This window comes from Eschscholzia californica, unplaced genomic scaffold (genome assembly GCF_041429995.1).
Source record: "Eschscholzia californica isolate CP2 unplaced genomic scaffold, dmEscCali1.0.p SCAF_1, whole genome shotgun sequence".
In the NCBI taxonomy this organism is placed as follows: Eukaryota; Viridiplantae; Streptophyta; class Magnoliopsida; order Ranunculales; family Papaveraceae; genus Eschscholzia; species Eschscholzia californica.
The window spans coordinates 63,031,839-63,156,943 of NW_028238198.1; the positions used below are offsets into that span (position 1 = coordinate 63,031,839).

The 125,105-nt window shown below is 38.1% G+C and overlaps 15 protein-coding genes and 2 long non-coding RNA genes across 20 annotated transcripts; 8 read left to right on the forward strand and 9 right to left on the reverse strand.

Moving 5' to 3' along the window:
- The first annotated feature begins 6,172 nt into the window (after positions 1–6,172).
- Positions 6,173–9,780, forward strand: LOC147568118 (putative CoA ligase CCL7). The gene is made up of 6 exons (XM_086654561.1): positions 6,173–7,592; positions 8,069–8,258; positions 8,492–8,637; positions 8,902–8,969; positions 9,090–9,192; positions 9,589–9,780. Exons 1-6 carry the CDS (start codon positions 6,585–6,587, stop codon positions 9,700–9,702), a joined length of 1,629 nt encoding a protein of 542 aa, XP_086510687.1. The 5' UTR covers positions 6,173–6,584; the 3' UTR covers positions 9,703–9,780.
- Positions 9,781–11,586: 1,806 nt separating this feature from the next.
- On the reverse strand, positions 11,587–12,117 carry LOC147568119 (uncharacterized). Its single transcript, XM_086659031.1, has one exon. The coding sequence runs from the start codon at positions 12,115–12,117 to the stop codon at positions 11,587–11,589; it is 531 nt and encodes a 176-aa protein (XP_086515157.1).
- A 7,517-nt stretch (positions 12,118–19,634) lies between these two features.
- On the forward strand, positions 19,635–25,964 carry LOC147568120 (ABC transporter B family member 1-like). Its single transcript, XM_086654564.1, has 10 exons — positions 19,635–20,497; positions 20,601–20,655; positions 20,727–20,902; positions 20,999–21,199; positions 21,319–21,578; positions 21,672–21,988; positions 22,116–22,339; positions 22,977–23,350; positions 23,435–24,149; positions 24,556–25,964. Exons 1-10 carry the CDS (start codon positions 20,060–20,062, stop codon positions 25,816–25,818), a joined length of 4,023 nt encoding a protein of 1,340 aa, XP_086510690.1. The 5' UTR covers positions 19,635–20,059; the 3' UTR covers positions 25,819–25,964.
- A 1,444-nt stretch (positions 25,965–27,408) lies between these two features.
- Positions 27,409–31,701, reverse strand: DPB (Transcription factor DP). The gene is made up of 9 exons (XM_086654565.1): positions 31,031–31,701; positions 30,555–30,631; positions 30,318–30,361; positions 30,143–30,205; positions 29,772–29,918; positions 29,600–29,668; positions 29,337–29,435; positions 28,457–28,527; positions 27,409–28,182 (listed from the first exon to the last, which is right to left on the reverse strand). The coding sequence occupies exons 1-9, from the start codon at positions 31,294–31,296 to the stop codon at positions 27,939–27,941; spliced, it is 1,080 nt and encodes a 359-aa protein (XP_086510691.1). The 5' UTR covers positions 31,297–31,701; the 3' UTR covers positions 27,409–27,938.
- A 791-nt stretch (positions 31,702–32,492) lies between these two features.
- On the reverse strand, positions 32,493–38,515 carry LOC147568122 (Class II aaRS and biotin synthetases superfamily protein). The gene is made up of 11 exons (XM_086654566.1): positions 38,025–38,515; positions 37,816–37,911; positions 37,609–37,697; positions 37,287–37,416; positions 36,890–36,982; positions 35,729–35,803; positions 35,431–35,548; positions 34,977–35,119; positions 34,122–34,250; positions 33,466–33,629; positions 32,493–32,833 (listed from the first exon to the last, which is right to left on the reverse strand). Exons 1-11 carry the CDS (start codon positions 38,415–38,417, stop codon positions 32,695–32,697), a joined length of 1,569 nt encoding a protein of 522 aa, XP_086510692.1. The 5' UTR covers positions 38,418–38,515; the 3' UTR covers positions 32,493–32,694.
- Positions 38,516–41,220: 2,705 nt separating this feature from the next.
- On the forward strand, positions 41,221–43,152 carry LOC147568123 (heavy metal-associated isoprenylated plant protein 3-like). 2 transcript variants are annotated; one of them, XM_086654563.1, is made up of 5 exons: positions 41,221–41,368; positions 41,457–41,598; positions 41,840–42,048; positions 42,149–42,236; positions 42,387–43,152. In XM_086654563.1, the coding sequence occupies exons 1-5, from the start codon at positions 41,360–41,362 to the stop codon at positions 42,815–42,817; spliced, it is 879 nt and encodes a 292-aa protein (XP_086510689.1). In that variant the 5' UTR covers positions 41,221–41,359; the 3' UTR covers positions 42,818–43,152. The 2 variants fall into 2 exon arrangements, with proteins under 2 accessions (XP_086510689.1, XP_086510688.1); XM_086654562.1 differs by lacking the exon at positions 41,221–41,368 and having other exon boundaries at positions 41,401–41,598.
- A 1,751-nt stretch (positions 43,153–44,903) lies between these two features.
- On the reverse strand, positions 44,904–46,366 carry LOC147568124 (Ribosomal L18p/L5e family protein). 2 transcript variants are annotated; one of them, XR_015230973.1, is made up of 3 exons: positions 46,121–46,238; positions 45,909–46,018; positions 44,904–45,528 (listed from the first exon to the last, which is right to left on the reverse strand). XR_015230973.1 is itself a non-coding variant. In XM_086654570.1 (3 exons), exon 3 carries the CDS (start codon positions 45,506–45,508, stop codon positions 45,113–45,115), a length of 396 nt encoding a protein of 131 aa, XP_086510696.1. In that variant the 5' UTR covers positions 45,509–45,528; positions 45,909–46,018; positions 46,288–46,366; the 3' UTR covers positions 44,904–45,112. The 2 variants fall into 2 exon arrangements, 1 of the variants encoding a protein (XP_086510696.1); XM_086654570.1 differs by lacking the exon at positions 46,121–46,238 and adding an exon at positions 46,288–46,366.
- On the forward strand, positions 46,190–49,788 carry LOC147568125 (ABC transporter F family member 1-like). The gene is made up of 6 exons (XM_086654568.1): positions 46,190–46,672; positions 46,809–47,046; positions 47,467–47,540; positions 47,632–47,842; positions 47,930–48,164; positions 48,311–49,788. Exons 2-6 carry the CDS (start codon positions 46,813–46,815, stop codon positions 49,366–49,368), a joined length of 1,812 nt encoding a protein of 603 aa, XP_086510694.1. The 5' UTR covers positions 46,190–46,672; positions 46,809–46,812; the 3' UTR covers positions 49,369–49,788.
- Positions 49,789–50,445: 657 nt separating this feature from the next.
- LOC147568126 (acylphosphatase family) lies at positions 50,446–51,208 on the forward strand. Its single transcript, XM_086654569.1, has 2 exons — positions 50,446–50,774; positions 50,851–51,208. Exons 1-2 carry the CDS (start codon positions 50,505–50,507, stop codon positions 51,115–51,117), a joined length of 537 nt encoding a protein of 178 aa, XP_086510695.1. The 5' UTR covers positions 50,446–50,504; the 3' UTR covers positions 51,118–51,208.
- A 283-nt stretch (positions 51,209–51,491) lies between these two features.
- LOC147568127 (U-box domain-containing protein 14-like) lies at positions 51,492–54,932 on the reverse strand. Its single transcript, XM_086654567.1, has 4 exons — positions 54,246–54,932; positions 53,720–53,836; positions 53,163–53,576; positions 51,492–53,080 (listed from the first exon to the last, which is right to left on the reverse strand). Exons 1-4 carry the CDS (start codon positions 54,510–54,512, stop codon positions 51,995–51,997), a joined length of 1,884 nt encoding a protein of 627 aa, XP_086510693.1. The 5' UTR covers positions 54,513–54,932; the 3' UTR covers positions 51,492–51,994.
- A 5,150-nt stretch (positions 54,933–60,082) lies between these two features.
- On the reverse strand, positions 60,083–62,000 carry LOC147568128 (thylakoid lumen 15.0 kDa protein). Its single transcript, XM_086654571.1, has 6 exons — positions 61,715–62,000; positions 61,426–61,532; positions 60,951–61,041; positions 60,778–60,846; positions 60,590–60,699; positions 60,083–60,413 (listed from the first exon to the last, which is right to left on the reverse strand). Exons 1-6 carry the CDS (start codon positions 61,926–61,928, stop codon positions 60,321–60,323), a joined length of 684 nt encoding a protein of 227 aa, XP_086510697.1. The 5' UTR covers positions 61,929–62,000; the 3' UTR covers positions 60,083–60,320.
- A 1,514-nt stretch (positions 62,001–63,514) lies between these two features.
- LOC147568129 (uncharacterized) lies at positions 63,515–66,816 on the forward strand. The gene is made up of 3 exons (XR_015238082.1): positions 63,515–63,913; positions 64,959–65,324; positions 66,046–66,816. It is a non-coding gene; the product is annotated as an uncharacterized LOC147568129 (long non-coding RNA).
- Positions 66,817–71,608: 4,792 nt separating this feature from the next.
- Positions 71,609–72,417, forward strand: LOC147568130 (uncharacterized). Its single transcript, XM_086659036.1, has 2 exons — positions 71,609–72,238; positions 72,385–72,417. The coding sequence occupies exons 1-2, from the start codon at positions 71,609–71,611 to the stop codon at positions 72,415–72,417; spliced, it is 663 nt and encodes a 220-aa protein (XP_086515162.1).
- Positions 72,418–94,253: 21,836 nt separating this feature from the next.
- ARA6 (Ras-related small GTP-binding family protein) lies at positions 94,254–98,334 on the reverse strand. Its single transcript, XM_086654572.1, has 8 exons — positions 98,121–98,334; positions 97,599–97,675; positions 96,646–96,729; positions 96,268–96,362; positions 95,639–95,744; positions 94,900–94,989; positions 94,644–94,730; positions 94,254–94,546 (listed from the first exon to the last, which is right to left on the reverse strand). The coding sequence occupies exons 1-8, from the start codon at positions 98,143–98,145 to the stop codon at positions 94,508–94,510; spliced, it is 603 nt and encodes a 200-aa protein (XP_086510698.1). The 5' UTR covers positions 98,146–98,334; the 3' UTR covers positions 94,254–94,507.
- Positions 98,335–104,353: 6,019 nt separating this feature from the next.
- Positions 104,354–112,075, forward strand: TKI1 (TSL-kinase interacting protein 1). 2 transcript variants are annotated; one of them, XM_086654573.1, is made up of 14 exons: positions 104,354–104,766; positions 106,281–106,489; positions 106,600–106,682; positions 106,771–106,818; positions 107,119–107,228; positions 107,937–108,021; positions 108,102–108,375; positions 109,330–109,491; positions 109,611–109,774; positions 109,877–110,115; positions 110,201–110,567; positions 110,759–111,157; positions 111,256–111,384; positions 111,464–112,075. In XM_086654573.1, the coding sequence occupies exons 2-14, from the start codon at positions 106,369–106,371 to the stop codon at positions 111,704–111,706; spliced, it is 2,424 nt and encodes an 807-aa protein (XP_086510699.1). In that variant the 5' UTR covers positions 104,354–104,766; positions 106,281–106,368; the 3' UTR covers positions 111,707–112,075. The 2 variants fall into 2 exon arrangements, with proteins under 2 accessions (XP_086510699.1, XP_086510700.1); XM_086654574.1 differs by having other exon boundaries at positions 104,404–104,761.
- Positions 112,076–113,676: 1,601 nt separating this feature from the next.
- ABCG3 (ABC-2 type transporter family protein) lies at positions 113,677–118,517 on the reverse strand. The gene is made up of 11 exons (XM_086654578.1): positions 117,599–118,517; positions 117,428–117,507; positions 116,618–116,904; positions 116,315–116,486; positions 116,072–116,185; positions 115,771–115,896; positions 115,484–115,675; positions 115,155–115,241; positions 114,778–115,050; positions 114,197–114,304; positions 113,677–114,049 (listed from the first exon to the last, which is right to left on the reverse strand). Exons 1-11 carry the CDS (start codon positions 118,071–118,073, stop codon positions 113,789–113,791), a joined length of 2,175 nt encoding a protein of 724 aa, XP_086510704.1. The 5' UTR covers positions 118,074–118,517; the 3' UTR covers positions 113,677–113,788.
- A 2,693-nt stretch (positions 118,518–121,210) lies between these two features.
- LOC147568134 (uncharacterized) lies at positions 121,211–123,016 on the reverse strand. The gene is made up of 2 exons (XR_015238087.1): positions 122,550–123,016; positions 121,211–121,434 (listed from the first exon to the last, which is right to left on the reverse strand). It is a non-coding gene; the product is annotated as an uncharacterized LOC147568134 (long non-coding RNA).
- Between the last annotated feature and the right edge of the window lie 2,089 nt (positions 123,017–125,105).

The following is a 125,105-nucleotide window of genomic DNA, read 5'->3' on the forward strand; positions in this document are numbered from 1 at the left end:
TATGGTCATTTGATGATGAAGGTAGTCTGACAATTTTGGTCAATGTTGATACCATGATGAAAAGTAGAGTTCATGACGAACCCGGAGGCGAAATCGGAAGTCAAATCGGAGTCCGCACGAGAAAGTTAGCCCGCGTCAAACTTTTGGTCATATATAGTTGACCAAAATTCGAGAAGGACATGTGGCGAATGGGCAGCACAGCAGATGGACGGTGATAGGAGTGCACGGTACTAATTTGGGCATATTGGGACGGCACTCTGGAATTTCATGAAAATACGATTCGGTGCATCTCATTTGTAATATTTAGTGCTCCAGCGTCAATCTGAAGGACACATGGCACGGTGCGCCTGGATCCAGCGTTTGGACATCCACCTTATCAAACCTTGATGTGCCTAGGATGTAGTAAATTTCGTCAACCAAACTACCAAACAACTTTCACGTGAAGGGCGCCATTACTTGATTCATTCCCTTCTTTAGATTTAATTCAAAATCTCTTTTCTTTTCCATCTTTAGGAACATATACTAGAGATAGAAAGGGAATGTGAACAATGAATTTGTGAGATTGAAATGGGAAGTGTGTGATTCATAAAAGGACACCATTAGGAGGATTTTCAAATCTCTTGAAAAGGGAAATCTAGATAGAAAGAAAGGTTTCTACTGTTATAGGAATTCAATAGAGATTCTACAGTGAAGAAAGGAAACAAGAGCTGGTTGGTTCTCAGTTAGAAAATCTTAGAGAGAGAACAAGAAAGTATTTTCTTTTCTTTCTTTCTTTGATGCAGAAAATCAGAGAAAGATATGGAGGGAGATGGATTTGATTTTTGTTGTTCTCTGTTTCAGAGATAGAAAGAGGAAGAGGTTATTTGGAGAGATCTTCTGAGATATTTTAACAGAGAGAATTGGGTTCGGTTGATATTTTATGTAGAAAATCGAAAGGAAAGAAGATTTAAGAAGATTGAAGAGAGTTTGAAGGGTTGGTCGGCTATATTTTTTTTCTCCTCTGTTTGTATAAAACGGAGAGAGGACAGAGTTATTGGATTTATCTTCTCTTTGGGACAAAAGCAGGGAGTGGAACTCTAGCCTTCTTCCTCCTCTCAAAACTTACATGACATAATTTTCAGAGAGAGAGAGAGAAGAAGGAAGGGGCTTCAACATCAATTCTCATCACCATCTCATCTTTAGACAGGAGGCACCATCATTATCTATAATCTTTTCTTTCTTTTCTTTGTGAGAGAGTGAAGAGAGAAAACAGAGAAAGAAGTGATTGTTGTGTAGAGAGAGAGAGAGAGAGAGAGAGAGGGTTTGTGAGAGACTTTCTTTTATCTCTTCTTCCATTAACAGAGAGAGTTGTGTAAAGAAAAAGAGAGAGAGAATTTCAGAAAAGAGAAAGCTTCTTATCTATTTATCAACATCATCAAAGAGTTTAATATTGGGTGACTTTCTTCCCTTTATTTTTTGTTATACAATGATAATATTTTCTATAATCTTGATGATGCAAATGCCTAATATGAGTTGCTAATTTTTGTATCTAGAGTGAAGATGAAACTTCAAGCATGAATAACTTATTCTCTTTGTTTTCATGATTCTTATGATGTGCGTCATTGTTTAACTATGTTTTAATCAATTCCTTCGAATTATATTAGAACTTCATCGTTTATGCTTATATCTTGATAGGTCATGCTTAGAAATAAACTTCTTTGATGGTTTATACTTGTCGTTTGATAGACGATAGTTGGGACATGATTATGTAGGATTTGGGATTAACATAATACATCTTGAATAACCTTGTTTCAACGTTTGATTTTCCGATATCTTGATAAGGCTATTTTTCTAGATATTGATTTATAAAAATTATAGAATCATTTTAGAAAAGAGTTAAATCATTTATGATAGTTTGAGGTGGATTCCGATCTCTAGACTTCTCCCCCCATTTGAGTTCATCTTTTTATTTGTTTTAATATTTTATTTATTTTAATTTATTACCAAAACCTCATCAAAACCAAAAACCGAGTTACTTCCAAGTCTTAGAATAGGTTTCACTTAGTCTCTGAGGAACGAACCGGTCTTACCAGAATTATCACTTGACGCCCGTATACTTGCGGGTGGTGACCTATTTAGGGTAACCTTCTAGGCCCATCATCATTATCATCTGGAGCCAGTTTGGAAGAGATAGCAAGAGGGAAAGAACAAGGTTTTGCACCATCCATCTTAGTCTTCTGAAGAAGATCAATAACATATTTGGACTGAGTGAGAGTAATACCAGATCTATCTCTAAGAACATCTAATCCCAAGAAATAATTTAAAGGACCCAAATCTTTCATAGAAAATTTGGAGTGAAGTTGATTGATCACACTGTGACAGATCTCTGATAAGCTTCCTGTGATGAGAATGTCATCAACATATACCAAAATATAGACTAGATGACCTTGATGACTATAAATGAATAAGGAAGAGTCAGAACTTGATTTAGTAAACCCAATTTTGAGAAGACTATCAACTAATTCCTCATACATAGCTTTTGGGGGCTTGTTTAAGTCCATATAAGGATCTATGAAGTTGACATACATAGTTTGGTTTAGTGGAGTCTTGAAAGCCAGGTGGTTGTGTCATAAACACTGTTTCTTTCAAATGTCCATGAAGAAAAGCATTGCTTACATCAAGTTGTCTGATTTCCCAATCATTTTGAACAGCTAGATTGAGAAGAACTCTGATAGTAGTAGGTTTGGCTACTAGACTAAAGGTTTCTGTGAAATCTATCCCTTCCCTTTGATGAAAACCCTTAGCAACTAGTCGAGCTTTATACCTTTCAATTGAACCATCTGAGTTTTGTTTAATTTTAAACACCCATTTGCAACCCACTAAGTTTTGATCAGAAGAAGGAGGAACAAGAGACCAAGTTCCTGACTTTTGAAGAGCTGCAAACTCATCACACATAGCAGCACGCCACTTGGGATCCTTATTGGCTTGTGTGAAACGAGTGGGAGTAGGAGGTAGAGCAGTGGCTAATAGAATAAGAGATATAGGATGAAGTGTGGATAGGTGATCGGCTTTAGGTTTATAGATGCCTGACTTGGCTATTGTTTGCATAGGATGGGTGGACTTAAAAGCATGCTCAGTGGGTTCAGTAGATGGAGAATGGTCAATAGGTGTGATATGCTCAATAGGTGTGGGATGCTTAATAGGTGTGGTATGCTCAATAGGTGTGGGATGCTCAATAGGTGTGGTATGCTCAATAGGTGTGGGATGCTCAATGGGTGTGGTATGCTCCATAGGTGTTGTTTGCTCAATAGGTGTTGTTTGCTCAATATGCTCAATATGGTCGATAGGTGTGGCAGGTGCACTAGGTACAATATGCTGGATAGGTGCATTAGGTACACTAAGTTGGATAGGTGTGGGATGCTCAATAAATCCATTAGGTGCAATAGGTGCAGTTGGTGAAGAAACAAGAGAAGAAGAAATGTTAGCATAGGGAAAGGAATACTCATTGAACACCACATGTCTAGAAACAAAAACTCGACCAGACTTAGGATCAAGACACTTGTATCCTTTTTGGGCATCACAGTAGTCAAGAAAGATGCACTCTTTGCTTCTTAGAGCAAGTTTATGTGATGAATAAGGTCGAAGCCAAGGAAAACATGCACAGCCAAAGACCTTTAGAGATTGATAATCAGGAGAATCATTATAAAGCTTCTGATAAGGAGAAGAAAACTGAATAGACTTAGTTGGAAGTCTATTGATCAAATAATTAGAAGTTTTGAGAGCTTCTAACCAGTATTGTTGAGGAAGTGAGGATTGACTTAGTAAAGTTCTAGTGACATCAAGTAAATGATTGTGTTTAGCTTCAACCATACCATTTTGCTCAGGAGTATGTGGACAGGTCATTTGATGACTAATGCCTGTTTCTTGAAGAAAAGTTTGAAAGGAATGATGGAGAAACTCACCTCCTACATCTGTTCGAATGGTTTTGATTTTCAACCCAAGTTTGTTCTTAATGTTGTTTTTAAACATAGTAAATGTATGTCTGAAATCAGACTTTGCAAATAAAGGAAACACCAATCATCAATAATATTCACATAGTATTTGAAACCACTTACAGATGAAATAGGAGAACGACCCCATAGGTCTATATGTAATAGCTCAAGAGGTACAAGTGATAAAGTACAAGAAGATTGAAAAGGTAATTTCTTACTTCTCCCTAATTGACAGTTAGTACAAAATATTGGTTTCATGGTCTTATTAGAAGATAAAAGTACATCTTTCAACCTTTGAAGGGCTTGAAAGGGGGGATGTCCCAGTCTTTGATGCAAAAGAGATTCATCAGATATTTGAGCACTGAGAGCTTTATTTTGAAATTGAGAGCAAAGGGATATAGACCAGCTTCACATGGCCCTTTGAAAAGTATCTGGGTTGAGAATAGGTCCTTCACACAATAACCAAAAGGATCAAAGGTTAAAGAACATTGGTTATCTGTGGTAAATTTATGAACAGATAGTAAGTTGTGAGAAGCATGAGGGACTCTAAGTATATTAGAAAGCTTAAAAAAGTGATAATTCTTAACAAATGAAGAGTTGGCAATATGGGTAATAGACATACCTTGGCCATTAGCAGTAGCAATCTTCTCTTGGCCATGAAAATCAGTAGGATTAGTAATTTGATTAATGTCTGGAGTAATATAATTCGTGGTTCCAGAATCAGCATACCAAGGATAATGACCAAATATATCAGCAGATGCTAGCATTGCTGCAAGATTATTGGGAGGTGCACGACCTTGATATGAGAAATTGATACGATGATAACATTCCATGGTTGTATGCCCAATTTTGTGACAAATTTGACATGTTGGTCTCTCATTGAAGGAAGAAGAAGCCTTATTCTGATTGTATTGTGAGTTGTTTCTTCCATTATTATAGTATGATCTACCTCTTCCATTAGAAGAACGACCAAAATACTGACCTCTTCCAGAAGAATTATACCCTCTTCCATATCCTTGACCTCTTCCAGAATTAGGTTGATGTTGAATCAACAAAGCTTGATTGTTAATGACCTGGTTCCTCTTGAGTTTTTCAGTAATCCTGATTTCTTCACTAATGAGGAGATTGTGAAGTTCAGCTATAGTAACAGGAGGATTACGAATTCGTATTGCAGAAGCAAAGGAATCGAATTCAGGTGGTAAACCTCTAAGAATAGTAACAATGATTTCATTTGTACTAGCAGGACTACCAGAAGCAGCTAATTTATTACATATCTTCTTAATTTGACCTAAAAATTCAGGAATAGAGAGATTACCCTTTTTGCACTCTCGTAATTGATCTTGGAGTTGAATTACATGAGCAGTTGATGAAGTAGAGAATGATTCTTCAAGATTATTCCACAAATCTTTAGATGTAGAATTACCAATCACATATGGTATAACCGAGTCTGATAGCGTCGAATTAAACCAAATAAGTAGGGTTTGATCTTCCTTAACCCAATCGATATAGTATTGATTCACTATATTATTGATTTGTTGATTTTCATCAACAAATTTTGGAGGACAAGGCCTAGAGCCATCAATTAAATCCAGAACTTTGTACTTTCGCAGAATTGGAAGAAACATGGCTTTGCAAGTCAGATAATTATCTGCTTTAAGCCTAATTGGGATCGTATTTCCCATGGAGTTGATAGAAAGAGATGTTATTTTAGGTGTTTCCATCTTTGATTAGCAGAAATTGCAGGTTTAAAGTAACAAGAAGAAGAAGAAGAAGAAGCAGTCGATGAAGATGATGATTTTAGAGAGAGAAAGTTTGTTGTGATCTTTTAGAGAGAGAGAGAGAGAAAAGGAGAGACCTGAGCTGTGATACCATAATTGATTTTATTTCTCTTGAATCTAACAAAACTTATTACATGAGTTTATATAGAAGTTTAATCAAGGAAAAACGAAATCAAAAGAAGAAAATAGTTTGTTAGAAAACAGTTGGAGTTTGTTATAACCGAAACTAACTACCCTAACAACTCTAGGATTATGATTCTATGCTTGTCTTCATGATACAGTACTTCGCGCAGCTAGATAAGCTCTATTACAGACAACCATGCTTCGAACCCGACCAGCCCGAGTCCGTGAAGAATTTGCCGACCCCGGGCTGGGCCGATTCCCTCCCCTACATCTGGATGATGTATCAATCAATGCCCTTGTGATGACCCCCTGGTGATGACCCAACTACAGTCCAGGACATTAAAGAGCGCAGCGCGGGAAAACTGAAAAGAAACATCATCTTCGTTAAGAGAGAATCTTCTTAATTTCCTGCAACTTTCAATTTCCAAGAAAACACCACCATATGGACCAGTAATCAGTATCTCAGAGAAATACTACTCATTCTTACCTCATCGGCAATCTGAATTATGAATCAACCTCTTCGATTTGCGTGCAACCCCACTCTCTCAATTTCTGTTTCATTGTTTCGTCATCTTCATCGTCACCATCTTCGTCTTCTTTCTCTCTCTAAAAACATCTTTATTAAAACCCCATCTCCCTTTCACCCTAATATGTCAGATTCTTCACAACCCAGACTAAGATTTCTTCCTTCTTCCACATTCTTGCAACTTTAATGGAGAAATCTGGGTATGGAAGGGATGGAATTTACAGGTCTCTTCGACCTCATTTACTTCTACCCACTAACCCTAATACTTCAATGGTCTCATTCTTGCTTAGAAACTCGAATTCTTACTCGGATAAGCTTGCCCTAATTGATGCTGATTCAAACGAAACCCTAACTTTCAATCAATTCAAATCATTTGTTACTAAGGTTGCTCATGGGTTAATTCAATTAGGTATCAAGAAAGGTGATGTTGTACTAATTCTTGCACCTAATTCGATCCGATTCATTATCTGTTTCTTGGGAATTATTGCTATTGGAGCAATTGCAACTACTGTAAACCCTCTTTACACAATCACAGAAATCTCAAAGCAAGTTAAGGATTGTAACCCAAAACTTGTTGTTACAGTTCCTCAATTGTGGAACAAAGTTAAGGGTTTCGGTTTACCTGCTGTTATTTTAGGATCTGAAAATTCATCTTCATTAAAATCTGATTTTGGGATTACTTATTTCTCTAATTTGATTAAGATGGTTGGAGAAGTTACTGATTTTCCATTAGTTTTTATCAATCAAACTGATACAGCTGCACTTTTATACTCATCTGGTACAACTGGTACTAGTAAAGGTGTCGTTTTAACGCATCGAAATTTCATTTCTACTTCATTAATGGTGACATCTGATCAAGATTTTGAAGGTCAAAAGCATAACAGATTCCTCTGTTTCCTCCCCATGTTTCATATATTTGGTATTTCTATTATTAACTTTGCTCAGTTACAGAGAGGTAATACAGTTATAACAATGGGAAGATTTGATTTTGAGATGGTTTTGGCTTCTGTGGAGAAGTATAAGGTTACTCATTTGCCGGTTGTGCCGCCTGTTATGATTTCTTTTGCCAAGCAAAATGCAGTAAGAAAGTATGATCTTTCATCTTTGAAGCAACTTATTTCGGGTGCGGCTCCTCTGGGGAAGGATATTATGGAGGATTGTTCGAAGAACTTACCCCATGTTATGGTTGTTCAGGTAATCTAGTTGACTTAATTCTCACTGTATATATGATTGATTCATTTTGATTGTTGATAAAAATTTACTTCAAATTCATGAATGGAGTATATACTAATGAATTTGTTATGGATGATCTCAACATTCTCATGATGCATTGTGTTTGTTGGACCAAATATTTGCTGAAACATAGCATTAAACTGCGTCGAATCCGCCTAGTGCCTCGTTTTGGTGGTACTATTGAATCACAAATACCTTTAGAAGTCTAAATTGGAAAGTTACGATACCCATGAAAGCGGCTGAGCTTATGGTACTTGGTCTGCTCTGTAGAGTCATATGCTCTCTTATTAACTTGCAGATGTTCATTTCATGTTTCTAGGCATACCCCATAGAGAAGGTTCAGTCAGTCTGTTGAATTTTCATGTGATTCGTTTTGTTCTCTTCTTTATGAAAATTACGTTTCAAACTTCAAACATTGTACTGATTTCTCTTGTCAGGGTTATGGCTTGACAGAGTCTTGTGGTATCGTTTCACTTGAAAATCCAAGGATTGGCGCTCGCCACTCTGGTTCAACTGGAACTCTTGTCCCTGGAGTCGAATCCAAAATAGTGAGTGTAGAGACAACAAAACCTCTACCTCCTAAGCAGCTTGGTGAAATTTGGATACGAGGTCCAAATATGATGCAAGGTATATTTTCATTTTAATTCTTTTTCGGCATTCTACTTTCGAAACTTGAACAGGTCCAACAGTTTCCGGGTTGTATCACAGTCAGAGCGGGTCACTTCATTCACTAGAGTAACCTATATATCTCCACTACAGAAATTCATGGTTCCTCCCCTAGTTTTATGATTGGCGAGGTGTGAGATACTTCCATTACCTATTATAAATTTTTTATTCTTAACAACTTAAATGCTTGTCAGGTTATTTTCATAATCCAGAGGCTACTAAGTTGACCTTAGATAAACAAGGATGGGTACATACTGGCGATCTTGGGTATTTTGATGAAGAAGGGCAACTTTTTGTTGTTGACCGAATAAAAGAGCTCATCAAGTATAAAGGATTTCAGGTAAGTTTTTAAGATGCCATTGTTTTATATTTAAGTATCTTATCACGCATTAAGAAACAATTCCGATTCAAATATCATCGAAAAAGATGATGCAAGTCTGCTAGCTCTTGAAATATTTATACAAACCATCAAGTCTGTATCTTTCCAGTGCAAATAGTTTGATTATTCTCGAAAAAGATTTTGGGAAAACATTTGGAGAAATGTGGTTGTAGTTTCGACAAAATGGTTAATATTCTTTATGTATTCGTTTGAACCCTTTGGTAGGTTGCACCGGCAGAGCTTGAAGGTTTGCTTCTTTCACACCCTGAGATAGCAGATGCTGTTGTGATCCCGTAAGTTGGGGGCACTGATAATCCACACCCCATCTTATATCAACTTACTTAATTAGCAAAAGTAGGATTTTAGCAACATAAATGTCCAGAAAAATCTTATAAATCGTGTTAACGTTCTAGGCATCCCGACGCTGAAGCTGGTGAAGTACCTGTTGCTTATGTCGTTCGCTCCACTAACAGCTCTCTGACAGAAGAAGAAATTCAGAAATTCATAGCAAAGCAGGTAAACCGTAAACATAGTTTTATTTTCTAACCTTATGTCATAACTACTTATTGAAGTATGTTCGGTTGGTCCGTGTCTCATATCGTTTATACTTTACACAACTATATATTGATTCTCCAAAAGTTCTACGTACACATGGTGTTTCAGAACTAGCTTTTGTCAACTTGTTACGGCACGGTCTCTACGGGCCACCGCCATCTGTTGTGAAACACTACTTACTCCCAAAATTCATGATTCCAGATGGTATTAATCGATCGAATCAATAAAATGTTAAGCCATGTTTGATCATTTTTAGCATATGAATGTGATTTTGTTAAGTTTGTCTGAATATCATTACCAAATATCTTGATTGAAGCATTGCTTAGAACTTGATCTAGAGTTTTCTATCTGTTACAGGTTGCTCCTTTCAAAAGATTAAGAAGGGTAACATTTATAAATACTGTGCCCAAATCAGCTTCGGGTAAGATCCTTCGAAAAGAACTTATCGAAAAAGGCCGCTCAAAGATGTAATTTTTTGTTATCTCTCTTCAAATTCTGTAATGAAAAACTCAGAATAATAAAATGTTTATTAGTTTTTCTTCTGAAAAAGCATTTATCTGACTATTCAATTGAAAAGTAGTTTATTCCTACTTGAAGGGTCACCTCTCAGTCTCACAGGCTCAAAGCAGAACTTTTGTACTTTACTTTTTCTCTTTTGGCCCCAGGCCCACTAAATGTAAGTAAACTTTCTGAAATGGGCTAAATCCATATATGAGTTAGGCCCATGTGAAATTCGCTAGGCTCTCAGTTCTCCTGCCCAAATGGCGGTGGCCCCAAACTTTTGCCCTAGAGCTAGTTAGGTCCAAAATATGTCATTCTCAATAATGGTGGAGCCACCGACAGCAGAGCAAAATGCACATTCCTATCCGTACACCTAAAAAGTGAAACACTTCACGGTTTGGCATTATAGATAGGCGATTGCTTTGACAAGTAACAAAAAAACAACAGGTCTACATGATCCGCCTTTTTGATTCCCACTTGAACCGTCTTTGAGAGAAACAAAAATTTCTCTCCACATAACTGAACATGTGAGAGGAGAGAGAGAGAGAAGTTCAAGTGGGAGTCCCAAGAAGCGGGTTCAGTATACTTTTTGTAACAAAAAAATAAGTTTCATAATTGAAACCTTAGAAGCATAACTTTGGATTCTCAAAAGTAAAACAAGAAAAAATAAAAATCTAATATAATAGTAAAACACAATGAAAACTAAAAATGGATCAATGATGGACAAAGAAATACGGCGTACAAGCGTACAACTCCATAGTTATTGCTAGGAGGCAAAATAAGGGCACTCGTGTAATTCTACCTCCGCTCCGATGAGTTAGTATCAAAAGTTAGAAATCGTAGGTTCCGTCTCATATTAGATAGATATTGTAAGTAGTCGGTAATCTTAGGGTGTTAAAAATTGTCACTAGACAACTATCTTCTTTCAATTTAAGTAGATGTTTCCCGATTACAAAGGTTTCCATACCCTCCATGTTATAATGACTACACATATTATAGTACTTTTGTAAGTCTCTAGAACTAGTGTTAAATAGTAGATGGATGCATAGACAACCACAAACTACCACCATAGCTCGTGCATCCTTATCTTCTACTACTACTAGATGAATCAATGATGGGGATAATAGCTACCCACCACACCAACAATTGTTGTGATGGAGTAGACATTTCATGCTTAAAGGAATGGATTTCTTTGTATTTGGGACCATCCATTTCCATGTTATGGACACTTTTTTTTTTGTTGAAAGATGTTATGGACACTTGATACCCTAAAGTTTTTTTCCTACTCCACTTTCATTGCTTTGGTGTCCTTTTGATACTAACTATGACCTCAAGAAGCTACTTTTCATTATATATGGTCGCAAAACTAAAACCCCAATTAGTAAATAGTCTCACGGATTATGGAAAAAAGTTTATGATTACATCCTTAATAAAATAGATCTTAATTGTTATGTTTTTTAAAAGTTAGTCAAATTTGGTTTTCATGATCATCTAATGATGTAATAAGCAAACTATACATGTCCATTAATAAAGTAGAGGGAACATGAGAAAGGGAAATAAAAGTTTGGATAGGTATAGAATCTCTCTGAGACCAGGGACGATAAATTCGCACCCTTGCACATGTCAATCACGAGCCATTTTCAAAGTTAGGCCCGCAATAGAAAACATATAGGTCCTCCCCAATGTGGTGGATTTTGACTTTGGCCCAAAGTAGAATTACTTGCTTGGGTTCATCAAGGGGTGAGAATATTACTTGGAATCATGTGCTACTAGAACTTTTTCTTTTTATGTTGAAAGTTTCGTAACATTAAATTACGGGAGTTTTTTTTTAAAAAAAAAAGACAAGCATAACATCTATTGAAATTGAGAGTTAGTTACAATAGTGTTATGATGAGAAGAGAGACAGTTAGGAATACATGTTGAGGTATTAATACCCTCTCTCCTAGTGTTAATAGCAAGTGAGTTTGCTTTTGAGTTTAACTTCCTATTAACATACAAAAAACTGATATGTTCATAAGTAGTTCTAGCATCTTTGACTCTTCCTAAAGTATGCTTTGCAGTCCAGTGCAATGTGTTGGAGAAGCCATTCAAAAAGTTGTTCACATTAATGGAATCTCCTTCCAAAATTAGTTTCCTGACACCATGATTAACAGCCCAATGAACCCCAAGAAGGGTTGCCTTTCCTTCTCCTTCGTCTACTGATCTTGAATCAGTGACGATGGATTCACCGGCGATTTGGATTCCTGTAGAATCATGAGCAACAAAAGCTAAAGCTAAAGTATTTTTGACAAAAGAAACATCATAATTAATCTTGGTCACTCCTTGAGGTGGGGGAGTCCATTGCTGCTTATTCGAAAGTTGAATGAGAGAGTAGTCCCGCAGCATGTTTGTTTGGGTGTGGATGTAACTTTTAATAGTACACATTGATGTTTGTTTTCCTGAATATCATATCACATCTGCACTTCCAAATATGCCAAATAGCTATAACCAAGGTTTCTATTTGGCTCAGGTTAGCTGCTAAGTTACTTTCTTCATCTAAGCTATGAAAGTAGCTGAACCATTCTTTAAATCCTGTGTGATTCAAGTCTGTGAGGTAACTTTGATTGAATTCTCCTAGTATGGTTTTGACCGTCCTACAGTTTTGTATAAAATGTATAGGAGTTTCATCTTCTTGCCCATAAAGAGTGCACCCAGGGGAGATGTTTAACTGAAGATTAGACAACTTTTTGTTTAAAGGAAGTATGTTCTGGGCCAGTTTCCATAGGAAAAGAAGGATTCTAGGATGCACTCTGAGTTTCCATAACTTCTTCCATTGATCAAAGGAGCTTGTATTCTGATTTTGAGAATGGACTAAGTGTTTGTAATAGGAGGATACAGAGTAGTCTGTCTTTATGAATAAAGACAGGGGTATTGTTATCACTGATTTATCGTAATGATTAGTTTGTATGCATTGATTATTTTTTAATAAATTTGTCTAAAGTATTTTGCATGATATAAAGCATTCTTTATTTTATACGTTCTTTTACATGGACTATAAGAGTTATTACAATAATTGATACCTCATGAAAAATTAATATAAAATACATCAGATTGCAGAATTGAATAAACTTTATTGCAGCCTGATTTTAAAACATCATGACCCTTTCAAGACTAAATACCACCTCTTGAAGACTATCCTAAGCGGCTGAAAACCATCTAATATACTTACTTTATTGGTATATACATTCAATAAATTTTGAATTTCTATTTCTATAGGATCGAACTTGAGACGATATTCTAGTTGTGGGGTGAGTGTTTAATCACTTCACCAGAAAATAATAGAAGTTTATAAATTAATTTTATACGAAACAAGTGATGAATCACTATTTCCTTACTATTGTCATTTATGTGTCTTTCTTGCGCTTTTATATCAAAATGTCACAAATAATTAAATCTGAGTCACTAAAAACACTAATTTAATACTGCAAGTGTGACATTGAACTTAAGGTAATGTATTTCTAATAATTAAGTTTTTTAAGCATTTATCAGCTTTGTTTGAGTCAATGTACCTTACACTATAAAAAACTATAATTTGGAAAAAGTTTATAAGTTCACAAAATATATAATTAATATTAGATGGCAGATAAAAGTAGTCTGATATGAAAGCCCAAAAGATGGGTCCAAATAGGAAATTAGGCCACCGTAAAAAAAACATTAAAAAAATTGTTTTTATAAATTACAAATCAAGTCCAAATACGGATCATTGTGTTTTGTTAGAAGAAACATTTCATTGATAGATTACAAAGTCTATACAACAACGACAGTAAGGACTAAAATGTAATGCAGATTAACAAAGGGGCAAATAGAACATAAAACAGTACTTAGGGACTCAAGTTCAAAGTGGCAAGCGTGTGAGCCACACTGTTGCAAACGCGGTGTCAAAACTGTAATTTCGTGTGTGCCGCTGAGATTGACCCAGGGATCTCTTCAATCTCGTCCTCTAATCTCCATGCGGTCGTTTGATGGTCGTCGGATATTAAATCGACGAGTGATAAACAATCACTCTCAATTATAAATTGAGTTAACCCTAAATTGTGTGCTAGTTGAAGCACTAAAGAGATGCCTTGTAGCTCGCTGTGGAGTGGCGATTTTGGGGGAAATTCCCTCCTCAACCAGCCGATTATCGTACCTTCATGGTTTTTCGCCACTGCAGTCGCCGCCCCCTGGTGGTTGTATATGCACCATCGGTGTTAATCTTGATTGTTCTTGGTGTTGGAGGGGACCATTCGTCCATCTACAAGACAGTAGGTGATTGAGGTAATTGGTAGTAGTTGGAGTTGTACCTGATGTGGTTTTGGATCTGTCGCATGATCTGTTGAGGTGTTGCTGGAATTCTGTTGAAATGGAGAACGTTGCGTGCTTTCCACCAGAACCAAAGAAGATAATTGTACTCTATCAAAAAAATTTCCTTACTTTTACCATGGTCTAGTAGATTTTTAAGAGTTTCAACCAAATCTGATAGAATATGAAGGTGTAGATATGAATCTGTTAGTTGAATCAGTTCTTTAAATTTTGTACACTCATTGAATAGGTCATGCTCAGTTTGAATCTCTAAAGTACAAAATAAGCATAATTAGTTTATGGTAAGTATTCTCTTGCCTATATTAGATAGTACTGCTAAACTGTTGTGAATCATGCGCCAAAGGATCATTGTGTTGTTTATCCCATCTCGAGGCAGTCCTATTTTTCCTAATCTCCTTTCTGATGACATGTATAATTATGTTGTTAACAAGATCGACTATGTTAACTATTTTTACTAAAATTCTTTCTTCATTAAACTGTTAACAACATGTCTAATTATAAACTGTTGACGACATATATAACAGTATTTACTTAGTTAATGTATTGTAAAAAACAAAAGAAAAAATGCAGAGCACATTTCTTTTTTCACAAGACAAATAACAAAATGCATTAGCGAAACTTTTATTAATTATATGTTGACGAGTTTGTCAAATACAAAGGGTAATATGCATAACATTTTAATTTTTGCAAAAGACAAATAAAAAAATGCATTGGTCTAAATGTTTATGCTGGAAGCAAAACGAAAAATACAGAAACCATTTCTTTCTTCACAATACAAATCGAAAATGCTTTAGCCATATATTTGTGCCAATCAATGTGTTTGTCAAATGCAATACATTTTTGCAAAATAATTTTGGAGTAAAAACGAATTTGTTTAGAAATTTACAAAAGTATTGAGAGCAGCCTAAGATTTGTTGAGAAAATTTTCAGAAATATTTTTCACGTTGATTTGGGTGGGTTTGGTAGTAGGGACGAATTCGATCCCGAATTTCATTTCGAGGATAAAATTATACTTTTACGAAATAAATTTTTTTCAAATATTATTAACGATTGGTTCTGGTTTCTTATTATCCCCAAATTTCGAGTTTTTTGTTGCGAACCCTTTTTGTTTGCCTTCACTCTTTTGTAGAAGTAACGAGAGTAAATTTGCGAACCCTTTTTGTCAGTAACTTTTCCATCCACAATAATGACTTTATAATGTAAATTCCGGCTTTGTCTTTTTTTCTTTCCTATCTTCTCCCACTATCTCTTCATCATCTTCATCATTTTGTACTACTACTTTCACGTTCATCACCATCAGTTTCAACATCTCTATCTAATTTATTTCTTCTTCGTTCTCCAATATTTTCAAAAATCTTTTACCTCCGTCATCATCTTAAAACTTTTATACAGAGATTCACTAGTAGATATTTATTGACAAAAATAAAAATTATTTTTGAGGAAAGAAATTTCTGATTTTACTTGTTTTATTCTCTTCCATTCATTTTTATCTCTATTAGGAAAAATCATTTTGATTTTTCTTCTCTCAAGATAGTTAGAATTAACTTTCACTTTCTAGAGTTCCTCCCTTAAAACATTAAGCTTTTTCAAAAAATGACTCAATAAATCATACAAGTACAAGACCTAAACCAACTCAAAACCCTCTCTCAAGGCAAATTTATTTTATTTTTGGTTAATTCAAAACCCTCTTGAGATCGAGAGAAAAAATTTTAAGATGATTTTTTGTAATATAGAGAAAAATGAAGAATGAAGAGAAGATAAGAGAAGAAGAAAAATGAGGATTTTTTCTCAAAAATCATATTGATTTTCAATAAAACATATCTAGCAAAATCTAAATAGAAAAATTTGAAGATGATGACAGAGGTAAAATATTTTGAAAATGTTGGAGAATGAAGAAGAAATTACTTAGAGAGAGAAATATTGGAACGAGGGTGATGAAAATGAAAGTAGTAGTTCAAAATGATGAAGATGGTGAAGAGAGAGATCAAACTAATAAGAGAGAGAAAAGAAATTAATGGGTGGTAGAAACTAAGAAAAGCAAAAAAAGGACAAAGTTGAGATTTACATTATAAAGTCATTATTGTGGATGGAAAAGTTGATGCCGATAGAATTTAGGGGGCTAATTCGGAAACTTATCATCTTTAGGAGGCTATTTTGGTGAGTTGGTCATCTTTGGGGGGGGGGGGGGGGGGGGTAATAATAGAATTAACCCTTCAATTAAAGAACTTCCCGTACCTGTTTTATGTTGGAAAAAGTTTCTACGAAATAAAGACTTCTGTTTAATTAGGTTTGGCCTAGCGGACAACTTTATTTTGAGTGCAAAAATTAATAATTTTGCTTTTGCTTCATAATCTTCATTCATCTCTACCTCCAACAATCAGCCACCACCACCGACTATCACCGCCTCCGACCACCACCGCCTCCGACCACCACCGCCATCGACCACCACCAGGCCCGTGGAAGGCCCAGTGGGGGGGGGGGGGGGTAATAATAGAATTAACCCTTCAATTAAAGAACTTCCCGTACCTGTTTTATGTTGGAAAAAGTTTCTACGAAATAAAGACTTCTGTTTAATTAGGTTTGGCCTAGCGGACAACTTTATTTTGAGTGCAAAAATTAATAATTTTGCTTTTGCTCCATAATCTTCATTCATCTCTACCTCCAACAATCAGCCACCACCACCGACTATCACCGCCTCCGACCACCACCGACTACCACCGCCTCCGACCACCACCGCCATCGACCACCACCAGGCCCGTGGAAGGCCCAGTGCGGGCCGTGCGCCCGCACTGGGCCCCCACAACAAGGGGCCCATTGGTGATGAGCTTCTTTAGTTCCTACTAAAATAAAACGAGTCAGGAATATTGCAAAAAAGAGTGACAGCCAAGTTGGTAAACTTTTCAATATATGTTCTGTGATGCCTTGGGTTCAAATCTCCCTCGGGTCCTTTTTTTCCTAACAGCCAACTGCCAGCCCTCCTTTCTAATTAACTACTCTAATCTTATTTATTGGCTTTATTTAAGTATTCTAATTTTAGTACTCAAATACATATATATACAAACACACACCTAATTGGCAAATCTCATCTATTCTTTATCACATTTATCTTTCTAACTTTTAATTTCGGATTGCATGAGATGGCAACGTTAAACCCCAAATTTTGTGTAAAAGTCTTCCCAAGAGAGAAATTTAATTTGGAAGAATGTTAGGTCAATCAAAGAGCAATGTCATAATGATTTAATATGACTTTTTACAGATAAATTCTTTTAAAATTTGTGGTTATTACTTTACGTGTAACGTATTTCTTTTACTTCGCTTATTTTTTTTTTTGTATAAAAGGGCCCAAGTAAAAGTTTGGCACTGGGCCCCTAAATTGTCAGCCACGGCCCTGACCACCACTACAATCATCTCTTTCTCTCCATTATCTCCTCATGCCGTTTTCTCTTCTTGTCCCTTCATCTCTCACTTTTTCTCCTTCTTTCTATCTCTTCTGTTATCTCTTTATCACCATCTCATGCTATATCTCTATGTCTCCGACAAAGGGAACATCACTGTTCTGGCAAAGGGAAATATTCTTTTCGGCGTAAACCTATTCGTGTGAGATGAAGGGGACTCCAGGGAGGGTTTCAAGCGAAAGAAACCACCTCAAAAGTTGCATACCCTCGATCGAAAATTTTGCAACATTCGGTCCAGGATTCGTGACATGGCAGAATAGTCTGAAACCCTCTTCAAGGCCACTTTTGTCTCAGTCGAAGGGGGTTCCTACGAGAAAAACATCTCTCTTTGTCAAAACAGTGAGAGAAAGAGACAGAGCGAGAGAAAATAGTGTGAGAGAGAAAGAGATAGCATGAGAAAGACAAAGAAAGAAAGAAGAGATGGTCAATGGTCGAAAATCATAGTCTTGATCAGAAGTTGTGGTGGTAGAAAAGAGGCTAAGATTAACATTAGGAGGTAATACACTCACGTAAATTTTGGAATAAAAATGAAAATCTCTTCAGATTTAATCTTGATTTACTCCCTCTTTATTTGGGAGTGGGGGTAAACCTTTTTTTTTTGCGCCCAAACTCTAGTGTATGTGATCACTTGTATGCAGTCAAAATTTAATTAAATTAGGATTATTTTTCAAATAAATCCTAGTTTATAACCAACTTCTTGCCTAGTCCTTTAGTTATCAAAAATACCAAGATGACTCATTTTCGTGTTTTCTGTCCAAACTCTGTTAGGGTTGATTTTTGCCTTCCAATTTTACCCTTATCATTAATGTTATTTTATTACTATTGTTTCTCTCACTTGCATTATCTTTATCTTCTCCAATAAATCAGAATATTTTCAATTAGTTTTTTTTTTTTGTTTAATCTCCACCCCTCGCTGATATTCTCGAAATCCTTTCTGTTAGAAGAAAAGGTTTTGCTAATCTTCAATTTACCCCCAATTTTTCCATTAAACAAAAACTGCAATCTTAGTTCTAAAATTGAACAACTACTGAGAACCGATAAAAATTTAGAACCAAATTGGAATACTCCTTGAAAATTATAGCAACATAATCTCATGGATTACAAGAAAACCATAAAAATCTTGAATTCAGAGGAAACAAGTGATATCCAGACAAAAAAAAAATGAAGAATTGGAATTACCTTCAATCTGATTATATATTCTTCTTCATTATCAACAAAAAAACTAATTAAATTTTTCAAGTTTAACTTTTAATAGCTTAATACAATTCAGCTTCACCAACAACCGTAACATCTTCATTAACTAATCTACGTTTGATATTAGATCTTTCACCACATATCGGATCAATAAGTTTCAATCTTTTCTTCAACTCTTTATACAATAAAAATTTATCTACTCACTCAGGTAAGTTTCTTCGATCTGACTACTCAAAATTTTCCAAAACTTCATCTCCTAATAAAATTAAAGGTACCCTTTCTAATGACACAAAATCTTAGAATGGGTTGGGATTAGATCGGATTAGTGAGGTAAAATTGTGAGGAAACTAGACGCAAAGCGAATGAGATCTGTTTGTTTAGGGGAGAGAGTGGAAGAAGGTAAAAGAGACATAGTGAGGAAGAAAGTTAGAGACAGGGAGGAAGAAAGTTAGAGACAGGGAGGAAGAAGGTTAGGGAGAGGGAGAGAGTGTGATATACTAATTAGGGTTATTGAAAGAACATTCGATGGAGATATACTTATACTTATTTATAAAAAAAGGACACTTTTGAAGATGAATAAGTTTTTGTGCGATTTTGATTGTTTATGGATTACTTCTTCAATTTTATGTAGTCTGTTTTATTTTGTTGGTTCTAAAACCAGTTCCTCCTCTGAGAGAAGGAGCAAAAAAAGAAATTGAAGATGAGAAAGGCAAGAAAATTAGTGAGGGTTGGAGATAAAAAAAATTAATTAGAAATATTCTGATTTTTTGGAGAATGATGAAGATGATGGAAGTGAGATAAACAATAGTGATAAAATAACATTATTGATGAGGGTAAAGGTGGAAAGTGAAAATCAACCGTGCAGAGTCTAGACGAAAAATACAAAAATGAAGTCATATAGGTATTTTTAATAAACTAGATGGCAAGGCAAGAAGTTGCCCTCACTTGCCCATGAACTGGGAGCCATTTGCCAAATCACTCATTAAAGTAATAGTTAGAACCAAATTTGGTCAAAATTTACAGCTACATGGTAGATGTCAAAACTCAAGCTTTTTTTTTTCTTCTCTCCTCTTCAAATCACAACTTTTTGCAGACCCAAAATCTCAAATGTCAGTCTCCCTTTTCTCAATTTCACACCAACATGAAAGAGTTTACAGTCTTAGAGAGAGAAAGAGGGTAAATGTAAAAGTTTTCAAAGTCCCCTCAAATGGTATAAAACCAGAACTAGGTAGGGCGAGAGAGAGAGAGAGAGAGAGAGAGAGAGAGAGAGAGAGAGAGGGAGGGAAGAGAGAGAGCAGAAGAATTTAATTTAGTAGAGAGGAAGTAAGACTTTTATAATGTCAGAGGAGACTAGTGAAGATTTAAATAAGGTGGAGTACTGGAGATGGACAGAAATGCAGGGGATTGAGCTTGGTACTACTACTACTACTACCATTGAGACTGGAGTAAAAGTAGAGAGAGAAACAAGAACGAGAAGAGAAGAGGAACAAAGGGTAGAGAGAGAAAGTGGAGAAAAACAAAGAAGAGAAGTGATGGAAGTACCTGAAGTGAAGAAAGTTGAAGATGAGAAGCTTGTTGAGTCTCCTTCTGTGGGATTTTTAGAACTTTTTAGATTTGCAGATAGGTTGGATTATATTTTAATGGCAATAGGAACAATTGGAGCTATTATTCATGGATGTTCTTTGCCTATATTTCTTAGATTCTTTGCTGATCTAGTGAATTCTTTTGGTTCAAATGCTAACAACACAGATAAAATGATGCAGGAAGTCTTGAAGGTACTTTAATGGCGGAAACCAAATTTCTGATAAAAGGATGAAACTTTATTTGTTTTTGTTGATTTTAATGGATACCCATTTTTGTTCTTCTTTGAATTTACAGTTTGCATTCTACTTTCTTGTGGTTGGTGCTTCAATTTGGGTATCTTCTTGGGCAGGTTAGTAATGTCTGTGACTCAATCTCTCTCTCTCTACTCATTCTCTCTCTCTGAAAATGAATTACTTGCAGAGATATCATGTTGGATGTGGACTGGAGAAAGACAAACAGCAAAAATGAGAATAAAATATTTAGAATCTGCTTTAAACCAAGATGTTCAATACTTTGATACAGAAGTTAGAACTTCAGATGTTGTTTCCGCCATTAACACAGATACTGTTATTGTTCAAGACGCCATTAGTGAGAAGGTAAACAAAAATAATCAAAACCCATCTCTAAATTCCTTCTTTCTCTCATTAAAAAACTACCCAAATCTAACAAAACCCAGTTTCAATTTTCCACAGTTGGGTAATTTCCTTCATTATATGGCAACATTTGTGACTGGATTTGCAGTGGGTTTCAATGCTGTTTGGCAATTAGCCCTAGTCACACTAGCAGTTGCTCCTCTCATTGCTATAATTGGAGGTGTTTATACAACTACATTATCCAAATTCTCATCCAAAAGTCAAGAATCACTCTCACAAGCCGGAAATATTGCAGAACAAGTAATAAAAAAAAAAATTGATCTTGAACTGTTTTTTTCTTCTTTTAATGTGTTTCTAAATTTGGGTTTGTGGGGAGATTTCTTCATTTGGGTGATTATGATTTCTTGTTTGATTTGCAGACAATTGCTCAAATAAGAACAGTTTTTTCATATGTTGGAGAATCAAGAGCATTAGAGAAATACTCTTCTGCACTTAAAATTTCTCAGAGAATTGGTTATAAAATAGGTTTTGCTAAGGGTATTGGATTAGGTGCTACTTATTTCACTGTTTTTTGTTGTTATGCTCTTCTTCTCTGGTATGGTGGGTATTTAGTTCGTCATCGTGATACTAATGGAGGTCTCGCCATCGCCACCATGTTCTCTGTAATGATAGGTGGATTGTAAGTTCTTCTTCTCCCTCGTCGTTGTCTCTCTCTCTCTCTCTTTCTTTCTATAGTTTGATGTGAGTATTTAGTTTTGTTTATGGTTAACAGGGCATTGGGTCAATCAGCTCCAAGTGTAGCTTCATTTACTAAAGCTAAAGTAGCTGCAGCTAAGATATACCGAATTATCGATCATAAACCAAGTATTGATCGAAATGCAGAATCTGGGCTTGAATTGAACACAATTACGGGACATGTCGAATTGAAAAACATCGATTTCTCATACCCATCGAGGCCGGATGTCCAAATCCTTAACAACTTCTCTCTAAATGTTCCAGCAGGAAAGACAATTGCATTAGTAGGAAGTAGTGGTTCTGGTAAAAGCACTGTTGTTTCTCTCATTGAAAGATTCTATGATCCGAATTCAGGTATTTAAACAAATCAAACCCAAGTCCCGAAAAGAAGCGTTATTTCGTTTAATGTGATCTAAATCTTCCATGGAAGTTAAGTTCTTGTTCATGGATTCATGTGAGATTATTCAATTATTTGTTTTAGGTGAAGTTTTGGTAGATGGGAAAGACATAAAGACACTAAAACTAAGATGGCTAAGGCAACAAATTGGACTTGTTAGTCAAGAACCCGCTTTATTCGCGACATCCATTAAAGAAAACATGTTGTTGGGTAGGCAAGAAGCTACCCAAGTTGAGATTGAAGAAGCTGCAAGAGTTGCTAATGCTCACTCATTTATTGTAAAGCTTCCTGAAGGTTATGATACTCAGGTACACGACCGCCTGTTTTAGACGGTCACGAGGTCATTTTCGTCATTTTAAAACTAGAATAATTCTTATAGTATGGGAATAATAATATATTATTTCATATTTATATGACTATATCCTTCATTGTGAAATATACATTTCCAGGGATTAGTACTTCTTTTGGAAGTTTAATTTTCGAGGAAGTCATTTTAAGATAAAAAGCCCAACTTTCTACATATTGGATTATTAGTTCTTATGGAATCAAAATATGTGGTCCAGTCCTTTGTATCCTCTCAATGTGACTCGATAACATTCCCGATAAACTGTCCTTTTCTATCGCGTTGCAGTCAATCATGTAAAAGTTCACTTTCTTCATTGCTTTTTTTTAAGTGATTTAATGATTTCAATTCTATTTTGTTTGTTTGATTGATGTTAAAAACACATAAAGTCTTGGATAAAGATAGTGGAAGTAGAAAACTGACATCTCCCTTAAGAACCAAAGAATGAGCTTCTTATCTAGTTTTAAATGGGCTTTTTGTGGTCAACCAAACTGGCACATTTTTTGGGTGAACGAAGCGAATCATCATTAGAGTATGAGTTTTACGAAGTCTATCACTTAAAATGATACCTAAAGAAGTGGAGGTTAATTTGGAAATGGCAGGTCGGAGAGAGAGGATCTCAATTATCTGGAGGACAGAAGCAAAGAATAGCTATAGCAAGGGCAATGCTGAAGAACCCGGCCGTCCTGCTCTTAGACGAGGCGACAAGTGCTTTAGATTCCGAGTCAGAAAAACTAGTACAAGAAGCTCTTGATAGGTTCATGATTGGAAGAACAACTCTAGTCATTGCCCATCGTCTCTCTACAATCCGTAAGGCCGATCTAGTAGCAGTCCTGCAACAAGGGTCTGTCACTGAAATTGGAACTCATGATGAACTCTTCGCCAAAGGCGAAAATGGTGTCTATGCTAAGCTTATCAAAATGCAAGAAATGGCACATGAAACAGCACTTAATAATGCTAGAAAAAGTAGTGCAAGGTCAATTTCAATATCATTATCTCAGTATCGTAATGATGATATATTTTCTGCAACTTTGTTTAAAAACATACTCGGTTTTTGCAGGCCTTCTAGTGCTAGGAACTCTATAAGCTCACCGATTTATATGAGGAATTCGTCATATGGTCGATCACCATATTCTCGACGACTTTCTGACTTCTCAACTGCAGATTTTACCCACTCTCTTGAGGGTTCATATACTAGTTACAAACTCGAGAAGCTTCCGTTTAAAGCACAAGCTAGCTCATTTTGGCGCCTTGTCAAGATGAACTCCCCTGAATGGGCTTATGCTCTGGTGGGCTCAATTGGGTCGGTTGTGTGTGGATTCATTAGTGCTCTTTTTGCTTATGTCCTAAGTGCAGTTCTCAGTGTTTACTATAGTCAAGATTATGCTTATATGAGTCGAGAAATCGCGAAATACTGCTATTTATTGATCGGTGTTTCGACAGCAGCTCTTGTCTTTAATGGCCTGCAACATTTCTTCTGGGACATAGTGGGCGAGAACCTAACAAAACGGGTGAGAGAGAAAATGCTAGCAGCAGTACTTAAAAATGAAATGGGTTGGTTTGATCTTGAAGAGAACGAGAGTGCTAGAATTGCAGCTAGACTTGCTCTTGATGCTAATAATGTTCGATCAGCAATCGGTGATCGAATATCAGTGATTATGCAAAACTCCGCTCTTATGGTTGTTGCTTGTACTGTTGGTTTTGTATTACAATGGCGCCTTGCTCTTCTCCTAGTTGCTGTCTTCCCTGTCGTTGTTGCCGCAACCGTTTTGCAGGTTTGATGTTCAAAATTCTAATCTATCCATACATAAATACTCAAGAATCTAGTTAACAATTTATTACGTTTGTTGACCTCCAATAAAGAACCATGTAGCAGTGAGCAAAGAGGGTATAGGCATTATTTATCAAGAGATTTCCATGTGGGACTATTTTCTCATGTCCCTCGCATGTGGCGTTCTTTAAGACTTATACATGTCTTTTTTCGTGGGTGACATGGAGCATGTGTCCCCATTGGGCCTATCGCGTGTGGGCCTGTCTCTGGAACCATATGAAGTTACTCGACATTCAATGAAAGACCCTAGATATTATATTCTTGGTCAAGAAGTTTCCTTCTGTCTATGTCTGACTACTCTCACAAAATCTAACGAATATGGGTATTGATTTGGTTAATCTTATAAACAGAAAATGTTTATGAAAGGCTTTTCGGGTGATTTAGAAGCTGCCCATGCTATATCAACACAATTAGCAGCAGAAGCCGTCTCAAATGTTAGAACAGTTGCTGCATTCAATTCAGAAGCAAAAATTGTCAGTATATTCTCCGCAAACCTTCAAACACCTCTCAGACGTTGCTTTTGGAAAGGACAGATAGCCGGAAGTGGCTTCGGTGTTGCCCAATTCTTACTCTATGCTTCTTACGCTCTTGGCCTGTGGTACGCATCCTGGCTTGTTAAACATAACATTTCTGATTTCTCGAAAGCAATTCGAGTTTTCATGGTACTAATGGTATCTGCAAATGGTGCTGCTGAGACACTAACACTAGCACCGGACTTCATTAAAGGCGGACAAGCCCTACAATCTGTTTTTGATCTTCTTGACCGGAAAACTGAAATTGAACCCGATGATCATGAAACAACTCCAGTCCCAGACCGTCTTCGTGGGGAAGTGGAACTCAAACACATCGATTTTAGCTACCCATCTCGCCCTGATACATTTATCTTCAGAGACCTAACTCTTCGTGTTCGTCCAGGAAAAACACTAGCACTAGTTGGCCCAAGTGGTTGTGGAAAAAGCTCAGTACTTTCACTTATTTTAAGATTCTATGAGCCTACATCAGGTCGGGTACTAATCGATGGGAAAGACATTCGGAAATATAACCTAAAATCCTTACGAACACACATTTCAATGGTACCACAAGAACCATGTCTTTTTGGTGCAACAATATATGAAAACATAGCTTATGGAAATGAATCTGCAACAGAAAGCGAGATCATCGAAGCTGCAACAATGTCAAATGCTCATAACTTCATTTCAGGTCTACCAGACGGATACAAGACATGGGTAGGAGAGCGAGGTGTTCAATTATCAGGTGGACAGAAACAAAGAATAGCCATAGCTAGAGCTTTTTTAAAGAAAGCAGAGATAATGTTACTAGATGAAGCAACAAGTGCATTAGATGCCGAATCAGAAAGATGTGTCCAAGAAGCTCTAGAGAGAGCAAGTTTAGGGCGAACGAGTATCATTGTTGCTCATAGATTAACGACGATAAGGAATGCAAACGTTATTGCTGTTATTGACGATGGTAAAGTGATTGAACAAGGTTCGCATTCACATCTTTTGAACCATAATCCCGATGGTTGTTATGCTCGTATGATACAGTTGCAGAGATTTTCGCACATACAGACTTTTAATGTTGGGTTTGGGTCGAGTTCTTCAACAACATGCTAGAGAATGTGAAGATAGAGAGATTTGATTAACTAATGTTAGTGTTAGAGTGTAATGAGGTGGTTTTGATTTGTTAATCATCTTTTGAGTGTGTTTTTGTCGCAGTTTATATGATGGGATTTTGTGTAATACTATATAAGTTTTTTTTTCTTTTGCTTAAAGAAAGTATAGATAGATATATTAATTTCATGGGTGACATTATAGGTAGAATTTGCACCTTCATTTTATGTAAACATCTTACTTAGGATAGTCTCACGTCATTTGGAAGAGCGTCTGAATCTTGATATCGGACTCAAATCAAGGATGCCATATTGCACAATAAGTTCATTATTAACCCAAAATAGACCAAAAGTCCAAACAAATATAAATTTTAAAATGTACCAAACAAATCATTTTTATATGCACTACTTTTTTGGATTCACCGACAAAATAATTTTTGCATGAATTTATTACCTTATTGTAATATAAATAACCCTATACATTTTACTGTTAAACTTCACACAATTTTGTTTGTATTCATAACAAACCAATTTGTACATATATCTACACATAAAAAAAAAAATCGACAATTGGTGATATATGTGTATATTTGTACGAGACGAAAGTAAATATACAAAAATAATGGACTTTTTATCTATTTTATATTAGGTTTTGGGCCTTAAGTCTGCCCACACCTTTGTATTATACACACAAAGATGCCAAGAGAAAAGGGAGGGCCCTTGAGTAACTTTAATTGATACAAGGGATAGGGGAGACAAGATTGACTTTGGTTCATGTGGGTAGTTGACCCACATTGCACATGTCCAATCAAAAGACAATTGGTAGGAGAACCTCGACATCATAAAATACTAAATCAAGTAGTTGTTTTGGTGGGGTTGAATGAGAGGAGGGAGGTTAGGACTTAGGAGGTTAGGACTTAGGAGGTTAGGACTTGGGAGGTAGGTAAAAGAATACAAATGAAAAAGAAGAGGGTCTGCTCTTAGGGTTTTGGAAAGACAAGAAAGAGGGTGGCATTATTATTATTGTGGGTCTTCCTTCACCTCAACCATCAAATCGGGAAGAATTTTCTATTACTCACCACATGCGGTGGGGACTTGGATTTTATGTGGCCGGAACTTATACTTTACTTTCTAGACAAATCAGACAGTCGCTTTACAAAACCTTCACGAATTAAAAATGTCGGATCGGCTCAAGAAGAAAGAAAACGTGACCAATTTCTACACCACAAGTAAAGCCCAAATAGATAATTTTTGAAATAATGTACTTGATATTTCGTAATCGATGTATTAATGTAATTCAGTGTAATACGGGTACTTCTTTCTTCTTCCCTCCTTTCTCTTTTTCTTTCCGCCACAAAATAGCGGAGGTATACAAAATCTTCCCAACTATTGCATTTATGACCAAACTGACATCTATTAAAAGTTTCTTGTCACCATAATCAAAATGGAAGAATGAACTGATGAGGAGATTAGAAAATAAACTATCTTATCTTCTAGGTTGAAGAAGCTTACCTTAGCCAAGCAATCATCTATTTGTTTTGTTTGAACACCCAAGTTGCTTCGATCAGTCGAACAACTAATCTGGACTCTGGAGTGGACACAAAGATGGCAAATTTCTATAGACTCAAGCTAATAACTTTCAATTGGAACAAGAACGATATATAAAACGTGACCACAGTTTCACGCTTGCCAGAGTGTTGAATTTGACGATTTATGCAGCTAATATGCTTGTACTGCATATTTGATCAAATCGACATTATCACAATTTCATCACGATTCTCTCTCATACTGACCGAAGTTGCAGGTTTCTCTATTATGGTCTGACAAACTAACTACATGCCTTTCATTTCTAACAACAAAATCATAACTTACTAAGGGGGGAAATCTAAACATATATATATATATGATGAACATACAGATATTACTGCCTAAACCACCTCGAGAAGTCTTGGAGGGCAAGGATTCACTTAACCGTACCTTCAATTTCTTCCATCTGGTCATGAACCTAATCCAAGATGGCTGGTGCAGTTGTTTTCCTTCGGAGCTGCTAATTACTTTACACATTATACAACAGAAGATAGAGAGATCCATGGCGAGATCATAACGAGCTTTAGATAAGGATCATCAATGCTCATGCTTGATTCGAGCTTTTAGAATTCCTGGAAGAGTGGGTGAGGTGGGAGACCTACCACCCACCGTATTTGATCTCAAGGGATGTGGAGTTGTGGGTGGGTACACGCCCACCATGCTAGAATCCTCACACCCATTTGCAGGAGATGCATGGGGGACTTCATCGCCCTGCGGTCGTCTTTCGTGGAGCTTCATTGCCTTGAGAACGTAATTATCATCGTGCAGCTCAAAAGGGGTGCTGAAATTAGGGTTGCAGATAAGAAATTAATCAATGAAAGTGTGAAAAAATCAGATATCTCTATCGCATAAGGGTTCACAACGAGCCAGGTCGGTCTGGAAACGGCAGGCCATCTATTTAAACAGCCCAATAGCCAGCAGTGGCTCGCTGTCCTCGAAACATAAAATTCTATTATTGTAATGACTATGTTTAACAAGCACAGAGTCGAGATACCAGTACTAACCCACAACGGAGAAAAAGTCAGAAAATATTGTGTTGTTGGGCTCAAAAGTACCTGTTAAAGTCAAAATGCACGAGCTGCATATCTTCCGATATTTCCACCTCAACAGTTGCATGAGGGCGCGTCTACAATTCAAATATGACATGAATAGTGAAGCTAAGATTATTTGAGTAGCCCGAGAAGAATCAAAATTATCATCACCAACACACGTCATACAACCATGAACATCTTTCTTCATAGGTGAAAAATGCTATGGCACATATTACTACAACTAATTGCTATCGCCTAAGCTCCTTAAAGTTCTCAGCCAACATCTCTTGAAAGTTGAGACATCTCATCAGGAGAGGGTCAGGTTAAAGATTCTCCAAATCCTCAGCAAAGTTTTGCTTATTGGAATGGTAAATGTAGCAAGCTTTCAAATACAGTCCGTTTCCATGAAATGATTGGGTGAAACTACATTCTTTTCCACAAACCGCTGAAGCTTTTGAACCCCGTCTAAGGGCCTCTAGTGCATACACATACAAAGACAAGAATAATTTACCACTTCTCTGAAGAATGGACTATATTGAATACTTCTACGCAGTGATAGCTTTAAGCCTTACTACCTTAGCACTGGATTCAGGGTCACAAAGTTGATAACACTTTTCTCGTTATATTGTCTTATCCATGGAGATCCTTCTAACACTGTCCTATAATTGCAAACCCACACTCCTATAGAATTTGAGGCTTCCGCCATTATATTCACGACAGTTTAAAGTCTCTCGAAAATACTGTCTAGCTTATTAAAAGTCCCCCCCAAATAATTTTGGGTATTTTAAAGCAACTCGGGCTCAAGAGTGAGAGCCTAGTTAGAATAAGAATTTTACTAGATATACAAGAGCCTATTTTCGAGCAAAACTGGGAACATATAAAGGAGCAAGTAGCAGATTAGTACCTGAACCAGAATAAAAGGTAAAGCAACACCTCCTGTAGGGGCATTCCCTGAACTATACAAGTCCTCATTTCTCTGTATCAGGTTCTGAAGACCAACATACTGTAGCAAAAGGAGGAGAAGTCAGTGAACAGTCATTGATCATGATCTAAAGGTTTTAACCATATGCAGAAACTTCTCAATCTAGAATGTTAACAAACCAGGTTACAAAAATAACATGAAACTGAAAAAAGAACCCTGATAGTGAACATAGAAAAATATCTTACTTGTTCCTCTAGTTCTCGTAAATAGGCAGCTTTCTTTTCAATCTTGTTTCTCAGTCCAATACGCTCGGCCTACAAAATTTAAGTTTGTAAAGATGGTTACTTCATGTTAAAAACTACCCACAAACCACACTTGATGCATTCTTCTTAAGTTCATGGCACAATCAGACCAAACCTTAAGCTCTTCAACATCATTCATACTGGTATGAGGAAGACCCTTCCATTGTATCTCCTTCTTATCTTTAGATATAATATCCATTGCCATGAGAACATTTAGGGCATCATATACCCTCCGTCGTATATTTTTCTCATCAAATTGTTGCTGTTAACCAGAAAAAGGCCAAAAGATTGAGTTGCACGGTTAGAATACTATTACATGGTTTCCTACACAGGTTTGCGAGCACATAGAATCTAATCTTAATCTGAATCAAATTCATTTCCTCACTACCAGTTCGTAAACACAAAAGATCAAGTAATCAACCAACTTTTAGAGTTGCGAGTGTATAAAATCTTGTTTACATGTTGGACTAAATTAGACATTCTTACCTGATCTGGAGCTGTAAGACTATTGCTAGGAGACGAAAACTCAGTTACTAGCTCATCGGCAACCTGGAAATACTATGATATTTAGATTTATACACATTGAAAAAAATGACACTTAACGAAACATTGGAAGCACTATTAAAATGTATGTGATCTAACATCTAAGAATTCAATTTACCTCATTGTAAGTAGTTCTACCCTTGCTTTCAACTTTCTCGCAGACTGATTACCATCACAAACATCATAAAAACACGAAGTCGTTACTAGAAAACTAAAGAACAATTAATTAGCCAGCAAAAAATACCTATAGTACCAAAGATGTAGTCTATCAATTTCGCATAATTTGCACATTGTAATGAAAATCGAAGAAAAGTGAAGCACATGGAACAAGCACGAGAAGGGAGAAAGAACTCACCTTTCATGCTGAATTGCCGGAGCCCTCTACTTTTATCGGCTCCTGTTGCCCTCTGACCCCTCTTTTTCTTCTTCCCACTGTTCGGAAATCAAGTACAAGTTAACGAACTCATAAAAAAACATAATTATTGTAAAAGAGTTAACTTTGAAGAATTATGACCTAGCCCAATAGTCGGGTATAAACAAAAGAGACTTCGATTATAGGTTTACCAAGCAATACAAAAATACCCAATTCTCACGGCATGATCAATTCAGTAGTTTTTCCTTCCCAACCCTAGAAAAGTACTAAATTCTTGATTAATTCAATAATTCCCGCCATTAAATTTGTATTATTTCCCGCCATTAAAACAAAAATAAACATCACATGGGTTTTCCAAGATAAACATAACTACCCAAACAAGAAATAAGGTCATCAAATTCGAAGTTACAAATAATCACAATTTTGATGAATTATGAAGAAACCTAAAAACAACTTACGTAAGCCCTTCTTGAGATCCAGCATCTTCTCCGTTAATATAAAGCTGATTCATTGTAACGGAAGGGTTTTCAGTTGTAGGAATTGAAGTTGATGATGGTTCGATTCGACTGGAAGGAGAACCAGCACTTCCACCGCTAGTCGAAATCGATTGACCTGAAAAAGTCGTAACCCAAGATTTTGTTCCACCTCCACTTCCTTCTCCTCCCTTAGATAAATTTGGCGGGTTTTTTTCGGCATTTTCTTGGTGTGTCCCGCCAGTTGACATAACTGATTCTTGATCAAAATAGGAAGGCGAGTGATGAGAGTTGACTCTAGCAGAGGTTACAACTTACAAGTGTCTCTTTCTCTCTCTAGAAATCGAAAATGGGAGAAGATGTGTCTATCTCACTGTCTCTCTCTCTCTCTCTCTACATCTCTAGATGAGATGCCCAACACAAAATTGGTGAGAGTGATGAACCTGGTGGTTCAAGAAAATAGTTTTCCCGGTTTTAGTTTTTTTTTTTGGTGAACTTTCCCGGTTTTAGTTGTTGTTGCACTTTCAACACTTTTACATCACAAGACACTGCGGCCACTGCTTATTATTCATGGGTTTTTTTGTGTAACAAATGATAGACAAAGAAAGTAGATCTGATGGTACCTAAATAGAAATCATTGGTCTTACGAGAGAGAGTTGACTCGCAAAACCATAATGTTCAATTTAAATAAAAATCTACCATCTTGATTTAGAGTGAGAATTTTCACTTGGAGAGAGTGTTGAGGGAAAAACAAGAAACTTGGATTTGAGTGGATTTTGATTTTCTAACATTCTCTATCATTGTTGTTTTATGCAACCACAAGTAAGAAATTGGGTCAAAATTGGCAAATTGCTATCTTCGTGCTAATTATCTACTCATTCACTAGGAAGAGATTATAAGATTATGGACATCAACTTTTTGATTTGCTACGGGTTGTTCTCCATGGAACTTTAAAATCCTTGTAGTTTTAAAATGCATTAGTAGAAAATTAGTTTACCACAATTAAAATTTAATTGCTTTTTCGGATATGATATATTGCGCGAAATGTACCAAAAATTTGTTAAGCTTTCCACTCAAAATGAAGGGATTTCAAGTTTAGTAGTTTAGCCGGCCTTTAGATTCTGGAAGAGTTTAAATTCAACAATTATCGTGTTTATCACATTGTATCAATTCTTTAAAGCCCGGTACTACAAGAGTTCAAATTCGAAAATTATCCTCTTATCACATTGTATCAATGCCTTTAAAACTCAGTTCTGTAAGGGTTTAAATTCGACAGTTATCGTATTTATCACATGGTATCACCCGCCTTTGAAATGACTATCGTAGTCCATATAAAACAGTTGTTCTAAGTTATCATCATGAGTATCACCTATTAATCTTTGAATCATCACCATTTATAACTTTGACAAAAAAATTCAATAAAGAATATCTTCAACGTCATTTAAGGTTGGAGAGAAGCAAAACTTCATTCAAAATTTTGAAGTTATTATTTTGCATTTGCTCAATACTGGGAGAAACAATAATCTTTTCAACGGAAGAAAAAAAAAAAGACCCGAAACAATAATCTACAAATTCTCTAATAAACCTATGAAATAAATAGACATAACAAAATTACTTGGACTAGATCTTCAATGCCAGAATCCAAATTATTAATCCAGTTCATCGAGTTTAACCTCGGATTGTTCCCCAGTTGCTAGAATTTTTACACGAACCATGCCCTTTTCCCACTCTGAGTTCCCCACCAAGATCAACCTTCCTGCATTGATCCTAGCTGCACGCTTGAACACCCTGAATATAAGATAAAACATAATTAAGTACGACGATAACGAAAGCAAAATAGCATATCATACAAAAGTTTGTGGGTGTATCTGTTGGAAATAAATCGACAACCAAAACAATTATGATTTAAGATTCTGCGGGAATCTGAATACTGGAACTTGGATAAGAATCCCCTTTGGAAGAGATTTCAGTAACGCTTTAAGATTATAATATATCTAAATTCAAGTATATCGAAAATTTACTCAATATAGGGATCAGTGTTCGAGAGTCTACATTATCATTTAGAATATGAACATCAGGGTCTTCGTTGTATTCCTTGGTGTGATGGGTTCCTGCGTGGGTAAATTACGTACTTTGGGATCAGCCAGTCCACCATTGCCACTTAGCTCCGAGCGATGGGGGGACTGGGTATCAGGGATCGACCCACTTCCAATCCCGCTCCCAACTGCTAAGGGAGTGAAGGAACCATTCATTTGTCAAACACGAAAATAAAGAGTTCTCGGTAGCGAAACCAACTCCAACTAAAGCAATTGAAGCGAGGCAGGCATTCTTTTCCAAATAATAATTGTTGGAGAGAAGTTATACATAGAAAGAGTTGCTATACTAGTTTGGTGACAAAGAATATGTATTTCAATACATACCATTTAAGGGGTTTGTTCTCCAAGACAAGATCCACACTTTGGCCTTTTTCTCTGAGTATAGTTGCTACTGCAGAAGCTGTTCCTTGAAGTTCTGGATCCAGTGCGCATACAATATTCTCTACTAACGGAGTAAGCTCTGGTAGAAGTCCCTTCTCTTTGAGCAACTAAAACGCAAAGTATTAAACCCCGTTATTCATTGGCAGTATACAATTACAGAGATACATTTCCGTAAGAATCATAGTATATATGGGATAGTACATAATAGTCAACTGGGGAAACCTGTATCAGCCATGAAGAATCCACCCAAGGTTGAATAAAAGACAAAAAGGATCCAATTAATGAGTTGTTTGGGAGCAATAAACTATAAATATCAATATATCATTGTTGACGACGATTTTCCTATCAATGGTTCTACTACACCAATACAAGTGTAAGGTGATTAGAAGAATTAGTGACTTGTCGATCTTACCGACTGTCCCTTTAACATCAGCTTTTTGAAAGTTAAGAGCTTAGGCAAACAAATAAAACAGATAAGGGTATCATATCTTCCAAGAAACACATAGCGGTACTTTTGCCCTGGAAAAATTTAGAAGTTAACTTCTTCCAAGGGATATTGTGTGCCTAAGAAAGGAAAGACATTAGATAACCAATCTTACTTCCACTATGACAGCATCTCCAAATCCAAAGCCACATGCTGGAACATCATCACCTCCAAAAGTAGAGAGCAGCCGATCATATCGCCCACCACCACAGATCGCTCTTAGCTTCCCTTCTCTGTCAAATCCCTGAACAAATAAATACTTTTGTGAAAAGAAGAATTATAACCAAGAAAATTAAGCATACATTCCTAAGTATCAAGCTTGTGAATCACACATATATGTCACATGCAATGAGCATTTTATCGTCTATACTTCAAATCTTCAAGATATATGTGGCTAAGTACTTGATAAGTTTGCTACTCATTAGTTGTTATCCACGATAAACAACTGCAAATGAGCGGACCACTTTCCTATATAGACTTCACATACAGTTTGGATGATAATAAGCAATACTACAGACACCTTCACATCACAATCAGGATGGCCTGGTGGCAGATGCTTATTGTTTTTCATGTGGTTTCGTCAAAAAAAATATTTAACAGGAGAACAAATATACTGATTTGAATAAAACTTACAATTTTGACTTCATCTAATTATTTTCTTATATATTCATTTTACTTTAGAAAGTCAGACCAACTAGTATATCATTTTTTAACCCCCAAAACTACCCTGAATTATTTGTTCAAATACAATTTTTAATTCAAATAGTACTATATTCCATAACATGCTCATCTTCGAAGACTCTCCACGTATCTCAAACAGAATGTGATTGACATAACCAAACACCAAACTGAGAAGAAATTAACATAGATACAATTTTTTTTTAAATTAGTTACACTTCTGTCACAAAATATCGTGCCTGCTCATCCAATAACATAAAAAGAAATAGACAGATGTGAGCATGAGTCTAACCTCAAATACAATTCCAGTATAGTAAGCTAGACCTCGGACAATGGATGCATCAAACTGAATCCAGTCAGAATAACCAAATTTATCAGCAAGAGAGAAGAGAAGCTTCAAATCAGCAATGGCATCCCCTGCACCTCCTAGTATCTCTGCATATGCACAAGATCAAATGCACACAAACTTATTTCAGTCTAAAACTTGCCGGGCCAATTCTTTGCTTCCTCTTTTTCTTTTCTTTTTTTGTTTTATTAATTCCTCTTATGTAGTTTCAGAAACTACGGTCAGTTGGTCACATTGAGCTGACTTTATTCCTAATTGAGGGATACAATGATCAGACAAATTTGGTCACATAATATCATACATAAAAGATCCAAGAACAGCTCTAAAAACATATTATTAATATAAGAAACAAAATGGAATGCTAAACTAATTCATTGTTGAACAGTTTAGCAGAACAAACCTTCCAGCTGGGACAATGACTTAACAGAAAGAACTTGCAGTAGTTCTTCAATAGCTTCTTCTGACATCCCAACTGAATTCAGGTCTCTCTTTATGTCATCTATGGGAACCTTTTCCAACTGTTACATTAAACGTTTAGAAACCTTTGAGTTACATAGACAGAAATCATATTAGGGAAGAAGAAAGGGAAGTGATAAATCTAATATGAACTTCATAATCTAAAAGAGGATCTTTTGTGAGCATCTAAACCCTGTCCTTTGCTGGCGAAAGTCGAACCTTTGAGAAGTTAAGAAACTAACCTTGTCAATGATGACGCAAACTTTGCCGAACATATTTTCTGGTATAGAATAATTCCCAAGTACATCTTGTAAAACCTGAAAAGTAGAACAGATTACATATTAGAAATACAAGCTACTAACTCATAATGAAATTGAAACCACAGCGTACAGCAGATCCCAGCTCACTATTTAAATATCAGTTCTGCAGCGAAAAGAAAAGTATCAAGAAGACCAACTTAAGATAGTAAACAAATTCGAAGGTCAACTACAAATAACAGGTAGCAACACTTTTCCAGATAAATTGGAGACTGACCAAATTTATGTTACATACATAAGTCTCGGTTTTCTTCTTTAATTACCATTCAGCGGAATAAATATAAATCGTATATTATCTGGACTCTGGATCTATATTACAGTGTTATCATTACATCACTTTTGCACCTATGCAGTGTCCGTAGATGAGGCTGGTGTCCTAAGTCCTAACTCATTGATCATAGAAAGTTAGTTCATTATTAATCTGGCTGTTTAGTAATTGTCATTAGTTAAGAAAGTCACTGATCATAACTGCTCAAAATGGGCATCTCCAGAGATACTACAACTGTACATTTGGGGGTAAGCAACTGGTTTGTAGAATATAATGTGGTATCTCAACAAATACTATTCGGAAGTCGGAATCTAAAAATAGGTGCTTTTACCATATGTCCAGTAAAACTATCGATAGGCATTTCTTACTAAAATTTAATGATGTGTAGATTATGAAATCTAATACCCTTTAAGTGTGTGATTTAGAAGCTTTGCAATCCATAAAGAGACACCTCCAGTAATAGTATTCTTGTACTCGGTTCGACATAGTGTATATAAGGTATGTAGGAAAGAGTAAAATATCTTCCATTTATACAAGATGTTTATATTGAATGTTTTCATTAACCTTAGCTAGTAAACCTAGTGGCAGCTCAAAAGTCATCAGAAGATTCCGAAAATTTACTACGTCGTAGCAGCTTAAAGTTTAGAATTAACCTACCCTTTGCTCAATAAAACTATAAACTATTCACCACGAAAGACGAAGGACTTTGCAGATCATCATATCAATAAAAACACTCAAATATATATTCATTCTAATCAAATGTAAACAAAGTTATCAAGACCTCTGTACGTCACATCATAAGAACGATCCTCTTACACCTTTCTGCTAGAAACCTTAAAGCCCACATCTGATGATGTTATCCCGAGTCGCTTAAAAAATGTGACTATAGAAGAAATAAGCTCTGCCTCAGCCTATAAACAGAAAGAGCAAAGTTAAAATGAGGAATTAACCCCTGAAAAAGATTTACGCACTAGTTAAAATAAATAGAGACCCCTAATATCATAAATAAAACTATTTGCAGCAGGAACACATAAATAGAGACCCCTAATATCATAAGATATGAGATGATATACGTGCTACGGTTATACGCAACACTTGATTTTGTACACCTCGAAATCTTCTACAAAATGTTCTGAGACAAGGTCTGAAATACAAAGGTATGTAGACACACATATAAAAGTATAACATGACCATCATGTGAATGTGGGAGTATACCGTAACTTCAGGAACACCAATAATATCCATATTCCACTGGTAATGCTCACGACGTCGTCCCCTTGTCATACGCTCGTAACGCCAACATTGTCCTACTGCGAACCACTTCAACGGAAGGGGAGCAGATTTTCTGGACGGAAAAAATAACAAACATCAAAAATTGGCAACCTGATCTGTACTGTGATATCAGAATCAGAGGTACTACAGAGGCACCTATCATCGACAAAAACATAACTAGATAATGCAACAAAAAACTCTATGTTTTAACAATGCTTTTCAAAATCAGTATCAAATAAACAAAAAAGCAGATGAATTATAATACCCTTTCTGTATCACAAGTCTTGCCAAAGAAGGAGTAAGCTCTGGTCTCAACGCAACTCGACGATTTCCCCTGTCCTCAAAACTATATAACTTGGGAAAGAAAGGGCAGGATACAAAGCTAATCAGGCAAGAAATTGACTTCCATTATATGACTATAATCATTATATAAGCACAGATACATAGAGAGAGAGAGAGAGAGAGAGTTTACCTGGTCTCTAATTTCCTCTCCAGCTTTTCTAATAAAGAGAGCTTCAGATTCAAGTACAGGAAAATCAACCTCTTCGAACCCAAACAAGCGAGAAACCTTTTGACACCCAATATAATTGGCATTAATCAAAATTGAATCACAAATTAGAACAAAAATAACTACTAGTCTACTACTTATATAGAAAACTATAATCAGTATTAAGTACTAACCTCTCTGAAATTCTGAAAAAGCCAACTCCGAAGTCTCATTTCTTCTGGGGGGAAATCCCTGGTTCCTTTTGGGGGATTAACATCAATCTTTTCGGATGTTTCAGGAACTGGAGGGGAAGAAAGAGCACCAGACCTACCTCCACTGACATTATCTTTTATAGCTTGAATTGATGATAATGATGATGAAGAACAGTTTCTGGTATTTCTAGAGATAGAGAATTGAGGGATGAAGAGTTGAGGATTTCGATTGAAGAAGATAGAAGATGATGTGAGAGGGAAATGGGTTAGGGTTTGGGTTAAGGGTTTAAGAGGGGAATTAAGAAGAAGGATTGAGGGTTTTAAGAATTGGTTTAATCGTGGGTGAAGGATAAGGTGAGTAGCGTTTGCAGACATGGCGACCGATAGCTTCAACAGTCTCTCCCTCTCTCTTTACTAGTCTACTCCATCTCTGTGAGAATTGAGATGGACGGACTCTTTTCTCGGGCGCACTCATTCTTAGGGGTTTCATCTAAAAATATTTTATAGGCACTCCCGATCAGGTTTTAGGGTGTTAGATGTCTTGCAACGAATAGGGGCAATTACTGAAACCCCCACCTTTTCATAATGCAGATTACTGAAACCCCCACCTTTCATTTATAATTACAAAAACCCATAACAACTAACGGCCCTACCCCATTAAATGTGACGGAAAAGTTCAAAAAGGTGGCGGTTTTTGTAATTATAAATGAAAGGTGGGGGTTTCAGTAATTCCCCCCAACGAATATTGAAGCTAAAACTCAGAACAACTATAGATTTTTTTTTGTTGTTGAAAGAGAACAACTATAGTTGAGAGGTGATTTTGTATTATGCAACTATAATGGAATGAATTAATCCGAACCAAGAGGTTTGGTGAGGATATCAGCTACTTGATCAGCCGAACACATGTAATGAGTTTGAATGAGACCGGAGTAAACTGTTTCACGAACAAAGTGGAAATCGAGCTCGATGTGCTTGATGCGTTCATGAAAGACTGGGTTTGCAGCAATAGTATAGCCGTTTGTTGATCTTTTACGCCTTCTTCCTCCTTATCTTCTCTTTTCTCAAACCTTCTCTAGTCTCTACTCTCTATTTTTTTATCTCTAAACCATCCACCAGAACCCTAAGCCTAATACCTCACATTCTATAGTTATCTTATTCTCTATGTCCCTTATTTTTTAAAGATCATCGACGTATCTCTAAAATGGTTAATAACCGAAATTGATTCATTATCTAACCCTTTTCAGTGTTTAGTTCTTGACTATGATTCGCTTACGAAACAAAAGTTGAGTGTTCGGCCGATACGTCGATGATCTGCGTGTCAGATCAAGCGTTTTAAAGCCAATTGAGCTCGATTTATTAATTTTAGTTGTTTTTTTTTAATATGAGATGTAAAACATCTCTGAAACAGATCCTTGATAAAGAGGATCTATTTGATCAAACAGATCCAACATATCTTAACTGTTGGATCTGTTTGATCAAACAGATCTAGTCTATTTCATAGATGTTAAATGTTATTATCCTGTTGTATTTTTTTAATATGAGATGTACAACATCTCTGAAACAGATACAAAATAAAGGATTTGTTGGAGTGTTGTTTTTATCTGGAATATTTGGAGAAAGACAAACTTAATGTTAGTAAATTTGACCCTTTGAACGACGGATTTCCAGAGCCAGTTTCCAACAATCCATCGTCTTAAGTTCAGTCTCTGTAACTTTTTTTTTCTTTTCTATGTTTATTTTTTTAAGTAATCCAAACTTTTGATGTAAGTTTTGTCTTTAACATGTATCAATGGATGAATTTAAGTTGACTTCATATTTCCTTGGGTTATTTAGACATTGACCCCCAGTTATTTAGCGATATTAGGACTACGCCTCTAAAACGAAAACATGTATGGCGTTGACCCTCATTATCGAGTTTTCATTAAATATTAGTTAAATGGTTCACGTGTCAATCACATGCATGACTAATAATAAAAATGCCCTTCAGAAAAATATTTAGGTTATTTAAACATTGGCCCCCAACTATTTCTGATATTAGACTATAACCCTAAAACAAAATTATGTTTAGGGTTGACTCTCATTCTCGGTTTATTCGTCAAATACCAATTCAGTAGTTCGTGTACGGTTTCGTATTTCTCTTATTTTTTATAAGTTTTCAAATATGATGAAAAATTCATCCTAATCAGACAAAAATGTATTGGTCCATGAACCTGAAGTTAGTCTGAGAACCCTATCCAAATAAGCCAGAAATATATAAAAAATAGGCTACCCAAAGTCCCAGACTGGTTCAACCGCCTGGCTGGACATATTAGATAGGCTACCGAATGGAAACATATAAAAACGCTTACCCAATATTATCTAGCCGTCCAATAAGTTTGGTTGATTAAAGAGATTAGAGAAGGTTTCAAACATGTAGTCGTTAGATATTTATGATACAAAACCCATGCCATTAGTTGGCATGTGACCCACTTTACTGGTATTTGATTGACAAATCGAGTATGAGAGTCAACTACCGACATATTTCAATTTGAGGGTGTAGTCCTAAAATTGCTAAACAATTGCGGGTCAATATTCAAGTAAACCTAAAAATTATGTGAAAGGTATTTTTGTCATAAGTCACACATGTGGTTGACATGTGAACCACTTAGTTAATATTTACCGAAAAAATCGAGAATGAAAGTCAACGTCATACATATTTTATTTTGGAGTGTAGTCCTAATATCGTCAAATAACTGGGGTGGTCTGAATAACCCTATTTTCTTTTTTGACATGGCTGGCGATCCGACCGCCTACGATCGCTAGAGCCAGAGCGGGCTCGCGAGCACTATCAAAGGCCAATTGGTCCGACCGAAAACGCCCGACTAACCCTAACAGGCAGAGATGGTTCGAGCTCGACCGACCCGAGTCCGTGAAGGGGTTGCGAGCGCGACCGACCGGGTCTGCCCAATTCACACCCCTACTCTCATCAAGTCATGAAGAATAATTTTTTCATGTCATAACGGATACAAAATAACATAAACATAAAGAAGTCGTGGTACGATAACATAACGACACAACAAACAACATCCGTTGGTCTGGTTTGGCGGCCAGATATTCCACCGATCATGACCTCATGTCTAATAATCATGATCACTCATCATTTATACATACACATGATACATGATCACGATACATCAATACATCTCCCACTCTTTCTACTTTCTCTCTCTACCCAAACCCTCCCCTATATAATCTCAACAGCGCCAATCCATCTTCGTTTCAGAAATAGAAAGTTAGAAAATACTATTAGTCATTCAGAAACGGAAGAATCTAGAGAAATGGGAGAGGTTGTTATTAGTCTCATTGTTTTCTTCTCCATTACGTTTTTCTAGGGTTTCTCAATGATCTCAAATGTGCTTTTTCATTTTTTTGCAGTTTGAAGGTAAAAACGATGGCGAGAAGAAGAAAGAGGAAGGAAAGAAGAAAGAAGATGGACCGATTGTTGTTTTATTGAAGGTTGATATGCATTGTGAAGGTTGCTGTAAGAAGGTTAAGAAATCTATAATAGGATTTCCAGGTAATTTCATAAGTAAAACTCTCTGTTTCTCTCAATCTCTTCTGATTCTGATTTCTCTGTCAACAAATTTGGTGTTTATTCCTTCTTTTCGTTAGATTCAATCCGAATAAACTACTTGATCTGTTGTTCTTTTGTGTTCTTATTATTATTTCATCAGATTTTACTTGAAATTTTAGTCGGAGAAGATGACCGTACTGCTGAATCGAACTTTTCTCTGGTATTGTTTATTTGATTGATGAAGGTGTTGAAGACGTACATGGAGAAATAGAAACGAACAAGTTAACAGTGAAAGGGAAAGTTGATCCAGTAAAACTCAGAGACAGAATCGAAAAGAAAACGAAGAAGAAAGTTGAACTTATTTCTCCATTACCGAAGAAAGATAAGAACGCCGGCGATAAGAAACCGGAAGACAAATCAGAAAAGAAAACTAACGAAAAGCAAAACAAAGAGGTACTACTACTAAAACCTTCATCTATTAATCGTCTTCCTTATTCTCACTGATTTACTCAATAGTTTGGTGTTTGATTTTTGCTTTTTTTGGTTTTTTTAGCTTCAAATTTCAACAGTTGTTCTGAAAATCAATCTGCATTGTGAAGGATGTACTAAAAAAATCCACAAAATTGTTACGAAATCCAAAGGTGATTGATTAATCTTTTGATTGTTACTGTTAAATTTCATCGAGATCTGAAAATGGAATATCCATTAAAATAAGTTAGAAGAAACAGTTAAGGCGAGGGTAATTTTGTCTTTATGGGTAATGGTAACGAAATTCTGATTGGTTATTTCAGGTGTTTTTGAAGTATCAATTGATACAGAGAAGAATCTGGTAACAGTAAAAGGAGCAATGGACATAAAAGCCCTTACATCTTATCTGAAGGAAAAATTGAAGAGAAACGTTGAGATTGTACCGCCGAAGAAAGAAGGTGGCGGCGGTAAAAAAGGTGGCGGTGGTGGTGGTGGTGGTGGTGGTGGGGAGAAGAAGGAAGGAGGTGGAGATGATGAGAGTGATAATGGTGGTGGTGGTGAGATGAAAGAGAAATGGGGGGACAAGAAAAACGGTGGTGGTGGGTGTGGGAAGGTGGAAGGAAACAAACTGGAGCAGTGGGGACCAGGGTACGGATACGTTCAGGGGAACAATGGGTACGGCTACTACGTTGATTACGTACATGCGCCGCAGATTTTTAGTGACGAAAACCCTAACGCGTGCTCTATTATGTGATTGTGAGGAAGATATAGAGAGAGAGAGAGAGAGAGAGAGAGAGAGAGAGAGAGAGAGAGAGAGAAGGAAAAATGTAATTAAGGGAGTAATAAGATAAAGTAGAAGATAATGGTAAATGATTAGGTATATTCTAGAGAGAGAGAGAGAAGTTGTTGATGACTGATGGATTAAGAGTTGTTCTTTTAGTAATAGCTGACTGGTTTTTGAGGGTTTTTTAAACTTTTTAATAGCTATCATTGTTGTTGTTCCTCTCTTTTTGTTGTTGATAGCAATGAATGAGGTACAATATTAAGAAGAATTTTGGAGTTTTTATAAACTCAATTAACTTTTGAAAAGAAGAGTCTCCTCTTAAAGTTATTGCTTTTTATGTGCCCAGATATAAATATTGCGAGTACAATTCACTAGCACAATACTCATATTTATGCTAACTGAATATATAAGAGTATTATTTCCTATATCTATTACTCCATTCATGGGTTTGTGCCATTTTAGATTTTCTACCATTCGATCTAGTAAATGACATTGGAAAATACGCTATTTGTATACAAAAAGCTAAATTGATTTTGTTTTTGTTAGTAGTACATTAGTGAAAATCGATTCCACTACCATTAACATGGAGTGATCGATGATTTATTAGAGACGTCCTCCAAATATTCCTAATAGGTTCCCAATTTTTATGTTTGATCAAGGTATCGATAGAAGACTCCAAAACGATTTCTTTGGGATTTACTACTCCAGAGAGTAGGTTTAAATAGTGATTGACCTGCGATAATGATATAGTCTATATTATAGTACCTGTAAACTGTTGAAAATGAAACGAAAGCATGAGAGGGTGGACCAAGGAAAACAAACTAGTATGGACAAGAGGACTAATTATTTCTTTCAAAATCTATTGACACAATCTTTCTTGAAGTCTTCTTAAAATGTTCGTATGTTGTATCAAGTACAATGCCAATTGAAACGTTTGTTTATCTATAAGCAGTTTGATTATCCTACTATTGTAAATTAGATTCCCAAATGTTGATAAGTTGTAATTTGAAGCTCTGTGACTAATATTAGTGATTCGATCATAACGAAAGCAAAAAGTGTTTTTGTTTAGTCTAATATCAGTGATTCAATCGTAACTAAAGCATAAAGTATTTTTCTTTAGCCTAATATCAGTGATTCGATGGTTCGATCTTAACAAAAGCTTAAAGCATTTTTGTTTAGCACTATAGTAGGTTGTGATTGAACAATTTTGGATCGTCTATGTCTTTTCTTGGGTAATCCTAATTTGTTGAAAAGAATCCCATTTTATGAAATTCTATATTTCACATTCACCGAGTTTACTACTTCAATCAATGTGTCATACAAATTGAAAATATTTTAACCTAATTCTTTTGTCTTTTCCGTTATTTTTCTTAACAACAAAGAAAATAAAGAAAACTACTACGCAATATGGACATAATTACTTCATCACACGTATACCGACTTGAGTTATTGCTGTTTCCATAAGCCCGGAGTTAAAAGCATCTGCGTTTACCATAATAACCAATAACTTGTCCTAACTCCTATATATATGTATTGTATTTCACATCATAATGTTGTTTTTGTGAAAAATCCCAGTAATCCATAATTGACAAAATTTCTTTAAGAGCTTTTTCGATCTTTTCCTATTCATATTAATGTTTGAAAATCTCAATAATTTTAAGTTAAAGGTATAGATTACACCACATCAATTATGAGTCATAAATCGTCAATCGACTGTGTGCGCACCTAACATCTTCCTTTCACATTCATACTTTGTCTTTTCTTTTTATCCTTTTTGTGTTTTCTTTCTTTATACTAGGGCTTGCCAGTGGCTAGTAAAAGTTTGGATGATTTTCTTGTAAATCTTATTTCTATCAGGTACATTATCTAGTCCTGAATGCATGAAAATCATATCCCAATTTCCTTCAATCCAATTTGATTTGATTCAGAGTCTTGATTTGACTTGTTTTTTTCCTTGAAGTTTCTGGGAAAGAAGTGTTGGATTTTCCATCAGTAACTTAGCATCAAAAGGCTACATCCCTAAAGCAGGAATAGGATCATGCAGAAGTCCAAACCATTCAAGACAACCATATCTTCATTACTTAGCTTGTACTCGTTTTGCCTCTGGTAAAACACAAGTTCTTTCACGAAATGGTCCGAAAAAAGTTCCCTGACTAAAGGAACTTATCACATATAGCTCGAGCTTGTCAGACACTTGTAACGATGACGTGTATAATCACCTTAACAAACCAAACAGAATAAAAAAAGAGAGAGTAATAGTAAAAACTAGAAACGACGATGGACGAGATTGTCATTGTGGTTATCATCATCGTCAAGGATGAGCTTAATGCCATGATTCTTGAGAGCATTAACCAGAGACCAAACTTTAGTTCGATTCTTGAAACCTTTCTTCTCAATCTCCTTATTAACATCGACAAAAATTCCTCGACCTTGATCTCCCTGGTCTAGTCCTTCAACCTTGAGTCTCATTGCTAAAACCTCTCCAACAGCTGCAGCTGCCTTGGCGTTGCAGGCCCGTCCACATTCCATTGCTTCTTTCATTGAGTGCTCCACTGTCGAAGCAGTGACAACAATGTGACCATGGTTCCTATCCACCACGTTCGCTGTTATGTATTTCAATGAAATGAATAATCTCAGTACGTATCTCTTCGTTAATGTCATCTTCGCACCACCACCACCACCTGCTTAAATTCGGTCGAACAAGATAAGGGAATTAGTAAACGTGCATGTACTTCCATTTCAAGGCAAGGGTGGGTTTAGGTTTCTTCCTAAAAGGACTACAAGGAATGTATTTAGGATACTAGGTATAACCCGTGCCTGAGACACAGACAGAATTGTTAAACCGAGAGTGTCGAGACCCAGATAGTTCATTTTGGAACCACCCAAATATAAAATCCGGCCGTGACCCAGATAGTTCATTTTGGAACCACCCAAATATAAAATCCGGACGTAGTTGTCCGTAAGGTCGAGTCATTGGCACGGATTATACCTAGTAATATAAGCCACATTGCACCTTAAATAGTAAACAACAACAAATTCAAATAGGAAGAGGGATCTTTACCTCTAAAAACTTCAACCAGTCTTTTTGAGTAATTTGGAACTACCTAAATCTTTCAATTGCTATGTTCACTCATCACCACTTCAGAGAATTTATCAGTTAAACAAATTAAGCTGCACATAAAAGTGAAAAGTAAAGTTGACTAAGTGAAAAAAACACATTCAAATCATATGCCAAGAAGTACCTAAAATTGGATGAAACAAAAAAAAAAATACCCCTTTGAGGAATTTCTTCAAACATGTGATAGGCATGAAATTAAACAAAGACAAAAAAAACCCTTGATAGAGACTAAAGAGAGAAATGTTAAATGTGAAGTGAAGTAGGAAGAAGAATCTGTTAGAAAATCAAAGTGAAGAGATGAAGTAGGAGATGAGAAGAATACTCTTAAAGGGAGATTCTTTTCGTATATATATATATAGCCTTTGAAGTCTATACTAAGACCATCATCTTCCAACCTAACTCAATCGAAAGGAGTGCTTATAGAAGAATCATTAGCAAGTGGGCTTTAATTATTTGAGATGGATAAAAAGCTGTTACTTTAGAAAATGGACACGTTGCGAACTGCCACTTTCTACGCCTTTATCAATTTTCAACCTCCAAATATTCTCGAAGCTTCCATATCAAACTCCTCTCTTCCTCTTTTTACAGTCCAAAACTGATTTCCAATCCGATCAAAACCCTTCTTTTTACGAAACCCTAGTTCAGTTTATCATCTTTCTTCTCTGCAAAAAAATCTCATCTTAAGAAGATCCTTCTCTGATATCTCAGTAAGTTATCATCACTGTACCATCAAATTCCATCTCTCTGTCTGTCTATCTATTTGGAGTTACAAATTCTTCGTATCTAGGGTTTTATCTGATCTTTTGTAAGTCCTTTTATTTTGATTATCATTTTTTTTTATAGAAATATGGTTTCGGACGCAAGCAAGAAGAAAGCAGCACAGAAGAAGGCAGCTGCTGCTGCTAAGAGAGGAGCTAAGTCTTCTTCGGCCGGAACATCATCGAAATCTGTTGGAGTTAATTCAGAAAATGGGAACAGCGCCGGTGGTGATAAGTTAGTTAATGGTATTGGTGCTTTACAGATATCTGATCGGACTTGTACTGGTGTTCTTTGTTCTCATCCTCTTTCTAGAGATATACGTGTATGTTACTTGATCACTTTCCCCTGTCTTTAAATTTTCAAATATCTTGTTAGATTTGAAAATGATTGATGATAATCGTAGAGAATAGAGCCAAGTAGCTTAAAAAATTAATATAAATGGGATAGCTTTATCGATTTTATCTTCTTCTAACCATTGATCATCAATTGAACAAGCATTTAAATCGAATTGAGGGATTCTCTTTAAAGGGTTTATGGTTTTAGTGTGGATAAAATCAAATGATGCCACCATTAGTTGTGGGGTTTTGGCAGAAAGTTCACAGAAGAAAACCCTTTATGGAGCTACTTATTCAGTAGTGGCAGTTATGTTCTTTTAATTCGGTGTGCTCTGATTGTACATGATTACTGACGCCCTAGTCTAGCTGTTCAGTTACTTAGTCCAGATTGCTAATTTGATTTGCAGATAGAATCTTTGTCTGTAACTTTCCATGGCCATGATCTGATAGTGGACTCCGAGCTGGAGCTTAACTACGGCAGGTTCGTTCACCTAGTCATTCATATTACTCTATTTTCCTTGTCGGGTTATATCTGTTTTCTCCCTATATTTTAAATGGTTTCTTCTTGGCAGGCGATATGGTTTGCTTGGGCTGAACGGTTGTGGGAAATCTACACTCCTCACCGCTATAGGATGCCGAGAGCTCCCCATTCCCGAGCACATGGACATTTACCATCTTGTCAAAGAGATTGAAGCTTCTGACATGACTGCACTTGAGGCTGTTATAAACTGTGACGAGGAGAGAATCAAATTGGAGAAAGAAGCAGAAGCTTTGTCGGCACAGGTGCGTTAAAGCCTAAGTAGCATTCGGTTTCTAATAATGTTATTGGTCAACTTAATCAGCGATTCCCTATCGTGGCTGTGGTTTCAGGAAGATGGTGGTGGAGAGCAACTGGAACGTATTTATGAGCGTTTAGAAGCATTGGATGCATCAACTGCGGAAAAACGAGCAGCTGAGATCTTGTTTGGTCTTGGTTTCAACAAGAATATGCAAGCAAAACAAACAAGAGATTTCTCTGGTGGTTGGAGGATGAGGATAGCACTGGCTCGAGCCTTGTTTATGAACCCAACCATTCTTCTGCTTGATGAACCCACAAACCATCTCGGTAAATTTCTTTGAGGTTTAATCTTCGTTTTTAAGATACTTTGAACTATATCTTTGTTGCTCTTATAGTTTGGTGAATACAACTCGATCTGTACCTCTTTTTACTAAAATAAGCGTTCAATATGTCATCCTTTTCTTTATTCACAGATTTAGAAGCTTGTGTCTGGTTAGAAGAGACGCTGAAGAATTTTGATCGCATCCTTGTCGTGGTGTCTCATTCCCAAGACTTTCTCAACGGTGTCTGCACAAACATCATTCACATGCAGAGTAAGAAGCTGAAGCTCTATACTGGCAACTTCGACCAATATGTCCAGACGCGGGCAGAACTTGAGGAGAACCAGATGAAACAGTACAGGTGGGAGCAAGAGCAGATTTCATCGATGAAAGAGTACATTGCTCGATTCGGTCATGGGTCCGCAAAACTTGCTCGCCAGGCACAGAGCAAGGAGAAAACATTGGCAAAGATGGAAAGAGGTGGGCTTACAGAGAAGGTAGTGAGAGACAAGGTTTTGGTCTTCCGTTTCACGGATGTTGGGAAGCTTCCTCCACCAGTTCTGCAGTTTGTGGAGGTCACATTTGGCTACACACCTGATAATCTTATTTACAAGAGCATAGACTTTGGGGTCGACCTAGATTCGAGAATAGCACTGGTGGGACCTAATGGAGCTGGCAAAAGTACACTTCTGAAGCTGATGACAGGGGAGCTGGTTCCTCTTGATGGCATGGTTCGGCGTCACAACCACCTCAGAATTGCACAGTTTCACCAGCATTTGGCAGAGAAGCTTGATATGGAGATGTCCGCACTTCAATTCATGATGAATGAGTACCCTGGCAACGGGGAAGAAAGGATGAGAGCAGCAATCGGAAGGTTTGGATTGACTGGCAAAGCACAAATAATGCCGATGAAAAACCTATCAGATGGACAGAGAAGCCGCGTCGTTTTTGCTTGGTTAGCATGGAAACAACCACACATGTTGCTACTAGACGAGCCCACTAATCATCTTGATATTGAGACAATTGATTCTCTTGCGGAGGCATTGAACGAGTGGGATGGAGGAATGGTTCTTGTTAGTCATGACTTCAGGCTTATCAACCAGGTAGCAGAAGAGATATGGGTGTGCGAAAACCAGACCATAACCCGGTGGGGAGGCGATATTATTGATTTCAAAGAACACCTAAAAAGCAAGGCTGGTTTATCTGATTGAGGGAGGCAGTAGAGAGAAGAAGAGCGTGCAATTTGTTTTATTCATATTATTGGAACAGCAGGATCTACTCAGAGTTGAAGGTTTCACTCCATTTCGGGAGCTGATATATAGATAGAGTGTTTCGAGGATAAGGAAGGACCTCGATTGTTAGGTATTAGGTCAGTATTTAGAAGACTGTCTGTACCGTTGGTATTGTGCTTCTTGGCTAATGTTATTTTGGTGGTGGAAGATAAATCTAAATCTAGTTACTGAGCAAGTGAGTGAGAAGTCGTGGGTTTATGAATAAAAGTTGAAATATGAGATTTCTGTGTATGCACCCATTGTGGTGAAAAGTTCAAATTTCATCAGAATTCTGCAAAATTGTGAAAAGGAGTGGTTACTTTTCCAGCACTATCTCTTATAAAGATGACTTATCGCCAACAATTCTTGGTTGGAGCGGTAAGGTTGGAGCGGTAAGAGGTTGAGTTGTTCACAAGAAAACATTGTTCCTTTAAAACATGTATACCTTTGAAGAAAAGGTGAATAGGGTATTTATTCTCTTCATCTCCTAAAGATTTTTGGAGGTGTTAGAGCCTCTCCAATGCAAAACTCAAAAAAAATCTTCATTCTTCCTCTTTGTCGAATTTCAATTGAGATTCTCGCTCCTAGGTGGCGAAATGGAGATCCTCAAGAGGACACCTTATTTGTGGAGTGCCCTCTTGAGATATTTCTATTTCACTCTCGCACATCATCTTTGAGTTTTTAGTTGAGTTTTGCATTGAAGATGATTTTTTTAAGGAAAACTCAGAAAATCTTATGTGACACTCCAAATTACTAAGATTGAGTTTTGCATTGGAGATGCTCTTATGTTTGTCAAGATTCTTATCATTAGATTTTTAGAAGGTTCGTTAGGTTCTTTTAGGAATCTTAAATTGTCACTTTTGACAAAAACTATTTGACTTTAAATGATATATACAAGAAATAATTTATAGTTTATTATATTGGTAACTAAACAAGCACTACTTTTATGTTTCACGGATAGGCCTCATTTAGGTATACATATAGTTCATGTTAGAGCCAAAATTGGGTTTTCTACTTGGATTTCATCCAACTGATCCAACAAGTAGTAAAAGTGGGGGCGAGCTAGTCAGGAAGACATGGTAACCACCTTTCCGCAACTGCGGCATCTGATTCGATCACAATCCTCCTCCGTCACTTCCCACATTATCTACAACAGCAACCACCAGAATCTTCTTCCCCTTTCTCTCTCCTCTTTCCTGCCACCAACTCCTCCCCTATCCTCCTCTTTCCCCTTCACTCTTCGTTCCTCTTCTTCTGCTTCTTCCCACTTCTCCTCCATGAGCATCAAAACCAGCAGCACCAACAACGAAACTGCAACCGACCCACCACCGCCCTCCATCAGAACAGTGAGTCTATTCCCCCCCTCTCTCTCTCTCTAGAATTAATTAGTACTAGTTGTAATTAAATTGATGATGAATACAGGTTAGGGTTGTGGTGAAGGGAAGAGTACAAGGAGTATTCTACCGAAATTGGACAATTGAAAATGCAAAATCATTAGGTTTAAAAGGTTGGGTACGTAACAGAAGAGATGGTTCAGTGGAAGCCCTTTTCTCTGGTAATCCTGATACTGTTCATGACATGGAAGAGAGATGCAGACGTGGTCCTCCCGATGCCCTAGTCACTTCTCTTAACGTTTTCCCTTCCGATGATGATCCCGGTCAAACTTTCCAACGTTTCCCAACAATATAGAATAGACTATTACAATCCTGATTATGTATGTATGTATAATGGTGAAATATGATATTTTAAGAGATTTATGATGATTATTCTTTTATATGAACTTCTTCTCTCTTTTGGTGTGAATATTGTTGTAAACCTAATTTAACCTACTTGGCTTTATTAGGTTACATAAAAACCTAATTGTAAGATCTAAACAGTTTAGGTTTTCACCCTCTCATCTTCATCTTTATCACCACCGCCGATTACAATCATCTCCGAGAATCCCCTACTGCCACCTCCAACCATTACAATCTCTCTAATATGCTAACTTATTTAAGTCAATTGGGTAAAACTTGAACTGACTGAACTCCATCAAGTCGAACTAAAAAGCTTACACCAAAGACCAAACTAGTTTATAGGATTGGTTGCTTCACTGCTTAAAGTTCTTCTTGTGGTGTCTTTTCTGACAAAAGGATCACAAATTCTAGTGAATTGTTTATGCATTAATGACATACAACTATTTCACAAAACAAATCAAACAAAAATGAAGAAACAAAACAGAAGCACCAGAACCCTACATTCACGCGAATAGAAACCGATTAAAATCTCTCTACCAGCTTCTAAGATGAAGCTGTTTCCTTGAAGCCTGCAGTTGATGAGACCTTTGCACTGTTGTTCGCCAAGAACTCTGCGTTCCATCCGAAGCATCAGTACCTATTACTTTTGCATTACTGCCTATGCTAGGTTTAGAGAGATCAATCCTCTCTCTAAACCCACTTTCATCTTTAATCTTTCTATACAAAAACACCTTTCTACTTATAAACCTCAACATGGGTCCAAGATTCACACATAGATTAGTTTCTAAGGAGCAACAGATCTATTTTACCTCGTTTTTTGCTATGTAATTTCATTTACTTTCGTCGACAACATCAGCCTCAGCTGCACGATGGATGAGCTCAAGAAGATTTCCTGCTTTTCTCTTAGCTCGGTCGGTTCCACTCTCTGATAATTCTTTTAATGCTTCTTCTGCTCCAAGCTCCTTCAAAGTTTTCAAACGTTGCACGTCGCTGGTGCACAGTGACCATAAAACAGAAGTAGCATTCTCTCGGTTCCGTGGAGATCCAGTTCTTATCACCTCAATTAGAACTGGGATTGGTTCAGCCTGACTTATTGCCGCTTTTCCCTCGTGATGACTTGCAAGGATGGCCATTATGGCAAGTGCTTCATCCACCATTCCTCCACCAGCATCCATAAGAAGTCGCATCAAGGGAACTACAATTCCAGCTCTTACTGCCCTTACTTTATTTCCTTGAAAAATTGAAAGGTTGAAAATTGCAGTTGCTGCATCTTTTTTTCCCCGTGGAGTTCCCTGACAGAGAAGGTCTATAAGAGCCGGGATAGCTCCTGCCGCTCCTATTGCTACCTTATACTCATCTATAACTGATAAACTAAAAAGAGTAGCAGCTGCATTCTCTCTTGCTTCCATGCTGCCAGTTTTAAGGACATCGACGATATCAGGTATAGATCCTGCACTAACTATACGTCCCTTGTTAGTCTCGTTTATGGACAGATTGAGAAGTGCTGTAACTGCATGTTCTTGTGTTCGAGGATCTGGGGAGGCTAATAATTCGACGAGCAGGGGAATGGCTCCTGCAGCAGCTATGCATACTCTGTTATCAGCATTTCTCTTTGCTAGCAACCTGAACTCACCGGCAGCTGCTCTTTGTTCTTCTGGGTTTCCATTCGATAATTTCTGTAACAAGGCATCTATAGTTGCTCGATCACAGTCTGAAACAGAGCTACCCGGTTTTTTGTTTTTGTAGTTCTCTTGATTTTTCGGGAGTTCAATCCCATTACTTTCACACCACTGGGCAATCAGACACTTCAATACATAGTTAGGTGTGAGTGTTGTCTGCAATAGAGTCTGCTGTGTCTTTGGACAGGTCTTGTGCCCCTCGTCAATCCATTTCTGGATGCAGGTCCTTTCATAAGTCTGAAAATGGAAAAAATCAGCCGCGAAGAAAATAAATCAAGAGACTTTAAAGAAAACGTTTTGAGGAAACATGAAATATAACCTGCCCAGTAGAGACGATGACTGGATCTTTCATCAACTCGAGTGAAATTGGGCAACGAAAATCATCAGGAATAACCGGTGATCTACTTCTGAGGAAGGTCTTTTCATTTTCGGAGGTTTCTGCTCCTGAATTTTCAGTGAGTACATGATCCTTAAGCTTCCTAAGTAACACTGACATCTCTTCGAGCCAGTCTCCTGGGTCTCCACCACTAGCGATAACCATTTCATGTAATGCAAGAGATTCTTTCTTTAGATCATTAATGGTTTTAAGCTGCAGTTTGTCTGAAAGTCTTCGTAGAACAGACGGGTCAGGAACTTTTTCGTTCTGTGCTGAGTTCAAATCCATCAACAGTTGTATATCGGGCGAGTCCAATCTTTCTTTTGCTCTCCTGAACTGAGCATGTACAAGTTCAATCTGGATAATGCAAAACAAACACCACTGCTATTCAGTTATCTAAATTTTGATTGATATAGTGTGTTTTTAACATATCTCAAATCGACCAAAAAAACAACCAAAAAAACAACTACTCCATAAGATAAGTTAATATAGCGCATCACCTGTTCCCGTACTTCCTCTGATATAACGAGTTTATCGTATGAAATTTCGTTTAAAGCTTGCTCAATTTGTTCCGTCACGTCTTGGAAATTTTTGACAATGTTGTCTTTTTGTAGAACCTTCAAACAGAGGAAGCTAAAATTATTTGCTCCACCCAAATGAATTACCTTGATCAAGAACACATATAAACATGCACCCAACGACACGAACTGAATTTCAAACAGAACTAAAATTCGATATTGATGAGATCAATTTGAGCTAAAAGATCAAAACTAGGGTAATCAAGAACTTGTTAAGCTTCTTAATTTCTTGGTCCATAAGCTAAGAAGAAACGTCCAATCTCATGATTGAGGTGCAAACAGTATAATTGATGATCAAAATTCAAGGTTCAAAAGTTTGATAGCTCAGTAATTAGCTGATAATTCAGAAAAAAAAAAGTAATCAAATTTTGATTCCAAATTCCAAACATATACTAAAAAGATCTGAAGTTGATTGGACAAGATAGATAAAAAGGAGAAGAAAGATAACCTGATAGAGCTTGCTTCCTTCATTGACAGATCGAAGAAGTTCTCTAGCCGATTCCAAACCAATCTTCAAGGACAAAAAAGCCCTAATTTGTTCATCTTCTAGAACTATATCACTGTCGTTCAATTCTTCAAAAAGAGGGCTTAACAACTTAACCCTTCTTAAAAGATTACAATACATCTTCTTTGATGCGTTCCTACAATCAGGAAATCCAGAAATTTCTCTTACAATTTCAAACAATTCATTTGCTACTTTTTGTGATTCTTCCATCTTTAGAATTAGGTCAAAAAATCCAGCTAAATTTTTTCAAAAACTAAAAGTAAAATTGAAATAGAACCCTAATTTAGATCCAGCTGAATTGATCAAATTCACTTGATATAATCTTAATTAGATATCAAATTAATGAATCGCCATTGAAGCAGCTCTGATGAAGCTCTTCAACGATGAGAACGAAGGTTAAATAAAAAGGGGAATCATTTGCTCAAATGAAAAAGTCCCATTTTAGGTAATTTGCATGACTTGGAAGTCAAGAGTCAATATATTCATGTTGACTTAGTGGACTGATTAGTGATTATTACCGGCTCCAATGGGTTAGGTTTCCAGTCAGACGTGAAATGTGACTTGAAGTCTGAATAACTCAATCAGATTTCATAATGATTTTTTTTGTCTAATGTCGGAGAATTTGATTTTGGACTAATTTGAGTCAGACAAGTCTAATTTATAGAGCGAGGGAAAACCAAAAGCCTCTTAACTGTATGTGGGTGGGCTTATTGGAACAGAAATGCTGCTTGGAGCGAAGTGAAAAGCTAATGAAAAAGCGAACGAATCGGATTACGCCACCTAGCCAAAAGAGTTGGAACTATGTGAATTTCCAGAATTATAGAGAACTTACAATTGGGTCCTCAACTTTACCGTATTTAGCTTTAGATCCTTCGTCTAAAATATGATCTGGACCGTTGAGGATGCCAACGGTCCAAATCATATGGAAACATACCCAAACCAGACGCCCCAAACAGCAACATAGACAGTCTTCTCTCTCGATTTTTGGAGATCTTAGAATACTGCCTCCTTCACTCTCTCTCACTAAAAAGTTGGGCATTTCATTCTTTTCACTTATTATTCTACCAATTCTAAAAGGTTTGACATTTGATTCTTCACTTCTAAAGATTTCTTCACTTCTAAAGTCTAGAAAAAGTTCGTCATTATAGATGCAATAGGAAGATTAACCTACATGTACATAGACAACTAGAAATATGTGATTTGGCAGGGACTAAGACGAGTCATAGCTTTAAGCAACAACTGATGGCAGTCGGTGGATATGAGAAAGTGTAAGTGAACCCACTAGAATTCGTCCTTGTTTCGACTTGTCCTATTTGGCTAGTCTTGGGTAATGGCTGAGTCAGATTTTTCACCGAGTTCTTGACTTCAGTGGGTGTCGACATGGAGGTACTATCCGCCTTTGAGTTTCGGCAGTTTATCGGTTTGTTTGAATCTAGTCTTCCCAAACAGTATCAGGCCTCTCAGTTTTTTCCCAACCTTACTCAGAGCATCTGCATTGCAAGACTCAAATTGAAAAACTCAACGTGCCACCTAAATTTTTTTGAGTTTTTCTTTTTACAAAAAAAATCTCGATTCAAAGCTCAAAATCGAGTAGTAAGATGATCAGACGAGATGCCTCGAGAAGAAACTCAATATTCGAGATTTCTCTTACGAATCTTAATATTAAAAGCAAAACTACCAATCTAAAATGACATGTAAGTAGTTTTCAAATTTTTAGTGTTCCGTTGGAGATATCTTTTGAATTGAGGATCTCAATAGTGACGTCTAGGAAAGAGAATATCAATTGAGACTTAACACTTAAGACAATTCAATTTAATTTAATTTTTGAGTTTTGCATTGGATATGCTCTAAGAGCATCTCTAACGCAAGACTCAAATTGAAAAACTTTAAGTGCCACCTAAGATTTTTTTGAGTTTTAGAAAAAAACTCTCTCAATTGCAAAACTAAATTTGGATCTCAAAATGATGTTCTTCTTTAAATGTTGAGATAACTCAAGAAGATATTCATTATCTAATTTATGTTTATTCAATCAATGAAGGACGCGTGTATCAAGTAGAGTTCGTATTTATTTTTCCATTTGAGACATAGAAAATTTAGGTTGCCAATAAATGGACAATCAATTTTTTTATATGGACAACTATTTTATGTGGACAAATGAAAAAGTTACAAATCTTATATGGACAACAACTTTTAGGGGGACATTAATCTAATAGGTTTCACTCCATGCTCACTAAATATTAGAGTTTTTACTTTTAGTCCTTCCCCTTTCTTCTTCCATAAACCTTACATATCTTCTTCATCCCCGACAACTGAACTTGTAGAGAAATTGTTTATCAAGTCCAAGATTATCAGAGTAAAAGTAGTCATTATAGACCAATGGATTTCTTATGGGGACAATAACTGTTGCTGTAAAAGTATTAAGGTTTTAATATGAAACCCTAACAGGTTCTTCTTCCTTGTCATCACGCCATCATTGCCTCCTGGATCTAACATCCACATCCACCTTCTCTAACTACCTCCACTGTTTTGGGGCATCATATCCATCTTATATGTGTTCTCATTCTTAGCATGGTTTTTCAATATCATCAACAACTAAAAGATGGAGAGTATATCAGATAAAATGGTAAAGATTGATAAAGATAATAAAATGTTCCATAATTTTTAACTGGGAAAAGATTAGAATCTAAATAAGTCACACTATGGATAGAAAGATGAGTATAGATAAGTAACCTCTTGTGTATTTAATGAATTTTCAAGACCTTGACAAGTTGAATATGGAATCATATTCTTAATTAGGTCACCTCTGAAAGATAAACCTTAACTCAAGCTAAGAGAATGGCAGTGGATCAAACTAATTAATTGAATTAGAGGCATTAATTTGGATGAGTAATTATGCAACAATGACATTAACATTTAACACTCTGACGACCATTTTTCTCTTAACAAATTAATAGGTTCCTGGTTTTTCTTATTTCTTTAAGTTTTTATTGTCGAGAGAAACAGAAGAATGATATTGAATTTTGAAATTAAAGATTGAGAATGGTTGTTTGTTTGTGGTGGTCGGGTAGTAGTACGTAGTGGTGAGTCTCGACCGGGAAGGTGAAGGTGGTGGTGGTGGTGATTGATTGAGGAAGTGGTGTCTTGATGAAGAGGAAGAAACAACTAGGGTTGGCAAACCCTAATTGTTAGGTTTTACCTATTGTATTCTTTAATGGTCCTCAGAATAATTACAGTTAATATTCAAATCCTTATAGAGTTGTCCCCTTAATAAATTCAAGTCAATTAAGTCAAACATAGTTGACTTATATCGGACCCGAAAATAGTTGTCCATATAAGAAAATTGGTTGTCCACGTATTGGCCACCAAAATTTAAAGAAACTCAATTTAGTCGCTTAAGAGCATCTCCAATGTAAAACTCAAAAAATAAATAAATCTAATTGACTTATGTGTCAAGTCTTAATTGAGATTCTCTTTTGGTCTTTCCTATATGGCTAAATTGAGTGTCTCTAATTTAAGTTCTTCTCCAATGTAACACTCAAAAAATTTTTAATAGTTACACATGTCACACATACATTTAATAAGAAAAACTGATTGAGAAACAAAGGCTTTCTATTGGTCCGAAAATTAAATTTGATGACTAAGAACACTTAACACTCTCAAAAGAGATTTCAAAAATAGAGTTTGTAATTGAGACATCTCAAAATTAAATGCTTCCACATCATCTTAAAGTCTCAATTGCGTTTTGCATTGGAGCAGTTTTTTTCTATAAAACACTCAAAAGTCGTAGCCCGAAGTGGCACTTAAGGTTTTAAGATCGAGTCTTGCATTGGAGACGCTCCAAAAAAGAAAATCTCAATTGAAACTTGACACATAAACTAACTATTTTGATTTTAGGTTAGAGATTTTCTTATAAACGCATTAGTTAGGGATTTCTGCTAATTTGTGAGAGGTGACGAGCTAATTAGGTCATGCGAGAAGTTTGCTGACTTGTTAAGTTCCAGCTAATCTAATGATATATGGGTGGTGGGACCAGAGTCACCAGACAAGTGTGTTGGTCAACAACCGCGTGAAACGGACCATCCTTTGCCGGCCATTCACGTTAAATCGGTACGGTCTCATTGATTCATGTTTAACGTGGGTGGACAAAACCACTTTCTAAGTAGTCATCTAATCGGCTTAATTCTACTTCGCAATTTGAGAAATTAACGGGGTGAGACCATAACCCACGTTAAAACTGGTAAGCAAGCAAAATTGCACTATGAATCCTGATTTGGTGGCAACTTGGGCCCGACTAATTGGTATTTATGTAACAGTCCTCTCATACATGAATTGTCAATTTGATCCTTGGTTTGGACAATCCAAAGGCCATGTTTCCAAGTAATCCACATACTTTTATCGGAGATTCGGAGTCTTTAACAGAAGAATAATTCTTTTTTTTTTTGTTGAGAAACAAAAGAAAAACTTAACTATCATGGATTCATATTAATACTCATTCATCAGAAAATTTTGTTTTTTTCGATTTTTACAAAATAAATCTTACAAGATAACAAGAACTAAACGGTCTAACAAAATACTTTCTTTGCCCTTACTTGTCACACTTTTATAAGTTTATTTTGTTTACTCATTAAACGCTTTCTATTGATATATCCTTTGACGAAAAAGGTACTATCTTTAAGGACACCTGATACTTCAATTTTTGAGAATGATGAAAATATAAAAGAAAAATACGAAGGGATTCTACACTAAAGGATCATAACTAGTGTGTATGCACGCCGTTAGCTGGTTGAGTTGAAACGAACCCACCACGACCCGCCAACCCTAGCATTACGTGCTTTTGCATAATCATAATAGTACAAATTCATAATGTTTTTTTTCCTAGTGGATGGTTGTTGGTAGTATACTTTATCATAAAAATGCTTTAATATGAGCTATGCATGTCTCCCTTTTCCCATTCCAATGATAACAATTTAGAGATTGTCATCTTCATTACTAGGGTTTTTTTTGCGAATGGATGTCTTTATCAAGAATCCAAAGCTGGTCCGAAAGTTCCAGTCCCTTAGTCACTTTATTTGACTTGTTAGCGAGAAAGAGAAAATGGCACGACACTGAGGGTTTTGTCCACCACGAAGGTTTCACAAGTGCACATAAAAAGATGTCAAAACTTAGCTTGTACAAGTACAGACGCAAGACAATGATGTGAGGTTATCCCAAATACCCTCAATGATGTGAGGTTATCCTATCCTGTTACGCTTCATAATACAGCCATCTTCGGCTCTGATACCATTTGTGACATCTCAACCCTTCTTATCTTTGTTTTTGACACCCAGGTCTGAGCCCATCAGGAACAAGATTTTGTTCCTAATGAAGACTCTACGAGCCCATCGAAAAAGCGTGGGATTATCACATATGTGTGCGACAATGTGTATTAACAAGCTCTGGTAGGATCTCTTCTATGATGATACCTAGTTGGAGTATGATACACTGTTTTGAAGATTACCATACCATAGCAGGTTAGGATTTTTCACTCTGTTATTGGACAGAGAAAATGAAAGAAAAAAACATCTAATCGGAAAGATCCATAAACAACTAAACCATTCTGAATTCTTCTGATTATCATAAGTAAAGAAAACTACTTCAAATTTGGCATCCTCTCCACATATAGCGTTATCTCATCAATACGAAACATTTCTCAATTAGTGCAAACTGTCTATAAACGGAAACGATATACACGATATTTGTCCAATACCATCTGAGCAGATTACTCTCAAAAGTTCAACCGCTAGAAAAGTTCTCTGATTTTCATTTTTAGCTGAAATTCCACAAAATTTACAGTCACAAAATATATATGTAGTATTGTTGTCAATAAGAGCATTTATACAATTTCTGCACATAAACCATATTATTATATGTCCAATTAGAAAAGAAAAGATGCGGAGCTTATCTTCTTAGAGGGTATGCTATTCGAACAAAATGGCAGTTCTGTGAAGAGAATTCACTCAAACCACAACTCTGATAGTATTACTTGACCTCGGAGCAATTAGTTGGGCCGACTGGTTCTCTCAAGCAACTTGATATAGCCATTACTGCAGCTTCAACTGATGCATCTTCACCCTGTTTCAGTCAAGAAGTTTAAGAATAGTCCGACATAGACAAACAATAGTTTCATGTCAAGAATATAATATTTAGGTTAGGACCTGAATTGGACATCGACAAAATTCATTAAATCACTTATTTATAATCCACGATATACTATATGTTCTTTCAATTTGTTTAACAATTTACTTCACCTTTTCCTTCCAATAAAACATGTTTCCATACTTCCCAGCCAAACGACTCCAAAAGCTTCGAGGTATGTCTAAGTCAACTATAGCTCCGACATTGAAGTTCAGGATATTGCCTACCCAAAGAGAACAAGTAGTATAAGAATCAAGTTAACCATGAAAGAATACACGCTAAAATGTAGTTTAACACTTACCGAATGTCGGGTCGGCTACAAATACGATCGTTTTATCATCTACTTGCCAATAATCTTTAATTGCTAACCCTGTATTATAGATACATTCATGAAAAGACTTTGATTGTCAATACTAAGATTAATCTTACATCCAAAAGACAAGCATATATATTCCAGTTAGCTCCCAATCTTACCAGGTGTATCAGGATAATTTTGAGCTAGAATTCGAAGCTTAAATCCTGTATCTTTCTCAAGATTTTCGATTTCCTGGGCTAGTCGTTTTTCCTGTATATGACCCAACTAGAATCAAAATACTTTCTTCATCTATACCCACCTTTAAATACTATACTATGAATTGAACCTTGAAGATGGTCTGATCACAAGATTGCTAATCTTGTAATGAGATTACTATCTTACTGATGTTCCTTAATCTATAATGGTGAAGTGAATAGCTAATTAGGGTTTAGTTTGGGAATCATTAATACTCTCTAGTCTCCACAGTTCTCAAGATCAAAAGTACTAACAGACATTCAATAGCTCATTTAAAAATCTGTTACCTAGATTTCTTATCCATTTTGATTCAATGGGTAGATGAAATTTGTGTGGGATTTGAAATCAGATACAGTTATATCAGTAAAGATCAAGTTGAAACCTAAAATTAGAACAAACCTGACCAGAAGAAAGGAAGCCAGCTACATCTATAACTGTACTAAAATCTTTAGGAAGCAATTCTGGCTTGTTAACCCCAACTAATGCCTCAGCAAACCCATTTCCTCCTACATAGTCTCCAAACTGTTGCATAATTCAAACAATAGAGAACTAGAGAGAGAAAGAGAACTAGAGAGAGAAAGAGAACTAGAGAGAGAGAGAGAGAGAGAGAGAGAGAGAGAGAGAGAGAGAGAGAGAGAGAGAGAGAGAATAGAGAGTTTGGGTGATGAAAGAAAGAGAAAGAAGTTACCAGTAAGATAAAATGTGAGAGCAAGAGCACTAGAGAGAGCAAAATTCAAAGATTTCGACTGAAATTTGGAGACTTGTTTTCTGAAATTGGGTTTAGGGTTTGCAGAAGAAACAGTGAGAAAACGAAAAGAAGGTGAATTAGTGGTGGGTTTTGCTGATTGATGAAGCATTCTCTGTTGAAATGTAGTAACTGAAGAAGGAAGAAGAGACGCCATTTTTGTGGTATTATTTGAACCTCTGGCTATGCTCTTTGCCAATTGCCATTAGATGAGAAGGAAATATGGATAATTTTTGGGTTATTTCTCAAATGGCCCCCAACTTTGTGACCAGCTTCCTGCCTGGCCCCCTAGATTAGCAAAAATATCCATATGGCTCCCTTTTTCCGTTATCTTTAACTTTCCGTTACTCTCTCTCCTCCATCTCATTTTCTCTCTCTGCCACTTCATTTGACAACGCCACATCATCATCTTCTCCGGCAGGGGTCGCCGGCCGGCCAAATTTCCGGCCGGCGACCTTCAATTTTTTTTATTCTCTCTATCTCTAAAAACTAGTTTTTTTTAACTCTCTCTCTCTACAGATCTAGAGAGAGAGAGCAGATCCATTAAAGGTCTGCGAACAAACCTTCAATGGATCTGCTTTAGAGAGAGAGAGTTTAAAAAAAAAAAATTTAGTTTTTAGAGAGAGAGAGAGAATAAAAAAAAAATTTGAAGGTCGCCGGCCAGAAATTTGGCCGGCCGGCGACCCCTGCCGGAGAAGATGATGATGTGGCGTGGTCAAATGATGTGGCAGAGAGAGAAAATGAGATGGAGGAGAGAGAGTAACAGAAAGTTAAAGATAACGGAAAAAGGGGGTCATATGGATATTTTTGCTAATCTAGGGGGCCAGGCAGGAAGCTGGTCACAAAGTTGGGGGCCATTTGAGAAATAACCCATAATTTTTCATCTTTTCATAGACACAATTTATGGTCTATAATATCTACTATTTCCGTTGGGAGGTTTTATAGGCAATGATAAAGACAAGCTTGCTAAAGGCAATCGGTAAAAATTAAAGGAGGCAATGGCTCAATCAATGTTTGACCTAACGGCACAATTAACGCCGTTAGGTTGTCGCCGGTCGGAGATTGTCCGCCGACGAATCTCCAGTCGACAACCATAACAAAAAAGATATTTTCTTCTTCTTTCTCATTCCTTTTTCTTTTTCCATCTTCGGTGAAGGAGCAAACAGCCGTCGGCCGGTGATCTCCGACCGCCGACTTTTTTTTCCACTTCCTTCTTCTCTCGTTACTTCTATGTCCGCTCTCTCTACTCTCTCTCTAGCTTCTCTGGCGAAGGGTGAGGTCTAGAAAACCAGACCTTTCTGGTTTTCCAGACTAAAGGGGTCTGGAAACCAGACCCTTCGTCTAGACCTCAGACCAAACCTTCGGCGAAGGGTTACCCCTTCGTTGGAGATACTAGAGAGAGAGAGAAGAGATAGAAGTAGAGAGAGAAGAAAAAGAGAGAAGAAAAAGAGAGAAGAAGAAGAAGAAGGAAGGAGAAAGGAGGTGGAGGAAGAAGAAGAAAAAGAAGGAAGTGAAAAAAAAAGTCGGCACTGTTTGCCAGAAGAAGAAGAAGAGAATAAAAGGCGGGTGATAAACACCTTTAAATTTAGCCATTGCCTTTAACTATAGTTGGTCAACTTCTTTTGACCAAGTCATACGTGGAAAATACATTGCCTTCAACAAGTTTGGGCATTGCCTGTAAAATTTCCCTCTAATAAATTGTCATTTTTTCTTCAATATACTTAAGGGTCTGTTTGATACGTTGTGAAAATGGTATGGGAAAGTCGATTTTCCCAAGAAAAACCATTTTCCAGCGTTTGGTTGAGTGATTGGGTCCCAAGAGTGAGAAAGTAGTTTTCTATTCGAAAAAATAAAAACTGGAAAATACTCTAAAAAAATTTACTATCAAAAAGGTGGGGAAGTCACTTTCTTCCGCCCTCCTTTCTGCGTTCTCTCTCCTAAGTCCCATCGCCTAAAAATTTTTCGCTCACGTTTCGAGTCCAAGTTTCATTTCTCCCGCCTAAAATTGTTTATCTCCAGTCTAAATTACTATTTCCTTTTTGAAATCTCTAAGCTTACAATTATATATCTACATCTCCATAATTAATCACTTTTTTTACTTTCAAAGGAAACAAAGAAGCCAAGAGAAGGAAGACAAAATCAGTAAGCACTTTACCCATCCTCTATCTCTATATCTCTGATTATTGTTTATGTTGCCCTAAATGTGTTGGCTTGAACCATAACTTTATGAGTTGGTTTGTTGGGTGCTTCTTATTAGTTATTTAACTTAAGGGTTATTTCCCTAATGACCCCCTACTTTGTGACCAGCTTCCCGCCTGGCCCCCTACTTTACGAGAAATACCCATATGGCCCCCTAATTCCGTTAACTTTAGCTTTCCGTCACTCTCTCTCCTCCATCTCTTTTTCTCTCTCTGCCATGTCACGCCACATCATCTGTTACGCCACTTCATCATCTTCTCTGGCGAGGTCGCCGGCCGGCCAAATTTCCGGAGTTCTTAGAGAGAGAGAGAGAGGAGAGAAAGAAAAAAAAAAATTTAGTTTGAAGGTCGCCGGCCGGAAATTTGGCCGGCCGGCGACCTTGCCGGAGAAGGTGATGAAGTGGCGTAACAGATGATGTGGCGTGACATGGCAGAGAGAGAAAAAGAGATGGAGGAGAGAGAGTGACGGAAAGCTAAAGTTAACGGAATTAGGGGGCCATATGGGTATTTCTCGTAAAGTAGGGGGCCAGGCGGGAAGCTGGTCACAAAGTAGGGGGGGCATTTTATGCTGAGTTTTTTTTTGTCAGATTTACTTCATAAAAATCATAAGAATTTTATGCTTTTGGATGCTTATAGGTGATTGTTATATTTAATCAATCAATATTTGGACAAATTTTTCAGAACAATGTGTGCCTATTAGGTGTTTGTTAAAATTACTGAATGAAACTTTAGACCAATTTTTCAGGATGAATGGTAACTTTATTTGGATAAATTATTGCAAGAGTAATGAGCTAAAAATATAAGTAATGTAGATGTGTAATTTGTCTATTTTCTTTGTGGCAAAGAATTTCAGATTAAAGAGTTGTCGTATGTATGTTTTGATCTTTGAGCCGAGTACGGATAGAATATAAATTTGTGTTTGATTGATCTCATGTAACCTACATTATACGGAACTCAACCTCATTCTCTTTTTTTTCCATGTCCGATAGTTGTCATCGATGAATATGGACCAGACGCATCATCAACCCTTGGTAGATGGAAGCGAAAAAGGGACACAACATGTGTGGTGGACTAATGAAATGGACAAGCTCATGATTGATGTTCTAATTGAGCAACTTTCCCATGGGAACAGAGGAGACAATGAGTGGAAACCAGTTGCATCTCACGCAATGTGTGGTAAGATAAAAGAGTCACCCGACATGAACATTACAATAGGTAATATACGACACCAACGTAAGACATGACAAACACATTATTTAGCAGTAAAAGAATTGGTCAATCTCAGCGGATTTGGACTTTGTCCACTAACTCATACACTAAGAGACGATGACTCCGTATGGTCCGACTATCTCAAGGTATGTTGTAAAATTATGTTATTTGAGCCTTATCTTAGTGTATTGGTGATAAACCAATAAATTTTTGAATGTTCAGTTGGATATGAGATTACGTATGCAAGTGAGACATCAGTTTCTGCTCTTCTTTGTTTCCTTTAAGTCAAATAACTATATTATTGTAGCTTGTTTTAGTGTTTGGATGATGAAAAGAGAACTTGGATCAAGTAAGTAATTACAATTACAAAGTCGTGCTTTTATGAGACAAGTAGCTAAGATGTGGCTAGAGAAATATACTACTGCGACCTGTTTTAGTGACAATTTTGATGATGTAAAGAGAACTTGGACCAAGTAGGGGATTATGATTACAGAGTTCCTTATATGATACAAGTAGCATAGATCTATCAAGAAAACTATACTGTTGTGGGTTGTTTCCTTCCTTTTCATATGGACGAAAAAACAATGGAAGTATGGAACACACAGGTTGTTTAACAAGGAACACACAGTTTGTATTTGTTGGTTGCCAATTTTCTTTTTAGATCGTTGGACTTATGTTAGTTGACTATATCTCTTTCCCTTACTACAAATATTTGATGATTATGTGTTTGTTGATGATTTTATCTTGAATATAGTGAATTAGAGTCTAATTAGTCAAATTGCATATTTTTCTTCGCAACCATGGTTCAATTATTTTATTGACTACTGAGATTTTGTATATGTAAAGTAACGCACTCTTGTATCACAGGCTCATCCTCAAGCTCTAAAATACCGAAACATGAGCTTGACAAACTGGGATGAGATTGCTTCACTAGTTGGCTCCAATCAAACAACTGCAACATTTCCAATGACACCTAAAGAAGTTGAAGTTGATGTATCAGATGTGTCTAATATGCCTGTTTGTGGTCCAAGTATTAAAGAAGTGGGCATTGATGATGTTACGAGTGACTCACATACACCAACTCCTCACTCAAATTCTCCTACTTCCCAAATTCAAGTCGGCGAGAAAAGAAACAGACGAGACAACGTTGAAAAAGAATCATCGATGATAGAATTGACAACTTCTTTCAAGACCATTGCCAACCATATAACTGAAAGGTATAAGAAGCCTGCCCTCGAGGTGTTATTGACGTCCCTACGAAAGCTTTCAATATCTATACTACCTTACGTGTAAAACTAGTTGAAGCTCTTGGGCAGAATGATACAATGACAATGATATTTTCATGATGGATGAGGTAGAACAAATTGAATGGTGCAAGATACGGTTTTAGTCATAAATACTTTCTAAATATTTAGGAACACTTTTTGTACCAGTTTGTGGTAGAAGTACACGATACTTAGTGTAGCTTTTTGTGCATAGGGTCATACTATATGATTGAATACATGTTGTGAAAATATCAAATATTAGGGGTTTTTGTAGCATTTTGTTCATAAGACTATGTCCTATGATAGGTGTGCTATCTGTATAGCATTAGCCTGAAAAACTACTTGAAATTGAATATTAGTATTTGATGTTAAATGTCTATTTTTTGTTACATATAAATTTAAATGATTCTACATTATATATGTACGAAAGAACTACTCAAATTCATGGATGCAATTAGTTAAAGGGAGATTTTATAGGGGCCTCCCATTTTTGTTAAAAGGGCCCCTCCTTTAAAAGTGCCTCCCAAAACTCTCATTTTAGTTAGAAGGGCCCATTGCAGAAAAATACACTCTCCCTTCTCTAATTTGACCTAATCGTGAAGTTAACGTCGTAAGTGATGTGAAATATAGTGAACCTAAATAATAAACTAACAGGGCCGTGCCTGAGAATTTGGGGGCCCAGTGCAAAAGTTTAGTTTGGGCCCTTCGTATAATCAAAATATAAAAAAATTAGGCACAAAATGATAACGAATTCAAAATAATTTGACTATTGTATGGGCAAATATCCGCCCCACGAGGTGCTCGCAGAATTTATGAACAACCGCTTCGTAAGGATAAAATCCGCGAAGCTTGATAAGGAGGCCCGGCACCATCCCGGTGTCCCAGAGGCTTCACGATCTCTTCTCTCTTTTTGTGTGCAGGTTCTTTTCGACACGTAGCCGGTCCCCGAAGCATCCGACCCGACCCGACAAGACTTTTGACCGTCGACCCGTTGACTGTCAGACTTTCCGACCCGTAGACATTTTACCGTCTACAATTTGGCGCTAGAAGGAGGGGGGCCAGCCACTAACTACCGAAAAGACAAGTACCATGGAAGGAGACATGTCCAATGCTTCTGTGGATTTCTCATCACAACTTGCTGCACTCACTGCCCAGATGCAAGAAAACGCCGAAAGATTGAGAGCTTTGGAGGAGGAGAACACTACTGTCCGAGCAGAGAACATGCTACTGCAAGAAAGAATCACCGAGTTGGTGGTTCCAAGAAGACAAAGTTTAGGGGACAATCGACCACCTCCCAACGGTTCTGAAGTAGGAGGACCATCTAATCGCTCAACACCCCCTCACAACACTACTGCAGGCTTCACCACCAGCCAAGTAGGGACAGGATCCGCAAGTGCTCCATTCATAGCTCCAACACATACCTTTCAACAAACTCTCACTCCACAGCAAACCATGGCTGCTCCTCTTTACTCATCTTATACTATTGCTATGCATACTATCTTCCCTATGCCTACTCAACCCACCATGGCTTCTAATCCCTTATTGTTTTCACATACAGGTACCCCTTTAGAGCAAGCTTTAGCAAAGAGGCTAGCTGAAATGGAAGCCCTGATCACTAGAATTCCAGGAGTCCCGACCCCCTTCAAGAAGAGTCTTCCTCAAAGCTATGCCGATTCTCCGTTCGTCGATGCAATTGCTCTGGTAGAGATGCCCAGAAAATTCACTTTTCCCAACATGAAGATGTATGACGGCACCTCTGATCCGGATGATCACATAGCCTCTTACAAACAGAGGATGTTTACTGCTGCGATTCCAAGGGACTTACGGGAAGCGTGTATGTGCAAGAGTTTTGGGTCTAGTCTGATTGGCCCAGCTCTGCAATGGTACACCAACCTCCCCCATAACTCAATTGCTTCATTTGCCCAGCTCACAGACACCTTTGTCGAGCAATTTGCAAGCAGTAAGAAGCTCGAGAAACTCTCTGGTGATCTCTACCGAATCCAACAACGAAGGGGTGAACCACTCAGAGAGTATGTGGGAAGATTTAATCGGGAGAAGGTGTCATTCCTTACTGCAACCAGGAGACAGCAGTTGATGCATTCCGGAAAGGTTTACTGCCAAATGGGGAGTTGTACAAAGAACTCACCAAGTTCAATTGCACAACAATGGAGGATGTTCTTTCCAGAGTCTGGGTTGAGATTAGGTGGGAAGAAGACGAAGCCCAGAGGAACAGATACTATTCACAAGAAGATAGGTCAAGAGACCGTCACTCCAGAAGATACGAACGACGGTCAGAAGCCAGGAACAATGATCCATACCCAACCAGACGACCAATTCCAAGAGAGAGCAGGAGGCCATTCAACCTTCCACCTAATCGTCAAAACGAGAAACCGCAAGGACCCATTCGTATCAAGATTCCAGAATACAACCTCAACATTGAACCAAGTGAAGTGATTGCTGTAATGAAGGGGATGGGTAACACGGTAAGGTGGCCAGGGAAGACAAAGACGCCAAGCGACAAGAGGGATACTTCCAAGTGGTGTGAATTCCACTCGGACCATGGGCACACTACTGCAGATTGCATTGCCCTCAGGCTTGAAGTTGCTGAGCTCCTAAAGAGGGGTCACCTCACCGACTTACTGACAGATAAAGGCAAGAAAACCATGTCCCAAGGAGATGCCCGACCCAAAGAGCCAGAGGAGCCGATTCCAACATTGACTTGCAACATGATCACAGGGGGCTCGGAAGTGAGTGGAGTAAGCCACTCGGCAGCCAAAAGAAATGCACGAATCACAGCCAATCCAACTGCCCACTCGACAGAGGCGTCGACCCTAACTTTCACCAACCAAACCATCAGCTTCGTTGACAACGAAGTCTCAGGGCTCGTCAACCCTCATCATGACGCTCTTGTCCTCTCTCTCACTATTGCAAATGTGTTAGTTAAACGCATATTAATTGATAACGGATCCTCCACTAATGTCTTGTTTCTTCATGCCTTGCTAGGAATGGGACTAGAGGAATCGAGCATCTGCCGACGTTCTACTGTCCTTATAGGATTTAGTGGAGAGCAAAAGTTTACCTTGGAAGAAATCGTGTTACCAGTATATGCAGGAGGAATTAAACTTAGCACCACTTTTGTGGTACTGGACTGCCCATCAGCTTATAACATGATCCTTGGAAGACCTTGGATCCATGAGATGAGGGCAGTACCATCAACATACCACCAAGTATTGAGGTTTCCAACACCTTGGGGAGTACGGGAAATCAAAGGAGACCAAGGAGCTTCCAGGAACTGCTACAAGAACACAATGAAGGCTCCCAAGAAGCCCTTGTAGCAATTACAGAACAGAGTGCCCCTTAACTCAAACCTTAACCAACCGAACATGGAGGAGTTAGACGAAGTCCAAATTAACCCCAACATCCCAGAGCACAAAGTCCAAATTGGAGCACAGCTAGCTCTTACTCTCAGGGAAAAACTCATTAAATTCCTAACCGATAACTCTGATTGTTTTGCTTGGTCTCATGCAGATATGACAGGGATAGACCCCTCTATAATAGTTCACGAATTACAGGTAGACCCTTCCCATACCCCGGTCAGACAGAAAAGAAGGAAATTCGCACCAGAACGTAACAAGGTGATCAATGAGGAGATCCAGAAGCTACTTGACATCAGGTCTGTAAGGGAAGTGCACTATCCAGATTGGCTCGCTAATGTGGTGGTCGTTAAAAAGAAGAATGGTAAGTGGCGGGTATGTATTGACTTTACGGACTTGAACAAAGCATGCCCGAAGGATTCCTTTCCACTACCTCACATCGACATGCTAGTAGACGCCACAGCCGGACATGAACTCTTGAGCTTCATGGATGCATTCTCGGGCTACAATCAGATCCTTATGCATCCAAACGACCAGGAGAAAACCGCCTTTGTCACGGAGAGAGGTATATTCTGTTACAAAGTCATGCCTTTTGGACTAAAAAATGCAGGTGCCACCTACCAGAGGCTCGTAAACAAAATGTTCGCCAACATGCTAGGCGACACTATGGAGGTCTACATCGATGATATGTTGGTCAAGTCCTTAGTAGCAGAACAACACTTGGAACACCTCAAACAAGCATTTGAGGTACTCAGGAGGTATAATATGAAACTAAACCCTGCTAAGTGTTCTTTTGGTGTGTCCTCTGGAAAATTTTTAGGGTATATGGTGACTCAAAGGGGGATCGAAGCTAACCCAGATCAGATCAATTCGATGATGGGTATTCCTTCACCGAAATGCATCAAGGACGTCCAGAAGCTTGCAGGTAGAGTGGCGGCACTTAGCCGATTCATTTCTAAATCTTCCGAGAGATGCTATCTGTTCTTCACCACTCTGCGAAAGGGGAAAAATTTCGAGTGGTCACCCGCATGTGAAGAAGCTCTACAACAGCTGAAGAGATACCTTACATCCCCACCACTGCTCTCCAAACCAAAAGAAGGAGAAAAGTTGTTCATATACCTTGCTGTTGCAGAGACAGCAGTAAGTGCAGTACTTGTTCGTGAAGAAGACAGTAAGCAGCTGCCCGTTTACTACACAAGCAAGTCATTGCTAGATGCTGAAACCCGATACAGTCAGCTGGAGAAGCTTGCCCTTGCCCTTGTTACTGCAGCCAGGAAGCTAAGGCCTTACTTTCAATGCCACCCAATCGTAGTGGTTACAACTTTCCCGATAAAGAATATTCTTCACAAACCAGAGCTGTCTGGGAGGTTGACCAAATGGGCAGTGGAGTTAAGCGAACATGACATCAGCTACCAGCCTAGGACAGCAATCAAATCTCAGGTACTAGCTGATTTTATTGCTGACTTTACACCTAACACCTTAGTGCAGGCACAAGGAGAATTGCTCCATCTACAGAAACATAGCCAACTCAAATGGACCTTATCAGTAGATGGTTCCAGCAACATGAATGGAGTAGGACTTGATGTTGTTCTCACTGCCTCAGAAGGTGACCTAATCCAACAAGCAATAAGATGTGGGTTCAAAGCCACCAACAATAAAACAGAGTACGAGGCCCTAATCGCAGGAATGAACCTGGCAAAGGAGATGGGAGTCCAGAAACTTGCGATAAAATCAGACTCCCAACTCGTAGTTAACCAGCTACAAGGAACTTAACAGGCCAAAGACGTGAAGATGGCAGCCTATGTGTCGCATGTAAAAGAACTACAAAGTCAGTTCACCGAGGTTAGTTTTGAACAGGTACCCAGGCTCGAGAATGGGCACGCTGATGCCTTGGCCAATTTAGGGTCATCAATTCCAACCAAGGATGCACAAACAATCCCCCTAACGCTACTTCAGTGGCCGGAAGTATGGAAAACAAAACTTTCAGAGGTAGCGGTTACAGATGCAGAAGAGACCTGGATGACACTAATAATCAGGTACTTAACTAACGATGAGTTGCCACAGGACCGAAATGAAGCTAGAAGACTCAAAGTCAAAGCTGCAAGGTTTTGCATCATGGATGGCCAGCTCCTTAAGAGATCATACTCTGGGCCTTACTTGAAATGCATCACCCAAGAGGAATCCAAGTATGTCCTCAAGGAATTACATGAGGGGGAATGCGGTAACCACTCTGGCGGTCGCAGCCTGGCCAACAAAGCACTGACTGCAGGTTACTACTGGCCGACTATGAAAGCAGACTCTACTGACTATGCTAGACGTTGCGACAGCTGCCAGAGGTTCGCCCAAACTTCCCACCTCCCTCCAGAGAAGCTAAGTTCAATTCTATCCCCATGGCCTTTCATGAAATGGGGGATGGATATAGTAGGCAAACTACCAACGGCCCCAGGCCAGAGAGTCTACATGCTTGCTGTCACAGACTACTTCACCAAGTGGGTGGAAGCCGAAGCCTACCACCAAATCAGAGACCGCGAGGTAAAAAGTTTTGTTTGGGAACATGTCATTTGCAGGTTTGGAGTTCCCAAGGAGATTGTTACAGATAACGGTTCACAGTTTATCAGCTTTGATTTCCAAGACTTCTGCAAGGAGTGGGGAATCAAACTAAGTTTTTCGACTCCTAGATACCCTCAATCCAATGGGCAAGCAGAATCGTCAAACAAAACGATAATGAACTCACTGAAAAAACGACTCAAGAAAGCTAAAGGGGCATGGGCAGATGAACTACTAGGAGTGTTGTGGTCATACAGAACCACTTCAAAGACCCCAACTGGGGAAACCCCATTTTCCCTTGCATACGGTTGTGAGGCGGTAATACCAGCTGAAACAGGAGTTCCCTCTGCCCGATACCAGTGGACCACAGAAGAGAGCAATTGGGAACTACTTAACCATAACCTGGATACGGTAGACGAGGTAAGGGACATGGCGGCAATCAGGAATGCCTCATACCAACAGAAAGCAGCCAAACATTATAACAAGAACGTCAGGGTTCGTACATTCAAAGTTGGCGACTGGGTTCTGAGAAAAGTATTTCAAAATACTAAGGAAACAGGAGCTGGCAAGTTAGCCCCTACTTGGGAGGGCCCATACCTCATTACTAAGGTAGTGGGACAAGGAGCTTACAAACTTCAATCAAAAGATGGCCTCAACATAGGCAATAGCTGGAATGCCATTCACTTACGAAGGTACTACTTCTAACCTTGACACTTCTCCTATTTTGCCTTTTTTCCAAAAGATCACCTACTGACTTGGGCGTCGGAGGGTTGTTAGCTACGCCAACAACAACCCCTCACTATCTACGTGTGATGACCGGAACTGTCTCCAAGACACAACAAAGTAGCAAAAACAATAAGAGGCCGGACGTCAGAGTCGAAGTCCAAACCACCAGAAGAGTTTCGCACTTCGACTGGGGGGGCATGAGGATGCTATAAGAAGACTATGAAGAAACTCAAGAACAATACGGGTTAAGCAACCCTCACCTGTTCAACAGGCAACTAAAATCACCAGGCACCTAAGTTGAATGACGAACACTTTTTCATTTTGGCACCTAAGTTGAATGACGAACACTTCTTCATTTGACAACAACGAGTTCCAGGCACCTAAGTTGAATGACGAACACTTCTTCATTTGACAAACAACGAGTTCAACGTACTGTTCATCAAAGTTAATTTAGAAGGAACAAAGTCCCGCACTTATTCCTCAAGTTCAATGTAATGTTCTTTAAATCTAAGATATCACTTTCAATGTAAACAAAAATCTAGAAATAAAATCTCAAGTATTTATCCAGTAATTACTTGTGTTTGAACTTTATCAATATCGATGTCATTTCACTACAAGGGCATCTAATTACTTGTCTGGAGAGGAACAATAGGTCGCTAGACGATCCCAAAACACAATAAAGTGTCGGTCGTACCACTTTTATAAGTTGGTAACCCATCCAAGACGGGACAACAAGCAGCTAGCCGTCACTTGAACACAGTAAGGTGCTGGCCGTATCCCATATGTAAATTAGGATTTATAATTCATTCAAGTTGGGACAACAAGCAGCTGGCCGTCACCTGGACACAGTAAGGTGCTGGCCGTATCCCGTGAATAATTTAGGATTCATAATCCATTCAAGTTGGGACGACAAGCTGCTAGCCGTCACCTGAACACAGTAAGGTGCTGGCCGTATCCCGTATATAACTTAAGATTTATAATCCATTCAAGTGGGGACAACAAGCTGCTAGCCGTCACCTGGACATAGTAAGGTGCTGGCCGTATCCCGTGTATAACTTAGGATTCATAATCCATTCAAGTTGGGACAATAAGCTGCTAGCCGTCACCTGAACACAGTAAGGTGATGACCGTATCACTTATATAAATTAGGATTGGTAATCCATCCAAGATGAGACAATAAGTTGTTGGCCGACGCCTAAACGCAATAAGGCGCTAGTTGTCTTCCCTACATAAGCATAACCACTCAACTAAGAAGAAAAACAACAATAGCAAATGTATCCTTGAAGGAAGAGTCTCAAAGAAATCCAGTGGGTTCACTTGAACCATTAAAATACAAATCCAGAAGTCTAGTTAAACCAGAAGTCAACTCTACAAACAACATATATCCGACGCGTGTCGTCCGAACAAAAGGGCTGAGCGCCTAACGACACACGACGACGACTACATATAGTTCGTCACTAAGGAAAAGAAATCAACAACACACATAATATTCTAAACAAGTCAAGACAAAGGAAAGCACTAATGAGGCGAACCACCTCCAGTCGCATCATCGCCCCTCATCACCTCGTCCATATCTATCGTCATCTCTCCCGCCCGCTGCTCCGCCAAGAGCTCCTCGTGACGAACCCGCCAGGCCTCTATGTATCATCCATATCCCATCCGTCGGGCCCATTCTCGCGGTACTCGACGAACAAGTCTGCACGAGTCCGTAACGCCACGTCAGTCGCAATCTTATCCCTCTCACGGGGAAATTCATCAACTAGTTGTTGGTTGTATGCCGCTTCTCGCTCCAGCACAGTGTACCGCCCCCGAAGATCCTCCAACTCTCTCTCCCGGGCACACATCCTGTCACCCTGCTCCTGAAAGGAAACCACCTGGCTGTCGTAACGAGTCTGCAACCTGGAGTATGATTCCGTCAACTCCGCGACTCGGTCAACACTCTCGCTCAACTGACGACGGGAGGAGATCGATGCCATGAGAGCCTACCAAGACCCAAAACAAAGATGAGCATGTAAATATAACAAGAAATAGTTGCAACTTGAATAAGAGGCAAATACCTGATATTGGTGCGAAACACCATAGTCTGCACCCCCGCAGGGACCATAAGCAAGGAACTTCTGATGATCCTCAAAAGAGAGCAGCTGGTCCCCTCCAGTAGACAAAAAAGTGGAACCATCAAAGGGAGAAGCAGAAGGATGATGCCTCCACATAGAAACCCCACCAGAAGACTCCGATGGGGGTACCGCCGAGTAAACCGGTTCCGTAGCTAGGACCTCCTCGGTAATAGGAGCAGACGAAGAAGAATGCGGAAGAGAACTCGAACCGGTACCTGCCTTGGACCTCTTCCTCTGGCCACCCTTCCGGATGTCCGCATAAGCACCAGGGATGTAGCCGGAACCCACCATTTCTGACGACGAAAAAGACTCTGTACTCGCTGCGGGAGGTGAGAATAAGATCGGCGCACTAAACACCTCTTGGGAATGACGAAGCGCACTCTGTATCTCGACAGCCGCAACAGGAGGAGGAACTTGACCAATCAAAGTTCTACCAGGGACGAAATCCCACAGAGGAGTACTTGAAATAAGAGAATGAGACAGAAGGAAAGCGCTACTTCTCTCGGGGTCACGACGTTCGAGCAGTTGGGAGATCCTCTCTTTCCAGCCACGAAGCTTCGCAACGTTCTGATTATTGAACGTACAATATGTCAAGAAGATGATACAACATTAGGCAACAACATACATTGCGTACTCAAAATAAATGGTAACATACTTACGGGCGTCTTGCCAACGGGAAGGAATCTGACCTATCCCCCGGTCACCGAACACCAAGTCACCACGTGCAAGAAAATAATTGGTTTTCCACTTTCGATCGGTATCCGGCAAACCAGTGATCAAAAGAACACCAGGTTTCCGCGGCTTGATGCCATACCGACGCTTGTCCCTAGAATGACTCGCCAAGTGGTAGAAGCGGAGGACATCGCTCGCTGAGAGATCTACGCTTTGTAGGTAGGCCAACACTTCCAAACACAACAAAAGCCTCCACGCGCCAGGCATGAGCTGTGAAGGAGCTATCTCATAATGATCTAAAACCCCGTGAACCAAGCGGGGGATGGGGAATCTAAATCCCATGGAGAAAGGAGGCGTGTACAGCGCGGTCCAGCCGCCATGATCTTCGTCAATTAGCTCGTCGGGTTGAGGAAGCCTGAGCTCTATAGAGTCGGGAATGTTATACATGAATCTTACATTCTGAAGTCCCTCCTCCGTAATAGTGGAGGCCGGGTTTTCAGATAAGCGCTTCAAGGATGCGCGTTTTTGCGCCAACATCCGTCTAAATTCAGAAGGTTCTGGCGCATGAGTCGGATCAGAAGAACTACCGTGCTGACGGTGACTCATCTCAGAAGGCAAAGTCTGTATGGAAAATGGACAAGGTTTCAGATCCTACAACGACTAAGTGAGGCTAAGGAAGTGAGCAATAGTTAGCTTGGTGTGTGCAGTCAGTTAATCGAGCTTAGTGATAACCCACTCAAGGTATCAAACCTAGCAGTAACACACTCAAGGTATCAAACCTAGCAGTAACTCACTCAAGGTATCAAGCCTAGCACTAACTCAGTCAAAGTATCGAACATAGCAACAACTCGGTCAAGGTATCTAATCTAGCAATAACTAACTCAAAGTATGAATCTCAAAAACACATGCCAACAAATAAGGAAAGTAACTTTGAAGATCAAACGCTATAAACATTCAAGAACCAATCAAGAACAATTGAAGAACACTAAAATTCAATCAAAGAACTCAACAAAATCAAGTAGGAAAGAGAAAAATACCTTATCAAGGTGAAGAATCCCAAAAATCTCTCTCCAAGCTCCAAATGGCAAGTGAAACAATGACCTTACACCTCTTTTTATAGGGTCCAACCCAAGGGGTACCCTCCACCTCCTTCCCGCAAGGTAGTCTTTCGCGCAAGTACATTTGAACACTGATACGTGAAGAACATAGGCGTCCCAAGGACCCAAGACATGTATGAGGCATACGCGGGAACCGAGTGGACGACACCCGGACACCAAGACACCCGGACAAAACGAAGCGGAGAGAGCTGATCGGCAAACGCGCAAGAAAGAGCCGGCCGTCTGAACGGCCAGCGCGCCGGAAGGAGCTGGCCGTCCGGACGGTAGGCGCGCAAGAAGTAGCTGGCCGTTCAACGGCCTGCGCGCGCCCACGTGGCGCGCTCCTGTGCGCCCCGCGCGCCCCCATGGCGCGCTCCTGTACGCCCGAGCGCAAGAGCGCCCTGGTCGCGCTCCGGGCGCCCCGCGCGCCCCCATTGCGCCCGGCGCCCAAAAACGTACTGCCGGCGTCTAAAATATCTGATTTTTTCACGTGGCACCCCCTCTTCGCGACCAATTTTTCGTCAACGAATCTTCCCGCGATTCTGTCAGACCAAGTATCCGAAACCTACCGGCACCTCAATAATACGAGCGGGACACTCAACCTCGAAACAGCCATTGCTACGATGCAAAGTGGCACTCCCACTAGTAAAATATGATCGAGACGCGCACTCCTCCGCTGACACGGTCATACCTCACTACCCTCTAACTCCGCATCCGAACTTAGAGAGTGGGGGGCAAATTGTATGGGCAAATATCCGCCCCACGAGGTGCCCGCAGAATTTATGAACAACCGCTTTGTAAGGATAAAATCCGCGAAGCTTGATAAGGAGGCCCGGTAACGGCCCAAGACGCTAGCATGATCACCAGATCCATACCCGCTTAACACTAAGCGTATCTAACACGTGTCGCGCGATAACCACCTCCTAGTACTAAGCTATCTGACGGCTAGAAAGTTATCGCGCAATCCATAACCGCACTAATGGTGAATATTCCGTATCTTCCACTTGAAGACGGACGTTACCGGCCAGTAGCTTATCGCACACGCGGTAACATCCTGACCGTCCCCCAAGAGATTCGAATACTCATCTGACGGTCGATACGTCAGATCCCCTATCTCTTAACGTACTTCCATGAGTAATGTCACAGAATAATTACGTCGGTTACGAGCTGACCGTCATCAAGACGACCCTCCTTTACCACTATAAATACAAGAGGCTATAACCAGACCAGGGCATCCAATATTCAACAAGAGTGCTCAAGTAATCTTATCCCTCTTCTTAAGCATTCACTCCGATAAGCCTATCAAAGAGCTCTCTGGTCTGATAGATCTCTCATCCAACAGTAACAAGCTGACGGGAACACCCATCCAGCAGTAACTAGCTGGCCGTATCACCTTCCTAATACCGCCACCTCCTTACCGCATCATTCATCTAGCGATAAGACGCTAGACGTATCGTCATCATCCAACCAACGATCCTCACCGTCCGATCCTCTTACGACCAGCACCCTGTTGCGGATCCCTTTACGACCAGCACCTTATTGCAAGTCTCCTTTACGACCAGCGAGTTAACGACAATACTTCATTACCATCACCCTCTTAATTACCGTAAGTAAATCACTACCGTGGAGATCTGTTCCGACAACTTCACGAGCCGCGACACCTAAGCACTCCGACGACGGTTACCCTTCTATTCCCCACTTTGACTTTCTTATTTATATTTGATCGAGTATCTGACTTGACCGTCGGAGCCTCCTTAGGCCGGCACCATCCCGATGTCCCAGAGGCTTCACGATCTCTTCTCTCTTTTTGTGTGCAGGTTCTTTTCGACACGTAGCCGGTCCCCGAAGCATCCGACCCGACCCGACAAGACTTTTGACCGTCGACCCGTTGACTGTCAGACTTTCCGACCCGTAGACATTTTACCGTCTACAACTATAAAGATAATTGATCGTTTATTTATCAACTCAAAATGTATTATTTAATAAAAGAAAAACTCAAAATGTATTTAAAAAGTAGTTGAAGCAAAAAATATTACTTAAAATTTGTTCTCCTTGCATTTTTTGAAGCAAAATCATCAACTAAATGTTCGTAGTCAATCTTGTCTAAGAACCCACTTTCAATGCTGAGCAAAGCTAATCCATTAAGTCTGTCTTGCGACATGCTTGATCTCAAGTATGATTTTAAGAGCTTTAACTTTGAGAAACTCCTTTCTGCTGATGCAACTGTGACTGGTATAGTCAATAAAATTCTGTAAGCAATGCTACTAGCTGGAAAATAATTCATCTTCCTCAAAAAATCTAATACATCAGTAGCTTTCGTAATCTCTCTTGGCAAAATAGTTTGCAAGAGTTTTAACTCCACAAACAAGTCATCTGCTTCAACATCAAAATGTTCTTCTTTCTTGAAACTATTTGAAAGATTATGACAACAAGATTTTAATTCTTCAACACCATACCCACTTAATTTTTCCGGTCTCAACAAAAAACCAAAAATTTTCTCATATTTTTGATATTGTTCAAATCTTCTCTCTAATGAACCAATAGCTTGATCTACTAATAAGATGAAATAATGAACTCTAAAACTTTCTTTACCTGATGGTGGAACTAATTGTGATATTTGGAAGAAGACTTAAGTAAAATAATGAAAAAATTGTTTTGCACCAACAATTTATAAAAAAAAAAAAAAAAAGTTAACTTAAACCGACAAGCCGGTTTCTAAGAAAAAAAAACCGGCTAACTAATTTTTAGTATATAAAAAATGATTCCCATGTAAGGAAAGGAAAGAGTAAAAGAAAAGTGCCAAAAAAAACTGGAGAGAGAAAGGGTAATAATCTAGAAAAGAAAGTAGAGAGAAAATTAGTAACTAGCCAGAAAAAGGAAAGTAGAGAGAGAGAAAGAGATATTCTTGGGTTTAGTGGAGAGTGGGCCCCCTAATTTACTTAAATATATACATACACTGATTTGTTTTGGAGTTTGACTTTTTCAAACTTCTTTTTTGTTTTTTAATTGTTATTTAATGGGACATTGGGACACGGAACAAAGGAGTAGTAAATTTTTTTGGGCCCCACATTTGTGCGGGGCCCAGTGCGGGCGCCCTGCCCGCACTGGGTACCGCACGGGCCTGTAAACTAATTAGAATAAATTAAAACTCGAAAGTGCACGAACCGTATGTGAATATGGTTTGTATTACTGATAGGCCTAAAATAGGTCTATTCCCGCAAGTATACGGGGTCAAGTTATAGTATTTGTAATAAGATCGAGTATCGTCCCAAGAGATAGGTAGGTAACTTCGGATATTGAATGCGGGTTTAACCCAATAATCAAGATGTCAATATCTAACTTAGACTAAAACACACACACACCCCTCATAAAATTGATGATTGATATATAAGAAATAAGAAAACAAATGAAACTAACTAAATTATCTAAGAAAGAGGTAAGAGGATATCTAAGGTTATAAAATCCACCGCATAATTTCACTTTATAAAACAAGCACTTAATTACTTAAATCTCTTATGTATTTACTCGGTGTATGGGCAAAAATCCACCCCACGAGGTGCCTGTAGAATAAAGGAAACAACCGCTTCGTAAGGGTAAAATCCGCGAGGCTAAATAAGAAGGCCCGGTAATGGCCCAAGTCGCTACTCGGGTCACCAAATCCATACCCGTTTGGCACTAAGCATATCTGACACGTGTCACGCGATAGCCACCTGCCAGTACTAGGCAATCTTACGGCCAGAGGATTATTGTGCAATCCATAACCGTATTAGTGGTAAATATCCCATATCTGCCACTTAAAGACGGGTGTTACTGGCCAGTAGCTTACCACACACGCGGTAACATCTTAGCCGTCCCTCGAGAAATTCGAATATTCATCTAACGGTCAGATTCTCTGACCCTTAACGTATCTCTCAGGAGTTATGACACGGAATAAATACGTCGGTTACTAGCTGGTTGTCATCAAGGCAATCCCTTTCCACCACTATAAATACGAGAAGCAAAACTCAGACAAAGGCATCCAATATTCGACAAGAGTACTCGAGTAACCTAATCTATTCTCTTTACTCACTTGCTCTCTCATAAGCATCTCAAAGATCTTCTGATCCTCTCAAAGTCTCTAACTCGTTGTCTTAGAAATTGGGAGATAGGGGTCTGATAGTCACAATTCGAACGACAACTAGCTAATCGTATCAACATCATACGACCACCACCTTGTTGCATAAGAGCCCTCTGGTCTGAAATATCCTCCATCCAACGGTAAGGAGCTGACGGTAACACCCATCCAGCAGTAACTAGCTGGCAGTATCACCATCGTTATACCACCACCTCCTTATCGCATCATTCATCTATCGATAAGACGCCAGGCGTATCATCTTCATTCATCATCACCGTCCGATCCACTTACGACCAGCACTCTATTGCGGATCCCTTTACGACCAGCACCTTATTGCAAGTCTCCTTTACGACCAGCGAGTTAACGACGATACTTCATTACCATCACCCTCTTAATTACCGTAAGTAAATCACTACCGTGGGGATCTGTTCCGACAACTTCACGGGCCGCGACACCTAAGCACTCCGACAACGGTTACCTTCTATTGCCCACTTTGACTTTCTTATTTATATTTGACCGAGTATCTGACTTGACCGTCGGAGCCCCCTTAGGCCGGCACCATCCCGGTGTCCCAGAGGCTTCACGATCTCTTCTCTCTTTTTGTGTGCAGGTTCTTTTCGACACGTGGCCGGTCTCGAAAGCATCCGACCCGACCCGACAAGACCTTGACCGTTGACCCGTTGACTGTCAGACTTTCCGACCCGTAGACATTTTACCGTCTACAATTTGGCGCTAGAAGGAGGGGGCCAGCCACTAACTACCGAAAAGACAAGTACCATGGAAGGAGACATGTCCAACGCTTCTGTGGATTTCTCATCACAACTTGCTGCACTCACTGCCCAGATGCAAGAAAACGCCGAAAGATTGAGAGCTTTGGAGGAGGAGAACTCTACTGTCCGGACAGAGAACATGCTACTGCAAGAAAGAATTACCGAGTTGGTGGTTCCGAGAAGACAAAGTTTGGGGGACAATCGACCACCTCCCAACGGTTCTGAAGTAGGAGGACCATCTAATCGCCCAACACCCCCTCACAACACTACTGCAGGCTTCCCCACCAGCCAAGTAGGGACAGGATCCGCAAGTGCTCCATTCATGGCTCCAACACATACCTTTCAACAACCTCTCGCTCCACAGCAGACCATGGCTGCTCCTCTTTACTCATCTTCTACTATTGCTATGCCTACTATCTTCCTTATGCCTACTCAACCCACCATGACTTCTAATCCCTTATTATTTTCACATACAGGTACCCCTTTAGAGCAAGCTTTAGCAAAGAGGCTGGCTGAAATGGAGGCTCTGATCACTAGAATTCCAGGAGTCCCGACCCCTTTCAAGAAGAGTCTTCCTCAAAGCTATGCCGATTCTCCGTTCGTCGATGCAATTGCTCTGGTAGAGATGCCCAGAAAGTTCACTTTTCCCAACATGAAGATGTATGACGGTACCTCTGACCCGGACGACCACATAGCCTCTTACAAATAGAGGATGTTTACTGCCGCGATTCCAAGGGACTTGCGGGAAGCGTGTATGTGCAAGAGTTTTGGGTCTAGTCTGATTGGCCCAGCTCTGCAATGGTACACTAACCTCCCCCATAACTCAATCGCGTCTTTTGCCCAGCTCACAGACACCTTTGTCGAGCAACTTGCAAGTAGTAAGAAGCTGGAGAAACTCTCTGGTGATCTCTACCGAATCCAACAACGAAGAGGTGAACCACTCAGAGAGTATGTGGGAAGATTCAATCGGGAGAAGGTGTCAATTCCTTACTGCAACCAGGAGACAGCAGTTGATGCATTCAGGAAAGGTTTACTGCCAGATGGGGAGCTGTACAAAGAACTCACCAAGTTCAATTGCACAACGATGGAAGATGTTCTTTCCAGAGCTTGGGTTGAAATTAGGTGGGAAGAAGACGAAGCTCACAGGAACAGATACTATTCACAAGAAGATAGGTCAAGAGACCGTCACTCTAGAAGATACGAACGACGGTCAGAAGCCAGGAGCAATGATCCGTACCCAACCAGACGACCAATTCCAAGGGAGAACAGGAGGCCATTCAACCCTCCACCTAATCGTCAAAACGAGAAACCGCAAGGACCCATCCGTACCAAGATTCCAGAATACAACCTCAATATTGAACCAAGTGAGGTGATTGCTGTAATGAAGGGGATGGGTAACACGGTAAGGTGGCCAGGGAAGACAAAGACGCCAAGCGACAAGAGGGATACTTCCAAGTGGTGTGAATTCCACTCGGACCATGGGCACAATACTGCAGATTGCATTGCCCTCAGGCTTGAAGTTGCTGAGCTCCTAAAGAGGGGTCACCTCACCGACTTACTGACAGATAAAGGCAAGAAAACCATGTCCCAAGCAGATGCCCGACCCAAAGAGCCAGAGGAGCCGATTCCAACATTGACTTGCAACATGATCACAGGTGGCTCAGAAGTGAGTGGAGTAAGCCACTCAGCAGCCAAAAGAAGTGCACGAATCGTAGCAAATCCAACTGCCCACTCGACAGAGGCGTCAACCCCAACTTTCACCAACCAAACCATCAGCTTCGTTGACAACGAAGTCTCAGGGCTCGTCAACCCTCATCATGACGCCCTCGTCCTCTCTCTCACTATTGCGAATGTGTTAGTTAAACGTATACTTATTGATAACGGATCCTCCACTAATGTCTTGTTTCTTCATGCCTTGCTAGGAATGGGACTAGAAGAATCGAGCATCTGCCGACGTTCTACTGTCCTTATAGGATTTAGTGGAGAACGGAAGTATACCTTGGGGGAAATCGTATTGCCGGTATATGCAGGAGGAGTTAACCTTAGCACCACTTTCGTGGTATTGGACTGCCCATCAGCTTTTAACATGATCCTTGGAAGACCTTGGATCCATGAGATGAGGGCAGTACCATCAACATACCACCAAGTATCGAGGTTTCCAACACCTTGGGGAGTACGGGAAATCAAAGGAGACCAAGGAGCTTCCAGGAACTGCTACAAGAACACAATGAAGGCTCCCAAGAAGCCCTTGTAGCAATTACAGAACAGAGTGCCCCTTAACTCAAACCTTAACCAACCGAACATGGAGGAGTTAGACGAAGTCCAAATTAACCCCAACATCCCAGAGCACAAAGTTCAAATTGGAGCACAGCTAGCTCCTACTCTCAGAGAAAAACTCATTGAATTCCTAACCGATAACTCTGATTGTTTTGCTTGGTCTCATGCAGATATGACAGGGATAGATCCCTCTATAATAGTTCATGAATTACAGGTAGACCCTTCCCATACTCCGGTCAGACAGAAAAGAAGGAAATTTGCACCAGAACGCAACAAGGTAATCAACGAGGAAATCCAGAAGCTACTTGACATCGGATCTGTAAGAGAAGTGCACTATCCAGATTGGCTCGCTAATGTGGTGGTCGTTAAAAAGAAGAATGGTAAGTGGCGGGTATGTATTGACTTTACAGACTTGAACAAAGCATGCCCGAAGGATTCCTTCCCACTACCTCACATCGACATGCTAGTAGACGCAACAGCTGGACATGAACTCTTGAGCTTCATGGATGCATTCTCGGGCTACAATCAGATCCTTATGCACCCAAACGACCAGGAGAAAACTGCCTTCGTCACGGAGAGAGGTATATTCTGTTACAAAGTCATGCCTTTTGGACTAAAAAATGCAGGTGCCACCTACCAGAGGCTCGTAAACAAAATGTTCGCCAACATGCTAGGCGACACTATGGAGGTCTACATCGATGATATGTTGGTCAAGTCATTAGTAGCAGAACAACACTTGGAACACCTCAAAGTAGCATTTAAGGTACTCAGGAGGTATAATATGAAACTAAACCCCGCTAAGTGTTCTTTTGGTGTGTCCTCTGGAAAATTTTTAGGGTATATGGTGACTCAAAGGGGGATCGAAGCTAACCCAGATCAGATCAATTCGGTGATGGGTATTCCCTCCCCGAAATGCATCAAGGACGTCCAGAAGCTTGCAGGTAGAGTGGCGGCACTTAGCCGATTCATTTCTAAATCTTCCGAGAGATGCTATCTGTTCTTCACCACTCTGCGAAAGGGGAAAAATTTCGAGTGGACACCTGCCTGTGAAGAAGCTCTACAACAGCTGAAGAGATACCTCACTTCTCCACCTTTGCTCTCCAAACCAAAAGATGGAGAGAAATTGTTCATATACCTTGCTGTTTCAGAGACAGCGGTAAGTGCAGTACTCGTTCGTGAGGAAGACGGTAAGCAGCTGCCTGTCTACTACACAAGCAAGACATTGCTCGATGCTGAAACCCGATACAGCCAACTAGAGAAGCTAGCCCTTGCCCTTGTTACTGCAGCCAGGAAGCTGAGACCTTACTTTCAATGCCACTCAATTGTGGTGGTTACAACTTTCCCAATGAAGAATATTCTTCACAAACCAGAGCTGTCTGGGAGATTGACCAAATGGGCAGTGGAGTTAAGCGAACATGACATCAGCTACCAGCCAAGGACAGCGATCAAATCTCAGGTACTGGCTGATTTTATTGCTGATTTTACACCTAACACCTTAGTGCAGGCACAAGGAGAATTGCTCCATCTACAGGAACATAGCCAACTCAAATGGACCTTATCAGTAGATGGTTCCAGCAACATGAATGGAGTAGGACTTGGCGTTGTTCTCACTTCCCCAGAAGGTGACCTAATCCAACAAGCAATAAGATGCGGGTTCAAAGCCACCAACAATGAAACAGAGTACGAGGCCTTGATCGCAGGTATGAACCTGGCCAAGGAGATGGGAGTCCAGAAACTTGCGATAAAATCAGACTCCCAACTCGTAGTTAACCAGCTACAAGGAACCTACCAGGCCAAATACGTGAAGATGGCAGCCTATGTGTCGCATGTAAAAGAACTACAAAGTCAGTTCACCGAGGTTAGTTTTGAACAGGTACCCAGACTCGAAAATGGGCACGCTGATGCCTTGGCCAATTTAGGGTCATCAATTCCAACCAAGGATGCACAGACAATACCCCTAACGCTACTTCAGTGGCCGGCAGTATGGAAAACAAAGCCTTCAGAGGTAGCGGTTACAGATGCAGAAGAGACCTGGATGACACCAATAATCAGGTACTTAACTAACAATGAGTTGCCGCAGGATCGAAATGAAGCTAGAAGGCTCAAAGTCAAAGCTGCAAGGTTTTGCATCATGGACGGCCAGCTCCTTAAGAGATCATACTCTGGGCCTTACTTGAAATGCATCACCCAAGAGGAATCCAAGTATGTCCTCAAGGAATTACATGAGGGGGAATGCGGTAACCACTCTGGCGGTCGCAGCCTGGCCAACAGAGCACTGACTGCAGGTTACTACTGGCCAACTATGAGAGCAGACTCTACTGACTATGCTAGACGTTGCGACAGCTGCCAGAGGTTCGCCCAAACTTCCCACCTCCCTCCAGAGAAGTTAAGTTCAATTTTATCCCCATGGCCTTTCATGAAATGGGGGATGGATATAGTAGGCAAACTACCAACGGCCCCAGGCCAGAGAGTCTACATGCTTGCTGTCACAGACTACTTCACCAAGTGGGTGGAAGCCGAAGCCTACCACCAAATCAGAGACCGCGAGGTAAAAAGTTTTGTTTGGAAACATGTCATTTGCAGGTTTGGAGTTCCCAAGGAGATTGTCACAGACAATGGTTCACAGTTTATCAGTTTTGATTTCCAAGACTTCTGCAAGGAGTGGGGAATCAAACTAAGTTTTTCGACTCCTAGATACCCTCAATCCAATGGGCAAGCAGAATCGTCAAACAAAACGATAATGAATTCACTGAAAAAACGACTCAAGAAAGCTAAAGGGGCATGGCCAGATGAACTACCAGGAGTGTTGTGGTCATACAGAACCACTTCGAAGACCCCAACTGGGGAAACCCCATTCTCCCTTGCATACGGGTGTGAGGCGGTAATACCAACTGAAACAGGAGTTCCCTCTGCCCGATACCAATGGACCACAGAAGAGAGCAATTGGGAACTACTTAATTATAACCTGGATACAGTAGACGAGGTAAGGGACATGGCGACAATCAGGAATGCCGCATACCAACAGAAAGCAGCCAAACATTACAACAAGAACGTTAGGGTTCGTACATTCAAAGTTGGCGACTGGGTTCTGAGGAAAGTATTTCAAAATACTAAAGAAACAGGAGCTGGCAAGTTAGCCCCTACTTGGGAATGGCCCATACCTCGTTACCAAGGTAGTGGGACAAGGAGCTTACAAACTTCAATCAAAAGATGGCCTAAACATAGGCAATAGCTGGAATGCCATTCACTTACGAAGGTACTACTTCTAACCTTGAAACTTCTCCTATTTTGCCTTTTTTCCAAAAGATCACCTACTGACTTGGGCGTCGGAGGGTTGTTGGCTACGCCAACAACCACCCCTCACTACCTACGTGTGATGACAGGAACTGTCTCCAAGACACAACAAAGTAGCAAAACCAATAAGAGGCTGGACGTCAGAGTCGAAGTCCAAACCACCAGAGGAGTTCCGCACTTCGACTGGGGGGAATGAGGATACTATAAGAAGACTATGAAGAAACTGAAGAACAATACGGGTTAAGCAACCCTCACCTGTCCAACAGGCAACTCAAATCACCAGACACCTAAAGTTGAATGACGAACACTTCTTCATTTGACAACAACAAGTTCAACGTACTGTTCATCAAAATTAATTTAGAAGGAACAAAGTCCCACACTTATTCCTCAAGTTCAATGTAATGTTCTTAAATCTAAGATATCACTTCCGATGTAAACAAAAATTTAAGAAATAAAATCTCAAGTATTTATCCAGTAATTACTTGTGTTTAAACTTTATCAATATCGATGTCATTTCACTACAAGGGCATCTAATTACTTGTCTGGAGAGAAACAGTAGGTCGCTAGACGATCCCAAAACAAAGTGTTGGTCGTATCACTTTTATAAGTGAAGATTGGTAACCCATCCAAGATGGGACAACGAGCTACTGGCCGTCACCTGAACACAGTAAGGTGATGGCCGTATCCCATATATAAGTTAGGATTTACAATCCATTCAAGTTGGGGCAACAAGCTGCTGGTCGTATCACTTATATAAGTTAGGATTAGTAATTCATCCAAGATGAGACAGTAAGTTGTGGCCGACGCCTAAACGCAATAAGGCACTAGTCGTCTTCCCTACATAAGCTGATATACAACCACTCAACTAAGAAGAAAAACAACAGGTACATAACCATAGCAATACATCTTTAAACAAAGAGTCTCAAAGAAATCCAGTGGGTTCACTTGAACCGTTAAAATACAAATCCAGAAGTCTAGCTGAACCAGGAGTCAACAACAACATATATCCGACGCGTGTCGTCCAAACAAAAGGGCTGAGCGCCTGACGACACACGATGACGACTACATATAGTTCGTCAACAACAACATATATCCGACGTGTGTCGCCCAAACAAAAGGGCTGAACGCCTGACGACACACGACGACGACCAAGTATGGTTCGTCACATAGGGAAGAAATCAACAACACACATAGTATTTCTAAACAAGTCAAGTAAAGGAAAGCACTAATGAGGCGAACTACCTCCAGTTGCATCATCACCCCTCATCACCTCGTCCATATCTATCGTCATCTCTCCCGCCCGCCGCTCCGCCAAAAGCTCCTCGTAACGAACCCGCCAGGCCTCTATGTTATCATCCATATCCCATCTGTCGGGCCCATGCTCGCGGTACTCGACGAACAAGTCCGCACGAGTCCGTAACGCCGCGTCAGTCGCAATCTGATCCCTCTCACGGGGAAATTCATCAACTAGCTGTTGGTTGTACGCCGCCTCTCGCTCCAGCACAGTGTACCGCCCCCGAAGATCCTCCAACTCTCTCTCCCGAGCACGCATCCTGTCACCCTGCTCCTGAAAGGAAACCACCTGGCTGTCGTAGCGAGTCTGCAATTGGGAGAATGATCCGGTCAACTCCGCAACTCGGTCCACACTCTCGCTCAACTGACGACTAGAGGAAATCGATGCCATGAAAGCCTACAAAAACCAAAAAATAAGGATGAGCTCGTAAATATAACAAAGAATAGTTGCAACTTAAATGAGAGGTGAATACCTGGTAATGGTGCGAAACACCATAGTCCGCGCCTCCACAAGGACCATAAGCAAGGAACTTCTGGTGATCCTCAGAAGAGAGCAGCTGGTCCCCTCCAGTAGACAGAAAAGTGGAGCCGTCAAAGGGAGAAGCAGAAGGATGATGCCTCCACATGGGAACCTCACCAGAAGACCCAGATAGAGGTATCGCCGAATAAACCGGCTCCGAAGCTGGGGCCTCCTCGGTAACAGGAGTAGACGAAGAAGAATGCGGAAGAGAACTCGAAAAATGGGAGAATTGGTTACAAATACAATTATTAGTGAAGGATTTTGGGATGATGTGGACCATATACTAAGCATTACTAAACCAATATATTTCTTAATGAAGTTTTGTGACGGAGAAGGTAAAAAAATGGGTGAAATTTATGAAAGAATGGACAATATGCTATGTGAAATAAAAGATATTACGTGTGAAAGAAAACATACCGATAAATACCCTAAAATTGAAAGTATTGTGCTTAAGAAGTGGGAAAAAATGAATATTCCATTACATTGTCTTGGATTTGCATTAACCCCAAGATATTATGATTCTCTCTTTCTTGCTACGCCCCAGGTGGTACAACAAGAAAATCTCCAAATCAAGACAAGGAAGTAATGATGGGGGATTTTGGAAGCATTTGATAGAATATCAAAAGATGTGAATCAATCAAAAGAATTGCGGGAGGAATTTGCGAGATTTCACTTAAGAAAAGGTATATATGCCATGATGTATGCGCAAACTGATGTTGTAACAATGAATGCAATTGATTGGTGGTGCCCATATGGTTCAGGAACTCTAAAATTGGCTGAAGTTGCTAAAAAGTTAAAATTTTATTAGTATTTATTATTTTTCTACTATTATTTTCATAGTTTTAAAATGTTTATATTTTTATTTTAAGGTATTGGCTCAACCAATTACTAGCTTGCCTGATGAAAGGAATTGGGGCACATATTCATTTATACATAGTGTGAAGAGAAATAGGTTGAATTCTACGAGAGCTGATAAATTGGTTTATATTCATTCCAATAGTCGTCTTCAGTCACGTTTCACTAAGGTTATAAGGAAGACCCTTACAAAATGTGGGACATCGATCCTGAACACACATACCTAGACGACTCGATTGTCAGACTAGAGGATATGCATTCGAGTTCCTTGGAAGATGATCAAGTTCACGATGATAATGAAGAAGATAATACAACATCTAACACTTCAAGCACATCAAGGTTTGCAAAAGGAAGTAGTTCAAAAGACAAAGACAAAGGAAAGGTGAACTAGTATTAGTAATTTAGTAATATTTTTTCAGAAATTTGAGTTTTAGGTTTTGAATTTCCTAGTAATTTCTACTTTATGATTTTATTTTTATTTTTATGAAGGAAAATAACATTACTAAAACAAGAAAATACAAAGAGTTTTAACGTACTGCCGAAATAAAAGAGGGTATTACATTCCACACTTTACTATGGCCATATCTTCTACCCCATTTTGCTATCGCATCTGCCTGAGCGTTGCAATCCCTAGGAACGAAGGTGAATATCACACCGTCAAATTTGTGTATGAGTTCTTTAACTTGTTGCATAATCTTCTTGGATTGCCAGTGAAGGCCTACATTTTGACCATTGATGAAGAGTATAAGAGCTTGATTATCACTTTCGATGTGTGCATGAGTGATCTTCAACTCTATAGCCCATTTAACACTGAATAATATGGCAATATTTTCACATTCTTCCGCATTCTGACATCGAACTGAGTCTGCTGCTGCAATAATAAAAGCAGAGTCTACATCTCTGACGATACAACCTATGCCGGCTGGTTCTGTGCTGCTGGAAAAAGATGCATCGACGTTAAGTTTTATGAAGGGTGTCGATGGAGGGCTCCATGTTTGTTGCTTAGTTTTTTCCCTGCATTTGTTAGTGATAATAGATTCAATCTTAAGAGGCGTAATAGATGTGGTATTTATCCTGTCAATCATTTGTATCGGACATTGTTTCTTTGTGGTGAAGCAATTTGTTTCGGCCGGCGACCTAATCGGAGAAGAGAGAGAGAATGGTAGGGAGAGAGAAGATGAGGTGGAGTGAGAGAAGTGAGGTGGAGAGAGAGAGAGCTGAGGTGGAGAAGTTATTTTGCTTTCCCCCTAAATAAAATTGTCAAACAAAATTGACTAATTTTTGACCAAATTTTCACACCCCGGAAACTATTTTGCTTTCCCCAAAGCGCTGGCCAAAATAAAATACTTGCAAGGACATATTTCAAAATAATATTATATTATATTATGCTTTTGAGATTTTTTAAGTGAAGCGACAGAACCGCCCTTCAAACTTACAAACACAATAACACAATACAATTCAACAATTTTGTGATTACTATTGCAATCACAACACAACACAAAGTAATCTATAACATAATATGACACAATCCCTAAGATCTTACATAACACTTGGAAAGACCTAATTAGGTCTGAATTTAACAGGCAATGCAATCCAAGATAGTATTATCTTGAGCTCACTAGCTTGACAAGGAACAACAAGAATTCCTTGTTGACTAAATCTAAACTCTGTTTCCATTTCACCCAGTAACTTAACAAATGCAGGATGATTTAAATAACATAATTCAACAAAAAACTTAGTTGGAGGTGAATCATCTTCGGTTGTTAACACCGGAAAGTGACCATCTACCGTTAAACCCATTTCATCGTCGATCTGATTCAGCTGAACAAACCCGTTTCCGCCTAGCTCTTCATTGTCGTTCCTAGGCACAGACATCATTAATGTCTTCTGCAACTTCTGCATTGCTTGTTTAAGCTTGAACATGGTGTTAGTTAACCTCCCTCCATTCATTCCAAGATAATACATCACATAAAGCTCCTCCTTGTGATTTATTCTGTAAGTTCCTATCGATCGATCTATCTATATATATAAATGATGTGTGTGGGTAGAGATAGAAGTAATGTTTTAGGTTGATTACTAGAAGTGTGAGATATGATCTTTGGACTTTGTACTGAAATGTCCTTTTAAGGACAGCCCACTTGACCTTACTACATAAACATGAAAATGACAATTCAGATTTTGTAACTTAAAGATGCCAACATTATGATATTAAGGTAAATGGTGGAGATCAAACTGCCATTCATTCTTTGTCTAGTTGCAAGTACCTGAAACATACAAAAAGCTAGTCTTTTATACTTCATCAAAAGGGTTGAAAGGGACTACTGATTCTTGTGGTCTAAGACTCTAAACCTTCAATTATGGAATGATATTGTTCGGCAAAGGACAAGGATATATATATGAAATGAAGGAGTTTCGAAGTTCAAGCAACGTGGTTATGAATGATAATGGTGTCTGCAGTTTCGTTTAGGCGTTTTCAAGTTTAGATATACATGGTATCAGTCAACCATAACATGTTTCATATCTTGCTATAAACTAAGATAACGATACCGACACAAGATTTCAAATATTTATAACACATTTTTACCTAATACCCGAGTGGCTAATCCTCGGTTCATACGCGTCATTCAGGGCTAGGAAATCAAGTAGTAGTATATGATTGAGACGCTTCTATATTAAGTTGTCTAACGTCAGCAGAAAGCGACATGGTAGAGTAACAATAATCCCTTTATCTTCGTCAAGTAAAATTGGTAATTCTCATATATTATGAACGGCAAAACAAAACATATCTGAAGCATCTCTATGCTGGATATTCTCGACGAAGTAAGCTACGAGTAACATTAGTCAAAAGAAACAGTTAATTGATAATTCAATATAATGAAAACTAAACACAATGAGATGAAAATTACATGTCAGACCATGTACCTAAACCTATGTCGTATTAGATAAGTAGATAACTATCTGCTGAAGTGTGAAATGCTATAGTTTTAGCTTCAGGTCCAGTTACTATCCATGTAGTTCAAGGTCATGAGGTCTAGATTTGTTGATAGGAAGATGGATCTGCATTTCATAATACACATCTATAATCCTTCGACTCGTCCAAATAATTGATTTGGGCTAATTTTGGGTCCAGTTGAGTCGGATTATTCAACCTAGACACTAGACAGATTCATAGAATGAAAAAAGAAATAGACATCACCTACATTTGTGGAACATATATATCCAGCATAACATCATATGGCGTGGATACATCAAGATGATGTAATAAACTCGTAAACTGCCATTAATAATCAACATTGCAAATACAAATGCCCTGAAGGCCACGAAAGAACCGATTCAACATCATTTACACGACACAAACTAGAGGGTAAACTAGGGTCTTGAGACTTGAACCCACGACCTCTCAACATTTTAGAGGGGTGCACAACCACTGGACTACAAGCTTGTATGCAGCAGTGCTTAGTTGTAATTCGCAAAACAACAACTAAAAAGTACAAGTAGATTAACGTTTATGTCTTTAAGCTATGGAAATTCTTCAGGATACTTACTATCTTTTACGTGTTGGATCAATTTATTACGTCGATAAGAAGCCTCGTGGTCTATGTTCTTCGTTCTTTAGTGGAAATGATTTACTTCTAGTTCTAACATCTAAGCTGGACAAACCAGTTTGGACATCGAGAGCCAAACATTTTGTTTTACAACAACCCCACCGTTGCCATTATCTCCAAGAGAAGGGTGAACTCCCGAGTGCTGGCATCCCACAAGATCAACCTTTGAAGCCATTAGCCATGAGCTTTGTTGGGTTTGACGAATTCGATTATCCTATTGTTCCTCAATTGCAGTCTATAACAAGATGAAGGCTACTACTAGTTAGATTGATCATCTTCTCACCCTCCCCTAGTAGCAGTACTCAACCCGTAAATTTTATGTTGCATAGGGCTGTTAAAATCGTCATCTCACAAGATTGGTCTATTACAACAGCAGAAAAAGAAAGAAGAGGAAACCGAACTTACATAGTGCGGATTAATGAGGACCAGTTTTATAACGTTTTCTTAGCTTGTAACATCCTATGTTTAGGGATGTTGCTGTTATGACCATTTTTTTGTCCACTCGGAAGAAGAAAAAACTAAAACTATAAACAATTTCAAAAGAGAAAGAAATAGTCAAAATAACGATAATCATGTTTATACTTTGTTTAACAGAAACACATATAGCCATTACTCCAAGAAGCCTAAATTCAGTTTCCGTTATCATACTTTGTGTTAAAAAAAACACTAGCAAGAAGTTGTATAATCGAACAATGTTTGCAGGATAATTCACAATATAAACAAACTTGGCATTACAAATTATAAAACTAAAGGACTTAAATAATACAATAACTGTTTGATCCATCCACAATTTCAAGTGTTTAAAATCAAGAAGTAGTCTCCCTCGGTAACCTTTTAGCGATTTCCTGACAAACGAAGAAAAGTAAAATAAGCATTTGTGTAATCAGGGTTCAGTAAGAAGCCTAGGAGAGTAGGATATAAAGTAAAAGCATATATTGATACCTCAAATAGTTGGTTGATATTATCAGCTGTCTTGGCTGAAGTTTCGATAAAGAACATTCTGTTCTTCTCTGCGTACTCAACTGCATCCTTAATTAGCAAGAAGAAACAAAAATGAGTCGATAAGTTCAACAGAATCAGATATTAAAGCAATATACTGATACAAACACACCATCGGAACAAATCATTGTTTAATAGGTCATTTTTTTTCAGATAGTAGAAAATCAATTGGATATCAGAAGTAGACATGAATACATACTTGAATGGGTACTTCTCGATTCTCTTGAAGATCGGCTTTGTTACCTACCAAGGCCATGACAATGTCTGGACTCCCATGTTTCTGTAGTTCCTATTAAATATTAAAAAAAAACTCATTATGATGTCAAAAAAACAGAGAGCAACTCATGATGTTATCTGGATCATAGACAACTAGCCTTGTTTCTTGACATAAGTTGTTTTTTTAATATTGCAAGTGCATCAATTGAAAAACAGAGATCAAATTTAGGAATAAGAACCAACTTCAGCCAGACCTCTTGCTGAACATTGTTTTTGTTACAGTTTTTTAAAAAGCCAGTGCTGATCATAAAATACCTAGAAATGACTTTATTTTTTGTTAGAAGGGGGTGAGGACTCGGGAGCTGGAATCACATCTCAATCTCACCCTTCCCCTGTTCACTTTTAATATCAACTCCTGTAAAATTACATGTGAACTCCAATAATCCCCACCTGTTGATACTACCCTAGACTCGAGAATTACATGCTGACGAATATGGGAGAGAAATGGAACTAATTTTATAGAAATGGTTTTCCTAATAAGATCTATAGCCTATGCTGAATAGTTTCACCACACTTCACATTCTGCTTTGACTGATACCTATACTTATTACCTAAGATAACACAGTTACAGAGTGAATATTATATAACAATGTTGAACCATCAACTAATAAAGAAAAATAACAGGACGGCGGTAAATAGGTAGATTCTGAGAAAAAGAATACCTTGACCCAATACTGTGCCTTGTTGAATGAATCTGGGCTTGTAATATCATACACAACAACTGCAACCGCTGCTCCTCGGTAATAAAGTGGAGCCAATGCGGCATACCTAATAAAAGCAAACGGAAACCGTCAACACTACAAATATAAGTTATAGTTTCAAGCTGACATCCTCTCGAAAGAAAAGACACAAAAGCCTGAAATGGTGACCAAACTGATGTTACAGCTGAAAATGCAAAAAATAAAGGAGTTAAAAAGTCCTACTTCATTCTTTCTAATCAGTTCGGAACAGTTTTAAAAGGCTTTCTCGTGATAAAACTTTAAGGATTTATTTTATAGGTGAAAACTCTTTTAAAAATTAAGCTTATGATTTAAGAAGCCATCAAATTAATTTTTGTCTGAGTATTTATGCCTCCTAAACAGACACAACTGATCCCATCTTTAAAAACATTTCTCTAAGATTGACACATCTATCTACATGAGTTCCAACATGCAGTCGCAATGGAAAAAAGTTGATTAGAAGAAGACTGGTAACTGTATATTTCTATACATCCACAATATTGAAAAGTTTTAGGACTAATAAACCAAACTTATTTATCAGAGCACTTTATGTAAATAAAATAGTATAGTACCTCTCCTGGCCAGCAGTGTCCCATATTTCAAATTTGACAGTAGTAGAATCTTGCAAGGCAATCGTCTGTGATAGGAATGAGGCTCCAACTGTTACCTGAGAACATTACAAAACCTAAAATGTAAATAACTACTGATATTGAATATAACCAGTCGGTGGCGGGGATCGGCCAGGATCCAATCCCCGAGTCCCACCAATCCGAGCCGCAAACTTGTCAAATTCCATATACCCATGTCTATCAACATTTATACTATATAACTGAAATACCTACATGTAAAGTGTAATGTGAGGATCTGTGATGCATAAAGGTAAATAATAACAAGTTCCCTTCGTAATAGAATATACTGATGTTTTATGCAAATGCTTTATGTTTTCTTACTTTGGACGTTGGGTCAAATTGGCCTCGAACGAAGCGAAGAACGATACAACTTTTACCAACTCCAGAATCCCCTAACAGCACCAACTGCGTTCAAATATCAGATACATGTCAGAAGCATAAAAAGAACGGTTGGAGATTAATCTACTCCTGGGAGCACTCACCAGTATATGAAGATTTTAACAAAACATCTAAATATGACAGAAGAATTCCTTTGTCTTTACTAAGTTGTTGTTATAGGAATTAGAATCAGCGATCAATATTGCTAGATTACTTGTAAGAGCACAATACCGAGCTGATTACCAATTCTTTTTTCAAATAATACAAACCTTTCTCCTTCAAGAACACATAGTATTGAACTACTGAAATCTGAACTACTAGTATTTACCAAATACATATAATTCCGGAAATTGTGCTACCTAGACTAATAAAGATATCTAGTCGTATTTCCCCGTGCCCCCGTTAGATTCGCTTCAATATAAATGTTCACACTACATGTCCTCCTGGGTTACCATAACTACAGATTTTTCATTTCCACAAAATGATGGTTCATTCATTCTGATCTTCACATATACACTATGAAATTATCAGAATCTTAATGTAATGTTCTATCTACACAGAACGAGTCAATAAACCAATAGAGTTACTCAAAATAACATACCCAATGACAGTCGTGGCGAACAGTCCGTAGCGTGCCCAGACTACCACATTCTGGGCATGGACACAGACCCACAGGCACTCACGCCCCATTTTTTAATTTTATTACTCGCTGCCACTGGCAGTTTCACGGGGCGTATTGTGGCCAGCCCATCCCTAATTGCCCGCGTTACACGTGCCTGGGAACCTGAAATCCAAGGCACGCCACAGTTGGCATGGTCCGTACTACCGGACTGTGTTCCATGTGAGACAGCCCAATAACCACCTCTACCCACCAACAACCAAAACAGCCACCATACCTTTACTTTCAAGTTCTTAGAGTCTGTAGTCCCAGCATTCTCTGAATTTATTCCAGGCAATCTCCCAGGAGTTCTATCTAAAAACAGCAATACCACCTCCCAAGTTAAAAACAATTCAAATTCTTTCAGTAACTAAAAACACATTACACGAAGATAGCTATTCTTAACCCTAAACCTATATCCCTTGGGAGGAGGAACAGCTGATAAATACAGAAAAATCGCCATTAACAACGAAATGATATATCTATACAGCAAAGTATTCAATTACTCAAATAGAGAACCAGATCGTTAAATAAAAATTACACCAGTAGACTTACTTTGATTGTTCGGCTTAAAATTACAGAAATTACGAAAACGAACTAACAACGTATTAATCACTGACATGCTTTCAAGATTGAATCAAATCAAAACATCTCGAAAAGATGAGGTATAATGATTGAAGATGATAAACCCTAAAAGGAAAATCCCAAACAAAATATCTTGAAATTCAGATGAAAAGTTGAGATCAAATAGGAGTAGTACCTGAAAGTGAATATGAGCAACCCATTCTGGAGTGTCTAATAGTAGAATTTTTCGGTGGAATTCTAGGGTTTCGATTTGCTCGGGAAGAGGGAAAAAGGGGAAGAAAAAAAACGCCCTATCAAGCAAAGTTTGAGACTTTACTTTTCCCTTGTGATATGTGCAATTTTCAAAGAGTTTTTGGAAGTTGGAATAAGTCTCGATCCATATGTTGGTTAGAGAAGATAATATATTAATATATTTTTATTTTACGAGGAACTATTTTAATTAATTAATTAATATTTTATTTGTTGAACTATTAATATGCTAATTAAAAGATTACAAGAACCACATGGAAACAATATAATATCATAATAATTAATCAAAAGTTTTATTTATCCCTCCATTTTGGTCCCTCCTCCAGCCCTTTGCTGATGTGGCGACATATCATTGGAGTATGTTTTTCAGGAGTGGCCCGTGACCAAAGCCACCAAAGCAGTCGCTTTGGGCCCCAAATAATTAAGGGCCTCATGTTTCCTATTTCGTATGTAACTTTCGAAAAACTAATTATACTTTAAACCAATTTCAAACATAATTTAAGATGTAGCTTATTGGTAAATAGTTTATATTTTGCGTAAAAGGGCAAGTGTTCGATTCTTAGTCTTTGCATTGTTTAAATTTTATTTAATTTTTTCTAATATCCATCGTATGGGGCCCCAATTTTTAATTTCGCTTTGGGCCCCCGATATACTTGGGTCGGCCCTGATGTTTTCTCACCATTCTCTCTACAATTGTTCCACACTTAAGTGATATGTCGCCACATCAGCTGAGGGTTGGGGGAGGGACCAAAATGGAAAGATGAATAAAATTTCTCATAATTAAAATACGTTGGTCAGGATGATTAGGGTTATTTCCCTAATAGCCCCTAACTTTGTGACCAGCTTCCTTCCTAGTCTCTAACTTTATCAAAAATTCTCAGATGGCCCCTTTTTTAAGTTACTGTTAGAACGTCGTTAACCAGTCATCAACTCTCTCTCCTACATCTCTTCCTCTCTCTCTGCCACCTCATCTTTTCGCCACCTCATCGGCTTCTCCGGCGAAGGTCGCCGGCAAGTTTCCGACCGGCGACCTTCAAACATTAAAAATAAAAAAAATAAAAATATTTCACTCTTCCTCTCTCTCTCTAACACTCTGGCGAAGGTTTCCCTTCACCGGAGTGTTAGAGAGAGAGGAAGAAGAGTGAAAAAAAATTTAATGTTGGCGACCTTCGCCGGAGAAGACGATGAAGTGGCGAAAAGATGAGGTGGCAGAGAGAGAGGAATAGATGTAGGGGAGAGAGTTGATGACTGGTTAACGACGTTCTAACAATAACTCAAAAAAAGGGTCATCTGAGAATTTTGTATAAAGTTACTAAGTTAGGGGCTAGGCAGGAAGCTGGTCACAAAGTTAGGGGCTATTAGGGAAATACCCAGATGATTAACTAGATTTCATTTTAAAACAATAAAAAAAATGAACATGTGAATCACCCAAGTAAAATGATATCATCCAAGTAAAATGCTCTTCAACAAAACAAAAAAAAAGTAAAATGAACTTCTTTCAACAAAAAAAAAAAGTAAAATGAACTTACCCTTTCACCACAAAAAAAAGTAAAATTAACCAAGGTCTTTCTCATTTATCACCTCGTATTATAAAAATGATGCCCTACAATATATCATATCAATTTCTTCTATAGGTTTAACCATGAACATTGGATGTTATGTTTTCTATATATGCTAAAGTAATTGTTCTTATATTTTTCTTTCATATTCGGATGACTAAGAAATAAACAAATCTGATAATCGTTTAAATAATGATATGTTTATAGTAGCACAGACAGATTGTGGTAATACATGTAACTTAATTTAGTTGAGCGACAATAATATATTCTTTAATATATTCTTCTTAATGTGGAGACCAAAATTCAAATCTTACTGTATTTTAAGAAAAATAAATAAAATAGTGTTTTTGTAACAAACTATTTTATTAATGCCAGAATAGATAGTCTCCATCGTGATTGTAACAATTTCCACCTGTCGTTGACATACAAGTGGTCGATAGTGTTGACATAAACTCCGAATCCCTAGAGGTCTCAGGTTTATTCTCACAGGAAGTAGAATTGATGGTTTATTTAACTTGGGTTATTAAAAGTATAAATAAAGTAATTTAGTTAGGCTACAAGTCCGTAATTCAGTTGGCTTTAGGTCGTTGTTTAGTGGCCTTTGGGCCCGTTTGTGTTAAATTTGACGGTGATCGTGTTTATCACATCTCATTGATGTATCAATGCCATTGTAATGACTTTCGTAGTCACTTTTAAAAAAAAAAATCGAAATTATTATATTTATAGTTGCTACAACTCAGTTGTAAGAGGACTTTATGTGCAAATTGGACGCTTATAATAATTACCACAAGTGCGTTTAGAACTTCTTTTAGATAAATACGAGTGACTTCTTGTAATAGTTTTGCCATAAAAATTGAAAAATAAAATAGGTGCGAGGGTCTGAAGCTTATTTACATGATACCGTATATAAGTTTAATAAGAAAACCAAATCACTTTAAATTTTTTTATGTCCTACTTTGAACAGTTGAATTCTCCTAAAACTGTTGTGGTTGATTCATCGTCCTCTTATTCGATTTCTTGAATTATGCTATTTGTTTCTAAATCTAGTTTTGATTAGAAGTAACTCTTTTCCCATTACATTCAGTTTTCATTTTAGGCTTGACTGTTTTGTTACTTCGTTTTTATTTTCTGTCCCTTTAATCCTTCTCACCGTCATTGTTTTTATTTTAGAGATAAAGAGCATTGTGAAAGAATTGAAGAAGAAAAGCAAGAGAAAAGGTTGAAGTGGAACGGTCAAAGAAAGTCAGCCCCGCAAATGGTAAAAAAAAATTCTTCAACTTATTATTTCGTTTCTCTCTTGATGTATTTTTTATTATTTTGAAACGTTTACTTCTTGTTTCTTAATTCTTAAGTTCCATCTATCAATCTCATGAATAGAGAGAAGAAAAAGAGAAACAAATGATGAGATAAAAGAAAAATTTTATAGAGAGAAAAAAAATTTCGAAAGATAAAAAAAGAGTTGATGTGAAATAATGAAGTTGAGGGAATTTCTTGAAAGTCAATAAAAAAAGTTAAGAGCCAATGGACGAAAAATTAGAAAAAGTAGTCATCTGGGTATTTTCGATAAACTAACAGGATATGCATAATTTAGGGAGAAATTTGTGAAATAACCCTAAACATAAACAGATGATAACACATACAAAATACCTTAAAACATATAAATACAACATCTATAACGTATAACATACCATAAATCTATACATAAATAAAACACATACAAACTAAACGGGAAATTTGGCCAAAACTCCCTAAAAAATTTGAGTTTTGGTTAAAAAGGATTTATCAACTTTTTATAGGCTTCAACTCCCTATGACATTTTTGTAAATAATCTAATATAGGGAAAATACGAAACTGACCTTATTGCAAACCAGTTTGCAAACGAGAGTGCAAACGAGAGTGCAAACTAGTTTGCAAACGAGATTGCAAATCAGTTTGCAAAGCTTTGCAAGACAAATCAAATTGCAAAGTAGTGCAAACTAGTTTGCAAAGCTCTGCAAACCAGATTGCAAAGTGTGTGCAAAGTCATTGCAAGGCAAACCAGATTGCAAAGCAATGCCAACGGGATTGCAAAACTCTGCAAACCAGAGTGCAAACCAGTTTGCGAAGCTCTGTAAACCAGATTGCAAAGCACTGCAAACCAGTTTGCAAAGCTTCGCAAGCTAAGATTCCAAGGGCAATTTTGGCATTAGAAATGGGAGTGCTTTTAGAATTTTCCTTCAAGCCTATTTCCAAACTATATATGGGGCCTAAAAGGACAAAAAGATAACTTGTCTTTTTGACAAAAAAAACATGAAATTGGGTCTCCGACCCAATTTCCCCTAAACATACTATACATTTACACATATAAGGTACTAGTTAAGGTTTGACTATTAATTCCATGATCACGAGCGCAACTCTTCTACTCCCATCATCTTTGGACCAAGAGGTAATTTTGGTGTAGACAACAATTGGATTCCTTGCTTGGTGAACCCTATCACACAACACAACTGCTTCAGCAACAACAATATTTTCCAATCCACTCCCAACTACGTTCACGACAATAATTTCCGAATTCAACTTAAATAACATAAATTTAACGTCACAAGAAAAACTATGACTTTAAAACAAGAGAATTTTGGTCAGAACTCCCTAAATTTTTTTTAATTGGTGAAAAAAGATCATTCAATTGTTTTGTGGCTTCATCTCGTGAGTACTTTTTTAATTTACAAATACTTGCGACAACTTTGCAGTGTCTTGCGACAGCTTTGCAACGTCTTGTAACGACTTTGCAACAACTTTACAACGCCATGCAACAATTGTGCAACGCCTTACAACACCTTGCAACAACTTTGCAAAAAATATTGGGGTTTTATCCAAACAAAATACAAATATTTGAGGTTTTAACAAAAAAAAATTCAAATTTTGGGTAAAACAACTTGTCTTTTTGACTAAAAAAGTTTATAATTAGATCATCAACCCAATTTCCTGTAAAAATAAATTCAAAATTTAACTTAATTGCAGTCTAAAGTTTTCGGATTACCAAGCTAACTTATTTACTTCTTTACAAAAGAACATCACTTGTTTACTCTTTTTTTTTACCAAAAAGTTAATTACTTGCGCCAGAGGTGGTGAAGTTGCAACGGAAGTGGTAAAGTTTTTGTGGTGGCAAAAGTGGTAAAGACTTTTTTACCAAACTTTAAATAAGCACGTAACTAACAGGTGCGGTCTTAAGATTTCGGAGACCGAAGCGACTTTCAAGAATGCGGCTTATATGCGTTTCACAAGAAAAAAATTGTATATCGGTACTTTATACATTTTCTATGCGCATAATGTGAGGTTTAAAAATGAAACTTGTGTTCATAACTTATAATCTGAATCGACAATTTGATTGAGTTACTCGGAAATCGATTTGGGTTCGGGGAGAGCTCTCGACAGTCTCGTCGATCTCCAGATCAAGTGGTTCAGCGAGGAACTCGACGAGTCAGTAGCTTGTTCAGTTTTTTTTTACGCAGAAAAAAGAAAGTATTAGAAAATGATTCTCTAATAAAATAGCGCAACGAAATTTCAACCTTTTTTTTATGCTTAGGGTGATAGTTTTGGTTGTGGTTTGATGGTAGTTGTGGTGGTGGTGGAGGTTTAGTATTGACGGTGGTTGTGGTGTTAAAGTTTAGTAATGATGATGGTAATGGAAGTATATTAGTAGAGGCTTAGTAATCGTGGGGGTATTAGAAGTGTCAAACTTAACAAAACAATTTAATGGTAGTGGCTATGGTGTTAAAGGTTAGTAAGGGTAGTAGTAGTAGAGGTACAGTGGTAGAGGAGGTTTAGTAATTGTGGTGGTATTAGAAATGTCAACTAAAGTAGTAAAAAAAATACAATTTCAAAAGAAAAAAAATGTTTATGCTTGAGATTGAACCTAGGTTGTTTAGCCTTCCTAACATGTTTGCTACCAATCGAGCCAAAGTAACCTACTTGTCATCTTTGGTAATTTTATTATAGAAATAAAATAAAGGTTATTTCCCAAATAACCCCCAATTTTGTGACCGGTTTCCTGCCTGACCCCCTACTTTATCAGAAAATACCCAGATGACCCCTAACTTTGTGACCGGTTTCCTACTTAATCGCCTACTTTATAAAAAATACCCAGATGACCCCCTTTTTTAGTTACCGTTATAATACCGTTGATTAGTCATCGTCACTCTCTCCTCCATCTCATCATCTCTCTCTGCCACCTCATCATCTTCACCGATGGAGGTCGTCGACCGGAAAATTGGGCGGTCGAAGATGATGAGGTGGCGAGAAGATGAGGTGGCAGAGAGAGAAGATGAGATGAAGGAGAGAGAGATGATGATTTATTAACGGTGTTATAAACTTATAACGGTAACTGAAAAAGAGGGTCATCTGGGTATTTTTGATAAAGTAGGCGATTAAGTATGAAACCGGTCACAAAGTTGGGGGCTATTTGAGAAATGACCCATAAAGTAATAGGGCCCCTTACTTCTATCTTTGTATGCTTCGTGTGAGGCCTTTTGCCCTACGTGCCCAAAGCAAGGTTTTGCCTGCTTGCACCTCAGTGCCGACTCGGTTAACTAAGTTAGAAGCTAACAACTTATTTTAAGCGGAATCAAACAGAGTGGAAATAAAAAAGTCAATCTAAGTCAGCCTAATTTTGTAGAAAAAATTATCTTCCAAGAGATTTTTCTTTATTTCGGACTTTTGTACCCAAAAATTTTCTTGTTTAAAGGCCTGCCCTTGTGAATAAAACTTGCTACCACCGGGTGGAATTTGAAAGTTGATCACAAACCAAACTTTATTTGTGATGGAATAATAGTCCCTTTTTATCCTCAAAATTTATTTACTAAAAAACCCACCCGTTGTCACAAAAAAGAATTACTTCTTTCATCTTTCTCTTCATTTTCTTCATCGATCCTCTCCGCAATCCCCGCTTCGTGAATTTTCGCCGGTTCCTTCTCTTCCCCTGCTGCTCGTTACTGTGAACCCAATTGAAGCTCAAGCCAATCATTTTAGGGTTAGGTTTGATCTCATAACCTTTCAATTTCAATGTTACTGTATGATTTCAAATTTTGTATTGTTTCTTGTGTTTCAATCTCGATCTATTTATTAATGTTTTAAAGTTCAACACCCTATTTTGTTCTGTTTATTAGGGTTTTAATCTTTATCTATGTTCAAGTGACAGTGAAACACTGAAATATGCCTTTTGTAGTTGTTTTAGTTTGTAAATTTGATTCTTACATGTAAAGTTAGGGTTTCTTTTAGTTTCTATTTGATGTTTTATAGGTATTGCAGTGAATTGAAATTGGTGGTTATGTGGTATCTAGGGATAGAACCCTAATTCAATTGAACTTGTCTCAGTTTCTTCATGATATGGCAATGTTCGCATTATAGCTTTTTGTTTAGGTGGATCAATTCCTTAAAATTCATCCTTTTGTTGGGTACTGTTTGTTGTGGGTTATTACTTCTGCTTCTTAAAACCAGCAATCTGACACGTTCGGCTTTAATTAGTAAGGACTAAGAAGTTATGTGACATTATAAACTTATTTGTAGTTTCTGATCTACATAGGTTTTTTCCGAGTGATTCACTAATGTAGTTTAAGTGAGAGATCTAAATCAAGAAACTAACATTAAATTTGGAAAATTGGGTCGGTGGGAATAAAAGATTAAGTATAATGCAGCTTACCACACGAGAGATAATTGCAGATTGTTGTATCTGGAAACTATCATCATGAAACATCTAATCATTAGGTATTCGAGCAACGAGTTATTCTTATTTCTTATTGTTAAACTGCACCAACCTTGTGCAGTTCAGGGAAGATACGTCAAACACTTTCGTCATTAAACCAGTTATCTATCTTTTGTTCTATTAATGGGTAATTGGTAATAAATAAAAATCAATGTTTTCTTTACGTGATCTCTCATCCTTCGTGCAACTCTTTATTGCTAAGTACTTCAACTGTAAAGGTTTATCCGTTATGGCAATGTCTTATCATGTTACTCCTGTTCAAGGGGTGTTAGCTTATTGATAGTGCAAATGAGGACATCGATTAAGAACTATTGTTGCATTCATTTCATAAGCTGTACGATAGGATGTGTGCGGGGGTATAATAATTCTCCTAACGCCATAGTTATTTAAATGTTTATCCACCCAATAGGAAATGTGCTGACAACATCTACATCATTCGGTTGAATTATTATGAACTACTGGCTAGTGAGAAACTACTGTAATACACTACGCTGGAAAAGTCGAAGAGATAGTTATATTTGAGTCATTTAGTTTATAGAAGACGTAGGGTACATCTTTCTGTTTCTTCCGTCATTAAGACGTGTGTTTTTGTGTATCTGTGTGTTTGTGTGTATCTGTGTGTGTGTGTGTGTGTGTGTGTGTGTGTGTGTGTGTGTGTGTGTGTGTGTGTGTGTGTTTTCATATGAAGCTTCAACTTCCTAAACCAAGTTCAGCTACCTGGGCAATCGTTTTTCCCAGCTTTGTGAGACTTATGTGCACTAATCTCTACTCTTTTTGTTTTAACCAGGTTTATATGATTGGAGATTGTCTCAATATCGTTATAGGAGCCTAAGATTATGACAATATAGTTTCCTTTTCGATTTGCCAATATCCTTATGGAACCAGAAGTCGAGGTGGAATGTGTGGATCTCTTGCAATCTGAAAATCTGTTGACGAAGGACGGAGAGCCTGGTGTTACTTCACCGTCTCTATGTACCGTTGCTTCTAAGAAACCTGGTATCTCATCTGTCCCCATATAAATACATATTTTATATCCATGAGAAAAGTTATTCTTTTATGGGAATAGTCAATTAGACAGTGATGTTCTCTGTATTTCTTTGGAACAGCCAAAAGGCAAACACGACAATGGGCTGCTTGGACGCATCAAGAAGAGGAAAGTTTTTTCGGTGCATTGCGACAAGTTGGCAAGGTATTGTCTCTACAGGCTATCCGACAGTTTTGATTTCTTTCAATCTATAGATCTTTATACCAGTGAAATTCGACTCTTGATTTTGCAGAATTTTGAGAAAATCACGTCCCGTGTCCAAAGCAAAAACAAGGATCAGGTAACAGTCTTCTGCTTTCATTACTCAGCACCGTTCTTAATATTTTAGTGAATACATTTTCATCTGTCCTTGCTTTCTCCGGATTGTGGAGAATAGTTCGTCTTTGCAGTTTAATTCTCACTAAACATGTGTCCGTTGTTAAGTCTCTGGTGTTTTAGGTTGGCAGCGGACTCTTACAACCTATTCTATCATTCTTTTGTACATTATGCACCTCTTTTGTTAAAAGAATGCATCTAGCAAATTGTATCTTAGCTTGTCATTGACCATCAAATAACGTATTCTAGTATTCAAATTATGCAGGTCAGGCATTATTACTACCGTCTAGTGAGACGTATGAACAAGTTGTTGGGACCTGGCTTTTGCTTAGATGCGAGAAATTCTAAAGATACTAGTGCTGCAATGCTTCGATGGTAAGGGGTAACTACTTAATTATTTTAAATTTTGTTGGATTTGCTACTCTTGCATATGGTCACTGAACTTTTACACGTTAGATTGTGATGAGTTCTGCATTTCTGGCAGACATGAATATGATGGGTTTAACCTAGATGTCTCATATTGATTCAGTTACCTGTGGAAGAATGAACCATATTCTTAAAGAAAAAGTATTTGCACACTTTGTATGTGCATGATATTGGTGGGGCTGGTTGTCAGAGCGACAAGTGTTCTACACCATTTCATTAGGTTCTGGTTGGAGAGATGTTGTAGTAAATCTTAAAGGTTTCCTTCCAAAACTCCTCAGTAGCAACTTTGGAACCCTTCACAAAAATACACGTATGTTAATGAGGTGTACCTTTGAAGAGATTATGAAGAACTTCAGGATTTCTGACAGAAAGAACTTACTCATTGACCTGAGTGAGCTGAAAATATCATCAGTGGATAATTAAGCATTCACTTGAGTTGTTTTTAGCTTTTCATACACCTTGCCCATCCACCATGTTCAAAAGAAGCTAAAGAAAATGATCTTGTGTACTTGGATAAAATAACTAATAAGTGAACCTTTAGCCTTTTGAATAGCGGTTTTAGGTTTCACTTTTTTCACATAGAAACATGATATTTCATATGTGGTTGTTTGCCGTTTTATTTGTGTTTTTTTCGTGACAATGCTTCTTTACATGCAGGTGGTCTTTACTGGAGAAGTATAGCTGCAAAGCCTCAAAGCTTCACTTGAAGCCTCGAAGGTTTAAGATATTCATCGAGGCCTTGGTTAGTTATACTGCATTTTTCTATTTGACATTGATGTTCTTTCCATGTCGTAAATAAATTCATTTTTCTCTTGTAATTAGGAGAACCAACTTCTGAAGGATCGCAAAAAGAACACAAGGAAACGACCCTCTTCCGGCGAAAATACCTCACCTGCAGCTCCAGTCAATGTTCCAGTTAATAACAAAGCATCTGGACAAGACACTTGCAAATTGGGCGCTGTTGAGAGCCAGAATGCTCAAAAAGGAGGTTCTGGAAAAGGGTCGTTAAAGCGTAATTTGAATACTGGCGCTGCCCGCAACAACAGCAAAATTGACCTATCTACTGTGAGGACAGTAAAGCAACGAAAAAAAACAGGTAATGCTTATCATTTTACCTAATTATTATGTATTGAAATTATAGGTCATAGTTATTACTTATTAGGCGCTGAATGTTTTCTTTTTTAATTCTAATCAGCCAATGTAAGTTCCAGTCATATGGATGACATATGTTTATGTTAATGAGGTGTACCTTTGAACAGAATTTGTTTCTAGCCTTTTCTTGATATTGTGGCGTTTCTTAGAAAATTTTATTTTATAGTAATATATAGGGATATTCCGCTATTAGCATAAACTAAAGTTAAAAATTACAACCTTTTTGGTTGTAGCTGGAGTGCTGGACAGGCCTGAAAATTAATGTAATACCCTTCTTGTACTTGCTATATGGGATGAAGGGACAAACTAACTATTTAAGTGGGACAAGTTGAAAAGATTGCTATAATGGTCTTATTAATCAAGTACATTGAATTGTACCCATCCATGTTACTACTTACTCCACATTAAATACAAATCCTCGAGAAGTCTAACAAACTCACTCAAACATTTGAAAACCAGTGGAGCTGAGCAGAAGAACAGGTTCCTACCTATTGTTGGAAGAGTTTTTGTTATGTGTTGTGTTGTTCTGGCAACTTTATGTGACAGTTATCTTGTACGACTTCTTCCTATGTGTTTTCTTTTTTTTTTGTTGAGAGACCTATGTGTTTTCTTGATAGTTGGTACAGTAGGTTTACTTTATCGGATAATTTGTCAAATCTAGCATGCTTACTTGGCTCTTTTGATTTTTACGTTCTTTGAGTTAAGTTTCGAACTTTTGTGTTAATTGTGCTTTAACAAATTGGGTCGGCTGCAGAGTGCAGAGATTAGTTAACATAATCTAAGCAGGATACTTCTAAATATCTAATTCTTTATACCAATTAGAATAAAAGAGAAAAATAGAAATAAGATTCATGTGGTTGTGATCTCAACATAGTATTTGGTTGTTATTGGATAGCAGGAACTTTATCATCTGCCGCATACAAGAAATGGGAGAAGGCTGCAATAGCTGGGGTGTCCTTGGTTGCAGATGCCGCTGAACATTTGGAACGAACAATCACCGACAAGACTCATCCTGATAAGAAAAGCTTGGATGAGTCAGTTCCCAGTCCAGTTCTGAATGGTAAGTACGAAACAAACTGACCTGGTTTCTTGGATAAGAAAAGGCTAGAAACAAATTCTGTTCTGTATTAACAAATGACAAGTAAAATTTAAATAATTCTTTTCCATTCGCTTCTCTAGCTCAAAACGGTAACACTGATACTTTTGGAGTTTCTACCCCTTTGCCTCTTTGGGAATGTCCACGGATTCAAGTTGTAGAAACAAATGGACAGCAGCAGCCTTTAACAAAGCTGAAATTGCAATTATTCCCAATTGATGAAGACACTCGAAGAGCGTTGGAAAAGGTACGACAAGAACATGTAGCTCATATAGATAAGAGCTTTTAGCAAATGAGTTGTGAACTGAGTTTCTAAGGCAATTATTTTGAACTTTCATTTTCACTGCAGGGTGAACATAATCCATACTTAGAGCTTACTCTAAGTGTTCGTAAGAAGATATCATCTGTTGTGGAACATCTAAATCGTAAATGGGGCAACTCAAGCATAGCAACCGGAGAGCTTATGCTTTTCCAATATAGCGCTGAAAGGGAAAATTTAATGGGATATCCAAGATGGACACAGGATACAGTTGCCAGTGCTGCTGACGTGTATGCAGTCGTCGGGAGCCCTCAAATTTTTCGCTTGAGGTTTATCTTGATTTACCTGTTTTGTCAACTGAAATTCTTACTTTAGTACCCAAATAGCTAAAACGTTTTATTATTCTTCGTGTAGGTATGGTTGGTTTACCCATGCGGAGCTGAGATCAGGAACCCATGGAACACCTTCAACATCTCTGTATAATCAAGAAGATGATATAAATGGATGTAACAGGAAGGAGCAGAACATGGATGGATCATTGTTTAGTTTGCTTCACGAACATATCAACTCTGACGAACGGACAAAGTCCTCCAAGGATCAGCAAACCTCAATCACACAGGCCAGCAACCATATACCATGTCACCAGAAATTGCAGGATGATATGACTGGGAATATTGGCATGGATCATGAAAAGAACATTCCAGATTCAGAGCAGGCATTTAGCTCATCCTGGTCTAGACAGGAAACGGGAAATAGCTCTATCCAGCAACGAAGTAATGCGGTATTTATCTCTCCCCAATTCATATAAAATTTTGTTTTTGGATTCTGTTGCATGTCCGTACCCTTGTGGTTCAGACTAATGATGTTTCTTAGGTTTTTGGTGTAAAACTAATGTTGTTATGTGTTAATCTAGTCGTTCGTAGCATGCAATAAAACCACATTCAACTCTATATTGAACATATATATTTTCAGGACAATCTGAAAGCATGCAATAAAACCACATTATCTGCTGTGGACTGGGCTGATAGCTTAACCAATATTAGCATGGGAGATCTGCTTGCAGAGGGATCTGAAATACATGGAACTAATGGCATTGAACCACCTCAGTCAGAGAGCTCTCTGTTTCCTCAGCAGATTCCATTCAGTTGTGATTCTTTTGATGCTGCAATTGCTGCGCATATTTCTCGCCATCAGGATAAGCAAAACCATTTTTCTGCTCCAGTTCCCCATACTTCATCCATCTGGGATGCCGAAGAAACATGTGACGCCTTTGTATTCCAAAAGGTTTCAAGCCCATATAGAGCTGCTTCTTTTGGAAGTTCCAAGCAGATCACAGATACAAGTTCAATGTTCATCAGGAACTCAATTCAGGTTTTACTTCCTATATTTATTTAGCATATCGTGATTTTTGAAGAAAGTTATTGTTCCCAAATTGAATCCTCCTTGATTTCCTCTCTTTTGTCTGCTAGGAATTGGGTAAGGTTCAGACCTCAGAAGATGACCCTATCGACAAAGTAGAATTGACGGATAACTGCCATATTGATACACAAAAACCAGATGATTACATAGATCTTGCAGGGTTTACAGATGCATATTGGGTAAGGACGTCTTGTTTGAGCCTTTTGATCTCTTGTAGAGTTAAACAAATCTGTTTAATCTTCTGATGTATTACTGCAGCCGGACTCTCTTGGACCGTTAGATTTGGACATTCCTTCATCAAGATACCATAATCAAGAACCGCTGTTCAATGATAATAGTATTGGACTTAGTGGGCTGAACCGTCTGATAGCCAGCAGTTTAGACGCGTTTCAGAACTGCTCCTTTTTTGGCCTCGACAAGAAAGAGCAACCATCATCGGCAACTGAAGCAGCTCAAGGAAGTGTTCCACTTTTGGATTTCAAAATTAGTGGTGAGGTCTAACAATAACTAATATGAATTCTCACATATTTCGACCCATTCCTGCAACAAAGCTCTGTTACTGCTCAGCCTGAAGAATCAAGCTTTTGTTCCGTAATAGACTGACCCCAGTACAGATCATAGAAAGAAGCCTGGCATGATTGTTCATACATTCTCCTTCTCCCTTGATATAAGTTAAAGAAACCTTCTCTCTTCCTCTCTCACTCACTGTACATGTACAAAAACATAGTACTGTATGCATTTTAGTTTTAACTCCATGTAAATTTGAAGTTTCTATTTTCTTGTGTTGGGATAGTAGTTTTACAATTCCTTTCTGTTCCCATTATCTGTGTACATGCGAATATTTTGTTATTTATACATCATGGTTTGATCCGACTGCTTGGGAAAATCTAGTTATGGTGTGTTTGGTTGCAGGATTCTTAAGTAGGATTCTTATCAAAAGTAGGATTTGGTAGGAATCATGAATCCTTGGTCTGTTTGGGTAACAAGAATCTTAGGACTCTTGAATCTTAAGGATTCTTAATTCCAAAATTTGTATTGGACCAAAATCCTACCCTATCCTTTAGGATTTGCTAGGATTTTGAATTAATAAACTTAAAGCAACAAAAAAAATATTTCCTTATACAAAATAATTATTTTAAAAATATTATTTTTTTTTTCAAAAATCATTTTTTCCGCAAAAATTAGCTTCTTTTTCTAGAAAAAAAATCATTTTTTCCCCGAAAATCATTTTTTTCTTCAAAAAATCGTTTTTCTCGGAAAATTGTTTTTTTCGCAAAATCCATCTTTTTCGACAACCGTCTTTTTCCCGAAAACCGAGTTTCGAAAACAAGGTTGATTCAATATTTTTTTTTAAAGAAGCGTTTGAAAATAATAAATCATAGGATTCTAGATTCCTATTAGTTGCCAAACAAACCAAAAAATGTTACTTGAATTCATGAATCCGCGGATTCATGATTCCGCCGTCCAAACTCCAAACACACGATTAAATTGTTTGTACTTGTTATTTTTGTTGGATGAAGGCAAACCCAGTCGGTCATATGTATTGAGGAGAATAGGAAAGGTTTCCTCTTTTATCTAAGCTTGTTCCGGCCAGAATCTTTACTTGCAGGCTTATTTAGTCCTTTCAGAGTTCAGGGTACTGGGGGGTTCCCTGTTCCATCTAAAGATCACCTACTGCCCAGTCTCAGAGCAGGCGGTCACTGTTCCACTAAATCGAATAAATGTTCTATGATCGTTTCTGCCTTCTAAATTGAAAAGCGTTTTAGCGACTGAATCTGCTTTCTAAATCAATGTTTTTAGTGACTGTCAAGGTACCCGTTAGGTGATCCATGGCCATTAAATGTGGTTACTCGGTAGGTGATCCTTGGCCACTAAATGTGTTTTTGGCGTACAATTGGAGTTCAAACTGATTGAAAACCAAATGGTGGTGGTAGGACATGGATTTACTTTTTGAATCATCGAACTTTGAGAGGTATGAATCCGTGGTTCGAACTTGCGATTTAGAGGGTGGAAACTAAGCAGTCCAAGCAAGGGTTGTTGACTTCTATGGATTTTCTTTCCTCTTATTACCTTCGCAAGTAAAAGAATGGAGGAAACAATGAAACTTCGAGAGCCTGGCGGCCCTCTGAACGCCAAGACCCGCTTGTTCGTAGTAAGTCGCCACAACCCGTGTCGGCACAACCTGTTTCCCATGCAATTTGGTTCCACAGAAATGTGTTTTATGGAAGTGTATATCAATTTTCTTTCAGTAGTGATTCCTTGGAGAGAGCAAAGGAGTGAAGCCACGCAAGTGTACTTAAGCCCCCACATTGAGAGATAATTTCAATTAATGGGCTCACACTTCAATTCAGATTAATACGATTCAGATTCAACTGACTGAAAAACAATGACAACTTCAGTCAGATCCACTTCAGGTTCAAAGTCCTCTAATATGTTGACTAGTTAAATTGGTTTTGACAAGGATCTAGTTCTTCATACAAAATGATCTGCTATTGCTTATCAAACAATTTACATATAAAAGGTTTATAAGTGGACTTACAAAGAACATGCTCAAAAAAGACCTGCATTTCCCTCCAACTTCTTTCATCTAGCTGTTGGCGTTGAGTTTCTGTTACACCCGAAAATTTTACAGGAAACTATGTTCTTCCTAACTCGAAAATAAAGCAAAAAGAACAAGATGATACGATATCCAAGCGCCATCAGAGCCAAAACAAGCAAATTTGTCCATTTCGCGTTAATACTTGGGGAGATGTTGTAAGCGCTACGAAGTGCCTGCAGTCCTGATATCGTTCTTACCTGCCCTAGTGGAAATGACGTCCCTACGTATTCGTTCTCCAAAAGACCCTGTAAGAAAAAAAAAACAAGAAGAGGAAAAAAGATTTACAGAAGGAAATAGAAAGAACCTCAAAAAGTTGGTTTAGGAGGATCAGAAATTGTTGAGAGAAGTAGAAAATTGAAAAAGCGATCAATAGGACTTAGAAAAACGCTTACCTGGATAGAGTAAGTGTGGAAAGCAACGTATGACATTGGGTATGTCCATACAGGTCTAGGTAATGTCTCTCGCAGTCTGAAGTAGCCAGCGACAAGCATCATTATAACCTGCGGAGTTGAAGAAAGGGTTTCTCATTGAGACTCAGAAGCCCTAAATTTATAGTGAAACTGCACTAAACAAGTCATCCATTTACAAGTGGGTATAGCTTGGTTGGTGCGTTAAGTGGATAAACCACAGGCCTGTGATCTAGTCTCCACTGGATCACTCGAAGCTTTGCCAAGATGTTAACTTCAGAGCTCCAGATAAGCGATAAAGGAAGTCGGGTACTCGGGTTATCACCAAAAAATGGTTATCCGAGGAAAGCCATCATAGATCTCTCATCGCTCAAATGAAGCATCAAATCAGTAAATTCATTATGGAGTAAATCTAATAAACTCCCGCAACTGCGAAAAGATGTGCAATATATGGCCATTGCTTTGTCGAGAAAGAAAATTTGAAAGACTTGTAAAATGTTAATCAATATAAGAAAGCATGGCAAAATTTAACTCAGCAAGTTGTTAGCTAAGGAAGTAGAGCTCACTTGTACCGACACCACGGACAAAATGCTCCAAAATATATCTTGCCAAATGGATGCAACAACCAGCATGAGTCCCTCGTTCACTAAGAGACACATGAAGATATTCAGCACGAAGTACATCAACAAGCCAAACTCATCCCGCAACCCAACAAGGAAATAGAAGACGAGGCTTGATGAAATTGAGATTAAGAACAGGAACGGAATGCTAGAGAGAAGGTTCCCGAGAAGGAAAACAAAAGTTCCTGAGTGCTCATTTGATTCCTCGTGGGTGAATATCTGCAGCAAGAACAGATCATTTACTAACGAAAAAATGTTTAAACAGCTAGCAAGTTTTAACTTGAAAGACGAGTTTATTTGGAAAAGAATGAACCTGCGATTACCTTAATTTCTTTAATAATAGCCGGCAAGCCAGCAACACTTAGCAATGAAGTAAATGATACAAATACAAATATAGCTGCAACTCTTACCTGCAATGTCAGCTAAATTTTTAGTAATGACCATGAATCTCTGGCACAAACGTAAAATTTCGTTTTGACATGGTATCAGAAGAAAATGAGGCGATAGAAAGGCATTTGACTTGCTGGGTAAACACATTTCATGGTGTAAAGGTCATTAAGTAAACAGAGAAACTGATATCTTTCCTTCATTCTTTTTTTTTTCTCATCTCTAGCTTAAACTAGTACACAGCTACTGGTTTTAAGGAACTCACCACTACCGACGACAAGGAATGACCTAAGTTGGCAAATATTGTACCAATGCAGAGTGAGAAAATCATGCAAAGGATAAGTCGTAGCCAGAAATACTTCCATTCCCTCGACATGATTAACAACGATCTCCATGTAAGAACTGCAATTCGTGTAGCATTGCTAGCCTTCCCTCTGCTTTTGAGAAGTGGGCCTTCCTAAAGAAATCAATTGTACATATATAGGGTCAAACAAAAGAAACGACGTATTTTATGTGTTATCGTAATGTCTAGTAGTAGTGTGATAATTTCACCTTGTCGGTGAGTCGTTGTATCATAGATTCAACTTCAGCAGCATCACTTGATCTATATGTTGCTTCAAGAGTACGTATTGCAACAGCAGTGTCCATATTCACTGATGAAAAATCCCCATGGTCATCCTGCCAAGTTGTTTTTATATTCATCATGTGTTTATAGATAAACTAACTTATAAACTATTAAAAATTACAACATGAGTGATATATCATAGGCGGACGCAGGAATTATGACTTGCAGAAAAGTAACCTTCTTTTCACAGAAGTATAACTGCACCCTGGTATTCGAACAAAGATTTACCTGCCAATTTTTACACATGGCTATGATCCTATCAAAATCAGTATTTATTGCACGTAGAAAGTGATCAGATGGACTTTGCATAATGGGGCAGGGAAATCCAGCATTTGAGAAATGCTGCATCAGAAAGAACTGCCAAGTTAGTATGAAGATTTATAAGAAAAAATAATAAGATGCTAGAAGATGGCTTCTCGGCCTCAGGTCAGGAATACCCAGTGGAGCAAGAAAAGTTAAACAGATATCCACCTGAAGACATGCCAATGTTTCTCCAAAAAAAAGCGTATTTCCATTTGAAAGCAGACAAATCCGATCAAATAGGCCAAATACTTCTGTACTGCTCTGGTACATTGTGAAAATGATAGTGCATCCTGTGCTTGCAAGTTTCTTCAGTGTCACCATCATCAGAAGTGCAGACACACTGAACAACAGAAACATAACTGTTTTAACTAAAAGTGGAAACCAGAATACCTAAACAAATAGAAACGGTTATAGTTAAGTGGATCAAATTCATGCGCCAAAATTTTACATGCATAAGAAAGCCATAAACACCTGTCGAGATGATAAAGGGGTTCGTCAATAAATAACACATGTGGCCTCATCACAAGTTCCCTGGCAATACTGATGCGCCTTCTCTCGCCACTAGGGAGACCCTTCATAAAACAGTGTCCACCAATCAGTTTGTCCGCATAATCACCTAATGACATAGCAAGGATGGCATCTTCAACCAAATTCTTCTTTTGAGAGAAAAAGCCGGGAAGTTGTAGAAGTGCTGAGTAGTATAACATTTCTCGGACAGTTAGGGATCCAATTAATGTGGTTTCTCTGTCAACGTACCCCTGCACAATAAAGTAACTCATTTTAACACCTATAGCCCTGCAACAATAAGTATGCATGAACAATATTTTGTTCGGAATACCGAGTGATAAGCTTATTTTGGTCATTATTAAACCAACGTAGCAAGACTTTTACTCGAATTAAGATCTTAACAAGCAAAGTTACTAGCTTCTGAAAAGAATAGCTATTACATTAATTTTGAGAAACACAATGAATGACATTACAAAGAGAGTACAAAACCCAATTTACGTACGTGAGTCTTGATTCCCCAGTACAGTTTCATTTAAGATTTGAAATGAATGCTTATCCTTTTGGGTATAGATTGTAGGCCAATATCCGAGTATCGACATAAAGAAGACACAACCCATGAAAGACCATAATACTAAGACCTAATGTACAACCTAACAAGATAATCTATTATTCTTATTTCTAATTAACATCACATGATAACTGTGTTAATATCTCTTAACCCTTGGGTAATACAAGAACATAAATCCAAAATCATCCAAAAATTAATGTACTTACATAAGATCCATAAGGCAAGCTTGATTTCGCTCCATTGACGAAAACTTCACCATACAATCTTGCAGAATCCTTCAACCTCCCTATAGTTTATCATACAAAAATGATTAAAACATTAAAGTTCCAAATCTCTGAAATATAAAAGAAAAATTAAAACTTGGGATGAAGATTAACCTGCAATTGCTCTTAGTAATGTAGATTTCCCAGATTTAGCAGGACCCATAATCACAGTTAGTGTGCCTGGTAAAGCATAACCATTAGAACTCTTAACAACTTTATCAGAGTATTTCCTTTTACCCTTAATAGTAACTGTTAAATCCTTCCAAACAACAGAAGCTCCAGCTATTTTTCTAACAGCAACTGAAGTTTCTTGAAATGAAAGAGAAGGCAAAGATCCACTATTGAGTTTAGATAAAGCTGGTGAAACTGAAGTAGTAGTAACCACATTAATGGAGTCTCCTCCTTCATCAACTTGTTCATCAATTTCTGTATCTTCCCATTCAGGTGAATCTTCAAAAGAAATGGGTTGTCTTAACAACCCAGATTTTCTTAAGTAAAAAAGATTAGTTGAAGGTAATCTATTAGTAGGACTACTAGCTGATGAAGAAGATGATCTATAGTTATCTGACTGAGACTGTATTTCTTCCATTACTAAAACCCAAACCTCAAGCAAGAACAAAATACAAAAAGAAAACTCAAACTAAACAAAAACCCATCTTCAAAAACACAAAAAGTAGAGAAAATCTTGTAAAGCTGAACTTGAAAAAGAAGAAACCCTAAACCCTAAATTGGGTTGAAAATGGGGAAGCCTGAAACTGGGGAAAAATCCCTTCTTTTTTGTTGTTGCAGTGAAATGGACCCAAGAGGAAAGTAACAAAAAGAGAGAGCAAAACACAGACAAAATAAGGGAGAATGAGAAAGTTTTAGAGAGAGAGAGAGAGAATTTAATAGCTGGATCTGAGGAGAGATAAAGTTAGAGAGAGAAAGTGATAGAGCGGGAAGAGTGAGTGAGAGAGAGTGTAATGAGTGAAGGATAAGGAGGAGTGTGACTTTTTCTCTTTTTTCTAATAAACGTTTTCTTCTTCGTTACTTTTTGTCTTTTGAGTTTTTAACCCGTTTTATCCGATTTTTAACGGTCTTCTTCTTATTCTTTTTGGCGCGTAATCATAAAAAACGTTTTATTCATGCCACCCGTGACCCGCCATACATGGAGGATGACCCACTTAATAGTCAAAATTAGAAGTTATCATAGAAACAAAAAATCATGAGAGACAACTAAAAAAAACCCTAACTTTTGTTGATGGTGTTTTGGTGACGGAACTTTGACCTTTAAGTTTTCATAATTGAACTTCAAATTTAAGTTCTGGATGTTGAAGGAGAGCTTGTGCTAATTGGTGTTAATAAACTTTAAAATTTGATTTAAATCTCATTTATATCAATCGATTGAATTAGTCTTTAAAACCAGTTAAATCCAGTGACAACAAACCTCATTCTTCATATTCATAAGCTCATTTTCTTGAGAGGTGAACTTTGTTTTGTAAGAGATTATGAGTTAGTTGTGTCCATACGAGTAATTATTCAATTGATACTCTTTCATTTTCTCTTATACTATTTAGCTTTATATATCGTAAGCAAAGATTCTACTAATTGTTGTTGGTAAAGATAAAATTCGAATGAATTGCTAATCTACCAACCAATCTAAGGTAAGCTCGATTACCCATTATCTCCTGTACTGCTAGGTTTTTGATATTCTAATTCCCATATTTCACATTTTCTCTTGTTAATCTATTAGTTGTAGAGGCAGACGAAACTTGACACCACTAGTAGTAGTTTTTTTTTTGATGAAAGCCACTAGTAGTAGTTTTTTTTTTATGAAAGCCACTAGTAGTAGTTGGCCAAACAATTTGCCAATAAAATTGAGATTTTTATCTATAAATAACTTCGTGTGCTAATAATACTTTTTCTTACTGTTCATGCTCAATAAAAAGTCCTTCGTCTTGAATGTAACAAATTCTTTTCGTATCGTATTGCTTCCAAAAACAAACATTTATTTGCAAGCTGATTAGTTGGAAAAAAAAAGGTTACAAATTGGACAATTTTGAATTTGTTTATGGAGTAAACAAGAGTGGAGTTGGGTTATGAACTTATGATCATCATAACTCAACAATGGCTTCTCTATAAAGAATGTTAAAAAGGTTAGTAACGGCTCTCTTTTCACGTGAGATCCGAGCTATCCTGTCTATTTAACCCCCACTCCACTCGGTTTGTGATCATAATATCTTCGGCTGCTTATAATTAAGATAGAGAAACTCTTCAAAAGGCTCCCTCCTCAATCCTCAAGATAGTGTAATCAAGTTTCTCCCCACCACTAACGGTCATTAAACGAATGGGCTCAATTCGAGCCCACTGTTTATCATTTCAAATCGAGCTAAAGTTTGCAAATTGGGAAATTTTATATACACTTATCGTTTGTATTTGCCACACTCACATATCTTTTCACTTCTTTTTTTTGTTGAAGATATATCTTTTGAATTGAACAACAAATACTTAGATATGTGTATATAACAAAAATAATGCAAACAATTAAGTCCCGAAAGAAAAATTTAGATACCCACAAATTATTATACGAACCACTTTTCACTTGACTTTTTCAATTGACTAAGACCAAGTCAAGTGTTGTTCACACACCCGGTCAACCTTCATCGCCACTGGCTCTTTTTGTCTGAACCAATGATAAGGTCGACCTCCTCTCTGTCTCTCTAGACTGAATAATGGTTATGGTGGAGTGGTGGTTATGGCAAATGGTGATGGTGGTGTACTGGTGTTTAGGGCATGTGGTGGTGGATCGGTGGTGGTGTGGTGGTGGTGGTTATGTGTCTATCTTTTTCTCTCTCCCCCACCCCTTTATGTCACACATTAGTAATGGGGTTATAGGGTCTTGGTTTGAATTTTTTTTGTTGAGATACCTATTGAAACTTTAACTTCGTTTTTTTACAAACACCTGAAGGGAGAGGTAAATTTTAAGTATCTTAACGAAATCTATTTTCATTTCCGGAAAGATGCATCGGGGTGGGGTATCTAAAGTATCTTGGCGACATGCAGTGGCGGACCCAGAAAATTTTCATTGTGGGGGCACTTTTTAACTATAATAAATATCAAAAAAAGAAAAATCAAATATCGAAACTAATGATGGATTAGAAGAGTAATACACACTACAACAATTTAGTTATTGTATTATAAATGAATCGTCTAAAACTACGTGTTTCACTATCAAACTAATGACCGCTATATCTTATGGACTTATGGTGACACTCTCAAAAAACTTGATTATCGTTAACTTGTGATTTTTTTTTACAATAATCTCATATAAATAATTAGCTTAAATTCACATTTGAATTATATAAAAAAAAATTAATTCTCTACAGAAAATGTTAAGAAACTTGTTTATTTTGAAAAAACTCAACACAATTTATGTTCCTTAAAGAAGTTATTGAAAGAAAGATAATAGAAGACAATAATACAAGGTTAGAAAATATGTGGAGCCAACATAGAAACTAAGAAAAAAAAAAAAGGTGTGACGCCTCGTGTCCCAAAATAGACACGATCACGCCCCGGCAACTCACAGACGAGACAAAAATCCGACAGAGTCTCCTTTGTAAATCGAACCGGTCGCACCTGTAAACCTGTCATGCAAATCATACATTCGCATATACAAGAATAAACTATAAAGCGGAAGCTAAACAAACTCAATTCAGTTTCAGGTCGAAATCCGAACCACAAAAATATAAAAGCCTCATAAACAACGATACAATCTATAAACAACTCTAAGTGTTACGTATATACATATTAGAGTTTGGTTTCTGCAATAACTACATAACTTTAAAATAGTAGAAAGCCAATAAACGAAAACCAAAGAAAACGACGCAACACCTCTAGCCTCGTTAGACAAGATCACCGGCTGGAATACAACTCCGCCTCGAGGCTACAACCAAGCACCTGCACACTAACAACTGGTAAGGGGTCAGAATACTCACCGACACGAGTTATTCTGGTAGAAGACCAATCCAAGACCCATCACGTTTTCAAAAGTTTATTTAATAAGTTGTAAACATCATGACAAAACGAGTTATCAAACCAGTTACCATATATACTATATACAAAACTATTTTCCTTAATCTAGCAAGCAATAGCAGTGATTAGCTGCCCACCCACTGTGCGCTCTCAATAAGAGGAGAGTTCCTCAGGAGAGCCTAGAGTGCGTTAGATAGTACCAGCCCATTTAGGCACTAGCTAATGCACTACGTCTCCTCGAGAAAGAGACTTGCCCCTAGCCGGTGGTAAGCCCCTCTCCCACTAAGGGACTCTGCAATCATTGAAGAGTTTACCTCATGATACATAAATACCTTAAGTATCTAAATACGTTTTTTTTATCACCGAGTTCGAATAAGAGAGCCGTCCCCCAATTACCATGGAAGGACCTGAACCTCATTCTCTTCGGTACCCTGTCATGCATCTAATGCGATCTTTCAAAATCAGTTTCATTCGTATTTCAAAACCACATTCTCATATTCGATTCAAATCAGTTCATTCGTATATCAAAACTAATATTCTCATTCGATTCATTATCTTATCAAACACGGAAGTGGAACAACCAAGAGTCATATCGCCACAAAGCAGAGGGATCCCAATCAATGTCACCTCCCAGGCGAGCGGTCAGGGTGTACGACCCTGAGCCTCGAGCTGGAGGCACGAGCACCAATGGCCAGCAAGTGAAACACTCTACTCCCACAGGTCTCATGACTAGTGTCGCCCACCTCACTGGTCTCACACGGGTCACAACCGTGTCCACATGTCATCATATCCTCAATGGCTACGTGCCCGTAGGTTGACATAATCCGCAGTCGGGTACATACAAGAAAATCTCCAGTAGTTCACAATCATCGTAAAATCAGTTCGAAAACATTTCTCATATCGCATCAAAACATTTCAAGCATATTTCAGTTCATCACATAAATCGAGTTTCATGCTACCTAAACTCTAGTTATAATGGCGCATATATAACTATAGAATCTAGCATATTCATTATCTATAAAACCATGCTGGATAAAGGATTCAGAACCCCTACCTAGCGATTCAGGACTCCGTCCTCCTTCGCTGCAACCGTAGCCAAATCGTTCATGAAATGCTCCGGCTCCCCCCTCTACCAAACCATAAACAAAACAAATATACATTAGGTTCTTCGGTAAGAACCTTGGTATAACTTAAAGAGTATAAAAAAAGTAAAACAATAAAACTTAAACAAGAACACAAAAGAAACCGTAATTTGGAAGACTTCATGTTAATCCGAAATTCGACCGATCTTCTAACTTTACAACCATGTCCCATTAAGGTCGATCCCACACTCTATGAAACTTACTTATATCCTTAACATTTAGTTATTAGATGTCCTCGCCAGAAACCCAAGTGAGTCATCTCCGAAACTTGCCAAATACGAACAACAACCAAAACAGAATTTTCCTAACAGTACACTGTTCAGTAAAACAGTCATAACTCTCTCGTCCGAGATCGAAATCACTTGTACCATACCTTTCTGGAATCCTCACAAGACGAGATAAAATATTCAAGAATACTCAAACAACATTCTATATCTCGATGGCCAGCTAAAACAGTAAAACAGTAAGCAGATTTCATGTTTGCTGAATAACGCGATGTTGGGTAAAACAGTCGTAACTCTCTCATCCGATAACGAAACGACTTGTACCATACCTTTCTGGAATCGTCTTGAGACAAGTTACAAGTTAGTTGAAGACTCTATAAGCTTTTGAAACCTCTATGACTAGGTAAAACACTAAAACAGTATCAGCAGTATAGTAGTCGAAGTAAGTCAAATTTTTGTTTTTTTTCTAACCCTAGTTAAATCAACTCTTTAATCCTTCATGTACGAGTTTAATACTCTCTAACTTAACTAAATTCAATACCAATTTCACCATCAATACATATTAAAGTAAAATCCCCAAATTTCATAAACCTTAAATCCTATAATTTAAGAACAATCAATTAAATCATCACAACCATAATTTCTTACCTTGATTAGGTTGTCTTTGGTTTACTTCTCCATAAATTGTACCACTTCTTCTCAAATTCCTATAATTTCGAATTTGAAATTCTAGTAAAACCCAAAATACAGAAATTTGGATCTAGAAAGAGTATGAATTCTTTACCACAAATTCCATAAAACTATGCTAGATTACTTCTTGGAAGCTTGAATTTGATAAAACATCAATTCCCCTTTGAAACCCATGATAATTCTCCATGGAAATCGAATTTTTTTTTAGCCCAAAGTTGAAAACCCTAGCTTCAGTCGGTCATAGAAGATAAGGGAAATCAGATTTTTATTTCTTCTATTAAATCAGCCGAATTTACTGTTCAATCCCTGGCTTTGTCCTAATTTGCAAAATAACCCCTAAATTGTACTCTTTGCTGATTTAACTCCTCTTTTAACTTGACCCAAATGCTAAATAGTCGCTAAACTAACCTTAAAAACTTGGGTTGTTACAATGGGGTAGCTCAAAAAGAAAGATTGGGCCCAAAAGAGAGTTTGTATAAATTAGGAGGCAAAAACCAAAGTGCAATATAAAGGCAAATACTTTGACAGTAGGGGGATCCGAACCCATGTCTCCTGCGCGGAGTAATAAGCATGGAACCAACACGCTACACAGTAACTTGTGCTCATACCTTGAACTTTATACGTATATAACTTAAGCAGGCCTATCCAATAATCGCATCTCACATCTCGGACCTGTGGGGTCACGTGTCCCCGCAGGTCCCTGTGTGGGTCCGCCCCATGCGACATGTTAGGGGATCCATCTCCAGAAAGGTAAGCCAATGGATGTGTGCACCTATGAGACTAAACTAGTCTGGTTAGGTGACCTTAAACATTAATGTTGTAAAAAAAAAAGCCACTGTCTGAAGTCGTAATCACCACCTTTATTGACTATGGTCGTTACCAACACTACCACCACCATCATTTTCCCTAGACTACAACCCATTATCTACCATAGCATTTCCAATGCCAGATCCCATGTAGGTTATTAACTCCGGCAACTCATTAGTATGTGAGGGATGCCTTCCAGAAATTTATGGTGCTCATAGAATTTCTTGTGTCTTCCAACTTGCAATAAGTTGCAAAATATAATTTCGAATGGGTAAAAAGTAACAAAAATTTATAATTATTATTTAAGTCAAAATATTTATAAAGATTAAACTACTCTTTGTGTAACTAATTATATTTGTTTTTTAATTTTAAATATATACAACTTTTTCTTTAGACGTTGAATTTCAATAAAACTTGTATATTTAAGAAAGGATTTTTGGTTATCTTTCTAACAAAATCCACTTTTTAATAAAATGTTCTTTAAAAACTTAAAAAAAAATCCTACATTTTTGCAAATTGGGTTTGCAATTCCTACAAACTGGATTTGCAAATTCCACAAACTCATTTCGCGAAATACAAACTCAATTTGCAGATTTTGTGAAACTCGTTGTAGAATGCAAACTAACCTGTTAGTCTTGCAAATTCCGATTGCAGATTTTGCAAACTCGGATTGCAGAATGCGAACTCAATTTGCAACCTCACAACTTTGATTTGCAAATCTGGAACAAAAAATAGAAGTTTTTCCTT

Coding starts and splice junctions, on each gene's coding strand:
- LOC147568124 (XM_086654570.1), bottom strand. CDS start 45,508: ATGACATTAACGAAGAGATACGTACTGAGATTATTCATTTCATTGAAA.
- LOC147568122 (XM_086654566.1), bottom strand. CDS start 38,417: ATGTCTGCAAACGCTACTCACCTTATCCTTCACCCACGATTAAACCAA. Junction 35,549..35,728: donor TTTGCGTCATCATTGACAAG/GTTAGTTTCTTA, acceptor TTAATGTAACAG/TTGGAAAAGGTTCCCATAGA. Junction 34,251..34,976: donor ATACTGGAATTGTATTTGAG/GTTAGACTCATG, acceptor TTATTTGTTCAG/GGATTTGACAGAGAAGGGAA.
- LOC147568127 (XM_086654567.1), bottom strand. CDS start 54,512: ATGGAAGAATCACAAAAAGTAGCAAATGAATTGTTTGAAATTGTAAGA. Junction 53,577..53,719: donor CAGAGGAAGTACGGGAACAG/GTGATGCGCTAT, acceptor TGCATTATCCAG/ATTGAACTTGTACATGCTCA. Junction 53,081..53,162: donor TCATCGTCTCTACTGGGCAG/GTTATATTTCAT, acceptor TTCCATTTTCAG/ACTTATGAAAGGACCTGCAT.
- TKI1 (XM_086654573.1), top strand. CDS start 106,369: ATGGAACCAGAAGTCGAGGTGGAATGTGTGGATCTCTTGCAATCTGAA. Junction 106,683..106,770: donor CATTGCGACAAGTTGGCAAG/GTATTGTCTCTA, acceptor TTGATTTTGCAG/AATTTTGAGAAAATCACGTC. Junction 109,492..109,610: donor TCCCAGTCCAGTTCTGAATG/GTAAGTACGAAA, acceptor TCGCTTCTCTAG/CTCAAAACGGTAACACTGAT.
- LOC147568130 (XM_086659036.1), top strand. CDS start 71,609: ATGGCAGCCTATGTGTCGCATGTAAAAGAACTACAAAGTCAGTTCACC. Junction 72,239..72,384: donor TGAAATGGGGGATGGATATA/GTAGGCAAACTA, acceptor TGTCATTTGCAG/GTTTGGAGTTCCCAAGGAGA.
- DPB (XM_086654565.1), bottom strand. CDS start 31,296: ATGTCAACTGGCGGGACACACCAAGAAAATGCCGAAAAAAACCCGCCA. Junction 30,362..30,554: donor CCGGCAATTCAGCATGAAAG/GTGAGTTCTTTC, acceptor GATGGTAATCAG/TCTGCGAGAAAGTTGAAAGC. Junction 29,436..29,599: donor TACGAGAACTAGAGGAACAA/GTAAGATATTTT, acceptor CTTTTGCTACAG/TATGTTGGTCTTCAGAACCT.
- ABCG3 (XM_086654578.1), bottom strand. CDS start 118,073: ATGGAAGAAATACAGTCTCAGTCAGATAACTATAGATCATCTTCTTCA. Junction 116,905..117,427: donor GCTTGCCTTATGGATCTTAT/GTAAGTACATTA, acceptor TTTATTGTGCAG/GGGTACGTTGACAGAGAAAC. Junction 114,305..114,777: donor TGTCCGTGGTGTCGGTACAA/GTGAGCTCTACT, acceptor TCAACTCCGCAG/GTTATAATGATGCTTGTCGC.
- LOC147568126 (XM_086654569.1), top strand. CDS start 50,505: ATGGTAACCACCTTTCCGCAACTGCGGCATCTGATTCGATCACAATCC. Junction 50,775..50,850: donor CACCGCCCTCCATCAGAACA/GTGAGTCTATTC, acceptor TGATGAATACAG/GTTAGGGTTGTGGTGAAGGG.
- ARA6 (XM_086654572.1), bottom strand. CDS start 98,145: ATGGGTTGCTCATATTCACTTTCAG. Junction 96,730..97,598: donor CTAAGAACTTGAAAGTAAAG/GTATGGTGGCTG, acceptor ATTTGAACGCAG/TTGGTGCTGTTAGGGGATTC. Junction 94,990..95,638: donor AGGCACAGTATTGGGTCAAG/GTATTCTTTTTC, acceptor AATATTTAATAG/GAACTACAGAAACATGGGAG.
- LOC147568120 (XM_086654564.1), top strand. CDS start 20,060: ATGTCAGAGGAGACTAGTGAAGATTTAAATAAGGTGGAGTACTGGAGA. Junction 20,656..20,726: donor TTGGGTATCTTCTTGGGCAG/GTTAGTAATGTC, acceptor AATTACTTGCAG/AGATATCATGTTGGATGTGG. Junction 23,351..23,434: donor GCTAGAAAAAGTAGTGCAAG/GTCAATTTCAAT, acceptor CGGTTTTTGCAG/GCCTTCTAGTGCTAGGAACT.
- LOC147568125 (XM_086654568.1), top strand. CDS start 46,813: ATGGTTTCGGACGCAAGCAAGAAGAAAGCAGCACAGAAGAAGGCAGCT. Junction 47,541..47,631: donor CTGGAGCTTAACTACGGCAG/GTTCGTTCACCT, acceptor TCTTCTTGGCAG/GCGATATGGTTTGCTTGGGC. Junction 48,165..48,310: donor TGAACCCACAAACCATCTCG/GTAAATTTCTTT, acceptor CTTTATTCACAG/ATTTAGAAGCTTGTGTCTGG.
- LOC147568119 (XM_086659031.1), bottom strand. CDS start 12,117: ATGCTGCGGGACTACTCTCTCATTCAACTTTCGAATAAGCAGCAATGG.
- LOC147568123 (XM_086654562.1), top strand. CDS start 41,433: ATGTGCTTTTTCATTTTTTTGCAGTTTGAAGGTAAAAACGATGGCGAG. Junction 42,049..42,148: donor ACGAAAAGCAAAACAAAGAG/GTACTACTACTA, acceptor TGGTTTTTTTAG/CTTCAAATTTCAACAGTTGT. Junction 42,237..42,386: donor AATTGTTACGAAATCCAAAG/GTGATTGATTAA, acceptor TGGTTATTTCAG/GTGTTTTTGAAGTATCAATT.
- LOC147568118 (XM_086654561.1), top strand. CDS start 6,585: ATGGAGAAATCTGGGTATGGAAGGGATGGAATTTACAGGTCTCTTCGA. Junction 7,593..8,068: donor CCCATGTTATGGTTGTTCAG/GTAATCTAGTTG, acceptor TTCTCTTGTCAG/GGTTATGGCTTGACAGAGTC. Junction 8,638..8,901: donor TCAAGTATAAAGGATTTCAG/GTAAGTTTTTAA, acceptor ACCCTTTGGTAG/GTTGCACCGGCAGAGCTTGA.
- LOC147568128 (XM_086654571.1), bottom strand. CDS start 61,928: ATGGCGTCTCTTCTTCCTTCTTCAGTTACTACATTTCAACAGAGAATG. Junction 60,847..60,950: donor AAATTATCCTGATACACCTG/GTAAGATTGGGA, acceptor TCTATAATACAG/GGTTAGCAATTAAAGATTAT. Junction 60,700..60,777: donor TGTAGCCGACCCGACATTCG/GTAAGTGTTAAA, acceptor CTCTTTGGGTAG/GCAATATCCTGAACTTCAAT.